General features: G+C 45.6%; 1 protein-coding gene across 1 annotated transcript; it reads left to right on the top strand.

Annotated features, from left to right (window-relative positions):
• Nucleotides 1-34,316: 34,316 nt before the first annotated feature.
• Nucleotides 34,317-142,079, top strand: trmt44 (tRNA methyltransferase 44 homolog). The gene is made up of 12 exons (XM_084311797.1): nucleotides 34,317-34,655; nucleotides 34,900-35,107; nucleotides 40,010-40,127; nucleotides 41,739-41,958; nucleotides 48,989-49,057; nucleotides 56,560-56,667; nucleotides 67,745-67,816; nucleotides 82,605-82,711; nucleotides 88,147-88,330; nucleotides 99,225-99,582; nucleotides 139,624-139,740; nucleotides 141,457-142,079. Exons 1-12 carry the CDS (start codon nucleotides 34,515-34,517, stop codon nucleotides 141,708-141,710), a joined length of 1,956 nt encoding a protein of 651 aa, XP_084167923.1. The 5' UTR covers nucleotides 34,317-34,514; the 3' UTR covers nucleotides 141,711-142,079.
• The last annotated feature ends 2,100 nt before the right edge of the window (nucleotides 142,080-144,179 follow it).

The following is a 144,179-nucleotide window of genomic DNA, read 5'->3' as shown; positions in this document are numbered from 1 at the left end:
TCGGGATATTCCTTAGTGTCCCAGAGCAGTCGAGCGATGAGCCCAGAATATTCCAGATTGTCCTTCCCTCCGGCCGTCTTTTCCCACGATCGATAATAGTGCCGGGTATATTAGCCTTGGTCTGAGGCCACACTTGAACAATTTCTGCATCACCTCCTTGTAGGGGAAACGCTGAGCGATGGCCTCTTTGCATAGATCTTCATAGATGAATATTGAATTTTCACCATATTTCAGTTTACCCCTTTGGTTGCGTGCAAATCTGATGATGTCATCTCTTATTGCCGTCTTGCGCAGAGTAACAATGATGACTCTTGGACCGTTGCCTCTTTGTTCTCGAGTACCGATTCTGTAACATTGGTCCACTATCGGCTCTGTGGTTAGAATGTTGTTACCCAAAATCTCTGCTAACACTGTTGGGAACTTGTCGTCTGTGCAATTGACTGATTCATCAAGTCCCACAATGCGGATATTATTTCGCCTGTAGTAACGTTGGGTCTCGAGCAGCCTCTCCATCGCTTCATCTTTGACTTCTTGTATTTTTATCCGACATGCCTCTTCCACCTTTTTTATCTCCTTCGTTAACTCTGTCAATCCATCGTTGACGTTCTTCTCGTTCTCTTTGACTACCCGTGTAATTTCTGTCACCGTATTCTCCACAGTCGTGATTCGCACGGACTGTACAGCGACCGCTTTCATAACTTCTTCGAATTTAGCATCGATGTGTTCGAATTTAGTATCGATGTGTGCGACGTGTAATTTGAAAGCGACCATCTGTTCTTTCATCAGGATAGTCAGAGAGTTGAAGTCGGGTTGAGTAATTGCACTGCCTGTGTCAGTTGATATTGTAGGTGCAGTGATGGGAGCGATGGATTTGTTGGCTATTATCTTCTCAAAATCCTCTGCTTTGTCCCTCACGGTACTTTTTCCTGTCGTTCCCGTTATGTTGTCCTCTATTGTCTCCCTCTCGGAGCCAGTCGTCGATGGTCCCGGTATATTCTCATCGGGGGTTGTCAACAACGGATCTGCCGCCGCGTCGCCAGTTGTTTTTCTTGAACGCGTCTCAATCGTCGCCGTTGGATTTGCTGCTTCGTGTTTCTTTCCAACCCTTTTCTCATCCTTACCAACCATGTTGAGTCTTTATGTCTTTTGATATAGTTAGTAGAAGTTCCTATTAATACATACGATGTGGTTTAATCTCATTGGTATTTGTTAAAATAATGTTTTTGAACGAAATTAACGTTGACGGGAGCGGAGCTGTTACCAAACGCGTGCGCTACATATTGTAGCTAAACCGGAAGTTTTCCCTTGTACTTTCAAAGGAAATGGCCTTGTTTCGGCGGCGGAGCAGGAGGATGGAATGAAGGAGAGGAAGTTATTGTAAAGATCCGCTTTTATTGGCAGATTCAGAAAGTGAATAACAAAAGGCTTGAATGAAAAATGGTGCAATGAAACAATAGATACCAATTGAGACTATGCCCTCAAGCTCTTGTTCCAGGCTAATAAAAAGGAAGTTACTAAAAGGAATGGTCAATGTAGGCCTCGGTGGTCTGGCGACCACAAAGGGATCTGGTTCTCTCGTCTGCTCCTCCTGGGTTCCTGCTGCTTGCTGGTTTGGCCGTCCTCTCTGTGAATCGGGAGGTGTGTTCTGTTGTCGGTTCCATTTTTGTTGTGTCTCTCACCTCCCCATTTTATCCATCAGAGAGAAACCCTGGCGTGACGTCACCAAGTGACCTCACCCCTATGATTTCACCCAATCGCAAGCTTTCATAGTTGGTATTTGAAAAGGAGGTGGCCCTTAAGACCAACAGTTTTCTCGTTTCATTGTTTCAAACCTAGGTAAAAATAGTCTTAATATTCTTGGGATTAAGTCTTCAAAACGTTAGGTTATGACTATAACCAAGTTCTGTTAACACTAGTGGACGCTCAGCGTCTCATTGCATATATCTCGCTTCAGCATATATATACTGAATACATTTCAAAATGTACCTTTAAATGCCAGCATTCATCTGGCCACACCCCCATCCGCTTACCTACATAAGCAGGGGTGGTGCCACACACTCATCTCCTTCCCAACAAATTTCACCACAATGAAAAATCAAGGGCCGCAGCGGCGTCTAGACGCTGAGCATCCACTAGTGTTAACAGAACTTGGTTATAGTCATAACCTAACGTTCTGTATCACACTAGCTCCCGCTCAGCGTCTCATTGCATAATAGGAGCTGAGCGGGAGCTAGAAGCTCGACAAATGTACCCCGCTGAGGCCCCCCACAACCATCAGATGAGGGAGGACCGAGCCCCCCCGACCCCGCCTAATGGAGGGCACCCCCCCTATTGGGGGCTTCACGGGAGGGCGACGGACCCGACCGTGCGAAGAGGCACTCAAGCAACTCAACACACAGGGTGAGCAGACCGTGGCTTGACCCCACGACTACACACACGCACAACCCGCATGCCACCCGGGAACGAACGGAGGGAACAACCTCGTTACTGCCCCCAGAATCACGGGGTCAAGGGCAAACCCAACCCCGTGGCAAGGCCGTAGCAGCGGAGCGCGAAGGAAGACCCAGACCCACCAAAGGGACTGGACCCCCTGGAACGGGGGCCCGGAGAAGTCCATGATGCCAGCATCAAGACCCCACCAGGTGGGCACTTAGTGACCCCGCCCCCCACATCGCCAGCGTATTCGGACAAAGGCCCCTCAGCCGAGCGGGCCCTGTCCCCCCAATAGTACACCGCCTGGCACACTGACCCTGCAGAACAGGCAGTCAGCATGGCCGTAAGCACACAAAAAAAGTTAACCAACGGAAGCAGGCAGCGCACCGGGGAAAAACCAGGCAACAGGCTGTTAACCCTAGCCTGGAGACTGCGGACGAGACAGGCGCCAGAGGGTACAGCTGAACACAGCCGCACCGGCGGAAGGGGCGTAAGCTGGCGTTGTTGCATGACCAAGCCTCCATTTAAAAAGCCCCCACCCAGAGGGGTTGAGGCAGAGAAGGCTGACACGATTGGCAGACGTCATGAACGTGCAGGGGCACCCTCAACCGGTGAACCCGGGAGTTGACACTGCTCCAACACACCAGGGAATCAACCACCTTGGTGTTACCCAATGCGGTGGTTGTTCCTATAACCCCTCAAGAAAAAAACTCCAAAACACACCTGCGGGTATACACCGGCTATACCGCAGTACAAGTGTTTCAGTTTTCAAAAAAGGGTTAACCCAGGCCTACGGGTCGACGAAACATGACTTCGGACCGGGCCCGGCGATACGGGAAGCACAGGGTCACCAGAGGAGGTCAAAGACCACCCCAACAGGCCCCTCTTCGCCATGCGTGAGAGAGGAGCGAAAAAGAATGGAGAACCAGCCCCAAGCACACCGTACTTGGTATTCCCAGGCGGTCTCCCAACCAAGTACTAACCAGGACCAACCTGTGTAGCGGCCGAGATCTGACGAGATCGAGCGTGTACAGGTTGGCATGGCCGTAAGCCATTACGACAGTGCTGAGTAAAAAATTTACCCAACCAGGGTCTCCATAGCGCTTAACCCTGTGACACCCGGACCGACCTGGCATTTTTCCCCCTGAAAAAAGCCCAAGTCCCTCAGGGTACCAGAACAGTAGATCTGCATCCCCGGCGGACAACGGGTTCAACTGATCCGGACCAGCGTGACCAGAACCAGTCCTGTGCCCTAACCACGCCGACATGCCTACTCCAGGAGAAGGGGCAGATATGCGTGTTGATCTTAAACATGAAAAGAAGGCGCCACCCAGAATTGTTCACATTTTTACATCCCACCACCCTCCCATAGGAAGGAGACGGGAATCCCCAGAGAGACTTCCCACGCGAGCTGTACAGATTGAAAAGAATATATTGCACCTTGAGCCATGTAAAAAATTGGTTTTAGGGCTCTCCGGGGAGGAGGCACTGAACCCATACACACTCAATAATCGAATTGAATCGAATACATACACAATAGAGTAGGACTCCTTCTTGAGGGTCCACTCACCTTGACAATCTGAGGAGGAGGCACTGTACTCTGAAGGAGGCTCCCTCCTCACGGAAGGAGAGTCCCAACTCACTGAAGGCCCGAATAGGAGCTTGGTGAGGAGGAGCCCTGACCACCCCCCGAAACAGATCCATCACATGGACCTGAACAGCACACGGAAGTCCTACCAACAGAGACGCGCACAGTGACGTACTCTATGGCGGGGGAATTTCTGCGGTGCACACGCCCAATATTCCAGGCCGTGGGACCAGGAAACTCCCCCCCCCCCCCCCCCTCACCCTGTAACGTGCCGAACCACAACGTGACAGGAACCTTGAAGGACAGGTGGGTTTACCCCTGACCAACAGAAAAAAGGGGGAGGAAAGGTTACCAGTTCACCCCTTTACGACCCCACACCCATGATACGATGTAATGACAAAAAGAGAGTATGACACAGTCATAGTCAGCTCCATGAAGCGTCTGACAGCTTCACACAGCGCATGAGCTAACCTGCTATCTGATTTTTACTAAGGAAAAAACACAGAATAGAGAGGGCTCTCCAAGAGCCCCGGTACCAAACTTACACATGTGCTTCTGTGGCCAGACCAACCCAGTTGTAGGTCACATGACACACACAACCCATCATCACCTACAAAAAATGGCAAAAACACTCTACAGAGGAACGCCGTTTTTCATAATGAGAGAATACATAATTCTCTATTAGTATCGGCCACAGGCCTTGCTAAGCACACACAAAAGCGACCAAACAATCTTTTCTTTTAGGAAAATAAAGTTTCTCCAGCAGTTTTAGCACAACCTCAGCAATCAAGCTAAGGGTTACATCGTATCCCTACCACACAGTGACACAATGTAGTGCAACAACATGTCTGAGAGGAGGATGAAGAAGTCCCCAGGGAACCGGGGGGAAACACAATCCTCCTACTTTACCCTTAATACGGCCAGTTAAAACAGGAAAACCTGTTAATATGTGAACACACTGTTCATTGTCATTACAGGCTGAGAAAAGAATCATTCTTTACTCATTTGTCACTAAGCATAGCTTTATAGGTTAGTTAACCCCCTTAGTTGTGAGTACACGGTACATATAAACACACATGATGTTTCTCAACACAACAAACCAGATCATTTTCACATCTGTAACAACAACCCGATTTGCATGGAGAAGCTAAATACCAGTGACAAGACAATTCACACATAACTCGCGTTGTATCCTAAATGTAGTGCAGCAACACTTGTTTTGGAAAACATCGTTATTTACAAAACATTTAGAAGGGAAAGCCAGAAGAAGTGTACAAGGTCTGGTCAGGCCTTGCCTACCCGGAGCGTAGATCAAGCGAAGTGCAGTCTCAAGGCACCGTAGTAAACACAGCCGTTCTGTGTTGTCGATCTGGGCAGCGTCGCCGCTCCATCCCGTCGCTACGGTCCCCCTTGTTGACGCAGTCCTTGCCGTCCTGGCCCAGGGCAGGTTCGACGAACATCCTCTGTCAAAGATGACGTCATAGTCAAGAGTGTTTAAAACATGTTATAATCAAAGCACGTTCAACAGAGTAGCATTAAGCTAACGGCCGCTCTAACCGTCGGGCGCTACCGCCCCTGCCCGCGAGACGCCGAGCGAACGGCGCATGCGACCAGAGGGGAGACTTCGAATCCCCCCCGCCTCTCCCCGTGAGGGAGAGGGGAGTTGGGAACCACGGCGGCGCGCGAGGGGCCGGAGCCACCCCGCGCTGGGCCTCGGCCGATAGCAGCAAGCTAATGTTTCCTAGCCTAGCCCAGGTAGGCCACCTAGTGATCACAGCAGGCTAGCGCCGCAGCTAACAGCTGACTGGCTAACAGTAGGCCACCACTAGCACGTAAGCTAAGCAGCTATCACCTGAACTTGTACACAATGATATAACACTCACTCAGACAGGCCGCCGTTCTGAAACCCTCCTCACTTTTTAAGAGAAAAGAGAAACAAGATGTTAACACAGTTTTACAACGGTGATTTTACCAACACCCGATGGAGCCAGCACAATACCAAACTGGCCTGTAGCTGACTTGAACACAGATCTTCCACTAACGAACATCTATGCCCATATTTCCTCGCGAGGGAATACTCTCATTTGGATATGAAAGATGGGGCCTACACGGTGACAGAGAAAACATCCACTCGTCCAGAAAACACAGGGATCACCAGTGTTAATGGTCGTGGCCCACTAGTTAACTAAAATGGGCTTCAGACTAAGGTCTTCCACTGTTGCCTAAGAGGCTGAACAAAAGACTTTAATCTGGGGCCGGTTTTCGTAAACATTGTCAGTTAGCCCCCATAGCACTAACAGACAAGTGGAGCCGCAAGCAAACAGTACTCACCAACCTGAAACCCACCGCTTCTCACAACAGCGGCACGTCCTACAGTTCAGCTGTGTCCTGAAAGGTTTCACCCCAACCAGCACAGCAAGGAACTGCAGTTGAGAGGCATGCAGCGGCGTGCTCCCAATACGAAAACCGGTGGAGGATTTTAGAATGATCACCATCTTCCAGACACTCCAGTGATGAAGACAATATCGCCGTATTTTCTCGAAAATAGTGAGAGAGAAAATAAAGATATGATGTCAACGTATCTCTTGTTCTTCCTTTCCTCGTAAACATTGTCAGCCAATATTTTTCTCCACGTCAAGTGGGCATATGAGCAACACGTTGCTTGTGATGAAATTTGAGAAGGAGATGAGTGTGTGGCACCACCCCTGCTTATGTAGGTAAGCGGATGGGGGTGTGGCCAGATGAATGCTGGCATTTAAAGGTACATTTTGAAATGTATTCAGTATATATATGCTGAAGCGAGATATATGCAATGAGACGCTGAGCGGGAGCTAGTGTGATACAGAACAGTCTTTCTAGCTTAAATTGAATGGCTACAAACAGTTTATATTTAGCTTTCATTACAATATGTTCCCACATGATTTACCAAGACTCTGTCGCTCCTATTTGTCGCTTTGTTTCATCTCACTTTTAAACACAAACATATTACCTTTAACTAGTATAATCACAGCATATGTCATATCATTCTATTCAGCATCATCAGTCCAACATAACAGTAATATATGCAGGTATTTCACATTGATGGTAAGCATCCTAAATCAGTAAAAACACATTTATGTTATTTAGAGATGTTCTATTTGAAATCTCCTCCCTATTTCCTCCCTACTTCTCAGACCAGTTGGGTTGCACCTGTGTCCCCAGGCCGCGGGGCAGGAGATAACGGCTACATGTGATGCGGTCACCTTTTGTTTCACCAACCTGTATAAACAGTTTCTGTTTACCCCCTATTGTCTCTCACATTCCAAGCTGCTTCACACACCCTCTCTGCCTTGATTACATCCTGCTCTAACTTGGCCCGTTGCTGTTTTCTAACCTGGCTCTTGGACTGACTGAATATGACAGTTGTTTTGACCAAAGCTTATGTTTGCTTAAAACCTTTTTCTTATGAGGGACATTTTCCAATATTTAGGAGCTATAGCTTATCAAATTATACCACAGTCCACACTCGGATAGAGATTAACTATCCTTAATTAGCTAGTATAATATGCTAAATATAGATCCTAACTTCTGCTTACTACTACCTGGATAAAAATAAAACATTTTAAATCATACTTGGATAAAATGCATACGGCATACCACACTCGGATCCTAAAAAATCGAAAAACCATTCTTTTTCTACATCTCTTTCCTATGTATAATTATAACCACTCAAACATCTTTATTTTTAGTCCATTTTCATTCACTGTGTGCAGTCTTTGACACCTTTTTCGTACCAGGATCAATTTCCACTGGTTTCCATTGGGGGTGTCAATTCTGACTTGGAGCAGGGAGAGGGGGGTCAATGTCTACTGGATTGACCTATCCACCCCTCCTCATTTCTCAGAGATGGTGCAGATCAAAACTGTTGATCTTACTCTAACTGCCACTCACATCTCTTGGCTTCAAACAGGGAGGTAGAATCAGAAAGCCACCTTTTTGCCTTCCGATCCCTCCCCTTCTTCTGTCGAGGCCTTGTCGCCTCGTGCTGTCACTCAATAGGGGCATGACCCCCTGCTGTATGCCCTGTTCAGTTGAAACAGGAGCTTTTCCCTCGGATGTCAGTTGCGTCGATCTTAGGTGGGGTGATTAGATCTCCCCTCTGGCGCTGTCACGGCTGTTGAGGAGGTTGTGTTGTCTCCTACAGTCGTCGCTGATTCGACCCCCGTCGACCCTCGGACTAGTGGAAGAGGTTTGATTCTCTCCACCCTCCGCCTGGTCGTTGATAGGGGCGATAGGGGCTCCACCCCCTCGCTTGATGACACCCGGTCAGTTGCTAAGGCCTTGCAGCCTGTCTGTTGACAGCCGGAGCAGTTGATGAGGCCTTGCAGCCCTTCCCCTCGTACATTCGTACGTCGTTTGGCCTCTCTCGTTCCCCTCCGAAGCCTCAAGACTCGCTTGAGAGTTAGGCTTCTCCTGGATCTCTTGGTACCCGCAGTGTTGCGGTTCCCCATGGAACCGCTGGGTAGACACTAGCCAGTGTCCTGGATCAACAGTACTGATGGAGTCCTTGGTCTTCCTCGTACCACACTCTGATGACTGCTGACTCCTCAATCTCCCATTCGTATCCTGCAGTGAGAATATATCGCTTCGGTGGACAACGCAGGTTACTTCTATCACAACAATTGATTGAGAATCCATATTTTTCCTCCCTCAGACACTCTTTACTGTTCTGAGTTTGACAACTTTCTTTTCTTTTCCAAATCATTTATCTATATATTCCATATGCTTCTAGATCGTTAATATTCAAAAAATTCATTCTGGCTCTCATTCCTTTGTGCTGTACTCTATTACTAGACCAATGTCTTAAGTTCAACACAGTATACCCCACCACTCTTTGATGTGGAATATCATTTTAAACATCATACCTCCATTTCTGGACAGCTACCTTGGGCCGGACAGCCAATACTGACGAGAGCCCTCCTCCAACAGATCCTACACGCGCGGCAACAAATCACAGTCACCTTTAAACACACATCTTCCACACGCTCTGCCAGCCTCTACCAAGCCGTCAGAGTCCCCCATAAGCCAATTATCAATTGCCCATGTCCACACCTTACACAAAGTTATTTGGCCAATGGCGACCAAAACCTACTGAGCTTATCAATGTACAGAGAATCATGTTTTCCAACACTCCACCAATCGCGACACAACCCCCAGATCCTAGATCTGGATTCTTAATGAGCGGAGAACAAAACCATGAACCAGCTCTAGTCCATTCACATTGTTCTCAGTCCACTGTATAGACATATATTACCAGTCCCGCTGTGTGGTCACCATCCTCCGTTCCTAAGAAAAAAATAAAGAAAAGAAACAAAACAAAGAAAAACCGCCCAAAACAATAATTGAAAACAATAAACAAAATTTGTGAGCATCGCTTTTTCAACCCACTCCTAGAAACAAAATTAACCTATCATCTAGGGGCGTAACCACCCCCGTATATACTAAGAAACAAACTGAAAACTTCCGGCCTGAGGCAGAAATTGCTTATAAAGAAACTAGGAAAGAAAAAATAAAACGAAATAAACTCCTAACTCTATTATTCATGATTGTTGATGTTCGTCTATCAATATCTTCTTCTTAATTTCTTACTCATGCAGTCCACCCTTTGACCAAACTGATTATTTATCAAGCATGGATAATTACTACTGATCACTAGCTGACGCAGTGTCACATCATTCCTCTGACTAATATTACATGTCTAATATTAACTGTTTAACCACCAGTTTTGGTTAGTACGATTAGCTCATGCACCTGTCAGCTACTCCATCATTCCACGTTAGTCGCACATCCATTTTAGTAACTTACACACATAACCTAATCACCTAACCCCTCTATATATTTTTTATTCTATTTTTATTCTAATCAGTAGTATATATTTTTTATTCAACTCATTTTTATTTTTAATACCTATCTATATTCTTTATTCTGCCGGCGGCCTCTGCAGACATGACCTTTGAAAATGACCTATCAGTCCACAGATCCAGCAAACCTGTCCCCGATTCTGTCCTTGCCCTTGGCTATTACCTCTATGGCTCTCACCTCTGACAGTCCATTCCTGGTTTCGCCCCCCTTGAGCCTGGTCGGGGGAGTAAACCACATACCTGTTCCGCTCAGCCGCCGTCCTTTGAGCCTGCTGTTGGGAGGGGTCTGGAAATTCACCCCGCCCGAGGCTCTCAGCACCCTGTCGAGGCCCCGCTCCCTGTCTGGGCAACGGGGCACAGGGCATTGCTTGATCACGGCGGCCTAATTCCGACGCCCGAAGCATGACATCACACACTGTACCACTGAACTGCCTCATGTCGTTCGAACGCTTCTATAAACGCTCTCTGTTGTCTATAGGTAGACGCCTCTTCCCCCATCTCAGCGCTGGCGGTCTAACGTCCCATCGCTGGGCCCCGCCTCTCCTCTTGGCTCTGGTGCTGAGGGGGTCCTGGACAGGGGGAGCTTGCGGGCTGTGGACACTGTTCTTGATACCGACCTTGGTTTTGCCCGTATCCGGCCCTACCTCTGTGATGCCATCGACAACCTCCTCCTCTGGGTTGAGGCCGATACCCCTCTTCTCGGGGTCGATATTCTTGGCCACAGTCCCTCTGCGTATGTCCGAGATTTCCGCACGCACAGCACTCAAATGGCCGAGCTTTGGATCCATTCGCGCTCCCTCTTCTGTTTCCACCTTGTCCCCGTGACTGCCAGGGTGTTCCCCTTGGATTTTGTTGCTGTTCTGGCGCAGGACCCCCCTGTGTCCCCAACTGGGCCCGTCTCTGGTCATTTGGTTCCCCGTTGGAGTCCGTCTCCCCTCTTGGCTGTGCGGACTGGACTAGGGCTTGGAGGTATTCCACTACCTTTCCTGCCTCGGTTGGCTGTTGTTCTTGAGGGAGGCACGTCATCCGCTCTTCCTCCACCCTGGCCCTCGCTGACTGGCTCCTCGTCATCGGGCCACGCCTCTCAGTTTGGTACTGATGGTGGGGGTGGGGGAAACCTGGGAAAGGGACACTGGCGGGCTGTAGAAACTGTTCGTGTATTATCCCATACCTGCTGTCGGTCTTTGTTCCAGCCGTACGGCCAGAGTCAACTCCCTGGGACTGCTGCAACAACACTGCTCTCCTCAGTTGCTTTCTTTGTCTCTTGGTTAAATTGCAGTCACCTGCAATGGACACTCCAGCGTGGATCGGCTCGGGTGAAACAGTTGTCTCTGGTTCTCTCTCCTCAAAGACCCCCTGTGTCGGAGTTAAAGACATTATTTCAAGTCCCTCCGTCACGCTCGTCTCATGAGGGGAATCCGTCATATTCAAATCAATCAGGTTAATGTCACTGCTCAATTTGGTCAATGAAATATCTGCAGAAGTTATCGGCATTTCCCCACCATTGGCCTGACTACTGTTGGCCATTTTTATATTGCTTCTATTTTTTATACTATGGGTTAATGAACTAGACCAGTGGTTCTCAAACTTTTTACACCAAGTACCACCTGAGAACGTAGCTGGCTCTCCAAGTACCACCATATGACCGGCGTTAAAATACAGTCTATTCAGCTATGCACAGTTCACACAGGAGGCAAATGTATTCCTAATACCATTATTTATTGTTAACTTTTGTCAGACACAGCCACAATGTACAAAGGGATAGCACTAGAACTAGCAAACGCTTCCACACAACTCATACAATGTAAGGGGCATTGAGAACATAATAACTAACATTCTCACATAGCAAGTGAGAAAATGAAGAACAACTGTATTTCAGCAAATGTACTTAATTCTCTCTCTCTATCTCTCTCTCTCTCTCACTCTCTCTCTCTCTCTCTCTCTCTCACACAGCAAGCAATTGTCCGTCATTCTCTCTCTCTCTCTCTCACACACACACACACACACACACACACACACACACACACACACACACACACACACACACACACACACACACACACACACACACACACACACACACACACACACACACACACACACACAATTATTTTGTTACAAAAACTTAATTTCCTGCATTCTGGTGCAGGAATATTTGAATTTTTACCCTTTAAATGCCAGTGTTTGTGATGGGCATCACAAATTATTGTAAAAAAGAAAAGAAAACACATATTCCATAACATTTTTGAATGTTTACCCTTTAAATGCCAGTTTGTGTGATGGCATCACAAATTATTGTTAAAAAAAAAACACACAAAAAGTTAAATATTTTATATTTTATATATATATATATATATATAATATATCAAATGCAAAGTAAATTTTTCTGGGGGGGATTATTACAGGCTAGGCATGTGTCAATGATTAGCAGCAATTACAAAAGAATCTAAAAATAAATGGTTATGATCAGGGCTGAAGTTGAATTAAAGATTTATGACTGTTTAGACTGCATTACTCTCTGTCACAGTGATCTCCTGGTTGTTCCCCACTTAGATTATCTAACTATCGCGCCGCCGCAACCAGAAACACTGGCCTGGCCTGCTACGAAGTTCAGTGGCCTGACTGCAACATTTTTTTTTTTTGCTTTTTTGGAAATGTTTTCAAGTACCACCAGCAGTACCACCAAGTACCACTAGTGGTACGCGTACCACAGTTTGAGAACCACTGAACTAGACTAATTGTCAACTCTCGTTTTTGTTATCTTATTTTTTCTTCTAATTGCTCCTATCAAATTTGGTGAATCTGCTCTATATTAATCATTCACACTCGCTCTCATACCCTCAAATTTTACCGTTTGGAAAAGCAAGTTTCTCTGTATTTCAGACTACTTTTACAACCTTGAGTTAAAATCACTCACACTGGCAGAATTTATTGGTGCAGACCGGAATTGACAAAACGCTTAGTTATACTACACCCAGACATTTAACAGTCAATTGTTCCCCCGTTGGAGTTTGGAAGCGTCAGCACTGCTTCTGTCCGCCCTCGAGCAGCTGTGAAGAAAGAAAGAAAAAAAAACATACACTTAATTAGCAGTGGCATTTCCCTTTCACAATCCATCATTATCTTTAAGCATGGAATGTCGGGCATCCTCTATACTAATATCACTTTAGAGAGCGTTAGTGAAATCTTCTTTTGAATTTTAACGACACGGCCTTAGCTGTGCTCTGTCTGTTGTCCTCATCGGAAAACTGGATCTTCCAATCCCTTTGTCGTGTATCTGCATCACATGACTCTGAGGAACACTATTTCGCATCAGCCTCTTCCGTCTGTTGAACAATCAGAAATGTGTTATTCACAGCCTATCATTTCTAAACACTTGTGTTGGATATGGTAATTTAGTTGATTAAAATCGCTTCTTCCTCTTAATGAATTTGTAATTCCTTTCTCATAAAATATTTTAACTCTTATTGCTCTTCAAATGACTATGTGTATATGTAATTCTAACATTTCCTTCTATGTGTAGCTGTATTTATTTCTATCTGAGAAAGTCTAAATTGTATTCCTCTCATATATCGCTTTTTACATCACAGTATTCACATAATTTATTCAGGGAGGGAGAGAAAACGCAAAGGGATAGGGGGGGGGGGGTCCTAAAAGAGAGACATATAAACACGTCCGTGGCTTCCAAAACGTCACCACTGCCTATTAATCTAATCATACCACCAACGTAATAAAGTCACGAACGACATCACAGCGTGAAGAATTGTACTGCACCACCAGAGATAAAAACCTCCTGTATCTATTCCAGGACGGGAGCCTAAGCCATGGCTCTACCGCCCCCTGGTGCAGTTCCAACCACATCGCTTTGAAAAATAAATCCCTCACAATGGACACCCCTCGCCCCATCTAAGATGGCGACCACGGCGCTCCACCCAAGATGGCCGCGCACCGCGAGACATCCCGAGAATCCCATCATGCTACGCCGACAGCAGGACGGGAGCCCAAGACATGACTCTGTCGCCACCTAGTGTACTTTTAACCACATACCACCCACTCTGCTCGCTCGCTCCACACACCACACATATCGTCCTTTCAGACCACCGCGCATGTGCGAGCCTTTCATACGGCCTATCAACCCGTTTAACCATAATTACATTATTCACTTTCATACTGCAGCTCACACCACGCATTCAACATTAATACTAACATTAGTCAATACTGCAATTTCACCCCATCCACAACCTTCAGTATTGAATAATCCAAGTATTAAGGCAGCCGTAAGCCACGACGCCGGCGGCCTACAATGTTGAATACCTCCTAGTAGCATCTTAGCACGCAGCTAGTTAGCCGCTTTAGCCACGACGACAGCGGCCTACAATAAATGGACGACCCCTCGCCCCTACCAAGATGGCCACGCTCCTTGTTTACATGTGAAGTCCTATTCGTAGCACATCGCGATACATCCCGAGAGTCCCGTCATGCTACGTCGTTAGCATAGGTAGCTTAGCATATTAGCTTCGTTAGCCATTTGTGTGATAGCCAGCGCGGCTAGCTAGCATTAGCTTAGCTTCAACCATGACCCCGCAATAACTGCCCCAAACGGCATATATCATCCCGTTTTGCCGCGCGGGCCGACACACCGCAATGTTAGCACAATACAGCTCCACCCTACAACAGAACTCTAATCCCCTCAAACGCCAGTGTACAGACTCAACCAAAACAAAAACATTACAGCATACATAGGCCATCTCAATTGCTAGCTTGACCCCGCCGCCATTGTTTTAGCTGAGCCTAGAACGACTTCCGGGTCAACATCTCCGCCTCAGTTGATTCCTTATTACATTAAACAATTACCTTAAATCCACCGAATTCGAAAATTCTAATGTACATTACACATCCCAGTGACCCCAACACACTCTCGATCCACACTATACACTCGATACCACGACGCCCCGTCCACAATTAGCTTCGGTCGCCTCCGTGGCTAACGTAGCAGCTAATGACTGCCACGTCCGATAGCCCCAGCTAAAACGGCGTCTTTCATTACATTTCCCTGCGGTCGTTAGTCACTAGAATCCCATAATAATACAACAATAATCTACTCATACATGGCATACATTCCTAACCACTAATAGACATGCTACACACATACATACTCAGCAATACACATTCGCTTAATCATACACTTCCATTCATTCACAATCATTCAGTATTGAACAAACCCAGTATTACTGTAGCCGCAAGCCACGACGTTAGCGGCCTACAGTATTGAATAAACTCTAAGTATAATATAAGCGCTTATTTCTATAGCTTAAAAACATAAACACTTCTCATACCTGTATTGCTAGAACGACTCCTGGTTCAAAGTGTTTGTTGTTCTCCGTTTTCAAAAGGCTATCTTGAGCTCTTAGTCAGTCGATAGCTCGGGCCTTAGTCTCAATGTTTTCCTAGCTTTAAGCAACACTAGTATCATCACACATTTTTACTATTTTTAATACGTTAACCTCGCTCATTTTTACCGCGCTTAAGAGCATTAGTTCACTATACATGTACTGAATGTTTACTTTACAAACAGCACATTGAAACGAATCGTTGTTAAGTACTTTTGTTCACCTTTTTGTCACGACGAACGTGTATCTAAAATATGCCCCGAAGTCTACCACGTCCTAAATCGGATTTCAGCCGACTATCGTTTTCTGTAATCAACCAATCTCACTTGGTTAACAAACGAATCAACCTCTTCCTAATCCATTTGACCGACCCTTAACACGGGTCGATCTTCATTCAGTTCGGCTGATATCGTCCAAAAAACCTACCTCTCCGTTGATTTGAAACGGTGAGCGGCCAGCCTGGTACGATATTTACAAAAGCCAACGTGAGCTCCGGTCAGGCCACCCTTTGCACATTTCTTCCACGTTAAATATCTCGCGACCCGTAACGCCCATTATCATATCGACACCCTCCATACACACATCTGATTCCGTGACCTGAGCAGTGTTGGATCAGAGTACTAACGACGCATCGTCTTGTCGATAGTTCAGATCCGCGCTTGTCGCCGTTTGAGAGACGGCCCCAAGCGGAGATCTGCTTCACCCAACAAGCTGTGACGGGTGGCATTAATGAGAAAGGAGGAGGGGCCTCAATGAGCCAGGTTCCGTTATAGGGGGATACCTGCGGGAGGAACGTTAGTTGGAATTGTTTGTTGCGGCCGGTGCAGTGAGGTAGGTGCACACCTCACTCCGGAATGCAGGAACAAGCATTACACGCTAAGGTAGGCAGTGGTAGTATTATGGTATAGGAATAGCAGGTTTTAAGGTGCTCGGCAATATGTGTGACATGGAGTGTTTGTTCCAGATCGCTTGCCTGGTTCCCAGCGGGATTGAAAGTAGTCGGTAGGATTATAGGACCACCGACGAACCAGGTATTTTAAATGTAGTACTTTGTTTTAGCATGTAATGTTGTTTAATAATTATGCGTGTTATTGTTTTAATAATAAAGTGTTTTAATACTGTTGTGTTTGTTTCCCGGCAGAGCACCAGTGGTCCAGCTGCTCTTGTCGTGAAACACTTTTAGTATATTGTTTGGTAGTTTAATATAATGTCTAATCCGCCCGGGCCAGTGGGCCGGTAGACGGGCAAAAAGAATTGGGTCTTGCCCTTGGGCCGGATTAGTTTTCTTTACATGTATGTTTATTTGTGTGTCCGTTTCCCCCCCACCATAACACCAACCCATGTACAAGGTACCTCTCTCAGACGTGAACACGGGCAGGCTTAGTGTGCCATTATCATATGGATGCCGTGGTTATGCACAGTTTGCACAAATTGAATCACAGAGTGGTAGGATGTCTGTTTACTTCATCGTGAGAAGTTTGACATCCCTTTTTATACAGTTCTTGACGTGGTATTTATTGATGTGTGATAAAGTTTCCTTCATTGTGTGAAGTGCTATTTATTAACAATCGATATCGTATGAAGTGCTATTTATTGACAATTGATCGTATGACATGCTATTTATTGACAATTGATATTACTCTCCTTCATTGTGTGAAGTGTCACCAGGTTGCTGTGAATAAAACCCTGCCCGGTCAAGACTGATTGGGGTTCCTGAGCATGAGGTTGAAGTGGGCTTATAGTAATGTTGTCCACTCCTTTTTATGTAATAAATATTATGGTTAAATTAACCTACACTCTTGTGTCTTTCTTAAAGCTAGGAACTTAGCGGGTGTAACATTTGGCATAGTCGGTACACCCTTAATTCACCCACTCCTCAGACACAAAAAAAATATCTCAACTCATCATGTACTTTTCCGGAAAAAACGACTTAGGTCTGTCTATTAACCAGGATACATCCCACCGGACCTTCTTTACACCAAACTACTGAGACCATGATCAATGGCCATTTCGTCCAGTGCAGCCCGGCACTTCAATTCGCGAGAAGCGTACTAAAAACGTCCCCGCTGGCTGATTGAACTAATCAATATGATACACTGCGCGCTACGCACCCCCAACGCCCCACTATATCCCTCCCCGAGAGACATTTTTGAGGTAATCATACATTTCAACCCCAGTTCGAACAGAACGCTCTACGTTTTCAGTCATCACGGCCCGTGTCCACTCACCTATTTTCAGGATTCTGTCGTGTCGAATCTCTCAGGCAGCCGATCGATCCTGGTGTCCAGTGCTTATTCAGCCGTAAAAAAAATCAAGAGCGTTTCACGTTCAAAGGGTCGCGACACCAATTTGAAGTGACAAGGGTGAATGGTTCTGATATACAGAACCAGCCCATCTACTCTGCGTTGTGATTTTGTCCGTTCTACTCTTCCCTTGTACTTTCAAAGAACAGGAAATGGCCTTGTTTCGGCGGCGGAGCAGGAGGATGGAATGAAGGAGAGGAGAGGAAGTTATTGTAAAGATCCGCTTTTATTGGCAGATTCAGAAAGTGAATAACAAAAGGCTTGAATGAAAAATGGTGCAATGAAACAATAGATACCAATTGAGACTATGCCCTCAAGCTCTTGTTCCAGGCTAATAAAAAGGAAGTTACTAAAAGGAATGGTCAATGTAGGCCTCGGTGGTCTGGCGACCACAAAGGGATCTGGTTCTCCCGTCTGCTCCTCCTGGGTTCCTGCTGCTTGCTGGTTTTGCCGTCCTCTCTGTGAATCGGGAGGTGTGTTCTGTTGTCGGTTCCGTTTTTGTTGTGTCTCTCACCTCCCCATTTTATCCATCAGAGAGAAACCCCGGCGTGACGTCACCAAGTGACCTCACCCCTATGATTTCACCCAATCGCAAGCTTTCATAGTTGGTATTTGAAAAGGAGGTGGCCCTTAAGACCAACAGTTTTCTCGTTTCATTGTTTCAAACCTAGGTAAAAATAGTCTTAATATTCTTGGGATTAAGTCTTCAAAACAGTCTTTCTAGCTTAAATTGAATGGCTACAAACAGTTTATATTTAGCTTTCATTACAATATGTTCCCACATGATTTACCAAGACTCAGTCGCTCCTATTTGTCGCTTTGTTTCATCTCACTTTTAAACACAAACATATTACCTTTAACTAGTATAATCACAGCATATGTCATATCATTCTATTCAGCATCATCAGTCCAACATAACAGTAATATATGCAGGTATTTCACATTGATGGTAAGCATCCTAAATCAGTAAAACACATTTATGTTATTTAGAGATGTTCTATTTGAAATCTCCTCCCTATTTCCTCCCTACTTCTCAGACCAGTTGGGTTGCACCTGTGTCCCTAGGCCGCGGGGCAGGAGATAACGGCTACATGTGATGCGGTCACCTTTTGTTTCACCAACCTGTATAAACAGTTTCTGTTTACCCCCTATTGTCTCTGCTTCACACACCCTCTCTGCCTTGATTACATCCTGCTCTAACTTGGCCCGTTGCTGTTTTCTAACCTGGCCCTTGGACTGACTGAATTTGACAGTTGTTTTGACCAAAGCTTATGTTTGCTTAAAACCTTTTTCTTATGAGGGACATTTTCCAATATTTAGGAGCTATAGCTTATCAAATTATACCACAGGTCCTTTGTTCCCTTCCTGGCGTCGTTCCTGGCATCCTCCTCGGGATCGCTCAGGTGGAGGTTCCACAAGATTGACCTGAAGTCAAAGTCATATTATAAGTCATATAACGACACTATAAACATAAGTAACATATGGGACACGATGTACACTATACAGGAATATATATTATACCTGAATCTGTCCCGGAACATGACCATTCTTGGTAGGGGCACAGAGAGAAGGTGTTTGACCCTCCAGAAGTCCTGGAGAGAAGACAGTGGGACGAGCCCCATGTACAGCAGCAGGCCGATGAACTTGTACAATTCATCGGCCTCGACATCCTCCCACTTGGTCTTTTGCCCCAGTGCCTGTATATTGTATTGTAACTCAGTTAGTCACATTTTACAGGAAAAAGCATTTCATATAAAACTACAGCTAATAAAGAAACTTGAAACTTGCCTGGTTCTTTGCCGCGTTCTTGTTCGTGTTGATACACAGGGTCTTCATGGTATCCATGGAAAAATAGAGCATGAAGAGCTCCTTCGGTGTATACGTGGCATGGAGGTCTAGCTGCGGTCCTGGGGGTCTGCACGGCATGAACCGGAGGGGCTGAGGGGCTGGATCAGGATCACTGTCTGTCTTCCAGGGCGTCTGATCTCCTGCCTGGACTGGACGTCTTGGCCTGGCCCGGGTTGTCCTGCGTCGGCCTGGAGCAGGCTGCTCATCATGTCTGCACATAAATGGCACACACATTGTACATATAAGACACTGCTCATACAACACACACACACTGTATATACACTCAATATTCCATTCTGTATATATTGCGTACAAAGTCTGCAAACCTAGTAATAATAAAAAAGCAATACACATCCATAATAAGTCTCTCACCTGTCTGGGTCATTTCTTGACCTGGATCGGGCACGCCCTGCCCCCCTAGATGTCCCAGGCAAATCATTGCTGTAGACAATGACATGTAAAAATACATTATTTTCAACTTTTATGAACAGAGTAATAACTAAAACAAAAGCACTAATAATAATAATAATAATAATAATAATAATAATAATAATAATAATAATAATAATAATAATAATAATAATAATAATAATAATAATAATAATAATAATAATAATAATAATAATAATAATAATAATAATAATAATAAGTCTCTCACCTGTCTTGGTTAGCCCTCCTTCCATGTCTCACTGAACTGGTTTAAGGCAGGGCTTCTGCTCCTTCCTCCTCCTCACTGTAGAAAACAATAAAAAGCACATTATTTTCAACATTCAACAAGGAATCTCTTGATGCACACTTACCATGTACACTTATCATGTACATTCACCATGTACACTTATCATGTACATTCATCATGTACACTTATCATGTACATTCACCATGTACACTTATCATGTACATTCATCATGTACACTTATCATGTACATTTATCATGTACACTTAGCATGTACACTTGTCATGTACATTCATCATGTACACTTATCATGTACATTCATCATGTACACTTATCATGTACATTTATCATGTACACTTAGCATGTACACTTGTCATGTACATTCATCATGTACACTTGTCATGTACATTCATCATGTACACTTATGTACATTTATCATGTACATTTAGCATGTACACTTGTCATGTACATTCATCATGTACACTTATCATGTGCATTCATCATGTGCATCATGTGAAAGCCTTTCTTTGCCTTTCCCAACAAGTCTGACTAAAACAAAAGCAATCAAAGTCCAAAATAAGTGTCTTTACCTTTCATTGTTGTCATCATCAGTGGACCTTTCGTCACCATCACCAACAAAAGATGGATCATCAACGTCGTCATCATGATCTGAAGCATCTGAAGATTCTTCTTCATCTGTATCCTCACCCAACAGTTCTCTCATGTCCTGGTCTCCAGCGTAGAGAGACCTCCACATGGGCACATGGCTAACACGCTCACTTCGACGCATGTTAGCACAGGATAGCTCAAACTACTACTACTAAAGTCTACTACTACTACTACTACTACTACTACTACTACTACTACTACTACTACTACTACTACTACTACTACTACTACTACTACTACTACTACTACTACTACTACTACTACTACTACTGCTACTACAACTACTACTACTGCTACTACTACTGTTACAAAGGGTCAGATTAAACCGAATATATATATTTATTGCTTGAGATCCCATGTATAATATTTGTATATCGTTTGATATCCCTTGTATATTCTTTGTACATATACACGGAATATCCCTTTACCTAGGTACAGGCCAGACCATAATATTCGTTCTCCTATTGGACAGCGACCCCCTAGGCGCCACGGCCATACCCCCCAATGTCTAGTTCAAAGTCACCGCTAAGACATGTCTGTACATGCCCGGCTTTGCGCAGGAATACGAGACAGAAATGAGGTTGGCACTAGATTATTCATCTTACGTATAAATACGTCGCAGGTGGATACAGCAGCACTTAACCTAAAGTCAAGTTACCCTCAAACGAGTTAACCCAACAAGTAAAGCCTTCATCACGAGTCAACGACCAAGTGAAGTGAGCAACCTTGCGTCTAAATAGAGCACTTATAACCGCGTGCGAATAGGATAGTAAAAGTGTCAGAGCTTAGTGAAATAACGTCAAGTTCGACCTAGTTAAATGTGAAGTACCGTGCACAGGAGAATCTACACCGGTGAATGCAGAGCCTTTTCCGGCTGGATTATTGCTTTGGTACCGTGGCTGCTGGATCAGAGAACCGTCTACCCCGCTGCTGTGTGGGATTTACCCGGGAGGAGCATCGCTCGAGCCCGTCTCTAGGAAGAGGCTGGCTGGCTTTCACCTATGCTGTCGCGCATACTTGGATTATAGCTGCTGCTTTGTCTGCCGATCGAGGGGAGTATCTGTACCGCCTCCCGTAGCTGGAGCTTATTGATTCCCCGTTGATCCAGACTTTGCATTCGAACATTCCTCCCCCCTGCTGGCTTACAACCGGAGGGAACCCCCTTAGTATCTCCAGCTGACCTACTAGTGTACCATATATAATTCTTAGGCTACGGGTGGTATTAATTATCCCCTGCGTAATATGCTCATGGACTTACGCTCTTGACCTATTCATGCACATTCTTCGCCTTACAAGCGCAACTCTCAATCTTAATAAATAATGTAAGATAATCTTGGTGCGCTTCTAATAAATATTATTATAAACAGTACTTTCTTGTTAAGCCGTGTTATTGTGTGGGTGTTCATCACATATACATGTGTACTGTATGGCCAGTAGTAATGTACATAACGCAGTAGTGGTTTAATGATACCATACTTATTCAATACAGTCAGGGAATTGTACCCCTCAGTTACAATTGGTCCTTCGAGCCGGAGGGTAATTAGCGTAATATTAATATAATATTAATATTGACATGGCCAGCGGTGAACACTCCACAAATGGTTCTCCCGAGCTAGAACGCCCGCAGCGCAGACGTCAGCCACCTCCCTATCTAGAGGCATACGCTGTCAGTCTAATACCTAGCTTTATAAAGAAGTTAAATGCGGATAAAATAACTAAAGCGGATAATCAAAGCATGTCAAATCCTACCGACCAGACGACCCTGCCAGTAGAGACCCCAGTGGGTTCTAACGAAACTGACCAAGCCCACGGGGGGGACCAGGAGGGACATGACATGACTATACCCCCAGACAACGTCAACGAGACGGTCCCCGGAGAGCTCCAGGATAAAGAAAGCGCTCCAGGGACAGAACCCAACCCACTACCAGAAGAGAAGCGCGCCCAGGAGACGGACCTCGAGGGGCGCCCAGAGAACAGATCTCCAACGAGCACTGCCAGAAGCCGATCACCTCCGTCAGTGTCTTCCCCCAGCGAAGCGGACAAGATGCTGGCGCAGGCATTCATCGCCACTCTGGCAGCCTCCACAGAACGCGATCGACTTCAAGCACAACAACTAAGTGAGCGCGAACATTCTACCATGGAAAGAGAACGCCTCCAGGCTCAACAGACGAGCGAGCGCGAACACGCTGCAATCGAGCGAGAGCGCTTCCAGGCGCAACAAAGGAGTGAAGACGACCGCATAAGACTGGAGACCAGACGCCTTCAGACGGAAGAGAACATTGAAAGAAGCCGCGCCGATGCACAGCACGCCGCCGCCAATGCACAGCACGCCGCCGCCAATGCACAGCGCGACGCCGCAAATGCACAGCTACACGCCGCCCATGCCAGCGCCAATGCACAGCGCGCCGCCGCCAATGCCCACCGCGAAGCAGAGCGCGACGCCGCCCATGCCCAGCGCGAGGCAGAGCGCGACCGGCTGCAGGCGAAGATGATGGAACAATTGATTGCCATGGCGACACCCCCTCTCTCCGCACGGAGCTCCCGGAGATCATCACGACAAGGGTCTAGGACACATTCCCCTACCCGACCAAGCGACCCGGGACCCCGCCAACAGGAGGATCCTGTCCACGTCTCCGAACCCCCTCCCCGGCCGGTCCATACGAGACCCAGCAACCGGGAAGAACCGGCATACGTCGCCGAGAGACTGACTAGAAGACTCCAGGACCTGGCAGAGGAAGAGGAGGAGGAAGAGGAGGAATGTCAAGCCGACCAGCAGCAACGTACTCTGGACCAGGAGGCCCAGTACAGCCCTGACCAGCAGCAACGTACTCTGGACCAGGAGGCCCAGTACAGCCCAGACGTCAGCCCCGAGTCACTGCGCTACAAACCCCTGACTCAACTCACGGGTGAGTTTGACGCACCGTCAGCACCGAGGAACAGCACCTGGGTACCCGGGCTTTGGTACCCACCAAGCACCAGCCCACGACGACACGTACGGGGAGACTCGCCCAGGAGGCCTCTCCCCCAATGCTCACCGATGTGCCAGCCACCCATGGCATCGTACCTTGGCACACCGACGTTCCCGGATTTTACACGCGAGGACAGAGCACAGTACACGGAGCTACGGATGTGCTTAGAGACTATGATGTCCGACGTCCCCGATGAGACGTACAAATATGCTATCCTCCTCAAGCACCTGAAGGTGCCCAGAGCGCATAATATAGCGCTGGCATATTCCAACTCAAGTACCCCATACACCGCGGCTCTAGTAGCCCTCGACCAACGTTATGGACGCATATGGGACTACGTGATACAAGAGATAAGAGATATCGACCACCTCCCCCCAGCCAGAGACAATAGAGCATTGGATGACCTCTCTATCAAGGTACAGTCCCTGGTAGGGATGCTGGGGTCCCAAAAGGAGAAAGGGATATATGAACTGTATGCTAACTCTAATGTAGAAAGGATATTAGAGAAGCTCCCTCCCGCCCGACAAGAGCGCTTCAGGCGGCAGAGAGACCACCGCGACCCCAACGGCCCAGAGGCATCCCTCCTAGACCTATCTGAGTTCCTCGCCAGGGAGGTCAGTAGCCTACGACTGGACACGTTTGTGTGGAGTGGACCAAGCCCAAGACCAGGACCTCGGGGATCAAATGATAACCGCCGGTCGGTGACCGTTATGCACCAAGCCGAATCAGTACCGCAGCACAAGAACCACAACACCCCCTCGACGAAAGAGGAGTGGAAGATTGAATGCCAGTACTGTGAAGGGGAACATCGGCTGTATCAATGCGACACTTTCAAGAAGCTGACCCCGGACGAGGTGAGTCAGTGGATCAAAGACCACCGCCGCTGCTTCCGCTGCGCGCGCAGCCATATGGCAGCTGAGTGCCGTTTGAAGAAGAAGTGCGGCAGGTGCGGCGGCGCCCACTTGGAGGTCCTGCATGACATCAACAGGCGTCCGCCAGGACAACAAAGTGGGCCCGTCACGGTAATGTACCAGGCCGAGGTGGTGGCACCAGTACCGAAGATCCACCAGACCGCCCCCTGGTGTACCGACTGCTACAGCAGACACTGGGAGTCACGGTGCTACTCGGACGACCGCGAGTCGGCACCACTCCAGAAGATCCAAGGCAACCGACCAACAGGAGTGCTCCACATTGACCAGCATAGCGGGACCACCCGAGTGCTCATCAAAGTGGTCAGAGTGCTCCTGAGCTACGAGGACAAGGTCCTGGACACTTACGCCGTCCTGGACGATGGGTCTGAAAAGACTCTCCTCCTCGCTTCCGCCGCAGCCCAGTTGGGCCTGCGGGGTGCCAAAGGTACCATGACAATACGTACCATCAGAAGAGACCAGAAGACCATAAAGGGTGAAAATGTCTCCTTCAAGATAGCAGCGGTGGACCAGCCCGAGAAGCAGTATAGTATTACCAACGTCTTCACCAGCCACGACATAGGCCTGTCACAGTACACCTACCCCATCCCACAGCTGATGGCGAAGTATGTGCACCTACGTCAACTACCTATACCGCTTATCGACGGCGCCACACCGACCCTGCTCATCGGCTCCGACCACGCGGACCTCATTCTCCCAATTGAGGCGGCCCACATCGGACCCAAAGGATGCCCAGTCGCGGTTCAGACCCGACTGGGGTGGACGCTCCAGGGCCCCCTCTACGGACTTGACAGTCAACCCACGTCTACACGCTGCCTACACACAAAGGTGAGCGACACCGGCCACTCTCTCGTACAGCCCGTTGAGAGGCTATTGACATTAGGCGAGAGGCCTGTGAGAGAACCGTGGGCACAAGAGGGAGTTCCGAACTCCACCCCCCTCAGCTGCGCTCCAGACGTAGCTGACCTCGAACCCAGCACCCCAAGCGACTCCTTGATGGGGCGGCCGGAACCGGCCCCTCCTCAGACGGGGTACAGACCAAACAAGAGAAACAGACGGAGGAGGTGGAGGCACAGCCAAGCACAGATCAAAGCAGTCTCAGGCCCGCTTCCTCCTAACCCCCCTACCATCCCTTCCAGCCCGTCAGAAGCGGGTCAAGGACGGGGACAACTTAAAAGTGGACACAGTCGTCGTGATCATAGACCAGTCACTACCCCGAGCTGCGTGGCCGGCCGGCCGCGTAAGCAAAGTGATCACTGGTGCCGACGGAAAGGTCAGAGCGGCAGAAGTGCTCGTCCAGGGACGGACATACACCTGACCCGTGGCGAGGCTGATAGAGTTGCCAAGGCTCCCCGACTCTCTTAATGACGACCATGACCCCCTGACTTTGTGAATTGCCCTACTCCTCACAACGGACATTGAATAGTGGACAAGACGGTTAATCTGTCTCTGCTTATCTAATTAGGTGCGGACTAATTAGGAGGCGGCTGTTACAAAGGGTCAGATTAAACCGAATATATATATTTATTGCTTGAGATCCCATGTATAATATTTGTATATCGTTTGATATCCCTTGTATATTCTTTGTACATATACACGGAATATCCCTTTACCTAGGTACAGGCCAGACCATAATATTCGTTCTCCTATTGGACAGCGACCCCCTAGGCGCCACGGCCATACCCCCCAATGTCTAGTTCAAAGTCACTGCTAAGACATGTCTGTACATGCCCGGCTTTGCGCAGGAATACGAGACAGAAATGAGGTTGGCACTAGATTATTCATCTTACGTATAAATACGTCGCAGGTGGATACAGCAGCACTTAGCCTAAAGTCAAGTTACCCTCAAACGAGTTAACCCAACAAGTAAAGCCTTCATCACGAGTCAACGACCAAGTGAAGTGAGCAACCTTGCGTCTAAATAGAGCACTTATAACCGCGTGCGAATAGGATAGTAAAAGTGTCAGAGCTTAGTGAAATAACGTCAAGTTCGACCTAGTTAAATGTGAAGTACCGTGCACAGGAGAATCTACACCGGTGAATGCAGAGCCTTTTCTGGCTGGATTATTGCTTTGGTACCGTGGCTGCTGGATCAGAGAACCGTCTACCCCGCTGCTGTGTGGGATTTACCCGGGAGGAGCATCAATCGAGCCCGTCTCTAGGAAGAGGCTGGCTGGCTTTCACCTATGCTGTCGCGCATACTTGGATTATAGCTGCTGCTTTGTCTGCCGATCGAGGGGAGTATCTGTACCGCCTCCCGTAGCTGGAGCTTATTGATTCCCCGTTGATCCAGACTTTGCATTCGAACATTCCTCCCCCCTGCTGGCTTACAACCGGAGGGAACCCCCTTAGTATCTCCAGCTGACCTACTAGTGTACCATATATAATTCTTAGGCTACGGGTGGTATTAATTATCCCCTGCGTAATATGCTCATGGACTTACGCTCTTGACCTATTCATGCACATTCTTCGCCTTACAAGCGCAACTCTCAATCTTAATAAATAATGTAAGATAATCTTGGTGCTCTTCTAATAAATATTATTATAAACAGTACTTTCTTGTTAAGCCGTGTTATTGTGTGGGTGTTCATCACATATACATGTGTACTGTATGGCCAGTAGTAATGTACATAACGCAGTAGTGGTTTAATGATACCATACTTATTCAATACAGTCAGGGAATTGTACCCCTCAGTTACAACTACTACTATTACTGCTACTACTACTGCTACTGTTATAAAAGTCGAACTACTAACTATAAACTACAACTACTGAAAAAACGGTGTTGTCCCACAGAAATTATCTAATGGACAAATTTCTCGCTCACGTGCAGGCTTCTTCTACAATTTCTTTCTCGTAGTAAACTTCCGCCTCCTTCGTCACTTCCTCCCAATCTTTTCCGTTTCATTCTAGCACAAAAAATGGCCAAGATATTGATAATAATGTAACGCATGTACAATTATATCTGGCACATTTTACGCGTGCGTAAAAGTTTATTTAGCATCGAATTGAAATGATCCTGGTTCAGTCATTTATTGGTTTATCAATGTAGCTGGTTTAAGGCCACTCTCTTTAATGTCGGTCGTGTATGTGAAGTCAAGACAGGCCGTGATCCATTCAGTATTTATTTCTCCTGTTGGGCGACGCTCAACGCTCACATGCCCTTCAAGCTTCCAGACAATCTGGCGTTTAGAATCAATCACTGAAATATTACATTAAAATGAAACAATACAATGAAATAATACAAAATAAACAATAAGACATCTCAATTTACCTGTTGGGACGCGTGTTGCTTAATGACAGCGGAAGAGTGCAAGGGCGCTTCCGCATTCTTCGCCGCGCATGCGCATGAGGTCCTCGCTTAGTTCAGACGCTCCATTCAACACGGTGAATCCCAAACTCGAAACTCCGTTAAGCTCCAGAGAGAGAGGCTGAAAACCGCCAGTTCTTGCCCGACGGATGGGAGCCGAATCGGGATCCGAGTTTTCTGATGAATAGCCCCAAAACATGGAGGTCGCGATTCGCGAACGGCGCCGGCTTCGCTGACCAGAGCTCTCTCAGATTCAAAATTGCAGCCTGGAACATACATGTTCAAGTTCAAGTTTCAAGTTCAAGTTTCTTTAATAGTTGTCATACAGAAGTACAGAATACTTTTGTACAAAATGCTTCTTACTGTTGCGCTCCAGAGACTGTGCAAGACAAGATAAGTATGAAATAAAAACATAGTAAAATTAGAAGTAAAAAAAAAGAGGTCACAGTGTTCAGTTTAGACATATGTACAGTGTTCGATGCAGAATAGACGTAGTTACCATACAATATACAATACTGTGCAGTGTACTAATATACAATACTATATAGTGCAAGGCAGAAATGGAGAAATGGGACGAGGTGCAATTTAGGTACAATTCACAGTAGGTGTACGAGTTGTAGTGCAAATCCTTTATCAATAAATATAAAGTGTAAGTGTGTTTGTGTGATCTAAAGTGTGGAGAGTGGGTGCTGCAGTGTGTTGTTTGTTTGAGTGAGTGTGTGCGTGTGGGTGTGTGTGCTGTGTGCATTTGATGGTTGTTGCATAGTGATTATTGTTCGTTTAGCGATTATTGTTCGTTTAGCAGCCTGATGGCCTGGGGATAGAAGCTTCTTCTGAGTCTTTCTGTGCTCGCCTTAAGACTCCGGTATCGCTTGCCTGACCGCAGCAGTTCAAAGAGGCAGTTGTTCGGGTGGCTCGAGTCCTTAATAATTCTCTTAGCCTTCCCCTTGCACCGCTTGTTGTAAATGTTCTGGAGGGTGGGAAGCCCCCCTCCAATTGTGCGTTCGGCTGAACGTGTCACTCTTTGTAGTCTGCTACGGTCTTGTGCAGTGCTATTCCCAAACCAGGAGGTGATGTTGCCGGTCAGGATGCTCTCTATTGTACATGAGTAGAAGTTCCTAAGGATCTTCTGACTGACTTGGAACTTTCTTAGGCGCCTGAGGAAGTAGAGGCGTTGTCGTGCCTTCTTCACAACACTGTCAATGTGTGTGGTCCATGTCAAGTCCTCGGATATGTGGGCTCCGAGGTACTTGAAACTGTTCACTCTCTCAACCGGTGCCCCGTCGATGCTGAGGGGGCTGTAGTCCTTGACCCCCGACCTCCTGAAGTCCACAATCATCTCTTTTGTTTTGCTGACGTTCAGGGAGAGGCAGTTCTCCTGACACCACTGTGACAGGTTCTCTACCTCTTCCAGGTAGGCCCTTTCGTTGTTGGCAGAGATCAGGCCCACCACTACTGTGTCATCAGCAAATTTGATGATGGTGTTGTTGTTCCGCTGTGCTACGCAGTCATGTGTGTACAGGGAGTAGAGGAGGGGGCTCAGAACACAGCCCTGGGGGGCCCCTATGTTGAGCGTGATGGATGAGGAGGTGCAGTTGTTTCGGAACCAATGTGTAACTAGACAGTTACAATATAACATTTATATTAATTAACCCAGTTAATGCCTTAAGAGAGAGTCTGGTGGTCAATTACTACGGAAATGTTGTGTCTTACTAATAATAACTAATTCCGCAGTCAATATAAGTCTCTGTGATACTTTCTGTACACAACACAACAAGGTGCACTACCCTACCCTGTTTATTTTTCGTCATTATTATATTCAGAGTTAATTATATTGTTTACACTGTCTTTCTTCTAATATCACTGTACATCACTTCTGAATGATTATGAAATGCGCGAGGCAGATTCACTTCTGAATGATTATGAAATGCGCGAGGCAGTCACTGTACATCACTTCTGAATGATTATAAAATGCGCGAGGCAGATTCACTTCTGAATGATTATGAAATGGATTATGAAATGCGCGAGGCAGTCACTGTACATCACTTCTGAATGATTATAAAATGCGCGAGGCAGATTCACTTCTGAATGATTATGAAATGCGCGAGGCAGTCACTGTACATCACTTCTGAATGATTATGAAATGCGCGAGGCAGATTCACTTCTGAATGATTATGAAATGCGCGAGGCAGTCACTGTACATCACTTCTGAATGATTATGAAATGCGCGAGGCAGATTCACTTCTGAATGATTATGAAATGCGCGAGGCAGATTCACTTCTGAATGATTATGAAATGTGCGAGGCAGTCACTGTACATCACTTCTGAATGATTATGAAATGCGCGAGGCAGTCACTGTACATCACTTCTGAATGATTATGAAATGCGCGAGGCAGATTCACTTCTGAATGATTATGAAATGCGCGAGGCAGTCACTGTACATCACTTCTGAATGATTATGAAATGCGCGAGGCAGATTCACTCGTCACTGTACATCACTTCTGAAGTATAAACAAACTAGCTGACTGAACTAGAAAGCGTAACGTTATTATGTTATTTCGCGTTTTTAACAACCAACTACCAGATTCAGTCGTCACTGTACATCACTTCTGAAGTATAAACAAACTATACTGCTGTGACGATTTTGAATATCTTAACATGTATTTAGAGCACCTGGGGGAGCCTCATGGTGGTCAATTACTACGGAAATGTTGTGTCTTACTAATAATAACTAATTCCGCGGTCAATATAAGTCTCTGTGATACTTTCTGAATATGATTTGGGAATGGGCAGGGTTATATTAGAAGAAAGACAGTGTAAACAATATAATTAACTCTGGATATAATAATGAGGAAAAATAAACAGGGTAGGGTAGTGCACCTTGTTGTGTTGTGTATCCTGTTTATTTTTCGTCATTATTATATTCAGAGTTAATTATATTGTTTACACTGTCTTTCTTCTAATATAACCCTGCCCAGGGGAGCTCCAGTAGCTCACCACGTACCGCGAGTGCTATTTCAGCGCCGTGGACAACCGTGCTCGTCACGGATCTGGGGCTGAGCGCGTTCGAATCCCGGACGCGTGAATATTAAAGGCAATCCCGCACGGCAGCCGTGCCTTTCCCAGAGTGTCTTCCCCCCCATCTGAACCCTCTCAGCCTGCTTCTGTCGGTCGAACTTGACCAAGTATGAATGCGATGAAAAAGCGATAAACGCTAAAAGAACCAGCTGACTGGTCAAAGTTTAAAAAAAATAATAATATAACCCTGCCCATTCCCAAATCATATTCAGAATGAATGAATGAATGAATGAAAACTTTATTAACAGATTGCAGAATGGGTACAGTGCAGTACAGCTCAATACATACAATTGTTAAGGGGATGCAGACCAGAGAAAGACTTTCGTCTTGTTTACACCAGGGTCCCCCATTTCCAATTCATCGTAACATATATGACATACATGACATACAGATAGACAGTACTGCTACATCTATACATTTATGACATACCAGATTTGCAATTACAGTACTGTATTTGTGATACAAAAAGAGTCCAGAAAGAAAAGAGTATATACATTAGGCGTAGAAACTGTACATTGGATTGGGTAGGTGGGGGTGGGACTGTACATTGGAGGTGGTTGGGGGGGGGGGGGGGGGGGTAGGAGTGGGGGGGGGGGGTGTTGGGTAGGAGTGGGGGGGGGGGGGGGGTTGGGTAGGAGGGGTGGGTGGGGGACACTGTATAACTGTACAAACAACACTGTACATTGGATTATGGGACTGTACATTGGACTGTACATTGGAGGTGGTTGGGTGGGTGGGGGGGGGGGTGGGTAGGAGGGGTGGGTGGGGGACACTGTACAACTGTACAAACAACACTGTACATTGGATTATTGACAAGACCATACTTGGTAATTTACTGTACATTGGCGGGGGTTGTGTTCGGACATTTACAGGGGCCAGTTTCGAGTTGCAGTCTCCCTTAGGTGTTTTTTGAGAGTGTTTTTGAAAGTGGGTAGTGATTCACATTCCTTTACAGCTTTGGGTAGGGCGTTCCACATTGATGTGGCATAATTGCGAAACGTGTTTAGTCCCTTGTTTGAGCCGAATCTGGGTTTAACATGATTTGTGGAGCTCCCTCTGGTGTTGTGATCGTGGTATTCACTGACCTTTGGGAAGTATTTAGTCATGTACATGGGTACCTTGGTCGTGTAGTGTATCTTGTAGACCAGGCCCATTGCAAGTTGCTGTACTCTGTCGTCTACTCTAAGCCATCCTAGGTTGTCAAAGTGGGCAGGGGTGAGGTGGGTTCTAGGAGTAAAGTCAAGCAGTAGTCTGACCAGTTTGTTTTGAGATGTTTGTAATTTTGTTTTTAGCGCCTTTGAGGTGCTTTGGTACCATGAGGTGCAAGCATAGTCGTAGTACCCTTGAATGAGTGCTCCTGCTAGAGTCTTCAGGGTATTCTTGTTTACCAGTGAGGAGATCCGGTACAAGAAACGAGTTCGTTGGTTGACTTTGACAGAAAGTATCACAGAGACTTATATTGACCGCGGAATTAGTTATTATTAGTAAGACACAACATTTCCGTAGTAATTGACCACCAGACTCTCTCTTAAGGCATTAACTGGGTTAATTAATATAAATGTTATATTGTAACTGTCTAGTTACACATTGGTTCCGAAACATGTATGTTCCAGGCTGCAATTTTGAATCTGAGAGAGCTCTGGTCAGCGAAGCCGTCGCCGTTCGCGAATCGCGACCTCCATGTTTTGGGGCTATTCATCAGAAAACTCGGATCCCGATTCGGCTCCCATCCGTCGGGCAAGAACTGGCGGTTTTCAGCCTCTCTCTCTGGAGCTTAACGGAGTTTCGAGTTTGGGATTCACCGTGTTGAATGGGGCGTCTGAACTAAGCGAGGACCTCATGCGCATGCGCGGCGAAGAATGCGGAAGCGCCCTTGCACTCTTCCGCTGTCATTAAGCAACACGCTGTTGGGACATCCAAACAGGCACATATTAACATTGGCCAGCAGATGGCGTCAACGCTCACATGCTGCAATGGGGAAATACCAGTCACATTTCAGACCTGGGCCTCATACACTTTGCTCAGCCATTACTACTAGCTCAATCACATGTGTCCTTACAACAGTTCGCCACCACAGCTAAATTACCTTACAACAAGTGCAGAATTGCTCATTATTACATAGATACCATTATATATACCCCGGTTCATTGCCCGGCAACTTATTTACAATATGTAAACCATCAATACGTTCTTTTAAACCAGAAATATATTTACAGGTGATGAACGACCATCTTACCCCTTCAAGCATCCAGACAATCTGGCGTGAAGGGGGAAGCGCAAGGGGAAATACGTCACTTCGGCAGGAAGTGACGATTTCAAAATAAAAGACTTTGAGAATAAAAAATAATAAAACAAATTAAAATAAAACGTGAGGGAGGGATTCTTTGTGGAATACATAACAGTATATTTTATATATACCTGCTACATCAACACAAAATAAAAAGTAGCGTGTAGTTTCAAGGCCACGTCATAATGCCACGCCGAAAAAAACCCGGAAATGGACTACGTTTTCGGTACAGAGCGTCACAAACTGATGACGTCACTTCATCACGGCGCCGTGAGCCGCGACCGCGAACCGTATAAAGAATAATGAAATGTATGAATCCAGTTGTGGACTGTGTACACATGGCCCTCAGCTTCACTGCTCTAGCCTCAAGCGGTCTGATGGAACACTAAGGCGTGCTTAGCTAGATATCAGAGAAACCCCTCAAATCAATGATGTCACTGGGATGTAAAAATCTGGGGCTGCTCCATACACTGTCAATGAGGCTCTGACTTTATGAGGCCATAACATGTTTGTGTGCGTTTTTACACCCATATGAGGTTATATTCGAGCATTGCAAGAAGGCCCGCACCAGAATCTAAAATCTCATTTGGGTTACATTTTATGGGCTCGTAAATTCAGAGCCCCATTGTCTCTATGGAGCACAGTCCCGGATTTTACATACCAGTGACATCACGGACCTTCTGTCTCTTGAGTGGTGCATGTTCACACAAATACAGACTGAACTGTTCTGGGGCACCGGAATGTGAATTCTTAAAATGGGTGACATTCTCCTTTAATTGCATTTAACAGTCCTTTTAGTTTTCAATAAATTGACTCCGATTAGGTTGACAGAAAAAAAAGAACAACAGCACACTCTAGTGTTTAATTCTGGAATATCATCTCACGTCATCACAGAGCGACAATATATCCGCTGCTCCTCTTTTCCTCCCCAGTCTCCACAACAACATACAGCTACTTAACCAAATGTACTATTCTAGTGCGATATGCGTTGCAAATTATTCAGATAAATATACTCGTTCCACTTAGTTAAAGCACATGCGTTCTTTCACCGCATTTTTGCCCCGAAATACAACAGAAGAAAAGTCAACTCGTGGATTGTAAAGAACACATGGCAAACTGTTTACATGCTGTGTAACTATGTCCAAACTATTTGATATCAAGTTTCCAGGGGAATGCAAATCTTTCCCCGAGGGATTCTGGTCAGCTGTCGACGTGTGGATCAAGAAACCCCACGTTGTAAACAAACGTCTCTGTGGAGCCAAAGAGACGGACAGTAAGGTATATGTCACAAATGTATCAGTACTAAATACCTATATGTCCCTATGCCATAAATGTCATGTATGTTGTGTATGTCATAAATGTCAATATGAAATGAAAATGGGGGACCCTGATGTAAACAAAACAAACTTCTTTCTCTGGTCTGCATCCCCTTATACAATTGTGTGTATTGAGCCGTACTGTATTTGTACCCATTCTGCAATCTGTTAAATAAACGTTTCATTCATTCATTCATTCATTCAAGGACGTGGACACTGAAGCACTGGCCCTGCTGGCCTGTGGCTCTGTTGTTGACTCGAGTGATGTCCTGTGTTTCTTGACGAGAGGATCTCCTTCATCCACATCATCATCGCCACATGAGAAGGAGCCGACGTGGTCCTACAGCGTTAGAACCTTCATTCCAAAAGTGAACTGTTACGAGTCTGTTGTGCATAAAGAAGCCTTACTCAAAGGTAAGAATCGTCAAATGTATATACACTCTTTTCTGGACACTTTGTATCACAAACAGTACTGTATTTGCAAATCTGGTATGTCATAAATGTATAGATGTAGCAGTACTGTCTATCTGTATGTCATGTATGTCATTTATGTTATGATGAATTGAAAATGGGGGACCCTGATGTAAACAGGCGTGGCTCAGCGGGTAGAGCGGGTCGTCCAATGATCGAAGGGATGGTGGTTCGAATCCCGCTCAAGCCCATGTCCATCCCACTGCCGTTGTGTCCTTGGGCAAGACACTTAACCTACTTGCCTCGTATGAATGTGTATGCATGTGAATGAATGTTGGTGGTGGTCGGAGGGGCCGTAGGCGATGATTATTCGCCACGCTTCCGTGAGTCTGCCTCACTGCCTCAGGGCAGCTCTGGCTGCAATTGTAGTTTACCACCACCGGTATGACTGTGTATGAAGTGAACGAATAATGGACTCTGTAAGCGCTCTGGGGTCTCTGGGGTGTCACGAAGAGCGCTATATAAATCCAATCCATTATTATTATTATTATTATTATTAACAAGACGAAAGTCTTTCTCTGGTCTGCATCCCCTTAACAATTGTATGTATTGAGCTGTACTGAGCTGTACTTGTCACAAGGAAAGATGAAATTACCTACCTGGGTTCCATCCTAGAGGCTAATCTCTCCTGTGACAAAATGGCATCCAATGTAATAAAAAAAGTCAACCAACGAACTCGATTCTTGTACCGGATATCCTCTCTGGTAAACAAGAATACCCTGAAGACTCTGGCAGGAGCACTCATTCAAGGGTACTACGACTATGCTTGCACCTCATGGTACCAAAGCACCTCAAAGGCGCTAAAAACAAGACTACAAACATCTCAAAACAAACTGGTCAGACTACTGCTTGACCTGACTCCTAGAACCCACCTCACCCCTGCCCACTTTGACAACCTAGGATGGCTTAGAGTAGACGACAGAGTACAGCAACTTGCAATGCGCCTGGTCTACAAGATACACTACACGACCAAGGTACCCATGTACATGTCAAAATACTTCCCAAAGGTCAGTGAATACCACGATCACAACACCAGAGGGAGCTCCATAAATCATGTTAAACCCAGATTCGGCTCAAACAAGGGACTAAACACGTTTCGCAATTATGCCACATCAATGTGGAACGCCCTACCCAAAGCTGTAAAGGAATGTGGATCACTACCCACTTTCAAAACAACTCTCAAGGAACACCTACGGGAGACTGCAATTCGAAACTGGCCCCTGTAAATGTCCTAACCCAACCCCCTCCAATGTACAGACATTTACCTAGTATGGTTTTGTCAATATTCCAATGTACAGTTTTGCTTGTTTGTACAGTGTACAGTGTTCCCCCCCCAACCCCCTCCAATGTAAATTACCTAGTATGGTTGTCAATATCCCAATGTACAGTTTTGCTTGTACAGTTGTACAGTGTTTCCCTCCCAACCCCTCCCTACCCAACCCCCCCACACACCCCACCCAGCCTCCTCCAATGTACAGTTTTCACGTCAAATGTATATACTGTATATACTCCCTTTTCTCCCTTTTCTCCTCCTCCCCACCGCATGTATATATTCCCTCCCCGCCGTATGTATATTTCTCTCCCACCCACCCACCCCCTCCTAATGTACAGTCCCCTCCCCATCATATGTATATACTCTGTCAGGATCTAGGGGTAACAGTACTGTATATTGGAATACCGTTTATGTCACAAATGTATCAGTACTAAATACCTATATGTCCCTATGCCATAAATGTCATGGTATGTTGTGTATGTCATAAATGTCTATATGAATTGAAAATGGGGGACCCTGATGTAAACAAGACGAAAGTCTTTCTCTGGTCTGCATCCCTTAACAATTGTGTGTATTGAGCCGTACTGTATTGTACCCATTCTGCAATCTGTTAAATAAAGTTTTCATTCATTCATTCATTCTGGACTCTTTTTGTATCACAAACAGTACTGTATTTGCAAATCTGGTATGTCATAAATGTATAGATGTAGCAGTACTGTCTATCTGTATGTCGTGTATGTCATATATGTCCTGATGAATTGAAAATGGGGGACCCTGATGTAAACAAGACGAAAGTCTTTCTCTGGTCTGCATCCCCTTAACAATTGTGTGTATTGAGCTGTACTGTATTGTACCCATTCTGCAATCTGTTAATAAAGTTTTCAATCAATCAATCAATTCAATCAATCTGAGACGAATTTTCTGTTAGGATCTCTGTTTAACAGTACTGTATATTGCATATCGTGTATGTCACAAATGTAACAGTACTGTATATCTGTGTGTCATAAATGTCATGATATATATCTGTATATCTGTATGTTGCGTATGTCATAAATGTCAATATGAAATGAAAATGAGGGACCCTGATGTAAACAAGACGAAAGTCTTTCTCTGGTCTGCATCCCTTAACAATTGTGTGTATTGAGCCGTAACTGTATTGTACCCATTCTGCAATCTGTTAAATAAAGTTTTCATTCATTCATTCATTCAGACGAATTTTCTGTTAGGATCTCTGTTTAACAGTACTGTATATTTGCATATCGTGTATGTCACAAATGTAACAGTACAGTACTGTATATCCGTGTGTCATAAATGTCATGATATATATCTGTATGTCATGTATGTCATATATGTCATTATGAATTGAAAATGGGGGACCCTGATGTAAACAAGACGAAAGTCTTTCTCTGGTCTGCATCCCCTTAACAATTGTGTGTATTGAGCCGTACTGTACTGTACCCATTCTGCAATCTGTTAATACAATTTTCAATCAATCAATCAATAAATCAATCAATCAGACAGCTGCCAGCCTCTGGCATTTTGCCATGATAATGCTATATATGTTATATATATATTAAGGCTGTCAAATATATCGCGTTAATATCGCGTTAACTCCCGATTCTATTAATGCCACTAATTTTTTTAACTCAAGATTAACTAAATTTTTTTTTTTTTTTTTTTTTTTTACTAGACTTCACTCAGGTGTATTATTGATGCTCTCATTGATACTATGTTTGTTTCTGAAGTGTGTGTGTGTGTGTGTGTGTGTGAGAGATATAGAGAGAGATGGGGGTGAGAGAGATGAGGAAGGGGCAAAAGAGAAAAAGAGCTGGGAGAGTGTGTGTGTGAGGGAGAGAGGGGGGTGTGTGATTAATCAGCCCTTGTGTGTGTGAATGTAACAAGTTCCTAACGTTTTCTTTCCCCTATTATTTCATGCACACTTTATTCATTGTTTTAAATTATTATTTTCTTTTAAGTTATTTTGTGCATCACTCTGTTTTGAATTTGATGCAAATTTGCAATGCATGAGGGTCATCCTTTTGTGTTAAATGGCTGCACAAAGCAAGCATTTGTTGACTCGCATGTTGATAAGAGTATTAAAACTTGGAACTTGAAAAAGATCTGTTTAAGGTAAAAAAAAATTAAAAAAAAAATGCGATTAATTTGCGATTAATCGCGAGTTAACTATGGACAATCATGCGATTAATCGAGTTAAATATTTTAATCGTTTGACAGCACTAATATATATATATACTAAGGCTGTCAAATATATCGCGTTAATATCGCGTTAACTCCCGATTCTATTAATGCCACTAATTTTTTTAACTCAAGATTAAAGGACGACTCCACTTTTTTTGGAAATTAGCTTATTTAACATCTTCCCTGGAGTTAGACAAGAAGATGCATACCTTTTTTGTCTCTGTGCGTGCATTTTAGCTTTGGGAATAGACGCTCCGTTAGCATAGCTTAGCTTCATCACTGGAAGTGGGGGAGGACAGTAGCCTTACAGTGCCTTACAGTGTATTGCAAGGTCTGACATTGACCAAACTTGATATGCATGACCTTGGTGGGCTCTAGGTCAACTCCTGAAAAGGGGGTCAATGTCAGACCTTGCAATCAAAAGTTAGGGGGCGCACTGAAATTATGGCAAGGGTTATTAGCCCCCTAACTTTGATTGCAAAGTCTGACATTGACCCCCTTTTCAGGAGTTGACCTAGAGCCCACCAAGATCATGCATATCAAGTTTGGTCAATGTCAGACCTTGCAATACACTGTAAGGCACTGTAAGGCTACTGTCCTCCCCCACTTCCAGTGATGAAGCTAAGCTATGCTAACGGAGCGTCTATTCCCAAAGCTAAAATGCACGCACAGAGACAAAAAAGGTATGCATCTTCTTGTCTAACTCCAGGGAAGATGTTAAATAAGCTAATTTCCAAAAAAAGTGGAGTCGTCCTTTAACTAAATTTTTTTTTTTTTTTTTTTAACTAGACTTCACTCAGGTGTATTATTGATGCTCTCATTGATACTATGTTTGTTTCTGAAGTGTGTGTGTGTGTGTGAGATATAGAGAGAGAGGGGGGTGAGAGAGATGAGGAAGGGGCAAAAGAGAAAAAGAGCTGGGAGAGTGTGTGTGTGAGGGAGAGAGGGGGGTGTGTGATTAATCAGCCCTTGTGTGTGAATGTAACAAGTTCCTAACGTTTTCTTTCCCCTATTATTTCATGCACACTTTATTCATTGTTTTAAATTATTATTTTCTTTTAAGTTATTTTGTGCATCACTCTGTTTTGAATTTGATGCAAATTTGCAATGCATGAGGGTCATCCTTTTGTGTTAAATGGCTGCACAAAGCAAGCATTTGTTGACTCGCATGTTGATAAGAGTATTAAAACTTGGAACTTGAAAAAGATCTGTTAAGGTAATTTTTTTTAAAAATGCGATTAATTTGCGATTAATCGCGAGTTAACTATGGACAATCATGCGATAATCGAGTTAAATATTTTAATCGTTTGACAGCACTAATATATACATATGTTAATCTAAGAGATCTCTTTTTGTTTTATTCCTCTCTTCAGACTTTGACGGACAACAAGTGACCTTTATTCCATTTGAAGAGGACGCAGAGGGGCAGGTGTGTCAAAAGAAGGGCAACATTTATCAGCTAAAGCTCCTCCATCACAACTGTGAGGAATGGTGAGTGAGTGAGTGAGTGAATGTCCTTCCAGAATTCTGAATAAGGGTTCAGGAAATGCATAATTCTTTCTGCAATTCCTTCTCAATCGATGGATCAACATGACCGTAATAAATAATGTCCCTAGATCAATGTGTCCACTTCACCATTAGCACAGCAGTAGTCGGTCTAAGGATAGAGAAACGGACACGTGACCGGATGGTCACCATTTGTGCAGCAGGGTGAAGTGGAACGATAATGCTCCCTGCAACACCCACTGCTGAAGTGTCTTTGAGCAAGGCACTTAACTTTCAACTCCTCCAGTGGAGTGACAGTAGAATACGGTAGCTGTACTGTGCAGTCTGTTGTGGAATATTTTAAAGGAGCCAAACAGTGAAACTGTAGAAATTCAGATGAGTCAAATTGTATCAAAAGAACATAGTTTTATATCCTCAGTTTACAACCAGAGACCAGTGTAACACGAGCGTCTGGCCACAAAGTGAGAAAGAGCTCTGGTCAGACTTACAATTAAATACACCAGCTGGGAATGACAAATGAAAACAAAGATGAAACATAAAAAAATAAATTAAAAAAAATGGGTTTAGGGGTTTTGTCGTGTCTCACACAAGACTGATATGAAGACGACAAGAAAAAGAACAAGATGTGATTTTCTTGGACGTGTCATATCTAAGACAAGCTGGCCTGGGCCTTGGCCATTGTTTTTTTTTTTTTTTTTTACTTTATTTTGTAAGTTTGAGTTTGTTTGAGTGCACGGCTGTTTGAGTGTGCACGGCTGTTTGAGTGTGCAGTGCACGGCTGTTTGAGTGTGCAGTGCACGGCTGTTTGAGTGTGCAGTGCACGGCTGTTTGAGTGTGCAGTGCACGGCTGTTTGAGTGTGCACGGCTGTTTGAGTGTGCAGTGCACGGCTGTTTGAGTGTGCACGGCTGTTTGAGTGTGCAGTGCACGGCTGTTTGAGTGTGCACGGCTGTTTGAGTGTGCACAGCTGTTTGAGTGTGCACAGCTGTTTGAGTGTGCAGTGCACGGCTGTTTGAGTGTGCACGGCTGTTTGAGTGTGCACGGCTGTTTGAGTGTGCACGGCTGTTTAAGTGTGCACGGCTGTTTGAGTGTGCACGGCATTGCGAAAAAAGAGTATAAATGCTCAGCTAACCTTACTGTCATGCACTTGTCCTAATAAACTAACCTACACTGTAACACGCAACACTTTGATGAACATTGTTGCTCAGCTGATAGAGTTGTGCCCTTCCTGATGACTTGTGGTACAGAACTTGTAAGTCGCTTTGGATAAAAGCGCCAGCTAAATGACTAAATGTAAAATGTAAATGTCAACAAGTAAAGAAAAAAAAAAGGTAAACAAATCACGCGACAACAAAAAAATCTGTATTCAAAGCAAAGTTTTTATACACGTCAAAATATCCTGTGTCTTCATTCATGCTTGATACAGAGGGGATATGAGACAGGCCTGTGAATCAAATTCAGTTTGACTTCATTTGTGCGTGGAAATCAGTTGATGTATCAAGCGAATGAAAGAAGAATACACCTTAACCATTCACTGTTGAAACAAACATTGGTGCCGTAGCCTTGATAACTTTATAACTCCCCGTCCCCGTTTCCAGGGTGTTGGAGCTGCACGCCTTGAGGCCAGACGAGTGGTTCTCCGACGGGGTGGTCTACCCTAAGCTGCCCTGGTTCTCCAGGGACCTGCTGCCCAAACTGGTGCGCTGGGCCACAGAGAGCAACACCAGTGAGTTCAAGGCCACGCTGTCCCTGCTGCCCTTAGAGAAGTACAGCCTCGTGTACCAGCAACTCAAGGACAAGTACAAGGAGATGGTCAAGGTAAAGTGTTTAGTGTTTCACTTTCTAGTGTCTGTTAGTTTCCTGTGGTAAGTGTCGCATTGTTTTGGTGGTGCTCTAGTGGCATCTAGTGGCTAAAACTACGTAGTACGCCTTTAACTGGTCATGCGTTTGCATGGTGGGTGTGGCCAAAGACTGTGCGGGAAACGACAATGACGTAACCACTACACCTCCCTATCTTGTGTGGATAATAAAAATAGCATTTTATTGTGTTGTATTCTAGCAGGGCTGCCTGTCTGCTATACTACTAGTTCGCTGCAAGGTTCTTGGTATTTAGTCCATTAGTTGCAGAGGTTTCTTTTATAAAAATGCCTTGTGCTGACTATTTGTTATGTAAGGGATAATGTATAGCTACGAGGTCATTGTCGCAAAATAATTGACCGACACAGAGTTTAAAATACCGAGCCGCCTCGGCGAGGTGTTTTAAACGTCGGTGAAGGTCAATTATTTTGCGACAATGATCGAGTATAGCTATACATTATCCCGCTTATTACATGGCTAACTTACTAACAATATACCTAATTCATTTTACATCGACTCGCAAAACTGGTTCTGGCTGCGTTCTGGCTCCGCTCGTCGCTCCGCCCCCTGTCATCGCCGGCAGCAGAACACCGGCAGTGTCTAATTGCACTGAAACAGTGTGTGTCAGTGGGGCTTGATTGCGAACAGCTGCGCACAGCGGTCATTATTGTCCCACAGCGGTCATTATTGTCTGATAATGACCGCTGTCGGGGGGCTATTGACCAATCACAAGCAAGCATTTCGGCGAATGTGAAAACGCCATGTAATAAGATGATGATAATAATAATAAGCACATCTCTGGCCTCACAATTATATTGACACGATTTGGTCTTTTTATAAGCACTTGTTTTAAAGACGTTCTTCATTTTCCAAATGACAATCATCATATGGGAAACACAATTTGACAGATTTGTTGTTGACAAATCACTATTAAAGACACAAGACTATTATTTAACAGACTTCCCCTTAGTCCAAGAGAGCCTTGACTTGTAGTTGGACTTCAGGCTCTGGAGATAAATGGCCAGACAATAGAGCGCGCTGAGGAGTACAAATACCTTGGCACCACCATCGACCACAAGCTCACCTTCAAGACCAACGCAGAAAATATCCACTCTAAGTGCCAACAGCGACTGTTCTTCCCCAGGAAGATGACGAAGCTTCAGGTCCGACCATCAATCCTGGAGGCTTTCTACAACTCCTTTGTGGAATCAATAATGTCCTTTAACATCACATTATGGTTAGCAGTATGGCGCGACCCTGGTCAGTCGCCTCTGGTTTAGCTCTGCGACGATTGTGCACACTTTTAGCTATTATGTTTGTTTTTTCTACTTTTTTTATTAAAACAACACTGGCGGGTACGTCATACGACCGCCAGACACTTATGGACCTAAACTCCGGACTCAAAGAGGAGTTTGGAGACACTTTATGCCCAGAATGGCCACCGGAGATCCGAAGGGACAACGGCAACAAAGGAAACGGCAGGAAGAGGCACAGAGGGAGACGGGGAGGTATCAGGCTGAGGTTAAAAAGATCTGCTTACCGTCCAGCAATTCCATCCATCTTTCTGGCGAACGCACGTTCGTTGGAGGGAAGGATGGATGACCTGAGGGCAGGGGGTCCGCTTCCAACGGGAGATGAGAGACGTTAACATCATGTGTTTCACGGAAACATGGCTCAAGCCAGCGACTCCGGACAACAGCGTCTCTCCCTCGGACTCCTTCACCGTCCTACGAGCGGACCGCACAGCAGCCTCTGGAAAGAGCGTCGGCGGTGGGGTCTGTCTCCTCACGAACAATGTCTGGGTTAATCCCAAAGAAGTGCATGTTCTCTCAAGCTCATGCTCCCCAGACATGGAACATCTTTCAATTCTGTGCCACCCGTTCCACTTCCCCCGTGAGTTCACCGCGGTCATCATGACCGCCGTATATATCCCTCCACAGGCGAATACTGGCAAAGTGCTGGTGGAACTACACGACCATCTCAATAAACACCAGATCAAACACCCAGACGCGGCGACGATCGTGGCTGGTGATTTCAACCAGGCGAATCTGAAGAAAGTGATGCCGTCCTTTTTTCAGCACATCGCCTGCTCCACAAGAGGGAGGAACACACTCGACCACTGTTACACCCCGTTCAGAGCCGGCTACAAGGCGGTAGCGGCTCCGCCATTGACGGGGTCTACAAGCTCGAGCGATCACGACTCCATCTTGTTGTTCCCTGCCTACAAACAAAGATCACGTGACGCCGTCGTGTCACGTGAGACAAAAAAATTGACTGACGAATCAGAGGCCACGCTCCAGGACGCGCTCGCAGACACGGATTGGAATATGTTTCGGGGAAGCGCCAGTGACGTCAGCGAGTACGCGGACACCGTTGTGAGCTTCATAACACTCGCTGATGAAAACGGTGCAGGTTTTCCCAAACCAGAAACCGTGGGTGGACAGTACTATCAGAGCAGCTCTGAACTCTCGCACCACTGCTTACAACCTGGGCAGAGAGTCAGGAAACATGGAGGAGTACAAGGCTTCAGTCTATACTCTGCGCAAGGCTGTAAAACTTGCAAAACGGACATATGCTGATAAACTGGAGACACAAATGGCACAAAACGACACAAGAGGCTTATGGCGGGGACTGAAGACAATAACTGACTACAAAGTCAGCGGCCCCTCAATGGGGAGCGACGACGCCTCTCTCGCGGACAAACTCAACTCTTTCTACGCCCGGTTTGGTGTAGACGGTGGCACCGCTGGCTCAACGGCTAGTGACGTCACTGGCGCGCCGGCTGTTGTGGAGGGGGGGGGGGGGGGGGGGGCAACCGCGGGGGGGCGGGGACGCTCTCTCGTTGTCGGAACACAGTGTGAGAAGAGCATTTATGCAGGTGAACACCAGGAAAGCGGCTGGCCCAGATGGTATAACAGGACGCATACTTAAGTCCTGTGCCAACCAGCTAGCCCCGGTGTTCACCGCCATATTTAATCAATCCCTGGTGGAGTCAGTGGTCCCTGCCTGCTTCAAGATGTCTACTATCATCCCTGTACCGAAGAAACCCTCCCCAACATGTCTCAATGACTACAGACCGGTGGCACTCACCGGTCATGAAATGTTTCGAGAGGCTGGTCAAGGACCACATTTGTGCCTCCCTCCCCAGTGATATGGACCCTATGCAATTTGCATACAGGACAAACAGGTCCACTGACGACGCGGTCTCCCAGGTACTGCACAGCACCCTCTCTCACCTTGACCGTCAGAAGGGGGGCTATGTGAGACTGTTGTTCATTGACTACAGCTCAGCGTTCAACACCATAGTCCCCACCAGACTGGTGGACAAGCTGATCGAGCTGGGTCTGAGCTCCGCCCTGAGCGCCTAGGTACTGGACTTTCTGAGTGAAAGACCCCAGGCGGTCAGGGTGGGGGGTCAGACCTCCATCACCCTGAGCATCGGGTCCCCCCAGGGCTGTGTTCTGAGCCCCCTGCTGTACTCACTCTACACACACGATTGTGTGGCCAAGTTCAGCTCCAACTCCATAGTGAAGTTTGCAGACGACACAGTGGTGGTGGGGCTGATCTCGGACAACGACGAGAAGGCCTACCGGGAGGAGGTTGAGGTACTGGAACGCTGGTGCCAGGACAACAGCCTGCTCCTGAACATTGGTAAAACCAAGGAGCTGATTGTGGATTATAGGAGAGGACAGCAGGAGACACACATACCACTGATGATAAACGGGGCTACCGTGGACAGGGTGAGCAGCTTTAAGTACCTGGGGGTCCACATCTCAGAGGATCTGACATGGTCAACACACATAGACACAGTCGTAAAAAAGGTGAAGCAGCGCCTCTACCACCTGAGACAGTTAAGGAAGTTCAGAGTATCGGGGAAGATACTCCAGTCCTTCTACTCCGGAGCTGTAGAGAGCATCTTGACTGGAAACATCACTGCCTGGTATGGAAACAGCACGGCACAGGACAAGAAGGCCCTACAGAGAGTGGTGCGCTCAGCCGAGCGTACCACGGGTATTGCACTACCTCCCCTGCAGGTTCTATACAACAAGAGGTGCAAATCCAGAGCCTGCAGAATAATGAAAGACCCCCACCACCCCAATAACAGCCTGTTCCAGCTGCTGAGGTCAGGCAGACGCCTGCGAACCCCAGCTACTAGGACAGAGAGGCTTCGGCTCAGCTTCTTCCCCCAGGCCATCAGAGTCTTGAACAATGAACACTGAGTGCCACAGAACACTGAACTTTTCACACACAAGCACACATGAGCACACACACGCCACGCACGCTGTGCACGCTCACACACTAGCAGCCACTTTAACATGAGCAGGCACACACTCATGCCGCACACGCCCACACTTATGGCCAAAAAGGAAAGGTCACTTTAAAAATAGTATAACAGTAACAGTGTATTGCACTACCAAAGGACTTAGCATGTCCTATATGCTCTGTAAATAACTATGTACAGATACCGAGATGTCCCACCATGTTACCTGTTACCTGTTTATTGCACAATGTTGTTTTTTATTGGATTCTATTATATGTTGTACCACTGTATTGCACATCGTTGCGGGCAAGACCACCCGCATTTCATTGTATACTTGTATGCCGTGACAAATAAAACTCTTGACTTGACTTGACTTGGTTTGTAGTGATGCGTGCCATCAACCAGAAACCTCTTGACAGGGTCGTTAAGATCAGCGGTAAGATCATTGGGAAGGACCAGGAGCCACTCCGCAGCATCCACAAAAAACGGAAGGCATAGAGACACCGGGTTCGACTCCGGCTGTCGGCGTTGCCTCCGGCTTGGGCCGGCCGTCATACTAACTCAATTGGCAGAGTTAGCGGGTGGAAGTCGATGGGTGGTAATCTGGACGTTGTGGACAGCGACTCCTACAGGTCGGTTGGGGGACGCCTGCACAGCAGAGACAGGAAAAATGGCGGGGGTAGTGTGAGCCTCCCACACGTTACACCTCGCCAATGAGAGTCCGCGCTGGCAGGCAAAAAGATGTGACAGGCTGCCTCCTCGTGTATCGGAGGGGACACGTGATGCAAGGCTTCTATCCTCCCTACAACCGACCAGTGGGGGGCATATGCGAGCAACGTTCAAGACAGGGGAGGGGAGAATTGGCACAGCTAAATTGGGATGGGAGAAAAAATTGAAAAAGAGAAGAAAAGGCGGTTAGGTGGCGTAGCGGAGATTGCGTTCGTCACCAACCCCGGAGCTGTGAGCTGGATTCGCCTGTTCGAATCCAGCTCACAGCTCCGGGGTTGTCACCAGCTTGCCTGGCCGTTCACACTAATACAATTGGCTGTATTAGAGGGTGGGAGAAGCTGGCGGGGTGGGTCCGGGTCGTTGTAAATAGCGACTCCTACAGTTCGGTCGGGGCGCCTGCTAAGCACGGATAGGACCTGAGTGGGATAGTGTGATCCTTCCACACGCTACGCCCTCTCAGGGAGGATCCGCGCTCCCAGGTGAAAAGAAGCGGTTGATTGGCTGGACATGTGTCGGAGGAAGCACGTGATAGCCTCCACTCTCCCAGATGATCTGACTGTGGGGGGTAAGTGCGCAGCGACCAGGAAGGGGATTGGGAATTGGCATACGACTAACATTGGGATGGGAGAAAATCGGAGGAAAAATGGAGGGGGAAAAAGATAAAAAAAAAAATAAAAAAAAAGGAGGAGGAGAAAAAAGAAAAAAACGGAAGGCATCTCAAATAGTTGAGGACAACACACACACCCTTCACACCCATTACAAACTAATGCCCTCAGGCTGTCGATACAGAGCTTCAACACTGAATAAAAGGGGCTCCGGTAGCTTCGTGCCAACCTCCATCAGACTGCTGAACACCTAGGTCTGGTGGAGGCCGGGCTGCCCCCCCCCCCCCCCCCCCCCCCTCCAAGGACTTTGGACTACTTAAAAAATAGACTTCCCCTTCCACCTGATGGACACATATCACCTGCATTACTATTATTTATTATTTATATACATATAGAATTGCTCCATATGGATTTTAATATATCATGCTTTAAGTACTGTAATGTAGTTGGTGTTTTTTATAGTGGTCTTTTTTACTGTAGTTTTAACGAAGCTGGTGTTTTTTTTATAGTGGTGACGAGTGTCTATGTATTGTGACTGTATGTTTGTCTTTTAACCACTGCACAAATGAAGTTCCAAAAGGAAAATAAAGTAATTTGAAGTTGAAGTAGTTATGTTTATTTATTTATTTCATAATCTCATCATCTCACGTTACATTGGCTACCTGTAAAATACAAGATTGATTTAAAAATGGCGCTCACCACCTACAAGGCTTTAACCCTTTCACTGCCACACGACAGAAGGTTAGCCCTTTACTATCACACAACCGACGGCCATGCTCCATCATTAGCTCCGCATCCGCGGAGCTAATGATGCTAATGATGGAGCATCGCCGTCGGTTGTGTGATAGTAAAGGGCTAACCTTCTGTATTGTCACAGTGAAAGGGTTAACCGGCTGTCGTGTGGCAGTGAAAGGGTTAAAGGGTGAAGCCCCATGCTACATTAGTGAGCTCATGCCCCCTACTGCCCCAGGACGGCTCTCCGCTCCTCCGACCAAGGAGCGCTCTTCATCCCCCGGACCAAACTAAAAACCAAGAGTGACCGGGCTTTTTCAGTCGTAGCACCTAAATGATGGAATCGGCTACCTTGTATTTTAAACAGGGTCTTAAAACCTTTTTATACAGTCAGGCTTTTAATTGATCACGTATGCAGTGTAACATTTGTGTATGTGTTCTTTATTTGAATGAACGTTGTTTTTAAAGTATTTTACAAACTTTTAAATTATATGTGATGTAACGTGTGTGGTTATGTTATTCTGATTAACTTTTTACTGCCTGTAAAGCACTTTGTGATTTTAATCTAGAAAAGCACTATACAAATAAAAATGTACCTTACCTTACCTTACCTTACCTTACCTTAGTGCTCAAATGCTGATATTTTATTTGCATTCCCATCTAGGTTTGGCCAGAAGTGACCGATCCAGAGAAGTTTGTATATGAAGATGTTGCCATAGCGACGTACCTCTTGGTGAGTTGAGGCTGTACAACTTTGACTCCAGACTTCCTATAACCAATATACTTACTTCTTTCTAAGACTGTAGGAAAATGAACATTTCCTTGTAAATATCACACATTTAATTTAGAAAAGTCACGTTAAAGAAATAAGAAAAAAGATTTTGACATAGAACAAAAACACGGACCAACGATATATCTGTGGCACTTTGCCGATAACAATATATCTGTATGAAAAAAATACTAATATCGGCCCATAATATTGGCTGACTGGCGTCTCTGTTTAGCCCTAATACATACACACTGAAAACTATTTATATTTACTTACCGGTATTATAATTTGTTTGTAAAAAACAACTGTTAACAGGAGCACTCATTCAAGGGTACTACGACTATGCTTGCACCTCATGGTACCAAAGCACCTCAAAGGCACTAAAAACAAGATTACAAACATCTCAAAACAAACTGGTCAGACTACTGCTTGACCTTACTCCTAGAACCCACCTCACCCCTGCCCACTTTGACTACCTAGGATGGCTTAGAGTAGACGACAGAGTACAGCAACTTGCAATGGGCCTGGTCTACAAGATACACTACACAACTAAGGTACCCATGTACATGTCTATAATAGGGAAACAATGTCCAGGCACGCACTCCAGGTTTTTCCAAATTTATTGGCAGCCTGTAATCATGACGTTTCGGTGTGAACACACTTTCTTCAGAATGGCTTGCATGAAGCCTGAAGGGTAAGTGACCCTAGTATATACAAGTCAAACAGGAAGTGACAACATAGGAAGTGACAACACATTCCCACAAGAGATCTGCAAAAAAGTACAAAATACCACTTGCAAGCACAACCTTTCTACTACTTTTTTCACTTGTTACACTTGAGATACGCAGCTCCCTCTATTATATATACTTTTTTCTGCCCACAAGGGCGAATTGTTTGGTCCTTTTCGGCCTCTACAAAATGGCTGCCGGCAAGACCTTCGCATTTTCCAATGAGGACTCTACACGGATTTGCGGTCTGTTTCCCCCTTCAGAGACTGGCTCCCATACTACAAGAGGGAGCGTCGCCATGTCCAGTTCTCTGTTGCGCCTGAGACAGAGAGACTTGTTCCTTATTGCACGGCACCACACTGTCACAGTACTGGAAGGACAGCATCATTCCTAGAGGTTTGCGTATCATTAAGGAACCCACATTGGGTCGAGAGAACCCTGCTTTTTGTGATACTTGGTGTACTATTCTGAATAAGTGTTCCTTAGATCTGATGCTTTTAATTATCGAAAATGAAAGCACAAAGCTTGACAGTTTACGCAAGGAGATCACTGCACTGGAGGTCGACATGTGTGAGTCGATCCCCACAGAGGAACTGCAGGCCATTAAGGAGGCTTGTGCAGCAAAAATGTAACAATATAAACGTGACATTGAGCAACATAAACAGGCTAAACGCCGAAGAGACACGCAGGACTATGAATCCAATAGGGTTTACCCTTGGCTTTCACAGACTTTCATACACACACGTATGCGCAGGCAAGCACACCAGGCTGGGGCTCGGCCCTATCCTGGCTCTTCCTCCTCTGCTCTGAGCTCAGATGAGACACAACCAGGACCTGAAAGGTTCGGCCCTTACACGAGGAGCCGGAAGGTTTTTCAGCCAGGCTCCTCTCCTCCCCTACCAGGGAGAGGAGGCACAGGAAGACCCGACGAGGCAAGAGAGCTTCTAACCCGAAGACGCAGGGGGAGGTGGCAAACATAGTCAACATTTCAGAGGTAGACCTCAGTGACTCCCAATGTAAACTACTGTCAAAAGGACTTTCTTTTGTACCATCTCGTAAGGTGGACGGACGGTTTCACTACAAAGGTTGAATTGTTTAATTTTTTTAGGAACATTACGCTTAAAGCTTTTTATTCTAGAGATGTCGACAAAAATATAGTTTATTCTACTCCTGGAAGCACAGTGCTGCCAGAAGTCAGTTCATTGGACACGGCTGATAGACCATTTAAAACACTGTTCAAGCCTCGTAGCACGTTCACTCCACAGATTAATCATGCATCAGTTGACACATTTTGTAGACTAGTGGAGGATGAAGTTATGCTTCTATGTGGGAAAAGTAATGAAACTAGATTATTCCCTAATCTGCTTGAGTCAGAGAGACTAGCACTTAAGGAATTGATGCAGTTAGATAATCTGGTGTACAGGAAGGCCGATAAAGGCTCGGCCTTAGTGGTACAGAATAAGAGTTCCTATGTTGCTGAAATAAATAGACAATTAGCAGACACAGATGTGTATATTCCTTTAAGCACAGATCCAACTGTTCGGTTCTCTTTTGAGATCAAAGAGGTTCTAAAGCGCCTTCTTAAGGAGGGTGAGATTTCTGAGAAGGAATTTAAGTTCATGGTGAATGATAACCCAGTAAGACCTATTATTTACACTTTGCCCAAAATTCACAAGGATCTTCATAACCCACCAGGTCGACCTATTGTGGCTGGTATCGGGTCACTTACAGAACCTATCTCAAAATGTGTTGACTAAAGAATTAAAGAATTGGCTGCAGCACAACCTGGTTATTTAAAGGACACTACCGACTTTCTAAGTAAGCTGTATGAGTGCAGTATAGAAGCTATTGATATTTTGTGTACTATGGATGTTTCTAGTTTATATCCTAGCATCCCACATATTGATGGGTTAAGTGCATGTAGATATTATTTGGATCAGAGAATAGAGCTACATCCCTCTACTGAGGCATTAATATCATTGACTCAGGAAGTCCTTAATAAGAATTATTTTCGTTTTCAGGATCAATATTATTTACAGAAAAGAGGCCTAGCTATGGGCAGCCCGGTAGCGGTTAATATGGCCAACTGTTTTATGTCGAAGTTTGAGTCTGAATGTATTTTCAATAATAATCCATATGTTGGACACATTAAAGCCTATTGGAGGTATATTGATGATTTATTTTTTGTATGGTCAGGCACTAAAGAGGCTCTGGAAGAGTTCCACTTGTTTCTCAACTCTCAGAGAGAGACTATTAAGTTTACTATGAACAGGGTGCTCCAGTAGCACACCATGTTACCGCGCTGCGTCGCGGGACTCCGTGCTGCGTCACGGATCTGGTTGACTCCGAGTTCGATTCCCGGACTCGCCGTCATTTGCCGAATGTCTCCCCCTGCTCTCTCTCCCGTTTCACCCTACAACTGTCGGTCATGCTTGACCAGAAAAGCGATAAACGCTAAAAAAATAAAGTTTAAAAAAAAGTTTACTATGAATTATGATTCACATTCCATAGCATTCCTCGATGTATTGGTGAAAAAGAGAGACAATATTGTCCATACCGAAGTTTTCAAAAAAAGAGACTGATCGAAATTCGTTTCTCCATTATAGCAGTTATCACCTGCCAGAGCTCAAGAGGAGCCTTCCATTTAGTCAGATTTTGAGATATAAACGTATCTGTAATACAGATGACATTTTTGATACACAAGCCAAGGAGCTTTGTCAGAACTTTAGATCTAGAGGATATAGTGAGGCCCTTATTGAGAATTCTCTTAATAAAACTAAACAGATAAACAGACGATCCCTTTTTACACATAAAGACAAAGTAAAAAGCAACTCAGTAGCATTGGTGTCCACCTTCAGCCCTATTTCTAGAGATATGCGTGATATTGTGAACAAATACTGGTACATTTTAAAGTCAGATCCTAAGATCGGAGGTGTGTTCCAGGAACCACCCAAATACTTCTACAAACGGCAACCTAACTTAAGGGACCAGTTAGTTAAAACAGATTTTCCCAAAAAATTTACCCATTTTATGGCTAATATTCCAAATGGCAATTTTCCATGTTTATCTTGTACCCAATGTCATGGCATGATTAAAGAGATTTTTTTTTACATCAAAGTACAGGTAGGAGTATCGCTGTTAGAGGCCGGATTACCTGTAATTCTGATTCTGTTTACTTGCTTAAATGTCCTTGCAACCTTTACTATGTTGGAAAAACAAGAAGACGTTTTAAAAATAGAATTTCGGAGCACAAATGTTCTATAAGAAGAAATTACGAGAAGTCTTCAGTTGCAAGGCACTTTAATAAGTTAGGACATGATATTTCTGGCTTAAAATACATGGGTATAGAGCAGGTCTTGAGACCACCAAGAGGCGGCGACAGAGACAGGCTCTTGCTACAAAGGGAATGCTTTTATATTCATTTTCTGGATTGTTTAGAGCCTAGAGGCCTCAATGAGGAAAATGTTTTGACCCGTTTCATTTGATTATTTCATTTCATTTGATTGTTTACTATTTTCATTTATCATTCTTTATATTTATAATTGAAAGATGGCTTATATGGGTCATGCGTGTTTATGTTTAGAGTTTAAGATGTAGGCCTACTCTGTATAAAATATATATAACTATATATAGATATATCTCTTTTTTATTTACATGCTTCTTTTTGATTTACATAATTCTGAAAAGGTTGTGCTTGTAAGTGGTATTTTGTACTTTTTTGCAGATCTCTTGTGGGAATGTGTTGTCACTTCCTATGTTGTCACTTCCTGTTTGACTTGTATATACTAGGGTCACTTACCCTTCAGGCTTCATGCAAGCTATTCTGAAGAAGGTGTGTTCACACCGAAACTTCATGATTACAGGCTGCCAATAAATTTGGAAAAACCTGGAGTGCGTGCCTGGACATTGTTTCCCTATTTTTATGTATGATATCAGAGGTTACAGCACCCAGTGTCAAGTCTAGTGAGGTGAGCGCGTTCTACTACTTTTTTAATTTTTTTACCCATGTACATGTCGAAATACTTCCCAAAGGTCAGTGAATTCCACGACCACAACACCAGAGGGAGTTCCACAAATCATGTAAAACCCAGATTCGGCTCAAACAAGGGACTAAACACGTTTCGCAATTATGCCACATCAATGTGGAACGCCCTACCCACAGCTGTAAAGGAATGTGAATCACTACCCACTTTCAAAACCACTCTCAAAGAACACCTACGGGAGGCTGCAATTAGAAACTGGCCCCCGTAAATGTCCAAACCCCCCCTCCCTATGCTTGCACCTTGCACCCCCCTCCCCCACCCACCCCCTCCCAATGTACATTTCCCTGCCCCTCGTATGTATATATTTACTGTTAGGATCTGTTTAACAGTACTGTATATCTGCATATCTTGTATGTCACAAATATAACAGTACTGTAGGGCTGACCCCTATTAGTCGAATAGTCGACTAATTGATCGAAAAGAGCCGTAGTCGACTGCCAACCTTAGTCGGAAAAAAATAAATAAATAAAAAAAACTTTTTTAAATTTACATTTTTTTGTATCATTCTTTCCAAAAGAAAAGAGGCCTAGAAGCGTGGCTAACGCTAATGGCACGCATACCAGAGGCTAACTGCCTAAGAAAACAGGCACAGAGGCACTGAAAGAGGATTTCACCCATCTAATGAACACACTAGACTAGACAAATATCAAGATGTATCCATCAGTGGACCAATTGCATGCTTTTGCAGGGGACAAGAAGCCTTCCGTTGACTCCTTCAGACATTAAGCACCCCACAGCCCAAATGGAATGATACAAAAAAATATATATATATATACATATTTATACATAAAAAAAAAAATCGGCCCACCAATGCAGGAGACGCTGGGTTCGAGCCCAGCTCTCCGCATTGCTATCAGCTTGGCTGGTCGTTCATACTAACACAATTGGCAGTATTAGGGGTGGGAAAGCTGATGGGTGGGGATCGGACGTTGTGGACAGCGACTCCTACAGGTCGGTTGGTGCGCCTGCGCAGCAGAATCAGGAAGCGACGGGGGCGGTGTGTCCCTCCCACGCAGACCCTCGCCGCTGAAAGATCGTGCTGTGCAGGTGAAAAGATGCGACGGCTACTTCCTCGAGTACCGGAGGGGACACGTGATGCAAGGCTTCGTCCACATTGCAGCCGGCTTGTGGGAGGCATGGCCAAACAGCGTTCGAGACAGGGGAGGGTAGAATTGGACGATACGAAATTGGGATGGGAGAAAAAAGTAGATATATATATATATTTTTTTTAATTAATTTCGGCCAATCATAGTCGACTATCCAAATCCTTAGTCGGGGACAGCCCTACAGTACTGTATATCTGTATGCCATGTATGTCATAAATGTCATGATTAGATTAGATTAGATGATTAGATTAGATTCTTATATCTGTATGTTGTGTATGTCAGGGTTTCTGTTAGAAAAAATTGTTGCCGGCCTCAGTGTGCGGTAGATTTCAATCTACCGGTCAAATGAGAGAAATTCCGGTCAGAGTTTATTGAGCTTAAAAACAATTGATAGGCAAAAGAATGACAACAAAACAAAAGAATGACATCATCAAGGCATGTAGATTTATAATATTTTTACTTAAAACTAGGCTACTTTTGCGTATAAAGTCATTATATTCCAAATAAAATAAGTCCCGAGACTCGTGCTGCTGCCGACTTTAAATCAAATAGGTGTCTGTGGGCAGTCGCCCGACATTAATAAACAACAGTCTGTTATAATCACATTTTTATGAGCTAACGAATTCCGTTATATTGGACATTTGTATTAATTATATCAAGCGAAGAACTGAGAAATTTGGCAGAGAGAGACGGCAACATTATCGTGGGTTTGCGTGACGACTCTCTCTCTCCACCTCCCAATGACTTATTTGCGAGAGTATGTCGATGCAGAGCAGCAGATTCAGCTGTTATTGGCTCTTTTCTGGGGACCGCACAGCAGCGCCCCCCACCCAACATTGAATTGAAAATGGCTGAATTGGAGTACTGCTGGAGTACTGCATTGTGCTGCTGCTGCTCCGGCTCTGCAGCTTCACAAAAGTTTGCACACCCAGCACTAAGCTCTCGCTGACAACGTCGTTGTCATTATTAGAAGCAACGATGAAACAAATGTAATGATTGTTTCGTTCATCGCATAGGCTATTTAATTTTAGCCTATTTTAATACAATTCAAATAATCAAATTGTGCTTAGACTCAGGGAATTATTTTCACCGGACATTAAGACCGGAGAGATTAAATATGTCGGACTTTAACAGATTTTGCCGGTCAAATACCGGTAATTACCGGCTAACGGAAACGCTGATGTCATTATGAATTGAAAATGGGGGACCCTGATGTAAACAAGACGAAAGTCTTTCTCTGGTCTGCATCCCCTTAACAATTGTGTGTATTGAGCTGTACTGTACTGTATCCATTCTGCAATCTGTTAATTAAACATTTCAATCAATCAATCAATACATGTGTTGTGGTCAGAAGAGCGAGCAGAGCAGAGCCTGGCGGCTGCTAAACAGTGCTTTGTGTCCAGGTGCTGTGGTCAGAGGAGCAAGCAGAGCAGAGCCTGGCTGCTAAACAGTGCTTTGTGTCCAGGTGCTGTGGTCAGAGGAGCAAGCAGAGCAGAGCCTGGCTGCTAAACAGTGCTTTGTGTCCAGGTGCTGTGGTCAGAGGAGCAAGCAGAGCAGAGCCTGGCTGCTAAACAGTGCTTTGTGTCCAGGTGCTGTGGTCAGAGGAGCGAGCGGAGAAGGGCCTGACTGAGAAACAGTCCTTCGTGGACCTGGGCTGTGGAAACGGCCTCCTGGTTCACATACTGACCAACGAAGGAGTGAGTCAAAGGATAATGTATTATGCCAAATTTATTAAACATTTTATAAAAAAAAATATTTTAATAAAAATGTTTACAACAAACACCACATTGACATCAACAATAATAATGACAAGACAATACAAATGATAAATACAGACTTAAAACTTTGAGTACAAAATACAAAGAACCCAATACAAAATATAAAACACTATAACCAACACAAAAGACTTATTACACCTAATGTATTTTCTTTATCATCTGGCATCATACCAGTTGACTCATCTCTGCCCTCTTTTCTTGATTTTCCAATCACAACTTTCCTCAGACAAAGCTACAGTTGTGATTGGAGGATCAAGAAAAGAGGGCAGGGTTTGAGATAGGTAAATTGAATCAGACGTAAATCCCCTCAAGGCCTTTTAGTCCATGGGCCAGAGGCCAAAATTTCACTTGTCGGTGAAAAATCTACTTTGCATTTGATATATTGCAAATATATGCCATCACACACACTGGCATTTAAAGGGTTAGAATTATAAAATTAATATGTGGTGTTATGATCAGGGCTGAAGTTGAATAAAAGATTGTATTTTTTTCAATCTGCCATTACAAAAAAAATGAAAATCCATCAAAATCAGTGTTGTTGCTAATCATACATATGCCAGCCTGTTTTTAACAATAATTTGTGATGCCATCACAAACACTGGCATTTAAAGGGTACAAATTAAAAAATTCCTGCACCAGAATGCAGGAAATGAAGTCTTTGTAACAAAAAAAATCCTGGTGGGGGACCCCCAGACCCCCTGCTTAAAAGGTGGCCTGACTGGGGCATATAGCACTATATTTTGCACTATATTTCCTGGCCTGAATGATTTCCTCAGTCCGGCCCTGGTTAAAAGCCTCCAATGCTTATTAGTGTGTGTGCGTTTGAACGTTTGCATGTTTCAACCATACATTTATAAAAAAAAAAATAATAATAATAATACTTTTTTTTACCTCCTATAATAGTGGGGTCGCGGCTCTCTGACACCGTTATTTGGGGGTCGCGGCCTGAAAAGTTTGGGAACCCCTGGCTTAACCTACCAGGCCAGAATCATACAATTGCGGAGACATACAAACATTGTTTAGAGATCGATTTGTGTCATAAATGTCATTATGAATTGAAAATGGGGGACCCTGATGTAAACAAGGCAAAAGTCTTTCTCTGGTCTATAGGGCTGTCTTAAATACTTTGAAAATTCGGATATATAAAAAAAATTATATATATATAAATCTTTATTAAATTTTTGTATCCCCCCTCCCACCTGCAAAATCTTGCGCCTCCAATACAACGAACGTCATACGCCTCATTAACTCTGCCTCTCTTTGTTTTATTTAAGATGAGGTCGGACTCGGCACTGACAGATTTGTGTTCATTGTGCTGCTTTTATAAAGCCTCAAATGACAGCTTACAATATTTCATAAAAGCAGTGTTTCGTTTGTCTAAGATTTAAAAAGGTTTAAACTTTACAGCACTGACAATTCTCTATAGCAGTGGTTCTCAAACTGTGGTACTTGGTGGTACTGCTGGTGGTACTTGAAAACATTTCCAAAAAAGCAAAAAAACATTATTTTTTTTTTTTTTTGCAGTCAGGCCACTGAACGTAGAAGCAGGCCAGGCCAGTGTTTCTGGTTGCGGCAGCGCGATAGTTAGATAATATAAGTGGGGAACAACCAGGAGATCACTGTGACAGAGAGTAATGCAGTCTAAACAGTCATACATCTTTAACACTTTGGGTGCCGGGAAACGCTTAAACACGTCATTCCCGGCCATGCTCAAGTTGCCGAAGACGCTTTACAGCGTCTTTAATATCAATATTTCAAAAATCTGGGATCGGATTCATATGTCCCCTCCGTTGGCCTGAGATCCACCAGGAGGACCCACTGAGCTCTCTGGCGGTTCAGGAGCGCCATCTGGTGGCCGATCGGCGCAATCGCTTAACAGGAAGTGCCGTAGAGGTTGTGCTGGACGGCCGTATTACTTCCGGGCACTCGCTAATAGGTCCCGGGACTCGATCTCGACACACTACATAGCGTACGATTGCCAATAACTCGATAAACAACATGATTTGGACGTATATACCATTATACAAGCTGGAGATGGACCGGGTAAATCTACATCCCATAATGATAAAATTTCTACTCTACGATGATCGCCCAACGGCGCGCGGAGACTGGGGTGAGTTTTAGCGTGTAACGTTACCGTCTTCGATACTAACTGCTATTATCAACATTTGACCCACATTAGATGATTGGTATAACGCTGCCCACGGAATTATAAACGCCCCCTAGCCCATCCGGTCAACATCAGATGACGTGTAGTAACTTCTAGAAGTACGTCTAGTTGGAATTTTTTATATCGCGCTGATTGCCATAAAACTGTATTGCATCATCAATATAATGTATTTGGGGCTATAGATCACGTTCTGGAGAAAGCTGCAGAAAGAGATGAAAACATACTTATACATTAGACCATACTTTACTATGAATATGTGAATGAAAAAGTTTAACGTTGCTACACAATGAACAATACATATAGGACTTTGAATGGGCCCTAATAATGGCAATATAGCAATAGAATTTAAAAAGTTATAGCCCTGCAAAGAAGGGGACTTTCTCTATAGACAAATAGAGCCGGCAACCTACGGTTGATAATGAATTTAACCCATGGCAGCCAAAGTGTTAATTCAACTTCAGCCCTGATCATAACCATTTATTTTTAGATTTCTTGTAATGTCAGATAAAAAATGAAATACTCCCACTTTTCTGAAAAGAGTTGGTGTTAAATCTGACATTACAAAAAATCCATCAAAATATGTGTTGCTGCTAATCATTGACACCTGCCTAGCCTGTAATAATCCCCCCCAGAAAAATTTACTTTGCATTTGATATATTGTAAATATTTTACTTTCTGTGTTTTTTTTAACAATAATTTGTGATGCCATCACACAAACTGGCATTTAAAGGGTAAACATTAAAAAATGTATTGAATATGTGTTTTCTTTTCTTTTTTACAATAATTTGTGATGCCCATCACAAACACTGGCATTTAAAGGGTAAACATTCAAAAATTCCTGCACCAGAATGCAGGAAATTAAGTTTTTGTAACCAAATAAGTGTGTGTGTGTGTGTGTGTGTGTGTGTGTGTGTGTGTGTGTGTGTGTGTGTGTGTGTGTGTGTGTGTGTGTGTGTGTGTGTGTGTGTGTGTGTGTGTGTGTGTGTGTGTGTGTGTGTGTGTGTGTGTGTGTGTGTGTGTGTGTGTGTGTGTGTGTGTGTGTGTGAGAGAGAGAATAACGGACAATTGCTTGCTGTGTGAGAGAGATAGAGAGAGAATTAAGTACATTTGCTGAAATACAGTTGTTCTTAATTTTCTCACTTGCTATGTGAGAATGTTAGTTATTATGTTCTCAATGCCCCTTGCATTGTATGAGTTGTGTGGAAGCGTTTGCTAGTTCTAGTGCTATCCCTTTGTACATTGTGGCTGTGCCTGACAAAAGTTAACAATAAATAATGGTATTAGGAATACATTTGCCTCCTGCGTGAACTGTGCATAGCTGAATAGACTGTATTTTAACGCCGGTCATATGGTGGTACTTGGAGAGCCAGCTACGTTCTCAGGTGGTACTTGGTGTAAAAAGTTTGAGAACCACTGCTCTATAGTATTTGTTATAGTGTCCCGACCCATATAAAAACATGTCTTATTAAAAAATTAAGTCGAATTCTGCCTTTGTCTCTATTACATACATATAAATATTTATATAATTGTTTGCTTTATAGACGAAGGTTGCAACATAATTATGTAATGTAATGTTGTTGGCTGTGTAACGGAGAGCAGCCGCCCAGGCAGCGCAGCTCACTCATTATTAATTTTATTAATTAATCCAATCCACTTTATTTATAGAGCACATTTAAAAACAACAAAGTTGACCAAGTGCTGTACAAGTCCCACAACATAAGAAGAATTTAAAGAAAAATTATAATTATTTTTTCTTTTTTTTGAAGCTTCGAATTAAAATCGAATCTCGGCCAAAAAAAGCTCTGAAGGTCAGCCCTACTGGTCTGCATCCCCTTAACAATTGTGTGTATTGAGCCGTACTGTCTGTATTGTACCCATTCTGCAATCTGTTAATAACGTTTTCAATCAATCAATCAATCAATCAATCAAGATGTGGATACACTATTTGATGCTGTGCTGAGACAGTTTAGCTGTGTTTTTGTTTACATAACTAGCATTCCATTCTTCAGATACTGTATGCCATCTAGTTCTCTTGTTTACAGTGCTGTTTATGTAGCTCTGCTAGTTCATAGTGATGTTTAAAGTATGTTAGCTTTCAGAACCAATGCTTGTGTCACCCTCACCTCTTCCTCCCCCCCACACACACTAGGTCCTAGATGGCATACAACAGGGGTGTCAAACTCATTTTCACAGAGGGCCACATCAGCATTATGGTTGCCCTCAAAGGGCCAAAGACCGTATAAATGTTAATGTAATGTAAAATAAATGTAGCTACTCATTTACATATTGTTAAACATGTTGTTTCTGTATTTATTACTTATTCAAGTTATACATATTGCATATGCATTTGCATAGATGTAAAAATATATGTTAGCTTATGTTATTTTAACAAATAATTTTAGTTTATCAGAACCCCATATTACTCCATCAATCAATGATCAAACCATTCAAGTAAATAACAGAAGAATATCATCAAATACAAGCTATGACATTAAGTTTGTTCAAAACCTTTTTGTCACAGTCAAGAGGGGCAGAACTAACAACTGTGAGCTGCAAAGAACACGTGGGACAGATGTAGCAGATGTTACAAAAACAAATGGCTGCACACAACCTTGCAGAGGCCATACATCCAACTAATGGAAGATTTAAAGTTTAATTAACAGATTGCAGAATGAGTACAGTACAGCTCAATACACACACTTGTTAAGGGGATGCAGACCAGAGAAAGACTTTCGACTTGTTTACATCAGAGTCCCCCATTTTCAATTCGTAATGAAATTGCTATTATGTGTCTGCATGAACACACAACGTTAGGTTATGACGTTCTGTTAGTATAGCGACGCTCGGCGTCACTCTCTGCACTGTCCTCGCACACGTGCACACGCACTGAATAAAGACCACAATGTACCTTTAATCCCAATATTTGTCTGACCACACCCCTATCAGCTTACCCATATAAGCAGGGGTGGGGCCACCCACTCGCCTCCTTCCCAAGCTTTCACCACAAGGCGAGATCAAGGGCTGCAGCGGCGTCGGACGCTGAGCGTCGCTATACTAACAGAACTTGGTTATAGTCATAACCTAACGTTCTGTTTCGTATTAGCTCTCGCTCGGCGTCACTCTCTGCACAAGGGAGGCCGAGCGAGAGCCATCGGCCGACAAATACACCCCGCTGAAAGCCCCCCACAACCATCAGAACAGGGAGGGCAGAGCCCCCCCGACCCACCCTAATGGAGGGCACCCCCCCTATTGGGGGCTTCACGGGAGGGCGACGGACCCGACCGTGCGAAGAGGCACTCAAGCAACTCAACGCACAGGGTGAGCAGACCGTGGCTTGACCCCACGACTACACACACGCACAACCCGCATGCCACCCGGGAACGAACGGAGGAAACAACCTCGTTACTGCCCCCAGAATCACGGGGTCAAGGGCAAACCCAACCCCGTGGCAAGGCCGTAGCAGCGGAGCGCGAAGGAAGACCCAGACCCACCAAAGGGACTGGACCCCCTGGAACGGGGGCCCGGAGAAGTCCATGATGCCAGCATCAAGACCCCACCAGGTGGGCACTTAGTGACCCCGCCCCCCACATCGCCAGCGTATTCGGACAAAGGCCCCTCAACCGAGCGGGGCCTGTCCCCCCAATAGTACACCGCCTGGCACACTGACCCTGCAGAACAGGCAGTCAGCGTGGCCGTAAGCACACAAAAAAGGTTAACCAACGGAAGCAGGCAGCGCACCGGGGAAAAACCAGGCAACAGGCTGTTAACCCTAGCCTGGAGACTGCGGACGAGACAGGCGCCAGAGGGGACAGCTGAACACAGCCGCCCCGGCGGAAGGGGCGTATGCTGGCGTTGTTGCATGACCAAGCCTCCATTTAAAAAACCCCACCCAGAGGGGTTGAGGCAGAGAAGGCTGACACGATCGGCAGACGTCATGAACATGCAGGGGCACCCTCAACCGGTGAACCCGGGAGTTGACACTGCTCCAACACACCAGGGAATCAACCACCTTGGTGTTACCCAATGCGGTGGTTGTTCCTATAACCCCTCAAGAAAAAACTCCAAAACACACCTGCGGGTATACACCGGCTATACCGCAGTACAAGTGTTTCAGTTTCCAAAAAAGGGTTAACCCAGGCCTACGGGTCGACGAAACATTACTTCGGACCGGGCCTGGCGATACGGGAAGCACAGGGTCACCAGAGGAGGTCAAAGACCACCCCAACAGGCCCCTCTTCGCCATGCGTGAGAGAGGAGCGAAAAATAATGGAGAACCCGCCCCTAAGCACACCGTACTTGGTATTCCCAGGCGGTCTCCCAACCAAGTACTAACCAGGACCAACCTGTGTAGCGGCCGAGATCTGACGAGATTGAGCGTGTACAGGTTGGCATGGCCGTAAGCCATTACGACAGTGCTGAGTAAAAAATGTACCCAACCAGGGTCTCCATAGCGCCTAACCCTGTGACACCCGGACCGACCTGGCATTTTTCCCCCTGAAAAAAGCCCAAGTCCCTCAGGGTACCAGAACAGCAGATCTGCATCCCCGGCGGACAACGGGTTCAACTGATCCGGACCAGCGTGACCAGAACCAGTCCCGTGCCCTAACCACGCCGACATGCCTACTCCAGGAGAAAGGGCAGATATGCGTGTTGATCTTAACATGAAAAGAAGGCGCCACCCAGACGTTCGGGCAAACCGCGCCCGGTGGCCCACCCCCAGGGCGTGAGACCCCTCTACATATGTTCAGATCCATTCCGTCATCATCCCCCAGACATGAACGAGAATCCGTCGATAACCAACCCAGGTCGCGGGATGTGGTCGTCGGAAGAGGAAAAACCCCCATCCCAGTTGCTTTATAAAAACGCCGTTTTAACCTCAAGCAACCAAGGCGTGCCAGTCAGTCGCCTGTTTACAGCGAGCTAGCACTATGCGTGCGTCGGGACACACCCACATCAATGAACAGGCTATTTAGACCTGTCATTGAATCCCCAAGGCGCCCAGGGGAACGACAAGAGGGGTGTGACACTTCCTAACTCCAACTCTTTTTTAATAGAAAAGAAGGAAGCCTGTTCTAGAGGGTCCACTCACCTTGACAATCTGAGGAGGAGGCTCTGTACTCTGAAGGAGGCTCCCTCACATGGAAGGAGGAGTCCGAACTCACAGAAGGCCCGAATAGGCGCTTGGTGAGGAGGAGCCCTGACCACCCCCCGAAAACAGATCCATCACATGGACCTGAACAGCACACGGAAGTCCTACCAACAGAGACGCGCACGGTGACGTACTCTATGGCGGGGGAATTTCTGCGGTGCACACGCCCAATATTCCAGGCCGTGGGACCAGGAAACTCCCTCCCCCCCCCCCCCCCCCCCCCCCCCCCCTCACCCGGTAACGTGCCGAACCGCAACGTGACAGGAACCTTGAAGGACAGGGGGTGTACCCCTGACCAACAGAAAAAAGGGGGAGAGGAAAGGTTACTCCTGATGAATTGAAAATGGGGGACCCTGATGTAAACAAGACGAAAGTCTTTCTCTGGTCTGCATCCCCTTAACAATTGTGTGTATTGAGCTGTACTGTATTGTACCCATTCTGCAATCTGTTAATAAAGTTTTCAATCAATCAATCAAAACCAGTTCACCCCTTTACGACCCCACACCCATGATACGATGTAATGACAAAAAGAGAGTATGACACAGTCATAGTCAGCTCTATGAAGCGTTTGACAGCTTCACACAGTGCATGAGCTAACCTGCTATCTGATTTTTACTAAGGAAAAAACACAGAATAGAGAGGGCTCTCTAAGAGCCCCGGTCCAACTCACACATGTGCTTCTGTGGCCAGTCCAACCCAGTTGTAGGTCACATGACACACACAACCCATCATCACCTACAAAAAATGGCAAAAACACTCTACAGAGGAACGCCGTTTTTCATAATGAGAGAATACATAATTCTCGATTAGTATCGGCCACAGGCCTTGCTAAGCACACACGAAAGCGACCAAGCAATCTTTTCTTTTAGGAAAATAAAGTTTCTCCAGCAGTCTTAGCACAACCTCAGCAATCAAGCTAAGGGTTACATCGCATCCCTACCACACAAAAACACAATGTAGTGCAGCAACATGTCTGATAGGAGGATGAAAAAGTCCCCAGGGAACCGGGGGGAAACACAATCCTCCTACTTTACCCTTAATACGGCCAGTTAAAACAGGAAAACCTGTTAATATGTGAACACACTGTTCATTGTCATCACAGGCTGAGAAAAGAATATTCTTTACTCATTTGTCACTAAGCATAGCTTCATAGGTTAGTTACCCCTTAGTTGTGAGTACACGGTACATATAAACACACATGATGTTTCTCACACAACAACCAGATCATTTTCACATCTGTAACAACAACCCGATTTGCACGGAGAAGCTAATTACCAGTGACAAGACAATTCACACAAAACTCGCGTCGTATCCTAAATGTATTGCAGCAACACACGTTTTTGGAAAACGGCGTTATTCACAAAACATGTAGAAGGTAAAGCCAGAAGACGCGTATAAGGTCTGGCCAAACCTTTGTCCTACCCGGAGCGTAGATCAGCGAAGTGCAGTCTCAAGGCCCCGTAGAAAACACAGCCGTCCTGTGTTGTTCGAACTGGGCAGCGTCGCCGCACCAACCCGTCGTTACGGTCCCCTTTGTTGACGCAGGCTTTGCCGTCCCGGCCCAGGGTAGGTTCGACGAACATCCTCTGTCAAAGATGACGTCGTAGTCAAGAGTGTTTAAAACATGTTATAATCAAAGCACGTTCAACAGAGTAGCATTAAGCTAACGGCCGCTCCAACCGTCGGTCGCTACTGCCCCTGCCCGCGAGACGGCGAGCGAACGGCGCACGCGACCAGAGGGGAGCTCGCGGCGGCGCGCGAGGAGCCGGAGCTACCCCGCGCTGGGCCTTGGCCGATAGCAGCAAGCTAACGTTTCCTAGTGATCACAGCAAGCTAGCGCCGCAGCTAACAGCTGACTGGCTAACAGTAGGCCCAACATATGTAGGCCACGCAGTGATCACAGCAGGCTAACGCCGCAGCTAACAGCTGACTGGCTAACCGTAAGCTAAGCAGCTATCACCTGAACTTGTACACAATGATATAACACTCACCCAGACAGGCCGCCGTTCTGAAACCCTCCTCACTTTTTAAGAGAAAAGAGAAACAAGATGTCAACACAGCTTTACAACGGTGATTTTACCAACACCCGACGAAGCCAGCACAATACCCAAACTGGCCTGTGTAGCTGACTTGAACATAGATCTTCCGCTATCGAACATCTATGCCCATATCTCCTCGTGAAGGAATACTCTCATTTGGATATGAAAGAAGGGGCTACACGGTGACAGAAGAGATATCCACTCGTCCAGAAAACACAGGGATCACCAGTGTTAATGGTCGCGGCCCACTAGTTAAAACTATAATGGGCTTCAGACCAAGGTCTTCTGTCGCCTAAGAGGCTGAACAAAGGACCCTAGCCTGGGGCCGGTTTTCATAAACATTGTCAATTAGCCCCCATAGCACTAACAGACAAGTGGAGCCTGCCAGCAAAACATAACTTACCAAACCTGGAACCCATCGCTTCTCACAACAGCGGCGCGTCCTACAGCCCAGCTGTGCCTTTACCGCAACCAGCACACAGCAAGGGCTGCAGTTGGAAAAGCATGTAGCGGCGCGAACTCCCAATACGAAAACCGGTGGAGGATTTTTAGAATGATCATCATCTTCCAGACACTCCAGTACGAAGACAATATCGCCGTATTTTCTCGAAAATAGTGAGAGAAAATAAAGATATGATGTCAACGTATCCTTGTTTTCCAACTCTTCTCCTACCATCACATCACTTCAAGTGTGGGGATCTACCGAGGCACTTCTTCCTTGTGGTGAAAGCGAGAAGGAGGCGAGTGGGTGGCCCCACCCCTGCTTATATGGGTAAGCTGATAGGGGTGTGGTCAGACAAATATTGGGATTAAAGGTACATTGTGGTCTTTATTCAGTGCGTGTGCACGTGTGCGAGGACAGTGCAGAGAGTGACGCCGAGCGAGAGCTAATACGAAACAGAACTGTAACTGTACTCAAAAATAACAAAATAAGGGTTGTCTCAGTTCACAACTATATTGGTCAAGTTTTGGGTGGGACTTGTTTGCGTCCCTACAGCTTCTTATTCAATTGAGCGAGATGCTCGGTTATGTCACACAGCCAGTTTGCATCTGACAGTTCAGACAATATTTCTTCAACCCTTTGTTACCTATTCCGCCTGGATCTTTTTTGTATTTTGGGCTGTAAAATTGTCAAAGAATGTCTGAGGAGTAAGTGCTTTTGGCTTTTTTCCTTTGTTACTTCATCAATACCTCAGATGTTCAACATACATGTATGTGTAAGAATGTGTAATAACTATGGCTGTCAAAGTTAAAGCTTTATTAACGCATTAACCCACAATTCTTTTAACGCCGCTATTTTTGAACCCAAGATTAATGTTTAAAAAAATAAAAAATAAATAAATGTACCAGAGCTCTTGGGGGCCACATCAAATGACGTGGCGGGCCTCATTTGGCCCGCGGGTCATGAGTTTGACACCTATGCTTACAGTATCTGAAGAAAACAAGAATTCTAGTTATGTAAACAAAAACACAGCTAAACTGTCTCTCCGCACAGCATCAAATAGTCTATGTTTCATATTAGTAGTGTAGCTAGGCGTAGGTGTCATCAGCCCTTGGCACCAATGTGTGGTGGTGGTGGTGTTGGCGAGAGCGCCGCCTGCTGGTGAAGTGATGATGACTCCCCCTCTTGTGCCGCAGCACCCCGGGGTGGGCATCGACGTGCGCAGGAGGAGGATCTGGGACATGTTCGGCCCGCAGACCGTCCTGAAGGTGAGAGGTGGGGCTATGAAATATGAAATATTAATGCACACGGAAGGTGGCAGGGTAACCGTAGGCCTAACGCAGTCTCTTATTTAATGCCGTTATCATCTCATTAACCCGTTCACTGCCACACGACAGAAGGTTAACCCTTTACTATCACACTAGGGCTGAGCCCAAACGTTCGAACGTTAGGCTGGCATTCGAATTCTAAATCAACATTCGAATTTTTCATTTTTAATAAAAAAAATTATATATATATATATATATTTTTTTTTTATTCTGTTTAAACCAACAGGGGTTTTCTTCACAGTTGCAGATAAATATTAGGCTACACTAATATTATAGTATTAAAATAAACTGATTTTTTATATATATTTTTTTATATTCATTAAAGAAAGTTGATTTAATTTATTTAGTTGGGCTGGGGCTTCTCCCTGGGCTGGGGCTGGGGCTGGAAAGTTGATTTAATAAAAAAAATAAATACTAATTTAATCAGATTAATCACTTTATTCAAATTGAGGATTTAGTTTGAGGATGGTAAAAAAAAAAAGTATAAACAAAACATTTAAACTTTATTTTTTATTTATTTATTTGTTATTAAAAACGAAGGTTCGAACGTTCGTTCGAAAAACCCTGACGAAGTTCGAATCCCAAAAACAGGGTTCGGGGGAAACAGCCTTATATCACATGGCCGCCGGTGAAAGGGTCGACATGCTGTCGTGTGGCAGTGAGAGGGTTAACCTTCTGTGTAATTAAAGTGTTAACCGTTTTGGTAGTGCGGCAGTGACAGGGTTAAGCTGGGCGTCGTGTGCCATGTTCAGTAGGTGGGTGTGGCGGTACCGGACCTTGGGTTGAGCACGCGCTGTGTACCGAACAAACACGACGCTACTTTAACCACTTATGGAACCCACGACGTGCAGCACTTTTTAATTCTGAGTTGAGCTAGGTAATAATCGGACTGTTTATATTGCTGTGATTATCGGAATAAGCTACATCAGTCACTATTAACACTTTCTCCGCCAAAAACGCTGTCCAGCGTTATTGGCCGCCATGCGAATTCTGCCAATATCGCTGTCCAGCGTTTTTGAGATCAATATTTCATTTTTTCGCCATTGGCATTCATAATTCATATATACACCCGCGGTGCTGCAGCTGGACCCTATAGGTGACGGCAACGACGGCTCAATACCGCCGCCTGGTGGATGGTTAGTGGATAGTTACACTCGCCTACAGGATGTGCCCGATGTGCGGCGATGAAACTCATTCGGCCGTCGCATCTCGTTGCGGGACTCCCGACAGACATTATGTACATAATGGATCGCTTTCTAAACTTAATAATCGATATGATTTTGGCGTTTATTGCGACATACAAACCGGAAATGGACCTAGGCGATCGGCGTCGTGTACTTGGGATCTTTCACCGCCAGTCTCATTGACCCACGGTAAGAGGAATATAACGTTATTTTCAACCCGATTGTGAGTTTCCTTGTTTGCAAACCATCTGATCAATATATCACCCAACCTACATTAAAGGGGAACTCCAACATTTTGGGAAATTAGCTTATTTAACATCTTCCCTGGAGTTAGACAAGAAGATACATACCTTTTTTGTCTCTGTGCGTGCATTTGGCTTTGGGAATAGACGCTCCGTTAGCATAGCTTAGCTTCATCACTGGAAGTGAGGCAGATCCGTAGCCTTACAGTGCCTTACAGTGTATTGCAAGGTCTGACATTGACCAAACTTGATATGCATGACCTTGGTGGGCTCTAGGTCAACTCCTGAAAAGGGGGTCAATGTCAGACCTTGCAATCAAAAGTTAGGGGGCGCACTGAAATTATGGCAAGGGTTATTAGCCCCCTAATTTTTTTTTTTTTTTTTTTTAAACTTTGGCCATTTCCCTGGCTCTTATATGTTTATCGCATTTATACTTGGTCAAGTTCGACCGACAGAAGCAGGCTGAAAGGGTTCAGATGGGGGGGAAGACACTCTGGGAAAGGCACGGCTGCAGTCCAGGATTCGAACTCGCTCAGCCCCAGATCCGTGACGAGCACGGTTGTCCACGGCGCTGAAATAGCACTCGCGGTACGTGGTGAGCTACTGGAGCTCCCCTAGCCCCCTAACTTTTGATTGCAAAGTCTGACAGTGACCCCCTTTTCAGGAGTTGACCTAGAGCCCACCAAGGTCATGCATATCAAGTTTGGTCAATGTCAGACCTTGCAATACACTGTAAGGCTACGGATCTGCCTCACTTCCAGTGATGAAGCTAAGCTATGCTAACGGAGCGTCTATTCCCAAAGCTAAATGCACGCACAGAGACAAAAAAGGTATGTATCTTCTTGTCTAACTCCAGGGAAGATGTTAAATAAGCTAATTTGTGTTGGAGTTCCCCTTTAAGCATTTACTGATGATCGGGGAATTATAAACGACCCCCCCCCCCTTTCCTCCGTGCATGATGAGGCATAATGTATACCGATCATATACATTTGAGTTTTTTGGTGTAGCGTGTATGGGGGGGGGGGGGGGGGGGAACGGCAATCGATAATCTATATAATGCGTTTGGGTCTATAACTAGCGTTTTTGGAATTACAGCAGAAAAGATTAAAAACATACTTATATTCTAGGGCTGCACGATTTTGGGAAATAATCTAATTGCAATTTTTCTGACAGATATTGCGATTGCAATTACATTTGCGATTATAATTTTTTTTTAAGCAGCCCCACAGAGGTTTATTGTAAAATGCGGCTTGCATCTGGCCTACGCGGTGGGTCTGTTCGGGACAACGAGTCTGAAAATGTTTCTTTTTACCTGGGAATCGACACCGGTACCCAACGGTACCTTTTTTTCTGTACTTTACTCTCCCTCTCTGAAGTCTAAACTTCACAACACACAATCTAAAACCCCTTACCTCCCTCTCCCAAACTGTTCCTACAACAATTTTTTTTATGTTGCATGATCATGTATATCTATTTTGTATTATTATTTTTTTTGTGTTTTAAATATCAACATTATCTGGCAATCCTCAGTAAATACTATCAAACTCCTCTGTCAGACCAGATATGAGATGCGTGCGCACACACAGAAAAGGAGAATGGCTTAAATGATTTTAGAATACTTCAGCTAAGGAAGTTAAATGTTTATTATCATCAACTATCCAGGTCGTTTTTTTTTTTTTTTTTTTTTTTTTTTATTATTGCAAAACAAAACTTATTAAAAGTCAGTACTCAACACACAATGTATAATGAAACTTTCAGTAAAGGTGGTTAAAATATATGCAAGTACAGAAACAGGATAAAACAAAAATAGTCAATAATAACATTTTAACCGTATACCGTGTATATCCAGCGAAGTTACAATTATATAAATGTTAGTATATAATATACCCCGAATACCTATTTTCTAAAACCCTACACACATATGCTCCAGCTCAAATCCCCCCCTCCCGGACCCCCTCTTGGATAGTACCTCCATTATCCCTCACTCCTAACCAGACATCACCATTATAGGCTAGCTTTTATTCTCTCCACCACTTCTAACCACATTAACATTTTGGATTCATTGAGCCCTAGAATTCTTGCTGTTGATATTTCTTGATATATCACATCAAGATATGTAAGAAACCACACTTTCCGGCACATTTTTTCCGGTTGAAACCAACGTGATGTAATCAGTTTTTTAGCTACTGTGATACCCGATAAAACCAATCTTTTTAGTTGTGGGTTCACTGCAAACTCAAAAACATCATTCAATAGCAATACCGCGGGGTGAACAGGTATATTCCAAAATACGAGTATTGATAATTGTTGGGACACATCTTCCCAGAATGTCTTAACTGGTGGGCAGTCCCAATACATGTGCATAAATGTTCCTTCGTCCCCATTTGTACATTGGGAGCATTTGGAGTTTTGTATAAGCCCCATTTTGCACAGCCTTATAGGAGTCAAGTATGTCCTGTGAATATAGTTCAGATTGATTTGTTGATGATCCGGGTTCCTTGATGTAAGTCGGACATTTGCCCAGGCTCCTTGCCAATCAAAGTCATTTTCCAGGTCTGGTATATCCCTCCTCCAGACATTGTCTAGTTGAAGGGTTTCGTACGAGGACGTTAGTAATTGTGAATAAAAACCTGATACAAAACCTCCCAATGTATTTCTGTCATAGAAAAATTTGTGGTATCTGTGGTGTTCAATTGGTATGTGTAATGGAACACCGTGGGATCTCATACAAAGTTTTAACTGTATGTAAAAAAGCCATGTGGACTCGGTGAGGTTAAACTTTATGCATATTTCGACATAACTACAGAGGCCCTTGTTATTAAAAATATCCCCTAATGAGTGTATGCCTCTTTCTTCCCATACAGGGAATCTTATAGGTCGTTTTCCCATTAAGAGAGCATTGTTATTGAATATGGGAGTGTGATTATGCCATACTTGATTGTTAGGAAATTTCCTTTGAGTTTCCCGCCATGTCCTGATTGCATGGGTTATTATTGGGCCAAATTCTCGCTCACAATGCTTGATTGAAAGTTTAGTGTATGCTATGTCTTTCAATCTCTGTGGGGCTACTATGTTTTCTTCTAATTTTCTCCAAGATACCAAAGCCTCAGGGTCAAACCATATCTTCTTCAATGGTCTTAATGTGAAGGCATTAAAATATTGTAAAAAATCTGGGACTGCCATGCCACCGTCTGCTTTACTTCTCTGTGCGGTGGATCTTTTTATGCGAGGTGGTTTGTTATTCCAAATAAATTTGTATGTGGAGGTTTGTAATCTTTTCCAGTAGCCCTCTGGAGGAGGTAACGGAAGCATTGAGCTGAAGAAATTGATTCTTGGTAATACATCCATCTTAACTATTGATACCCTTGCCTGTACTGAGTTTTTAAGTTTTGCCCACCTGTCCAGGTCGTCCTTGATTTTGTTCTGTATTTTTGTGTAATTGTGCTTCACCGTTTGTCTTATGGTGGGGAATATTTCCACTCCCAAGCATCTGAAATGTTTTACCATCGGTATCGCACCTGGGAGGGTTATATCTTTTTTTGCAGGGGTGTTAAGTGGAAGGAAAGCCGACTTCGGCCAATTTATCTTAAATCCCGATAAATCACCAAAGTTCCCAATCAACTTGAGCAGATGAGGCAATGTGGTGTTGGGGTTTTGCATGAACAATATTACGTCGTCCGCATATAAACTAATTTTTTGTTGTGTGCCCTTGATTACGATTGGTTCTATGGATTGGGATTGTCTTATATATTGTGCTAAAGGCTCTAATGATAAATTGAATAGTCCGGGACTAAGAGGGCAACCCTGTCTGGCAGAGCGTGATACCGGAAAGATTTTGGAGATGATTGTGCCTGTTGTAATCATGGCCGATGGGTCCTTGTATAGTACTTTAATCATATCAATGAAACCTTTTCCTAACCCCATCCTTTCCAATACTGCCCATAGAAACGACCATTCCAACCTGTCAAATGCTTTCATAGCATCCAGGGATAGTATCGCCTTAGGTGTGATGTCCTCTTTGTCTGTATCTAGTACGTGCAGTATTCGCCTTATGTTATCATTGATCAGGCGACCTTTTATGAAGCCTGTTTGGTCCGTATGAACTAAAGACGTCATATGCTTTTGCAATCTGATGGCTAATATCTTAGAGTACAGTTTGACATCGGTTCCGAGGAGGCTTAAAGGACGGTAACTACCGCATTCAGTGGGGTCTTTGTCTTTTTTGTGAAGAACTGAAATGAGTGCGGTATTTTGGTGTTCGATGAAGCTTCCCTCTTTGACTGAGTATAAGATCATATTTAGTAATAAGGGTCCAAATATGTCCCAGCAAGAAATGTACATTTCTGATGGGATACCGTCAATTCCCGGAGCTTTGCCGTTTTTCATTCCGGATATGGCCTTCTTGAGTTCTTCTAATGTGATCGGTACTTCTAACCGTTTAGCGTCTTCATCTAAGTTTAGGGAGAGTAATTTGATTAAGATATGTGTCTAATTTGTCTTGATCAAAGGTCGTTTCTGAGTTATATAAATCGGAGTAGAATTCTTTGAATGTATCGTTTATTATTTTGGGTTCTGTTACTAGAGCTTGTTGTTTCCTAATGGCAGTTATATCTGCAAATTTTGCATTAATTCTTAGTCGCATGGCTAATAGGTGACTAGGTTTAGAACCTTGGAAGTACTGCTGTTGTCTAGTGCTGCGTATTTGCAATTCCGATTTTTGTCTGTACATTGCTTTGATCTCGGTCTTTAGAATGTTAACTTGGTTATCTAGTCTAGTAGAGTTGTTGTATTTTAAAGAATTAAAAAGCGTTGAGTAAAGCGTTTCCATTTCAGACAGTTTTGTGTTTTGATTTTTGCGCAATATGGAGGTAAATCTATCCGAGAAATCCTTGATCATACTCTTTACCGACATCCATAATATTCTGGGATCTTGCACCGAGTTAGCATTAACTTGAAGGAATACTGTGAGAGCTTCTTTAATTTGTGTAATGAATTCCTTGTTGTTAAGCAGCATCGAATTAAAACGCCATCTTGGGGCCCGGGTAGATAATGTACCAAATGTTGCTTTCAGGATTAAGTAGCAGTGATCTGATAGCGCATTGGGTGTCATTTCCACTTCGTATTTATCAAATATTCTCGGGGATGCAAAGACGTAATCAATTCTGGATAGTGTGTTGTGTCTCGCCGAACGACAGGAGTACTTGCGGGTCATGGGGTTAAGTGAACGCCATAAATCAGTTACTCCTGTTGATTTCGACCAATCTTTTAATGCTTTAGATGAATTCTTTTGTTCGCTGGAGAAGGAAAGGTAAGTTTTGTCCATCCTTGGGTTCCAAATGGCATTAAAATCCGCACCTATTATGTATGAGTACTCGGGATGGTTTAACATTTCTCCTGTTAGTGAAGTGAAGAAACCCACTTCGTACAAATTCGGGGCATATACCGCTGCCAATGCAATTTTCCTGTTATTGTGTATAATCCTAGCTATAGTTATGCGCCCCTCAGCATCCGACCATACCCCTTTCAATTCGATATTTAATTTGCGTCTGACGACTATGGCTACCCCTCTAGTTCTCGTAGCAAAAGAAGAGTGACCAATATTATGGTATATGTTATCCGCTAACGTATTTATGTCTCCCTCTAAAATGTGCGTTTCGCTTAATAGTGCCACGTCCACATGTTCTTTTTTCATCAGTGTAAGCACGCTTTTGCGCTTGTGTTGTTTGTTTATCCCACCGGTGTTCCATACCATTATATTCAAACTAGCCATAGTCTATGCATGTTTTCGTGTAGTTTTTGGTAATGTTTCTGGAGTATGAAGCTACAATAGATGCACATCCAATTAATGAGGTCCCGTTGAGAGCTGAGCTTAAAAACATATATATATACAAATAAAAATCCCCTATTTTCCCCTCTCCCAGAAAGTCGAACATGCCTGTGTTCCAAGAACACATCCTCCGCGATTGACTTTCTCCCATGGTCCACCGGATTGCCCAACCTGAGCATTGTAATCCTAATTTTCCTATGCTCATTGCCATAGGATCTAACATTTCCATTCTATTGCAATAGAATGTCGCTTTTGGTCTTGCACCTTCCCTTACTGTAATGAAGTATTGTGATAAATAACCTAAAGATAAAAATAAAAAATAAAAAGAGAATAAACCTTTATCGACATATTCCTTTGAACCCTCCACCAACGTGTGAGGGAAAAAAAAAAGGAAAAGATTGTAGATCAGTATTGACACTTAATGTGAAGAACATTGGAAAAGAATAATGTAAGTTACAATATATTTAAAAAATATATAGTAATATTGACACCTTAATGTGAAGAACATTGGAAAAGAACAATGTAAGTTAAATTATATTTAAAAAATATAGGGTGATGAGAAGAAAAAAATTTAATAAAATAAAAATCAATGGAAAGATATAGATAATGAATAAGAGATAAATAATTATCAACGTGGAGAAGCCACTAGAACCGATTTAACTGATTAGATAAGATAGAAAAGCAGCGCCTTTTAGCGCTTCAATGTGCCTTTAATGGAGTGATTACTTAAATTGTTAGAATAACCTTGCTGTGCCCATACGTTTATGTGTGGATAATTTTAAAGTATTATTAAGGGCTGATTGCACTTCATTTAATTTATATATGCTATGTGTATGCACACCGAATGTTATTGTTAGAGTTGTATGCTTCGTTGTCATGGTGCCTTATATTCTAGAAGGTTGTAGAATATACTAGTGCCTAGACTATTTTACTTCGTTGTCATGGTGCCTTATATTCTAGAAGGTTGTAGAATATACTAGTGCCTAGACTATTTTACATTCCAGAATGATCTAAGAGACCCAGGGCATTTGAGCGATAAACCCAGAATATTCCAGATAGATCTTTTTGCATTGATATTTATTTATTTGTCCCCTCAGAGACCAGAGACTGAAATTATAATGTATTATGAATCGTATTATACACAGTAAACATTGTTATAGACGACTTGCATATCGTTTGCTACTTTGATGAACACAGCAATGTTATTCCAACACTGGTGGAATGACCTCATTGATGAACACAATAAAGTCATTCCTACACTGGTATATATTTAGAGAGAGGCTTAACTGATTCCGGCATTTCCGTCATGCTTTGGGTTATTTGCTGCATTTTGAATCAGGAAATCCTCAGCATCAAAGGGTGTAAATGGACCTGACCTGCGGCCGTTATTGTCCAAGAATGATAACAGCGCCGGATATGCTAGCCTTGGCTTGTGGCCGGCTGTGTACAGCTTTTGCATCACAACTTTGTATGGTTGACGTCGGATGATGGCCTCTCTGCTCAAATCTTCGTAGATAAATATTGGTTTATCACCATACTTCAGCTTCCCACGTTGGTTGCGAGCATATTTGATGATTTCATCCTTGTTGTAGTCTTCCGCAGAGTGACAATGATGACTCTCGGCCCGTTGATATTTTGCCCCTGGGAACCAATTCTGTAAACTTGTTCCACTTCTGGCACTTTGTTTGGGTCGGAGTTATTCAAAATCGTTGATAACTCGTTTGGAAAGTTGATGTCATCGCAGTTCACTGATTCATCAAGCCCCACTATGCGGATGTTATTCCGCCTGTGGTAACGATGGGTTTCTAGTTGCCTCTCCATCACTTCGTTTTTAAGCAATTTTATTTCCCTCCGGTATTCATCTTTAACTTTTTCCATCTCTTCTCCCATCACTGTCATGATACCTTCGTTCGCCTTGACTGCTTTTGTGTTTTCTGTCACCGAAATCTCCACTGTCGTGATTCGCTCTGACTGTGCATCGAACGCTTTCTTGACTTCTTCTAATTTCTCATCGATGTGATCGAATTTAGCCTCGATGCGATCGAATTTAGCCTCAACGTTTGCCTCGAGCGCCTTGATGTGTGTAATCTGTTCTTTCATCAGGTTAGACTGTTCTACCATCTGTTCTTTCATCAGGTTAGACTGTTCTACCATCTGTTCTTTCATCTGGTTAGACTGTTCTAACTGTTCTTTCATCATGTTAGACTGTTCTACCATCAGGTTAGACAATGTGTTGAAATCGGGTGGATTTCTGCTTACTTCAGTTGACGGCAAATGGTAGATAGATGCAGTGACGTTGGAATCCATAAATCTGGCTGCTCTCCCTCTCACGGAGCTTGAATCTGTACCTTCTTTTATGTTGGTCTCTATTGACTCTCTTTCGGGGACCGTAGTCGATGATCCCGGTACGTTGTCCTCTTCCTTCTCCTCCTCGGAGCTTGTCGCCGTCGGCTCAGAACCAGCGACGGTTCGGACGCGTCTATCTCGTATTTTTACGTCCTGCGCCGTTGAAGTTGCCGTAGTTATTTTCTCTGCCTTCTTTCCACCTTTAACCATATTGTCTTTTGATATGGTTAGTAGAGGGTCTTAACAATACATACGATGTGGTCTATTCTCTTTCTTTACTGTCCAAATAATGTTTTTAAACGAAATTAGCGTTAGTGGGAGCGGAGCAATTGCAAAATGCGTGTGCTACATGTTGTAGCGTAACCGGAAGCCCCAGGTCGTTTTTATAGTGCAACGTTTTTCTACTTTTCTACATTAATTGAACCAGTAGAGAGAGAGATGCCCCCCCCCCCCCCCCACCCCACCCTTTCCTTACTCAGCTCAGATGTTTTCTCTGACTTGAGCAGGGTTAGCTAGGAACAGCTTTCTCAAGCTTCGCACCTTGGGCATGGAATGGGCTACAGGACCATATCCACTTATATACCCCGGTCTCTCTCTGTGAATTTAAATCTGTATTACATTACTTCCTACATGAAGAATGTTGCTGCTTTCTGTAGTCGGGTCCCAACTGCAAAATTACTGTATTACCCTGTATTATACACTTTTACTATCATGTAGACCAGGGGTAGGCAACCCTAGGCACGCGTGCCTGCATAGGCACAGGGGGCAGCATAGGCACGCGTGCCTGCATAGGCACGCGTGCCTGCATAGGCACAGGGGGCAGCATAAAAAAATAAAAATAAAATAAAAATAAATTATATATACGGTATATATATTTTTTTGCTTTGAAATATTATAGTGAAATATTTTGCACTGTTGTCGCATTTATCTTGTTGAAATCCTCCCACAGGTTCTTTTTACTACCACATATTTAATTGAGACCCTTTATTTGTTTATTATTTCAATTTAGCTGGAAATACCAGCTATATATATCAATATCATTCAGTAACATTTGCAGAGCCTTATAACAAAAACATTATTACGGTCACCATTGTGACCAGTGGGATTAATCAACACATTTTATTATTTATTTTTCTATTTCATTGAACATTGCACATGTTAAAAGCCATTTTTTTTTACTCAAAATGTGAGTATTACCAAGTCAACTTGTGTTCTTAAAACAATGACAATAAACATAGTTTTATTAGGTTGAAATAATGTGGTTGTGTACTTATTTTTCTGTTAACTTATTATGGATTGAAAACTGAAAACCTTAATGCACAGTAACTGAACTCAATATTTTTAAGTTCTGGTAACTTATTATAATCTTTTTTACAGTGTAGTCTTGCCATCAATCAAAACTTATTTACACGATATACCTCACATTCACCCTCTATTCACATCCTGGTGTTCTCCTGGTGTTCTCCATTAGGCCTGTAGGTGGAGCTATGACAGCACACGTACAGTACACACACCGATGGTGTGCAGTGATGGGAATAACGGCACTATAAGTAACTTCGTTACTAACGGCGTTTGTTTTTTCAGTAACGAGTAATCTAACTCTTCCAATCTTAATAACGTCGTTACCGTTACTACAAAAAAATGCGGCGCGTTACTATGAATGAACCTGTTTCTTTCATCAGACATATCTCTGCGCCGAGAGGCAATAATATGTTCTTCCTTGTTTAGTGGACAGTGCGCGAGCCAAGCATACATGCTGACGATTGGCTGAGGTTGAATACAATGTCATGGTAAGCCAATCAGAGGTGGAGGTGGGCGGGTGTCTAAAGCATCCAGAGTCTGACACACAGCGCGACAAGACAAGCGATCACTGATCAGTCAGCATGAGACCGCGGTCCGTGTAGTGTACGTTTTGAGCTCAAAAACGAATCCAACGAACAACACAATGTCAACATGAGACCGCGGGTCCATGAGCGTTTTGTGTTCAGTGTTCACTCTTTGCAGCGCAGGGCACTGAGTGGCTCTACTGCAGTGCTGACAGCCTTATCAACAGTGCTGCACTTCCTGGTTTAATAGCACAGGCTTCAGCTGCTCAGAGATATATATATCTCTGTATGTCATGCATGTCTTAAATGTAATGATTAGATTAGTTTAGATGATTCGATTAGATTCTTATATCTGTATGTTGTGTATGTCATTGATTGATTGATTGAAAAGTTTATTAACAGATTGCAGAATGGGTACAGTACAGTACAGCTCAATACATACAATTGTTAAGGGGATGCAGACCAGAGAAAGACTTTCGTCATAAATGTCATGAATTGAAAATGGGGGACCCTGATGTAAACAAGACGAAACTCTTTCTCTGGTCTGCATCCCCTTAACAATTGTGTGTATTGAGCCGTACTGTATTGTACCCATTCTGAAATCTGTTAATTAAAATGTTCAATCAATCAGTATATATTTGTTATTTATTTTTGGTATAGTGCTTAACAAGCATAATTTAATGTTGCCCAGTTGTGGCCTGTTGAGGGGCAATACATATCAAAAGTTCCAAAACATCTATTCTGTTTGTATTTGTATGATCCACTATATAAACATAGTAATTATAATATCTACATAGCCTACACATGGCATTTGATTGGAGGCTAGTCTCACTTTGTCCCACAGCAACATTAAAATAGTTTAGATTTGTGTATGTTGTTTATGTAAAAAAAAAAACGTGAAAGTAACGCAATAGTTACTTTCTGAAGTAACTAGTTACTTTTATAATTTGTAACTGAGTAAGTAATTTAGTTACTTTTTGGAAGAAGTAACTAGTAACTGTAACTAGTTACTTTTTTAAAGTAACTTGCCCAACACTGATGGTGTGTGATGTGTCCAAAAATGAATGGGCAAATGTGAGTGAAATGGTCGCACTGTATGCAGCTGTTTGTCTGCATTGCATCCCCCCCCCCCCAACTCAGATTTAGGGTTGATACAACCATCATAATAATATTGTTAATAATAACAATAACAATAATGATGTAAAAATTATCATTAAAAATACCTGATTATGAGGAAAAAAAATTACGATGCATGGAATATTGTTGAGGCACACTAGTTACAACTATATTTCAAACAGGCACTCCATGTCAAAAAGGTTGCTGACCCCTGATGTAGACTATTCTGCTTTGTGTTTTTGTGTTTACATGTGATGTATTGTATATTGTATACATGCACATTTATTATGTTCTTGTGTGATGTATCGCACATTTTATTGCTGTGTGATGTATTGCAAATGTTATTGCTGTCATCTTGGCCAGGTCTCCCTTGCAAAGGAGATCTTGTATCTCAATGGGACTTCCTGGTTAAAAATTGCAGGCTTGGCGATTTGATAATTGCATCATTCCAAATCACGATTTCAATAAAAAAACTCATTAATCGTGCAGCCCTATTATATTCCAGAAGGTATTAACACAACAATGTATGAATGAAAAAGTATAACGTTCCCACATCCTGAACGATAGATAATCGATGTTGAATGGGCCATAGTAATGTCAATATAGCAATACAATTTAAAAAGTTATAGCCCTGCAAAGAAGGTAAACATCTCCATAGACTTATAGCGCTGGCAGAGAGGGTACTTTGATGGGTACAATGGCTGGCACAGAAAGTGTTAAAAAGATAAATAAATAAACATTGGATACATTTTGAGCATATAATAAAGATACTGCTACTGAACTTGAAGTTAGACCAACAGACAGACAGACAGCTGTTTTCATCACTTGCAGGGACATTCCATTGATTTTCATGCTTTACCTTAAAGGAACATTGTTTTTATACAGAAGGAGTTCTAACCTTTACATGTCAAAGACCTCCACATCCATATGTAGTTGATATGTAATTGACCAAGGACCTCCATTTGATGAGATGTTGTCCCAGGGACCACCGTTTTATTTGAGTTCTATATGATTGAATCTAGAATTCCATAACCGTCTATACTGTTGGTGGAGCGATAAAAGGAGAGAGAGAGAGCAGAATAATCATTTTCCTCCCGCTGAAATTAAACTATTCCCCCGTTTTGGAACCTCCCTCGAGGGCCCCTCCCCCCTCTTTTGAGAGCCGCTGATCTAAAGGGTCTTTTGCTATTGGGAGGTGTTGCAGTCTGACGTCGCGTTGGACCGCCCGCGAGGTCCACCCGTATAGGGATTTATCATTGGGAAAATGGATGATCGGCTATTGTAACAATTCTGCCTCATGAACATTTGGAAAGCTTTCCATTTTTGCACAAAATGAGTTCCCTTCTATCACTAACATTATTGTTTAAGCATTTGTGGTTAAAAAATAATTGTGTTTTTTTTTTACGACTAATTGCGAATATTTTCATGTTGAGCTATAGATTGTGGATGAATAAGCATAGAATGGTACACCATGCAAATGTTAATGTTTTATTTGTTTTAAACGAGACGATTTACAAATGGGCAATGGGGAAATACGTTGCATTGGACAGAGGGTGGAACACGAAAAACGGCAATGACGTAACCACCACACCTCCCTATAGACCAGGAAGTAACCACCACACCTCCCTATAGACCAGGAAGTAACCACTACACCTCCCTGTAGACCAGGAAGTAACCACTACACCTCCCTATAGACCAGGAAGTAACCACTACACCTCCCTATATACCAGGAAGTAACCATTACACCTCCCTATAGACCAGGAAGTAACCACCACACCTCCCTATAGACCAGGAAGTAACCACTACACCTCCCTATAGACCAGGAAGTAACCACTACATCTCCCTATAGACCAGGAAGTAACCACTACACCTCCCTATAGACCAGGAAGTAACCACTACACCTCCCTATAGACCAGGAAGTAACCACTACACCTCCCTATAGACCAGGAAGTAACCACCACACCTCCCTATAGACCAGGAAGTAACCACCACACCTCCCTATAGACCAGGAAGTAACCACTACACCTCCCTATAGAAGTAACCACTACACCTCCCTATAGACCAGGAAGTAACCACTACACCTCCCTATAGACCAGGAAGTAACCACTACACCTCCCTATAGACCAGGAAGTAACCACCACACCTCCCTATAGACCAGGAAGTAACCACCACACCTCCCTGTTTCAGGAGCAGGCGATCACTCCCAGCGAGGGCTTCCTGTTCCCGGCTGCAGATTGGCTGATTGGCAACCACTCAGACGAGCTCACAGCCTGGATCCCTGTCATCGCAGCCAGGCCAGTCATCAGCACACACACACACACGCACCAGCGTTTCCGTTAGCCGGTAATTACCGGTATTTGACCGGCAAAATCTGTTGAAGTCCGACATATTTAATCTCTCCGGTCATAATGTCCGGTGAAAATAATTCCCTCTAAGCACAATTTGATTATTTGAATTGTATTCAAATAGGCTAAAATTAAATAGCCTATGCGATGAACGAAACAATCATTACATTTGTTATCGTTGCTTCACCAAGCAGCCGGTCTAATAATGACGACGCTGTGTCAGCGAGAGCTTGCTGCTAGATTTGCGAAAAGCATGCAGCTGCAGACCCACAGAACCCACCAGCTTTGCTGGCACAGTGCGGTCCCCAGACCTGGAAAGCTGCTCTGCGGGTCTGCAGCTGGATGCTTCTTGCAAACTAACTGCAGCCAGCTCGCGCTAATAATGGCTTTCATTATTAGACCGGCTGCTTGGTGAAGCAACAATGAAACGAATGTAATGAATCGTTCATCGCATAGGCTATTTAATTTTAGCCTATTTTAATACAATTCAAATAATCAAATTGTGCTTAGAGGGAATTATTTTCACCGGACATTATGACCAGCACCAAGTCGTTGGGAGGTGGAGATATACATCACGCAAACCCACGATAATGTTGCCGTCTCTCTCTGCCAAATTTCTCAGTTCTTCGCTTGATATAATTAATACAAATGTCCAATATAACGGAATTCGTTAGCTCATAAAAATGTGATTATAACAGACTGCTGTTTAGTGTCGGACCGACTGCCCACATACGCGGTCTATTTTATTTCAAGTCAGCAGCAGCACGGAGTATCAAGGGACTTATTTTATTTGGAATATATTAATGACTGTATACGCAAAAGTAGCCTAGTTTTAAGTAATAATATTATAAATCTACATGCCTTGAGGATGACATTCTTTATATAGCCTGCCTATCAATTGTTTTAAAGCTCAATAAACTATGACAAACTTTAGCACTTTGGGATCCCAGCGAACAAAAAGTGCATTACAAATCCAATCTATTATTATTATTTATGACCGGAATTAATCTCATTTGTCCGGTAGATTGAAATCTTGCAGGTCACGGAGACCGGCAACAATTTTTTCTAACGGAAACCCTGACACGCACACACACACACACAGGCAGACAGACAGACAGAGACACACATACATATACACACACACGCACAGGCAGACTGCGGAGCTCATGATGCTAATGATGGAGCATCGCCGTCGGTTGTGTGATAGTAAAGGGCTAACCTTCTGTATTGTCACAGTGAAAGGGTTAACCGGTTGTCGTGTGGCAGTGGAATGGTTAAAGTCTGTGTTCTCGGTAGTGATGTATTCTCCTACAGGGTCTAGTCTAGATCTTTGCAACTCTAGTGGTAATTTCTCAGCAAAGAATCCAGGCCGTTCCTCACACCGGCTCTGGCTAGTACGAGGTAGCCACCAGTGAACACAAAGTTGATGGGGTCATGCTGGGGTCATGCTGGGGTCACGCTTCAGACGGCCGGCCTCTACTCTGTGTTGCACTGTGCGGAGGACATTTCAGTGAGCTTCGGTCAGCTCAGGCACGAGCACGGCCCCGTTGACTTTGGATTAGCTTGTGGCTAATTGGCTGGTCTCAGTACGAGGAAGTGCGTGGATTCTGCTGAGAGAGGATTCTACCAAATCAACAAGATCATTAAGTAGAAAGCAGGGCTTTGACTTGAAGATGGTAAATACGATTTCTTTGAACTTTTCAACATCCATGATCCATCACAACTTAAAACACAGAGGGCCCGTTTAAAGGAACACGCCGACATTATAGGAAATGTACTTACCGTCTTATCCAGAGTCAGACTAGAAGATAAATACAGATTTCATCTCTTGTGCGTTCAGTAGAAAGCTATCCGGCTGCGGGCTAACCTAGCTTAGCACAAATGAGTGGAAGTGGATACGGACCACTAGCCTAGCTGTTGGCCAAAAACACCTCTCCCGGAGTTTTAAGCTAGCTGGTCCGTATCCACTTCCACTCACTGGAAGCACCGAGTGTGAGTGCTTAGTAGTATACAGAAAAAATAAATAACGCACATCCTCCGCTTGTTGGTGCTGAGCCAAACTGTAAAAACAGTAATACATAAGACAAAGCGGGGCTCGCAACTCATTAGTAGTTCCAAGGTGTTTATTTGACAAAAAGGCAGATGCAACGTTTCGACCCTTCCGGTCTTCTTCAATGCTTGAAGAAGATCGGAAGGGTCGAAACGTTGCATCTGCCTTTTTGTCAAATAAACACCTTGGAACTACTGAGTTGCGAGCCCCGCTTTGTCTTATGCTTAGTAGTATAGACATATTAGCATGGCAGGTAGTAGTATAGCGATAGTAGAGAGTAGTATAGAGACATATTAGCATGGCAGGTAGTAGTATAGGGATAGTAGAGAGTAGTATAGAGACATATTAGCATGACAGGTAGTAGTATAGCGATAGTAGAGAGTAGTATAGACATATTAGCATGGCAGGTAGTAGTATAGGGATAGTAGAGAGTAGTATAGAGACATATTAGCATGGCAGGTAGTAGTATAGGGATAGTAGAGAGTAGTATAGACATATTAGCATGGCAGGTAGTAGTATAGGGATAGTAGAGAGTAGTAGAGAGACATATTAGTAGGGCTGTCCCCGACTAAGGATTTGGATGGTTGACTAGGATTGGCCAAAATTTGCCGTTAGTCGACTATTGGTCGACTTAAAAAAAGAAAAAGAAAAAGTATAATATTTTTAAACTTGTTTTTCTTTTTTTTTATACTTTTTTTATCACTCAATTTTTTTTTATAAAAAAATATTATATATATATTTTTACCATTCTTTCCAAAAGAAAAGAGGCCTAGAAGCGTGGCTAACGCTAATGACACGCATACCAGAGGCTAACTGCCTAAGAAAACAGGCACAGAGGCACTGAAAGAGGATTTCACCCATCTAATGAACACACTAGACTAGACAAATATTAAGATGTATCCATCAGTGGACCAATTGCATGCTTTTGCAGAGGACAAGAAGCCTTCAGTCGACTCCTTCAGACACCCCCCACAGTCCAAATGGAATGATACAATTTTTTTTTAATTTATTATAAAAAAAAAAAAATTGTCGACCAAATTTTGGCAAATCATAATCGACCATCCAAATCCTTAGTCGGGGACAGCCCTAGTAGATAGTAATAAAGACATATTAGCATGGTAGGTACTAGTATAGTCATAGTAGATAGTAATAAAGACATAGTAGCATGGTAGGTAGTAGTATATACATAGTAGATAGTAATAAAGACATAGTAGCATGGTAGGTAGTAGTATAGTCATAGTAGATAGTAATAAAGACATATTAGCATGGTAGGTAGTAGTATAGTCATAGTAGATAGTAATAAAGACATATTAGCATGGTAGGTAGTAGTATAGACATAGTAGATAGTAATAAAGACATATTAGCATGGTAGGTACTAGTAGTATAGACATAGTAGATAGTAATAAAGACATATTAGCATGGTAGGTAATTTTGATTTTGATTTGATGTTATGTGTCTTACATACTGGTGTATGCCCAGCCCATATGGGCTTACAAGACACATAAACAATAAGTATATAATAGTATACTTGACATAGACAATAAGTTATATAGATCAAGATGGCCACACAAAAAAAAGAAAACACAATAAAACGTAATATAAAACAAGCTGTAAGCAATGCATGTAAATAGAGAAACAAGAGGAATTCATATACAATTATATAGGATATAGTGTGTTTTGTCTCAAGTGCCATGCTTTCTCCAAAAATCCTGCAAAACTGAAAATCTCCTCCACAAAAAAACAACTCGACATACAACTCTGACTGCCAGGTACTGTAGTAGTTTTTTTTTTATTTTACCTTTATTTTTACCAGGTAGTCACTTGAGATCAATTATCTCTTTTTTCGAGCAAGACCTGGTCAAAATGGCAGCAAAACAAAAACAAACATACAAATACACAAAACACAGACAGAGACATAAAAGGCAAAGTGGGGCAAGGGGGATACATTTGAGCTGCAGAAAACTAGATTTAATGGGATTGGGGGGAGATTGGAGGGTAGTAGGTAAAACGGGTAGAAAGAGTAGGGAAGGTGAGGCTCCGCAGGAGGTCGCTGGGCAGAGAAGGTCAAGTTAATAAATATAAAATATAACACCACATTATGCTTGTTATTTGAACTTTAAAATCAGATATGGTAGTGAGGGCCATAGTAACATAGTAGATAGTAGTATATACATATTAGCATGGTAGGTAGTAGTAAAGACATAGACAGAGTAGCATAGTAGATAGTAGTATAGACATATTAGCATGGTAGGGCTAGTAGCATACTGTAGTACACAGTAGACAGTAGTACAGTACATAGATATATAGTAGTATAGTCTATAGACCTAAATTGTACCTCATCCCATTTCTGCTTTGCACTATATAGTATATTGTATATTAGTATATTGTATTGTAACTCAGTTACCATACTGCATCGAACATTGTACATATGTATATACTGAACACTGTGTCTACGTACGTGACTTCTATTTTTTACTTCAATTTTTTACATGCTATACTATTTTATTTCATACTTAAAGGATAACTCCACTATTTTGGGAAATTAGCTTATTTAACATCTTCCCTGGAGTTAGACAAGAAGATGCATACCTTTTTTGTCTCTGTGCGTGCATTTTAGCTTTGGGAATAGATGCTCCGTTAGCATAGCTTAGCTTCATCACTGGAAGTGAGGCAGGACAGTAGCCTTACAGTGCCTTACAGTGTATTGCAAGGTCTGACATTGACCAAACTTGATATGCATGACCTTGGTGGGCTCTAGGTCAACTCCTGAAAAGGGGGTCAATGTCAGACCTTGCAATCAAAAGTTAGGGGCGCACTGAAATTATGGCAAGGGTTATTAGCCCCCTAACTTTTGATTGCAAAGTCTGACATTGACCCCCTTTTCAGGAGTTGACCTAGAGCCCACCAAGGTCATGCATATCAAGTTTGGTCAATGTCAGACCTTGCAATACACTGTAAGGCACTGTAAGGCTACTGTCCTGCCTCACTTCCAGTGATGAAGCTAAGCTATGCTAACGGAGCATCTATTCCCAAAGCTAAAATGCACGCACAGAGACAAAAAAGGTATGCATCTTCTTGTCTAACTCCAGGGAAGATGTTAAATAAGCTAATTTCCCAAAATAGTGGAGTTATCCTTTAACGTTTTGTCTAGCACAGTCTCTGGAGCGTAACAGAAAGAAGCATTTTGTATAAAAGTATTCTGTACTTCTGTATGACAACTATTAAAGAAACTTGAAACTTGAGACATATTAGCATGGTAGGGATAGTAGCATACTGTAGTACAGTAGACGGTAGTACAGTAGACAGTAAGTTATTGTTTCTCTCTTTACTGCAGGTCTTCGTACTCCTGCCGCTTCTTCGTCCTTCCCTGCTGCTTCTTCGACTTCTGTGGGAAGTACCAGCGGCGCCAGTGTAAGAAGTCTCAGTACAAAGAGTACATCGACTTCATCACCGAAGTGAGCGTGGCCAGTGGCTTCAACACCGAGGAGGACTGCCTGAGGATCCCCTCCACCAAGCGGGTAACCACACTCGCCCCCCGGCCGCCGGTGTTCATTTAGTCAGTGAGAATGATGACTAAATATGGTCGTCAACGAAGCTTTTCCCACATGACGACAACGAGACGAGACGTCGCGTTATAATGGAGATCGTGTCGTCGCTGGCGGAAGAAAACCTCGTAACTCCAAAAGCCCAACTTTTCAGGAGATGGAAAAAAACGAACACAGATTTGAGGGCGAATAGAGTTACGAGGTTTAGACAGATGATCGGTTTAATGCTTTCCCGTTGTTTAAACTTTGTAAAACCCACACACACATATGGAGGATGATCTACTGAGTTGCTTTTTTTTTTAAAGTTCCGCCAGCAATGATGCGACACTAACGGGACGGAATGATTCATGCAATGTTGTTGACTAAAAACGAAGACGCAAAATGGAGTTAATAAAATCGACTTCAACGTCAACACTCTGTTTACTTGCTACTTGCTAGCTAACAGCAACTCATTGCAGACAGGAAAGTAACAAACATAATTGTCCGTGCGGAACCCTTATCCCCAACACATTGTTCCGTGGGTGAATTATGTTGATCCACCACAATAGAACACATTAAATAGCTTACATAAGCCTAACCAGCTAGCACTAACGTTAGCTTTTTTTGTTTAGAAAAAGCGCACGCCAACTTATTAGGCTGTAACTGAGTGGCGAGACTAAACAAAAAAAGACTAAATCAAAACTAAACAAAAAAGACTAAAACTAAAATGCTCAGACCTGTAGTTGACTAAAACTTGACTAAACGAAAAATGGATAAAGGTGACTAAATATGATAAACGAAAAAGAGCATTTGAGACATGACTAAGACTAAAACTAAAATAAAAAATAGCTGACGAAATTAACACTGCTCCCCCCCTGCCCCCCCCCCCCCCGCTGCCTGATGATTCAGTTGTAAAAAAATTAAATAATAATTCTCAATTTTAACTGTTTCTGCGCCAAAAACGAGTATACTCGTTGTTATTGCCCGCCAATCTAATAACGCCAACAACAAGTTTACTAGTTTTTATGATTGTTATCTCGTTTATTCGCTATTGGCATTCATAATTCATCCAGGAAGGCTCCGGGAGCCAGCTGGACCCTGTCTGATATTGCAACGTCTCAATACAGCCGCCTGGTGGATTTCGGGAGAGTTGCACTCCACTCTAAACCGGATGTGGCACTCTGTGCATCGGGGGAAATCCTCCGGCAGAGCTATCTTGTTATGTTGATCAAGACAAACACTCAAGTGCATTTGATTGCTTTCGAGACGCAAGAATCAATATGCTTTTGCCGTTTATTGCGTCATACAAACGGAAAATGGATCTAGCAGATCGAAATCAAATAATTGGATTTTTTTTTCTCCGGACTCATCGGCGACAGGTAAGAGGAATCTAACGCCAATTCCAGCTCGATTGTCCATTTATTTCATTGCAATCCATCCGATCAACGTATGATGTCGTACTAGGGAAAGCCGTTACTGACAATCAAGGAATCATAAACGACCCCCCCCCCCCCTTTCCTTCACGCATGATGGAGCATAATGTATACCGAGCATATGCATTTAAATTTTTTAATATAGCGTGTATAGGAACGAAACGCCAATAGATTATGTATAATATGCGTCTGGGCCTATAACTCGCGTTCTAGGAATTACTGCTATACACTCCAAAAACATACTTATATTCACGACGGTACTAACACGACAATGTATGAATGGAAAAATATAACGTTCCCACATCCGGTACGATAGATACCCGACGTTGAATCGGCCATAGTAATGTCGATATAGCTATAATATTAAAAAAGTTATAGCCCTGCAAAGAAGGTGAGCGACTCCATACAGCACTGGCAGAGAGTGGTACAAGATGGGCAAACTGCGTGGCACAGAATGTGTTAACATTGTTATTTATTTAGATATTTTTTTTTATTTATTGTTGTAACACATCACACAAAATAAATCGCATGATCATGTATTCTGTTTTTAAATGTTTAAATATCTACATCAGGGGTGCCCAACCTTTTTTGAACCAAGATCTACTTTTTAATTTACCACCTAGCCGAGAGCTACCAGCCAAAATTTGACCTACTCTCGGCTAGTATTAGTATTAATAGTATTAGTAATACCCATTCAATATGCACATGACGGAACATATTATATGGCATATAATATTTTCTGTCATGTGCATGAATGGGTATATAATATAATATATTTTATATATCATTGTAACGGTGTAGTGTAGCAATTACAAGAATGACGAGACTAACTTCTCACATTGGGCATGCAGGCAGCATGACCCATTTATTTCACACTCTGCATACACACACACACACTCAATTCAATGGGCATGAGAAAACATGAGTTTACATTGCCAAAGCAAAAGTGGAACAATACAATTAAAACAAAAATGATATATGTACAATTAAAAGGGAATAGAAATTATGTGTAAACAGAGCTGTCACATTGCATTAGTGTTGTCACGATACTGGAATTTCTAACTTCAATACGATACCTTGAAAAGTATCGATATTCGATACCATTTTCGATACCACAGGGAAAAATGTTAAATCTTAAAATGTAAAAAAATTAAAAAGAAAGATATATCGATTCTCCTCAGCTTCTCTCTGGTACTATAAGAGAAGATAAATATAACACTTTTAAAACCCTTTGTTTATCTTTAGATCAGACATTTAAAAATAACTAAATGATCTAATCTTAGAAATTAAGTAAAGTTAATAGTACTGCATGTTAAGCATAACAGATTGATTGATTGATTGATTGATTGATTGACAGTTTTATTAACAGATTGCAGAATGGGTACAATACAGTACGGCTCAATACACACAATTGTTAAGGGGAGGCAGACCAGAGAAAGACTTTCGTCTTGTTTACATCAGGGTCCCCCATTTTCAATTCATCATAACATTTGACATACAGATAAACAGTACTGTTACATCCAGCCATTTATGACATACAAGATATACAGTACTGTTTAAGAGACAGAGTTTCTAAAAGAGAGTATATACAGTTAATTTACTTCTGACCATTATAGTCAAAGTATTTTCCTATGAACTGAAACTCATAAGACCACATAAGGCTAGCATCATTCAGTTACAGCTATATTGGCCAACATTAGCCAGCTATCTAGCCAGCTACTGCACCACGAACTGCCAGCCAGCCAGCTGGCTACATTAACCCACAATGCAACAGCTATCCAGCCAGCTACTGCACTACGAACTGCCAGCTTGAAAAGCTAGCCAGCTGGCCACCCCCAAACCCCCAGTCCAGTATTAGCTAGCTAGTAGCTAACGTTAGCCAACTGAGAATGATAGCTAGCTAACCAACAGCTGCAAGCCTGCAAACAACAACGCTGTTGATATAATGAGCTATCCGTAGTAGGGCTGACCTTCTAATTTTTTTTGGGAATTCGAAGCTTTAGGGCCGAGATTCGATTTTAATTCGAAGCTTCGAGATACATTTTTTTTTTATAATTTTTTGTTGTTGTTGGGGGACCTGTACAGCACTTTGTTCAACTTTGTCAGTGCTGTAAAGTTTAAACCTTTTAAAATCTTGGACAAACAAAACACTTTGCTTTCATGAAATATTGTAAGCCGTCATTTGAGGCTTTATAAAAGCAGCATAATGAACACATCTGTCAGTGCCGAGTCCGACCTCATCTTAAATAACAAACAGCATTGCTTGTTATAGTTAACAAAGAGAGGCAGAGTTGATTTAGCTTCTTTTGAGGTTTGAGGACAGGAGACTGAGGTTTGAGGACAGGAGAATGAGGTTTAAGGACAGAAGAAGGAGGTTTGAGGACAGGAGAAGGAGGTTTAAGGACAGGAGAAGGAGGTTTAAGGACAGAAGAAGGAGGTTTAAGGACAGAAGAAGGAGGTTTGAGGACAGAAGAAGGAGATTTGAGGACAGGAGAAGGAGGTTTGAGGACAGGAGAAGGAGGTTTGAGGACAGGAGGTTTGGAGACAGGAGAAGGAGGTTTGAGGACAGGATACTGAGGTTTGAGGACAGGAGAAGGAGGTTTGGAGATAGGAGGAGGTTTGAGGACAGGAAAATGAGGTTTGAGGACCGGAGAAGGAGGTTTGAGGACAGGAGAAGGAGGTTTGAGGACAGGAGACTGAGGTTTGGGGACAGGAGAAGGAGGTTTGAGGACAGGAGAAGGAGGTTTGGAGACAGGAGAACGAGGTTTGAGGACGCAAGACTGAGGTTTGAGGATAGGAGACTGAGGTTTGAGGACAGGAGAAGGAGGTTTGAGGACAGGAGAAGGAGGTTTGGAGACAGGAGAAGGAGGTTTGAGGACGCAAGACTGAGGTTTGAGGATAGGAGAAGGAGGTTTGAGGACAGGAGAAGGAGGTTTGGAGACAGGAGAACGAGGTTTGAGGACGCAAGACTGAGGTTTGAGGATAGGAGACTGAGGTTTGAGGACAGGAGAAGGAGGTTTGAGGACAGGAGAAGGAGGTTTGGAGACAGGAGAAGGAGGTTTGAGGACGCAAGACTGAGGTTTGAGGACAGGAGAAGGAGGTTTGAGGACAGGAGAAGGAGGTTTGAGGACAGGATAAGGAGGTATGAGGACAGGAGACTGAGGGTTGAGGACAGGAGAAGGAGGTTTGAGGACAGGAGACTGAGGGTTGAGGACAGGAGAAGGAGGTTTGAGGACAGGAGAAGGAGGTTTGAGGACAGGAGAAGGAGGTTTGAGGACAGGAGACTGAGGGTTGAGGACAGGAGAAGGAGGTTTGAGGACAGGAGAAGGAGGTTCAGGCACAGAAGGAGGTTTGGAGACAGGCGAAGGAGGTTTGAGGACAGGAGAAGGAGGTTTGAGGTAGGGCTGGGCGATATGGCCAAAAACGTTATTGCGATAAAATTATACAATTATTTTCATATAACTTGATGTCGATAATTATCGTCGATATAATGTCTGTCAAGTTTTATTAACTTATTATGCCCGGCGCCGATGGACGGGCTATTAATAGACTTGTTTTGCTGCTGCGAATGTCTCGAGAGTCGAGTTGATGTCGTCATCAGTCCGCGCACGTTAGCAGTTAGCCAGTCCAGAGCAAGCGGAGTATCTCATGACAATGTACTAAATATGACCCTAAAATACTCTGTTCCGCCCCAATACATTGCAACAACGTCCACCGTATACCCCACACTACTATAACAGTTACCATCAGAATTCAAAACACACACCAACTCGGCAGGTAAACTGTAAAATAGCGCCGTGCAAGCTAATTATCCTAGCCAGCCTCGTTTACAAGCGGTGTATTCCATGACAATGTACTAAATATGACCATAAAATACTCTGTTCCGCCCCAATACATTGCAACGACGTCCACCGTATACCCCACACTACTATAACAGTTACCCTCAGAATTCAAAACACACACCAACTCGGCAGGTAAACTGTAAAATAGCGCCGTGCAAGCTAATTAGCCTAGCCAGCCTTGTTGACTACTGGAGTCCTACCTCCTTCCGGGTCTCCTTCCGCTGTCGGCCATCTCCTTCACTGATTGGTTGTTAGTGCGTGTGCTCATATCCAAGCTTGGAAAATCGATATATCGAAACTTTGCGACCATGTTTCATGTTTATTTCGAGGAAATAATTTATCGCGATAGTTATTGTTATCGTTTTATCGCCCAGCCCTAGTTTGAGGACAGGAGACTGAGGTTTGAGGACAGGAGAAGGAGGTTTGAGGACAGGAGACTGAGGTTTGAGGACAGGAGAAGGAGGTTTGAGGACAGGAGAAGGAGGTTTGGGGACAGGAGACTGAGGTTTGAGGACTGGAGAAGGAGGTTTGAGGACAGGAGACTGAGGTTTGGGGACAGGAGAAGGAGGTTTGAGGACAGGAGAAGGAGGTTTGAGGACAGGAGACTGAGGTTTGAGGACAGGAGACTGAGGTTTGAGGACAGGAGAAGGAGGTTTAAGGACAGGAGACTGAGGTTTGAGGACAGGAGAAGGAGGTTTAAGGACAGAAGAAGGAGGTTTAAGGACAGAAGGAGGTTTGGAGACAGGAGAAGGAGGTTTGAGGACAGGAGAAGGAGGTTTGAGGACAGAATGAGGTTTGAGGACAGGAGAAGGAGGTTTGGAGATAGGAGAAGGAGGTTTGAGGACAGGAAAAGGAGCTTTGAGGACAGGAGAAGGAGATTTGAGGACAGGAGACTGAGGTTTGGGGACAGGAGGAGGAGGTTTGAGGACAGGAGAAGGAGGTTTGAGGACAGGAGAAGGAGGTTTGAGGACAGGAGAAGGAGGTTTGAGGACAGGAGAAGGAGGTTTGAGGACAGAGAAATAGGTTTGAGGACAGGAGAAATAGGTTTGAGGACAGGAGAAATAGGTTTGAGGACAGGATACTGAGGTTTGAGGACAGGAGAAGGAGGTTTGAGGACAGGAGACTGAGGTTTGAGGACAGGAGGAGGTTTGGAGATAGGAGAAGGAGGTTTGAGGACAGGAGACTGAGGTTTGAGGACAGGAGAAGGAGGTTTGAGGACAGGAGAAGGAGGTTTGAAGACAGGAGGAGGTTTGGAGATAGGAGAAGGAGGTTTGAGGACAGGAGACTGAGGTTTGAGGACAGGAGAAGGAGGTTTGAGGACAGGAGAAGGAGGTTTGGGGACAGGAGAAGGAGGTTTGAGGACAGGAGAAGGAGGTTTGAGGACAGGAGAAGGAGGGAGAAGGAGGTTTGAGGACAGGCGACTGAGGTTTGAGGACAGGAGAATGAGGTTTGAGGACAGGAGACTGAGGTTTGAGGACAGGAGAATGAGGTTTAAGGACAGAAGGAGGTTTGAGGACAGGAGAAGGAGGTTTGAGGACAGGAGAAGGAGGTTTAAGGACAGGAGAAGGAGGTTTAAGGACAGAAGAAGGAGGTTTAAGGACAGAAGAAGTAGGTTTGAGGACCGGAGAAGGAGGTTTGAGGACAGGAGAAGGAGGTTTGAGGACAGGAGGTTTGGAGACAGGAGAAGGAGGTTTGAGGACAGGATACTGAGGTTTGAGGACAGGAGAAGGAGGTTTGGAGATAGGAGAATGAGGTTTGAGGACAGGAAAAGGAGGTTTGAGGACCGGAGAAGGAGGTTTGAGGACAGGAGAAGGAGGTTTGAGGACAGGAGACTGAGGTTTGGGGACAGGAGAAGGAGGTTTGAGGACCGGAGAAGGAGGTTTGAGGACAGGAGAAGGAGGTTTGGAGACAGGAGAAGGAGGTTTGAGGACGCAAGACTGAGGTTTGAGGATAGGAGACTGAGGTTTGAGGACAGGAGAAGGAGGTTTGAGGACAGGAGAAGGAGGTTTGGAGACAGGAGAAGGAGGTATGAGGACAGGAGACTGAGGGTTGAGGACAGGAGAAGGAGGTTTGAGGACAGGAGACTGAGGGTTGAGGACAGGAGAAGGAGGTTTGAGGACAGGAGAAGGAGGTTTGAGGACAGGAGAAGGAGGTTTGAGGACAGGAGAAGGAGGTTTGAGGACAGGAGACTGAGGGTTGAGGACAGGAGAAGGATGTTTGAGGACTGGAGAAGGAGGTTCAGGCACAGAAGGAGGTTTGGAGACAGGCGAAGGAGGTTTGAGGACAGGAGAAGGAGGTTTGAGGTAGGGCTGGGCGATATGGCCAAAAACGTTATCGCGTTAAAATTATACAATTATTTTCATATAACTCGATGTCGATAATTATCGTCGATATAATGTCTGTCAAGTTTTATTAACTTATTATGCCCGGCGCCGATGGACGGGCTATTAATAGACTTGTTTTGCTGCTGCGAATGTCTCGAGAGTCGAGTTGATGTCGTCATCAGTCCGCGCACGTTAGCAGTTAGCCAGTCCAGAGCAAGCAGAGTATCTCATGACAATGTACTAAATATGACCCTAAAATACTCTGTTCCGCCCCAATACATTGCTACAACGTCCACCGTATACCCCACACTACTATAACAGTTACCATCAGAATTCCAAACACACACCAACTCGGCAGGTAAACTGTAAAATAGCGCCGTGCAAGCTAATTATCCTAGCCAGCCTCGTTTACAAGCGGTGTATTCCATGACAATGTACTAAATATGACCATAAAATACTCTGTTCCGCCCCAATACATTGCAACGACGTCCACCGTATACCCCACACTACTATAACAGTTACCCTCAGAATTCAAAACACACACCAACTCGGCAGGTAAACTGTAAAATAGCGCCGTGCAAGCTAATTAGCCTAGCCAGCCTTGTTGACTACTGGAGTCCTACCTCCTTCCGGGTCTCCTTCCGCTGTCGGCCATCTCCTTCACTGATTGGTTGTTAGTGCGTGTGCTCATATCCAAGCTTGGAAAATCGATATATCGAAACTTTGCGACCATGTTTCATGTTTATTTTGAGGAAATAATTTATCGCGATAGTTATCGTTATCGTTTTATCGCCCAGCCCTAGTTTGAGGACAGGAGACTGAGGTTTGAGGACAGGAGAAGGAGGTTTGAGGACAGGAGACTGAGGTTTGAGGACAGGAGAAGGAGGTTTGAGGACAGGGGAAGGAGGTTTGGGGACAGGAGACTGAGGTTTGAGGACAGGAGAAGGAGGTTTGAGGACAGGAGACTGAGGTTTGGGGACAGGAGAAGGAGGTTTGAGGACAGGAGAAGGAGGTTTGAGGTCAGGAGACTGAGGTTTGAGGACAGGAGACTGAGGTTTGAGGACAGGAGAAGGAGGTTTAAGGACAGAAGAAGGAGGTTTAAGGACAGAAGAAGGAGATTTGAGGACAGAAGGAGGTTTGGAGACAGGAGAAGGAGGTTTGAGGACAGGAGAAGGAGGTTTGAGGACAGGAGAAGGAGGTTTAAGGACAGGAGACTGAGGTTTGAGGACAGGAGAAGGAGGTTTAAGGACAGAAGAAGGAGGTTTAAGGACAGAAGGAGATTTGAGGACAGAAGGAGGTTTGGAGACAGGAGAAGGAGGTTTGAGGACAGAAGGAGGTTTGAGGACAGGAGAAGGAGGTTTGGAGATAGGAGAAGGAGGTTTGAGGACAGGAAAAGGAGGTTTGAGGACAGGAGAAGGAGGTTTAAGGACAGGAGACTGAGGTTTGAGGACAGGAGAAGGAGGTTTAAGGACAGAAGAAGGAGGTTTAAGGACAGAAGGAGATTTGAGGACAGAAGGAGGTTTGGAGACAGGAGAAGGAGGTTTGAGGACAGAAGGAGGTTTGAGGACAGAAGGAGGTTTGAGGACAGAAGGAGGTTTGAGGACAGGAGAAGGAGGTTTGGAGATAGGAGAAGGAGGTTTGAGGACAGGAAAAGGAGGTTTGAGGACAGGAGAAGTAGGTTTGAGGACAGGAGACTGAGGTTTGGGGACAGGAGGAGGTTTGAGGACAGGAGAAGGAGGTTTGAGGACACAAGATTGAGTTTGAGGACAGGAGACTGATGATTTGAGGACAGGAGAAGGAGGTTTGAGGACAGGAGAAGGAGGTTTGAGGACAGGATACTGAGGTTTGAGGACAGAAGGAGGTTTGGAGATAGGAGGAGGTTTGAGGACAGGAAAAGGAGGTTTGAGGACAGGAGAAGGAGGTTTGAGGACAGGAGAAGGAGGTTTGAGGACAGGAGACTGAGGTTTGGGGACAGGAGGAGGTTTGAGGACAGGAGAAGGAGGTTTGAGGACAGGAGAAGGAGGTTTGAGGACAGGAGAAGGAGGTTTGAGGACAGAAGAAATAGGTTTGAGGACAGGAGAAATAGGTTTGAGGACAGGAGAAGGAGGTTTGAGGACAGGAGAAATAGGTTTGAGGACAGGCGAAGGAGGTTTATCATTCTGCTCTGCCTTTACTCACAGGTGGCACCATTTGCCTTCGTAGGGAAATACAGTCAGACTGAACGCTACTAAGAATGTGTCTGAAATACAGTCAGACTGAACGCTACTAAGAATGTGTCTGAAATACAGTCAGACTGAACGCGACTAAGGCTGGAGTTACACCTAGGCTGTTTTCGTTTCGTTTTTCAGGTGAGTTTTGCTTTCCAGAGCGCAACACGCGTGGCAGCCGAGTTAGACATTCGTTTTGCACCTTGAGCGCTTTCGTTTTGTCAGAACGAGGCTTGGTCAGACCACAACGGATCTCGTCTCGAATTCAGCACTGAGCATGCGCAGGGAGGTAGTTACTCTCCCTCGTCCCCGCTGTCGTCCACACTCAGCTGTGAGAGAGTTGTTGAATAGATACACAAATGTTCTAGAATGTTTGATTATGACATCATACTGTGACATCACAAATGTTCTAGAATGTTTGATTATGACATCATACTGAGCTGGACCTGTACTTTGTGACGTTATGTTATTTCGGGCATTCATAACGTTATTTCGCGGGACTGTACATTGTAACGTTAACACAGCCCAGCTGTCAACTGTAGGCTACTTTGTAACTTTCGGGCGTTTTATTCATAACAAACATTGACGCGATTCCGCCAACATTATTACAAATGACAAATTAATAGGTTTTGCTCACAGAGAGATAGATAAATAAATAAACATAATCACGGTTATCTACCAACAACTGCATGTACTGTAGAAATGTATGTTTCAGTGCAGATAAAGGTACTGTACAAAATAACCTCTAAAACACTGCTAGAATACACAAGCAGTTAGGGTGCGCTGTGTTAATGTTACAATGTACAGTCGCGCGAAATAACATTATGAATAAAACGCCCGAAATAACATAACGTTACAATGTACAGTTGACAGCTGGGCTGAACACTACTAAGAATAATCGGTTATTAGACGGAGAATCTTGCTGTATATTTGTCCTTCAGATGCCAAACGTAGTCCCGGCTGCACCATGATGGAAGGAGATAAAAGCTCTTCCCGTTTCATGATGTAAACCGATCCGATCAAGTGTCACTGGAAGCACCTGAGGAGCCTTCATCACTGCGTGTCCCCCTCCTCTTCCTCAGGTGTGTCTGGTGGGGAAGTCGAGGAGCTACCAGCCGTCAGAAGAGGCGCAGGCAGAGCGCCAGAGAGCTCGCTACATACAGAGACGCCAGGCCGGCTCCGGGGTCACGGGTCCAGGGTCAAATGCCAAAGGCGACGCCGCGGACGGTCACCGCGACGACGCGGATGCGGTGGGCGGGACCCCCCCCGGGAGCGAATGGGGAGCCGGCTTCCAGCCCCGGGAGAGAATCGAGACGGTTCGGAACTGCGCCGCGCTCCCCCGGGACTTTGTAGATGGCGTGGTCCGGAGGGTGGCCAACACCCTGCTGGGGCTGACCAAGGAGGTGGACGGGGGTGTTCCCGACGCCTGGAACCGCGGGGGTAGGAGGAACTCTCACGACACAATGTTCACACAACGATCTCTGTAACAATACCAAGTCACCATCCGTTATTGGAATCGCAAATATAACTTATCTCCGATGAACTCAAAACTAGAGCACATGATTGCTGATGTTCCCTTGTTGTCATGGTGAACACTGAAGATGTATTGTGAGTTTACACTGAGCAGGTGATCGCACTCTGAACGGGAAGGGTTAAGGGGCTCTGGTGTTCTGCTGTCAGCTCCCTGACCCACTTCTCTTTGATCCCCTCCTCTCTCCCTTCATCTCTCCTGCCTTGTACTTTGGCCCTGTCTCTCTCTCTCTTTATTCTCTAATCTCCCTCTACCCTCTCTCTCTCTCCCTCTCTTCTCTCCCTCTACCTCTCTCCATCTCTCTCTCTTCTCCCTCTCTCTCTCTACTCCCTCTCTACCTCTCTCCATCCCTCTCTCTACTCTCTCTATCCCTCTCTCTCTCCATCTCTCTCTCTCCCTCTCTCCCCCTCCCCCTCCTCAGCACCTTGCAGCACTGGGCCACTCGGCTTTGAACGCGGTCTGTGTTTCACGCACGCACGCACGTACACACACACACACACACAGATACACACACACACACAGATACACACACACACAGATACACACACACACAGATACACATACACACAGATACACACACAGACAGATAGACACACACACACAGATAGACACAGATACACACACAGATACACACACACACACACACACAGATACGAGATACAGAATGAGAGAGGGAAAGAGAGAGAGGGAAAATGAGAGAGTGAGAGAGAAAGAGAGGGATGGAAAATGAGAGCGAGAGGGAGGGAGGGATGGAAAGGCAGATACAGTCAGTAACCCGGGAGGGAAATGACTGGATGAATAATGCACTCTTGATCCATGAGTTATGCATGAGCATGCATTTGTATCGAGGTATCTCAAAGCAGTTGTCCTTCATGTACGGACGCTTGGTAAAGTTTTTTAAAACCATGCTGCATTGCACAAGACGCCAGTTAGCCTCTCGGAGTGTCTATACCGGTCTGTACGGGTATGTGCGGGTCTATACCGGTCTATACCGGTCTGTACGGGTATGTGCGGGTCTATACCGGTCTATACCGGTCTGTACGGGTATGTGCGGGTCTATACCGGTCTATACCGGTCTGTACGGGTATGTGCGGGTCTATACCGGTCTATACCGGTCTGTACGGGTATGTGCGGGTCTATACCGGTCTGTACGGGTATGTGCGGGTCTATACCGGTCTGTACGGGTATGTGCGGGTCTATACCGGTCTGTACGGGTATGTGCGGGTCTATACCGGTCTGTACGGGTATGTGCGGGTCTATACCGGTCTGTACGGGTATGTGCGGGTCTATACCGGTCTGTACGGGTATGTGCGGGTCTATACCGGTCTATACCGGTGTGTGTGTGTGGTCAGCGGCCATAGCGCCATTAATGACCAGCTCCAGAAGGAAGGCGAGGAATACAGACAGTTTTGTCAACTATAATTTTTAGCCGATGACTAATTGATGGACGCTGTAGTGCCGTTTGAAAAGGCCTCGTGTCGTCGGGGTTATCGGGTATCAGCGCCTTTATTGTGATATATGAGAGGCCGTACAGTATGCTCTGTTTCTAGAGAGGGTCTATAGACCGCTGTATACATCAGACTCGGTGTGCGCGCGCATCACCGGAGCAGAAAGGAACGTAATCCTGGTCGGAACAACGGGGCAGACTACAATATATTTGCATGTGTTAGCCATGCTAGTGATCTAAACAACCAATCCATGCCAAAGCTAGATAATGTAAAAGGTGAAAGACTCACACCATGAGTCCATGCTGCTGATTTGGCAAAATGCCATCCAGCCGTTTTCGTTTGAAACAACTCTTAGTCAGGGGAGTGCCGTGGTTTCTCCATAGAGCCCCGTTGTACTTTATTTAGCGCAGCAGCTCGCGCAGGTCCGGGGCAACTTAGTCACGTGACTCAGTCGGTGTTGCTGATTGGCTCGAACACGGTATGTTTGTAAAGAGCGAACAGGTCTATAGGCTCCATAGGCTGACGGAGGGCAGGAGAGCGGAGTGCGCCAGCGTGCTGTTGTTGTTTACAAAAGTGGTGACCCTGAATCTACATTAAACCATACACCCATAAGTATACTGCCCATCATGTCTAAGATTATTAAAAAACTGGTGGCTGAACAATTAATTTCTCATCTAAATAGTAATTAAGACCCTGACGGACGGGCGGAGTCGTTGGTGCTGTTTTCCTGGATTTACGGAACTCTTTTGACACAGTTGATCACAATATTTTCCAATCCAAGTTTAGCAAATTAAACTTTTCTGAGTTTTCATCTGTCTGGTTCAAATCATATCTTTCTTCTCGAACTGTGTCAAAATCCGGAACTTAATCTCTACATTCAAAGTAGGAGTGTAAAGGTACACGTATCCGCACTGAACCGCTTCAGTACTGGACCTTCGGTTCAGTGCGCGGCGCGCGCTGTGTACCGAACGAATGCAACGGAACGCTAACCGTCAACGGAACGCACATGCAGAAGTTTCTCAAGTTCACCCCTTCCCAAAATATAACTTGCGCAAAGGGCCGGATGTTCGTTCAGCCCATGCACAAAATTTTCTTTTTTTTTATCAACTTTTTCTCCCATTTTCTATTTTTCTCCCATCCCAATTTTCGTATCGTCCAATTCTCCCCTCCCCTGTCTCGAACGCTGTTAGGCCATGCCTCCCACAAGCCGGCTGCAATGTGGACTAAGCCTTACATCACGTGTCCCCTCCGGTACTCGAGGAAGCAGCCGTCGCATCTTTTCACCTGCACAGCTCGATCTCTCAGCGTCGGGGGTCTGCGTTTTTGGAGGGCACGCCGCCCCCGTCGCTTCCTGATTCTGCTGCGCAGGCGCACCAACCGACCTGTAGGAGTCGCTGTCCACAACGTCCGATCCCCACCCATCAGCTTCCCACCCCCTAACACTGCCAATTGTATTAGTATGAAAGACCAGCCAAGCTGATAGCAATGCGGAGAGCTGGGCTCGAACCCAGCGTCTCCTGCATTGGTGGTGAGCGCCTTGCCCCCTGCACCACCTAGCCGCCCGCCCATGCACAACATTGAGAGATTACCTGTAATTTATCATAGCCTCATAGTGTGGCGAACACACGCACACTGCACACATACACACACACACACACACACACACACACACACACACACACACACACACACACACCCTCACACACCCTCTCTCTCTCTTAGGAAATAGTATTTACCATTAGGGACCTGCATGACGCTTCTTTCTCTATTCAATAACGTTTCACCCTGAGGGATGGTGGTCGCAGTTGTTGTTGTATTCAATTCAATGACGTCACGTGTCTCCTATCCGTCATGCAGTGCATTCAGGCCCACACCCACAATCTAATATTTTTATTAAAAGAAAATAATTTAACAAGTCGATTATTCATTTGAATATAGAATATTCATTGACAGCCCTACTTAACACTTTCAACTAGGGATGTCCCGATCCGATCACGTGATCGGAATCGGCGTCGATCACGTGCTTTTCAGAGGATCGGGGATCGGGAAAAAATAATAATAAAAATCGGCAGTCAAAAAAAGAAAAATTGTATTCAACAAACATGACCATGTCCACGTCTTAAACTCATACGGAGGCCTTAGTTTTGGTTTTAAATTACATATAATATATCATCATTAATGTATTTATTGTCACACAGAGCAGAATAATTGTCCACAACAAACACATTCCCCTTTAATTTTCACCGTTGCAACAAACACCCCCTTAATTTAGACGCTACACGCTACACGCTACACGCTCGACCACATCACAACAACAGTACAACACGTCGCTCCCGAAACACGGTTAATATCCACTGACTTGAGCAGCTAGACTTAATGTCAGAGGTTTGGAACTAAGCATTTTAAAATAGAAAGTCAAGCCAGTTGCAATGTTTGCAAGGAGGACAGGCTGGAGGCGAAGTTTCCAGACTAACTTTTCACCTGGAGGATAACGTTACGTGACTGAGGATTATCGTCGGCGTTTCAGACCAGAATGGACCATTACGTAAGTCGAACACTGAATGTATACTAATGTGCAAACATATATTGAAACTTTTAATATTTCTCATATGAAGCAGAAGCACATTTCTCAGGGTGAATGTAATAACAAAAGCCTCCGCTCTCGCGCCCCGGACTATAGGCAACAGATGGGCTTGTCTCGCTCTGCCAGTTTCTGACAAAAATGCGTCAAAATTGATTACTAATGTGAAAGATCGGATCGGAAACGATCGGATCGATAGATATTTAAAATCACATGATCGGGATCGGATCGGAAGCAAAAAAAGGCGATCGGGACATCCCTACTTTCAACGCCAGGGATTAGCCTTCTCCTTGTAGCTAGAGCGCCAGCTATCTAGAGCCTATTTTCACTGTGCGTCACGATGTTTGCCGAGCTATATATATATTCTATATTATAGCTATGGATACAATACTAATTTGACAGTAACTATCTTCTGTCCAAGATGCAAAAAAGAATAAATTTTTTCATGAATACATTTGCGTGTTATCTCGTGGTGAATATTGTATAGTTTCAGAATGATCCCAGGTAATTCCAGAAAGCTGCGTAATGGGGCGCTATGTGAATTCTGCTAAAGTCGTTGGCGTTTTTCTCCTGGACACGCTACTATTCCCAAATCAAATGTATATACAGTAATAGGTATTATGTTTCATCATGAATGCATCAAAGGGGGGGGGGGGGTTTTTTTTTTTTTTTTTGATCGCCAGTAACGACTTTCATTTTGAACACCACACACGACAAACGGCCTGATCGGTATGAAATCATTGTGGGATCAAGCTGGAATTGACGTCAGATGTTCCTTACCTTAGATCGGGCTTATTCCAAAAAGAATATTCCAACTGTCTGATCACGATTTCCAGTATTGATGTCCATCTGGTCCCGGACATAATGTGGCACAACTTATCCATCAGGGGGCATTGGACGAGTTTCCAAGTGATCGTGTGAACCACTAGACTTGCCTGAACAAAAATGCTGTGCCCGGAGTGGTTTAGATGTAACACACGGTCTGGAACAGGGTTTCAAGCGTTCTCGATACTGCCGCCTAGCAGGTTTTGGCTGGTACTGCATTTTTTGGCTCTCTAGATGGCTTTCACTCGTAACATATAGGTCCGTGAGTGTAATATTGATATTAAGATCGAATCAAAGAAAAAAACGATCTAAAACGTATATATACGTCTATGGCGCTGAAACGTTGGCGAGCAAACATGTATATATACGTGGTTGGCCGTGAAAGTGTTAACAGTTACTGCATCACCCCTGAGTGGAACATGGAAATCCAAATAAATAAACTTAAACTTTCCCCCACTGTACCAAAAACTCAAACTGTGACTTCAAAACCGAGGTACGTACCGAACTGTGGTTTTTGTGTACCGTTACACCCCTAATTCAAAGACCTTAGTACAGGGGTACCCCAAGGCTCTGTCCTGGGGCCAATCCTCTTCAGTCTATACACTTCTTACTGATGACTATTTTTAAACTGAATCATTTTAAACTATTTGTATTATTTGCTAGATCCAAATGTGAAACACTGTGATTATTTGTTCATGCAATAAGTCCCACTATTTAGTATGGGTTCGAGTCCCTGTGATCTAATATCACTAAAGTTACAGTGTGGGTTCGAGTCCCTGTGATCTAATATCACTAAAGTTACAGTGTGGGTTCGAGTCCCTGTGATCTAATATCACTAAAGTTACAGTGTGGGTTCGAGTCCCTGTGATCTAGTATCACTAAAGTTACAGTGTGGGTTCGAGTCCCTGTGATCTAGTATCACTAAAGTTACAGTGTGGGTTTGAGTCCCTGTGATCTAGTATCACTAAAGTTACAGTGTGGGTTCGAGTCCCTGTGATCTAGTATCACTAAAGTTACAGTGTGGGTTTGAGTCCCTGTGATCTAGTATCACTAAAGTTACAGTGTGGGTTCGAGTCCCTGTGATCTAGTATCACTAAAGTTACAGTGTGGGTTCGAGTCCCTGTGATCTACTATCACTAAAGTTACAGTGTGGGTTCGAGTCCCTGTGTGATCTAGTATCACTAAAGTTACAGTGTGGGTTCGAGTCCCTGTGATCTAGTATCACTAAAGTTACAGTGTGGGTTCGAGTCCCTGTGATCTAGTATCACTAAAGTTACAGTGTGGGTTCGAGTCCCTGTGATCTAATATCACTAAAGTTACAGCAATATGTACTGTGAAGTATGTTGGGAATTACAGGAGTATTACTGAATAGAGAGCCTTATTAGGATGCTAGATCCTAATGTGAAACACTATGATTTGCCATATTTTGCTATGCTCGCTCATGCCTGTATTTTTTATGTCCGTTCTATTTTATAATTTTTTTTACTATTTTTAAACTGAATAATTTTAAACTATTTTTACTATTTGTGTTACTGAAAACTGTAAGCGGAGAGCCTATTGGGATGCTAGATCCTAATGTGAAACACTGTGATTCTACCTGTCTATCTTTTTATGCTCGCTTATGCCTGTATTTTTTACTGTTGTGAAGCACTTTGAACTGCAACCTCTGTATGAAAAGTGCTATACAAATAAAGTTATTATTATTATTATAAACAATCTACCATCTGTATGTCAAGACTGTGAAGAAATTATGTATGTCGATGACACCGTAATTTTTGTGAAAGGTAACGACCACTCTGATGCAGCTGCACAACTCACAAGAGCCATGGTTACTAGGGATGCTCGATATTGGCTTTTTTACAGATACCGATATACCGATATCAACCGATACCGATATATGCAGGGTTGCCCCCCCCAAAAAATGGAATAATTTCAGGTAATTAACATTACATATCTCTTGTTGTGGAATTAACACAACATTATGCATACTTTTGACAATAAATAAAATCAGAATTTGTTCTTACTTGCTTGCCTGGGTAAATAAAGGTTATAGAAAAAAAAATTGAAAACCGATACCGATATTTTACGATATCACATTTGAATGCCGATATCGGCCGATAATATCGGTAGGCCGATAATATCGGACATCCCTAATGGTTACAATATCTGATTTGGTTACATAACTGCTGTTTACAACTCAATAGGGCTGACCCCTATTAATCGATTAGTCGACTAATCGGTCGAAAGGAGCCGTAATCGACTGGCCAACCTCTTAGTCGAATATAATAAAAAAAATAAAAAATAAATTATTTTTTATTTTTATTTTATTTTGTATCATTCTTTCCAAAAGAAAAGAGGCCTAGAAGTGTGGCTAACGCTAATGGCACGCATACCAGAGGCTAACTGCCTACGAAAACAGGCACAGAGGCACTGAAAGAGGATTTCACCCGTCTAATGAACACACTAGACTAGACAAATATCAAGATGTGATCAGTGGACCAATTGCATGCTTTTGCAGAGGACAAGAAGCCTTCAGTCGACTCCTTCAGATATTAAGCACCCCCCACAGCCCAAATGGAATGATAAAAAAGTTAAATTCTTTTTTTTTAAATATTATATATATATATTTTTTTTTTAAGTCGACCAATAGTCGACTAACGGCCAATTTTGGCCAATCCTAGTCGACCATCCAAATCCTTAGTCGGGGACAGCCCTACAACTCAACAACACTAAAACTGTTGCAATGTTCTTCACAAAAACAAACGGTGCACAGAGACCCGGATGTCTTTATTGCAGGACAGAAGATCCAAATAGTAAAAGAATATAAATATCTAGGTATTGTGATTGACCGTCACCTCACATTCAAAAATCATATCTCAAAGATCTGTAAAAAATCTAAAGTTCACTGGAATTTTCGGCATCTCAGGAACCCACAGAGGCAGTGGAAATGTACATGTTTTCTCTCATACTATCCTACAGAAAACTACTGTCTACCCACCTGGTCTACTGCTAACATCACCACAATAACACCGGTTATTTCTCTATACAAACGAGCACTCAAAACGCTACATAAAAAACCAAGATCCTTCCATCATTGTGCAATTTTACAAAAATATAGACTATTAAGTTGGGAAAACCTTGTTCTCTTTAAGAACTGCTGCCTAATGTACAAAATCCGGCATAACTTGGCACCACCTCCACTCTGCTATCAAGTCCATCCTGGCTCCTCTGTAACTGGTGCTGCTGGAGGGGAGGCCAGAGGAGACTGTAGCTGGTGCTGCTGGAGGGGAGGCCAGAGGAGACTGTAGCTGGTGCTGCTGGAGGGGAGGCCAGAGGAGACTGGTGCTGCTGGAGGGGAGGCCAGAGGAGACTGTAGCTGGTGCTGCTGGAGGGGAGGCCAGAGGAGACTGTAGCTGGTGCTACTGGAGGGGAGGCCAGAGGAGACTGTAGCTGGTGCTACTGGAGGGGAGGCCAGAGGAGACTGGTGCTACTGGAGGGGAGGCCAGAGGAGACTGGTGCTGGTGCTGCTGGAGGGGAGGCCAGAGGAGACTGGTGCTGCTGGAGGGGAGGCCAGAGGAGACTGGTGCTACTGGAGGGGAGGCCAGAGGAGACTGGTGCTACTGGAGGGGAGGCCAGAGGAGACTGTAGCTGGTGCTGCTGGAGGGGAGGCCAGAGGAGACTGTAGCTGGTGCTGCTGGAGGGGAGGCCAGAGGAGACTGGTGCTACTGGAGGGGAGGCCAGAGGAGACTGTAGCTGGTGCTACTGGAGGGGAGGCCAGAGGAGACTGTAGCTGGTGCTGCTGGAGGGGAGGCCAGAGGAGACTGGTGCTGCTGGAGGGGAGGCCAGAGGAGACTGTAGCTGGTGCTACTGGAGGGGAGGCCAGAGGAGACTGGTGCTGCTGGAGGGGAGGCCAGAGGAGACTGTAGCTACTGGAGGGGAGGCCAGAGGAGACTGGTGCTGCTGGAGGGGAGGCCAGAGGAGACTGTAGCTACTGGAGGGGAGGCCAGAGGAGACTGGTGCTACTGGAGGGGAGGCCAGAGGAGACTGTAACTGGTGCTGCTGGAGGGGAGGCCAGAGGAGACTGTAGCTGGTGCTGCTGGAGGGGAGGCCAGAGGAGACTGGTGCTACTGGAGGGGAGGCCAGAGGAGACTGTAGCTGGTGCTACTGGAGGGGAGGCCAGAGGAGACTGTAACTGGTGCTGCTGGAGGGGAGGCCAGAGGAGACTGTAGCTGGTGCTACTGGAGGGGAGGCCAGAGGAGACTGTAGCTGGTGCTGCTGGAGGGGAGGCCAGAGGAGACTGTAACTGGTGCTGCTGGAGGGGAGGCCAGAGGAGACTGTAACTGGTGCTACTGGAGGGGAGGCCAGAGGAGACTGTAACTGGTGCTACTGGAGGGGAGGCCAGAGGAGACTGTAGCTGGTGCTGCTGGAGGGGAGGCCAGAGGAGACTGTAGCTGGTGCTACTGGAGGGGAGGCCAGAGGAGACTGTAACTGGTGCTGCTGGAGGGGAGGCCAGAGGAGACTGTAACTGGTGCTACTGGAGGGGAGGCCAGAGGAGACTGTAACTGGTGCTGCTGGAGGGGAGGCCAGAGGAGACTGTAGCTGGTGCTACTGGAGGGGAGGCCAGAGGAGACTGTAGCTGGTGCTACTGGAGGGGAGGCCAGAGGAGACTGTAGCTGGTGCTACTGGAGGGGAGGCCAGAGGAGACTGTAACTGGTGCTACTGGAGGGGAGGCCAGAGGAGACTGGTGCTGCTGGAGGGGAGGCCAGAGGAGACTGTAACTGGTGCTGCTGGAGGGGAGGCCAGAGGAGACTGTAGCTACTGGAGGGGAGGCCAGAGGAGACTGGTGCTACTGGAGGGGAGGCCAGAGGAGACTGTAACTGGTGCTACTGGAGGGGAGGCCAGAGGAGACTGTAGCTGCTGGAGGGGAGGCCAGAGGAGACTGGTGCTGCTGGAGGGGAGGCCAGAGGAGACTGGTGCTGCTGGAGGGGAGGCCAGAGGAGACTGGTGCTACTGGAGGGGAGGCCAGAGGAGACTGTAGCTGGTGCTGCTGGAGGGGAGGCCAGAGGAGACTGTAGCTGGTGCTACTGGAGGGGAGGCCAGAGGAGACTGTAACTGGTGCTGCTGGAGGGGAGGCCAGAGGAGACTGTAGCTGGTGCTACTGGAGGGGAGGCCAGAGGAGACTGTAGCTGGTGCTGCTGGAGGGGAGGCCAGAGGAGACTGTAACTGGTGCTGCTGGAGGGGAGGCCAGAGGAGACTGTAACTGGTGCTGCTGGAGGGGAGGCCAGAGGAGACTGTAGCTGGTGCTGCTGGAGGGGAGGCCAGAGGAGACTGGTGCTGGTGCTACTGGAGGGGAGGCCAGAGGAGACTGTAGCTGGTGCTACTGGAGGGGAGGCCAGAGGAGACTGTAACTGGTGCTGCTGGAGGGGAGGCCAGAGGAGACTGTAACTGGTGCTACTGGAGGGGAGGCCAGAGGAGACTGTAGCTGGTGCTGCTGGAGGGGAGGCCAGAGGAGACTGTAGCTGGTGCTGCTGGAGGGGAGGCCAGAGGAGACTGTAGCTGGTGCTGCTGGAGGGGAGGCCAGAGGAGACTGGTGCTGGTGCTACTGGAGGGGAGGCCAGAGGAGACTGTAGCTGGTGCTACTGGAGGGGAGGCCAGAGGAGACTGTAGCTGGTGCTGCTGGAGGGGAGGCCAGAGGAGACTGTAGCTGGTGCTGCTGGAGGGGAGGCCAGAGGAGACTGGTGCTGCTGGAGGGGAGGCCAGAGGAGACTGTAACTGGTGCTACTGGAGGGGAGGCCAGAGGAGACTGTAACTGGTGCTACTGGAGGGGAGGCCAGAGGAGACTGTAACTGGTGCTACTGGAGGGGAGGCCAGAGGAGACTGTAGCTGGTGCTACTGGAGGGGAGGCCAGAGGAGACTGTAGCTGGTGCTGCTGGAGGGGAGGCCAGAGGAGACTGGTGCTGGTGCTGCTGGAGGGGAGGCCAGAGGAGACTGTAACTGGTGCTGCTGGAGGGGAGGCCAGAGGAGACTGGTGCTGCTGGAGGGGAGGCCAGAGGAGACTGTAGCTGGTGCTACTGGAGGGGAGGCCAGAGGAGACTGTAGCTGGTGCTACTGGAGGGGAGGCCAGAGGAGACTGTAACTGGTGCTACTGGAGGGGAGGCCAGAGGAGACTGGTGCTACTGGAGGGGAGGCCAGAGGAGACTGTAGCTGGTGCTGCTGGAGGGGAGGCCAGAGGAGACTGTAACTGGTGCTACTGGAGGGGAGGCCAGAGGAGACTGTAACTGGTGCTACTGGAGGGGAGGCCAGAGGAGACTGTAACTGGTGCTACTGGAAGGGAGGCCAGAGGAGACTGTAACTGGTGCTGCTGGAGGGGAGGCCAGAGGAGACTGTAGCTGGTGCTGCTGGAGGGGAGGCCAGAGGAGACTGTAGCTGGTGCTACTGGAGGGGAGGCCAGAGGAGACTGTAACTGGTGCTACTGGAGGGGAGGCCAGAGGAGACTGTAGCTGGTGCTACTGGAGGGGAGGCCAGAGGAGACTGTAACTGGTGCTGCTGGAGGGGAGGCCAGAGGAGACTGGTGCTGGTGCTACTGGAGGGGAGGCCAGAGGAGACTGTAGCTGGTGCTGCTGGAGGGGAGGCCAGAGGAGACTGTAACTGGTGCTGCTGGAGGGGAGGCCAGAGGAGACTGGTGCTGGTGCTACTGGAGGGGAGGCCAGAGGAGACTGTAGCTGGTGCTGCTGGAGGGGAGGCCAGAGGAGACTGTAACTGGTGCTACTGGAGGGGAGGCCAGAGGAGACTGTAACTGGTGCTGCTGGAGGGGAGGCCAGAGGAGACTGTAGCTGGTGCTGCTGGAGGGGAGGCCAGAGGAGACTGTAGCTGGTGCTGCTGGAGGGGAGGCCAGAGGAGACTGGTGCTGCTGGACGGGAGGCCAGAGGAGACTGTAACTGGTGCTACTGGAGGGGAGGCCAGAGGAGACTGTAACTGGTGCTACTGGAGGGGAGGCCAGAGGAGACTGTAACTGGTGCTACTGGAGGGGAGGCCAGAGGAGACTGTAACTGGTGCTGCTGGAGGGGAGGCCAGAGGAGACTGTAACTGGTGCTACTGGAGGGGAGGCCAGAGGAGACTGTAACTGGTGCTACTGGAGGGGAGGCCAGAGGAGACTGGTGCTGCTGGAGGGGAGGCCAGAGGAGACTGGTGCTGCTGGAGGGGAGGCCAGAGGAGACTGGTGCTGCTGGAGGGGAGGCCAGAGGAGACTGTAGCTGGTGCTACTGGAGGGGAGGCCAGAGGAGACTGTAACTGGTGCTGCTGGAGGGGAGGCCAGAGGAGACTGTAACTGGTGCTGCTGGAGGGGAGGCCAGAGGAGACTGTAGCTGGTGCTGCTGGAGGGGAGGCCAGAGGAGACTGGTGCTGCTGGAGGGGAGGCCAGAGGAGACTGTAACTGGTGCTGCTGGAGGGGAGGCCAGAGGAGACTGTAGCTGGTGCTGCTGGAGGGGAGGCCAGAGGAGACTGGTGCTGCTGGAGGGGAGGCCAGAGGAGACTGGTGCTGCTGGAGGGGAGGCCAGAGGAGACTGTAACTGGTGCTGCTGGAGAGGAGGCCAGAGGAGACTGTAACTGGTGCTGCTGGAGGGGAGGCCAGAGGAGACTGTAGCTGGTGCTGCTGGAGGGGAGGCCAGAGGAGACTGTAGCTGGTGCTACTGGAGGGGAGGCCAGAGGAGACTGTAGCTGGTGCTGCTGGAGGGGAGGCCAGAGGAGACTGGTGCTACTGGAGGGGAGGCCAGAGGAGACTGTAGCTGGTGCTACTGGAGGGGAGGCCAGAGGAGACTGTAGCTGGTGCTGCTGGAGGGGAGGCCAGAGGAGACTGTAGCTGGTGCTGCTGGAGGGGAGGCCAGAGGAGACTGTAACTGGTGCTGCTGGAGGGGAGGCCAGAGGAGACTGTAACTGGTGCTGCTGGAGGGGAGGCCAGAGGAGACTGTAGCTGGTGCTGCTGGAGGGGAGGCCAGAGGAGACTGTAACTGGTGCTGCTGGAGGGGAGGCCAGAGGAGACTGTAGCTGGTGCTACTGGAGGGGAGGCCAGAGGAGACTGTAACTGGTGCTGCTGGAGGGGAGGCCAGAGGAGACTGTAGCTGGTGCTACTGGAGGGGAGGCCAGAGGAGACTGTAGCTGGTGCTGCTGGAGGGGAGGCCAGAGGAGACTGTAACTGGTGCTGCTGGAGGGGAGGCCAGAGGAGACTGTAACTGGTGCTGCTGGAGGGGAGGCCAGAGGAGACTGTAACTGGTGCTGCTGGAGGGGAGGCCAGAGGAGACTGTAACTGGTGCTGCTGGAGGGGAGGCCAGAGGAGACTGTAACTGGTGCTGCTGGAGGGGAGGCCAGAGGAGACTGTAGCTGGTGCTACTGGAGGGGAGGCCAGAGGAGACTGTAACTGGTGCTGCTGGAGGGGAGGCCAGAGGAGACTGTAGCTGGTGCTGCTGGAGGGGAGGCCAGAGGAGACTGTAGCTGGTGCTGCTGGAGGGGAGGCCAGAGGAGACTGTAGCTGGTGCTGCTGGAGGGGAGGCCAGAGGAGACTGGTGCTACTGGAGGGGAGGCCAGAGGAGACTGTAACTGGTGCTACTGGAGGGGAGGCCAGAGGAGACTGTAACTGGTGCTGCTGGAGGGGAGGCCAGAGGAGACTGTAACTGGTGCTACTGGAGGGGAGGCCAGAGGAGACTGTAACTGGTGCTACTGGAGGGGAGGCCAGAGGAGACTGTAGCTGGTGCTGCTGGAGGGGAGGCCAGAGGAGACTGTAACTGGTGCTACTGGAGGGGAGGCCAGAGGAGACTGTAGCTGGTGCTGCTGGAGGGGAGGCCAGAGGAGACTGTAACTACTGGAGGGGAGGCCAGAGGAGACTGTAACTGGTGCTGCTGGAGGGGAGGCCAGAGGAGACTGTAACTACTGGAGGGGAGGCCAGAGGAGACTGTAGCTGGTGCTGCTGGAGGGGAGGCCAGAGGAGACTGTAACTGGTGCTGCTGGAGGGGAGGCCAGAGGAGACTGTAGCTGGTGCTGCTGGAGGGGAGGCCAGAGGAGACTGTAACTGGTGCTGCTGGAGGGGAGGCCAGAGGAGACTGTAACTGGTGCTGCTGGAGGGGAGGCCAGAGGAGACTGGTGCTGCTGGAGAGAGGGCAGAGGAGACTGTAGCTGGTGCTACTGGAGGGGAGGCCAGAGGAGACTGGTGCTGGTGCTACTGGAGGGGAGGCCAGAGGAGACTGTAACTGGTGCTGCTGGAGGGGAGGCCAGAGGAGACTGTAACTGGTGCTGCTGGAGGGGAGGCCAGAGGAGACTGTAGCTGGTGCTACTGGAGGGGAGGCCAGAGGAGACTGTAGCTGGTGCTACTGGAGGGGAGGCCAGAGGAGACTGTAGCTGGTGCTGCTGGAGGGGAGGCCAGAGGAGACTGTAGCTGGTGCTGCTGGAGGGGAGGCCAGAGGAGACTGTAGCTGGTGCTGCTGGAGGGGAGGCCAGAGGAGACTGTAGCTGGTGCTGCTGGAGGGGAGGCCAGAGGAGACTGTAACTGGTGCTGCTGGAGGGGAGGCCAGAGGAGACTGTAGCTACTGGAGGGGAGGCCAGAGGAGACTGGTGCTACTGGAGGGGAGGCCAGAGGAGACTGTAACTGGTGCTGCTGGAGGGGAGGCCAGAGGAGACTGTAACTGGTGCTACTGGAGGGGAGGCCAGAGGAGACTGGTGCTACTGGAGGGGAGGCCAGAGGAGACTGTAGCTGGTGCTGCTGGAGGGGAGGCCAGAGGAGACTGTAACTGGTGCTGCTGGAGGGGAGGCCAGAGGAGACTGTAACTGGTGCTACTGGAGGGGAGGCCAGAGGAGACTGGTGCTGGTGCTGCTGGAGGGGAGGCCAGAGGAGACTGTAACTGGTGCTGCTGGAGGGGAGGCCAGAGGAGACTGTAACTGGTGCTACTGGAGGGGAGGCCAGAGGAGACTGTAGCTGGTGCTACTGGAGGGGAGGCCAGAGGAGACTGTAACTGGTGCTGCTGGAGGGGAGGCCAGAGGAGACTGTAACTGGTGCTACTGGAGGGGAGGCCAGAGGAGACTGTAACTGGTGCTACTGGAGGGGAGGCCAGAGGAGACTGTAGCTGGTGCTGCTGGAGGGGAGGCCAGAGGAGACTGTAGCTGGTGCTACTGGAGGGGAGGCCAGAGGAGACTGTAACTGGTGCTGCTGGAGGGGAGGCCAGAGGAGACTGTAACTGGTGCTGCTGGAGGGGAGGCCAGAGGAGACTGTAGCTGGTGCTGCTGGAGGGGAGGCCAGAGGAGACTGTAACTGGTGCTACTGGAGGGGAGGCCAGAGGAGACTGTAACTGGTGCTGCTGGAGGGGAGGCCAGAGGAGACTGGTGCTACTGGAGGGGAGGCCAGAGGAGACTGTAACTGGTGCTGCTGGAGGGGAGGCCAGAGGAGACTGGTGCTGCTGGAGGGGAGGCCAGAGGAGACTGTAGCTGGTGCTGCTGGAGGGGAGGCCAGAGGAGACTGTAGCTGGTGCTACTGGAGGGGAGGCCAGAGGAGACTGTAGCTGGTGCTGCTGGAGGGGAGGCCAGAGGAGACTGTAACTGGTGCTGCTGGAGGGGAGGCCAGAGGAGACTGGTGCTGGTGCTGCTGGAGGGGAGGCCAGAGGAGACTGGTGCTACTGGAGGGGAGGCCAGAGGAGACTGTAACTGGTGCTGCTGGAGGGGAGGCCAGAGGAGACTGTAACTGGTGCTACTGGAGGGGAGGCCAGAGGAGACTGTAACTGGTGCTACTGGAGGGGAGGCCAGAGGAGACTGTAACTGGTGCTGCTGGAGGGGAGGCCAGAGGAGACTGTAGCTGGTGCTGCTGGAGGGGAGGCCAGAGGAGACTGTAACTGGTGCTACTGGAGGGGAGGCCAGAGGAGACTGTAGCTGGTGCTGCTGGAGGGGAGGCCAGAGGAGACTGTAACTGGTGCTACTGGAGGGGAGGCCAGAGGAGACTGTAGCTGGTGCTGCTGGAGGGGAGGCCAGAGGAGACTGTAACTGGTGCTGCTGGAGGGGAGGCCAGAGGAGACTGTAGCTGGTGCTGCTGGAGGGGAGGCCAGAGGAGACTGTAACTGGTGCTGCTGGAGGGGAGGCCAGAGGAGACTGGTGCTACTGGAGGGGAGGCCAGAGGAGACTGTAACTGGTGCTACTGGAGGGGAGGCCAGAGGAGACTGTAACTGGTGCTACTGGAGGGGAGGCCAGAGGAGACTGTAGCTGGTGCTGCTGGAGGGGAGGCCAGAGGAGACTGTAACTGGTGCTACTGGAGGGGAGGCCAGAGGAGACTGTAGCTGGTGCTACTGGAGGGGAGGCCAGAGGAGACTGTAGCTGGTGCTGCTGGAGGGGAGGCCAGAGGAGACTGGTGCTGGTGCTACTGGAGGGGAGGCCAGATGAGACTGGTGCTGGTGCTACTGGAGGGGAGGCCAGAGGAGACTGTAACTGGTGCTGCTGGAGGAGAGGCCAGAGGAGACTGTAACTGGTGCTGCTGGAGGGGAGGCCAGAGGAGACTGTAGCTGGTGCTACTGGAGGGGAGGCCAGAGGAGACTGTAACTGGTGCTGCTGGAGGGGAGGCCAGAGGAGACTGTAACTGGTGCTGCTGGAGGGGAGGCCAGAGGAGACTGTAGCTGGTGCTGCTGGAGGGGAGGCCAGAGGAGACTGTAGCTGGTGCTGCTGGAGGGGAGGCCAGAGGAGACTGTAACTGGTGCTGCTGGAGGGGAGGCCAGAGGAGACTGTAGCTGGTGCTGCTGGAGGGGAGGCCAGAGGAGACTGTAGCTGGTGCTACTGGAGGGGAGGCCAGAGGAGACTGTAGCTGGTGCTGCTGGAGGGGAGGCCAGAGGAGACTGGTGCTGCTGGAGGGGAGGCCAGAGGAGACTGTAGTTGGTGCTGCTGGAGGGGAGGCCAGAGGAGACTGTAACTGGTGCTACTGGAGGGGAGGCCAGAGGAGACTGTAACTGGTGCTACTGGAGGGGAGGCCAGAGGAGACTGGTGCTACTGGAGGGGAGGCCAGAGGAGACTGGTGCTGCTGGAGGGGAGGCCAGAGGAGACTGTAGCTGGTGCTGCTGGAGGGGAGGCCAGAGGAGACTGTAACTGGTGCTGCTGGAGGGGAGGCCAGAGGAGACTGGTGCTACTGGAGGGGAGGCCAGAGGAGACTGGTGCTGCTGGAGGGGAGGCCAGAGGAGACTGTAACTGGTGCTACTGGAGGGGAGGCCAGAGGAGACTGGTGCTGCTGGAGGGGAGGCCAGAGGAGACTGTAACTGGTGCTGCTGGAGGGGAGGCCAGAGGAGACTGTAACTGGTGCTGCTGGAGGGGAGGCCAGAGGAGACTGTAACTGGTGCTGCTGGAGGGGAGGCCAGAGGAGACTGGTGCTACTGGAGGGGAGGCCAGAGGAGACTGGTGCTGCTGGAGGGGAGGCCAGAGGAGACTGTAACTGGTGCTACTGGAGGGGAGGCCAGAGGAGACTGGTGCTGCTGGAGGGGAGGCCAGAGGAGACTGTAACTGGTGCTGCTGGAGGGGAGGCCAGAGGAGACTGTAGCTGGTGCTGCTGGAGGGGAGGCCAGAGGAGACTGTAGCTGGTGCTGCTGGAGGGGAGGCCAGAGGAGACTGTAACTGGTGCTACTGGAGGGGAGGCCAGAGGAGACTGTAGCTGGTGCTGCTGGAGGGGAGGCCAGAGGAGACTGTAGCTGGTGCTGCTGGAGGGGAGGCCAGAGGAGACTGTAGCTGGTGCTGCTGGAGGGGAGGCCAGAGGAGACTGTAGCTGGTGCTGCTGGAGGGGAGGCCAGAGGAGACTGTAGCTGGTGCTACTGGAGGGGAGGCCAGAGGAGACTGCGAAATCACGCTTAGAAAGAGCGTATTTGGGCCGTCAGTTTTCTCTTATAAAAGAAAATAAAATCACACAGAAAATCACACAGTCCATTTCATTCAACGCCTTAACATTTTATCTCAGGAATTGGTTGATAGATAATCAAAGCTGATGTGTATACTATGTTGTGGGGATTGAACTGTGTATATAAGGGTTAAATTATGTATGTTATTGCTAATGTGTTTGTACTTGTGTTTTAATCTTTTTTTACACTAGGTATTATTAGCACATTATTTCTGGCAGGGGGACTGCCAATGTAAACTAGCCTTTTGGCTACAATTGGGTACATTTACATTCTATTTTATAAAATGTTCCTTAATGTACGTTGTCCCTCTCTAACAAATAAATTGAAACTGAAACTGAAACTGATAACAGCTTCTGGATATCCGGAGATGGAGCGTGTTTTTGCTCATTTTAAAGGGGCACTTCCCCCCCCCCAAAAAAAACAATGCTGATTTATTATGCACATAATCTCACACATATCCCAGAACTCAACCGTGAACAGTTTAGCTCGCGTTAATTTATTTTGCGGTTATCGAGAGTTTATGAGCTCGAGTCCTCCAGTGATGTCATCAGAGGACGCTGAATCCTCATGTTGTGTCGATTATTACATTTAATTGTGCTAAATTAAATTAGATAGATAAACAATAGCAATAGGGATTCTAATTTAACACTTTCTCTGCCAAGGACGCCTAAACTCGTCATTCCCTGCCATGCTAATTCTGCCAATGACGCCGTAACACGTCATTGAGATCAATATTTCAAAAATCTGTGATCGCAATCATATTTCTCCCCCGGAGACTTGAGATCTACTGTTGATCCCCTCTCAACTCTCCAACGGTTCATCTGGTGGCCGATCGGCGGATCGCCCAAACCGGAAACCGGAAACGGAAGCTGGTGCTCATTCCAATTCGGTCCGATCACTCGCTAATAGTCCCGGGACTCGAGCTAGACACAATGGATAGCAATCCGTTACCAAAAACTCGATAAACAACATGATTTGGACGTATATACCAGCGTTTCCGTTAGCCGGTAATTACCGGTTTTTGACCGGCAAAATCTGTTGAAGTCCGACTTATTTAATATCTCCGGTCTTAATGTCCGGTGAAAATAATTCCCTGAGTCTAAGCACAATTTGATTATTTGAATTGTATTAAAATAGGCTAAAATTAAATAGCCTATGCGATGAACGAAACGATCATTACATTTGTTTCCTCGTTGCTTCTAATAATGACAACGACGTTGTCGGCGAGAGCTTAGTGCTGGGTGTGCGAGTGCATGTGAAGCTGCAGAGCCAGAGAGGCAACGGCACAATGCAGTATTCCATCAGTACTCCAATTCGGCCATTTTCAGCCAATGTTGGGTGGGGGGCGCTGTTGTGCGGTTCCCAGAAAAGAGCCAATAACAGCTAAATCAGCTTCTCTGCAGCGCCATACTCTTTGCAAATAAGTCGTTGCGAGGTGGAGAGAGTCGTCACGCAAACCACGATAATGTTGCCGTCTCTCTGCTTTCTCAGTTCTTCGCTTGATATAATTAATACAAATGTCCAATATAACGGAATTCGTTAGCTCATAAAAATGTGATTATAACAGACTGCTGTTTAGTGTCGGACCGACTGCCCACATACGCGGTCTATTTTAGTTCAAGTCAGCAGCAGCACGGAGTATCGAGGGACTTATTTTATTTGGAATATATTAATTAATGACTGTATACGCAAAAGTAGCCTAGTTTTAAGTAATAATATTATAAATCTACATGCCTTGAGGATGACATTCTTTATTCTAAACTATGACCGGAATTAATCTCATTTGTCCGGTAGATTGAAATCTTGCAGGTCACGGAGACCGACAACAATTTTTTCTAACGGAAACCCTGGTATATACTATTATACAACCTGGAGATGGATCGCATATTTCAACATCCCATAATAGGAACATTTTTGCTCCACGCTCATCGCCCAACGCTACGAGGAAGCTACGGTGAGTTTCAGCGGGTTTTTTTAACGTGTTCGATACAAACTGCTCTAATGATCATATTACCCACACTAGATGAATCATCTAACGTTGGCCACGGAATTATAAACGACCCCCCCCCCCCCATCCGGTCAACATCAGATGATAAGTAGTAACTTCTAGAAGCACGTCCATTTGAAATTTTTTATCTTGCGCCGATCGCTATCAAACTGTATACAATCATCAATATAATGCATTTAGGGCTATAAATCACGTTCTGCAGAAAGCTGCAGAAAACGATAAAAACATACTTATACTTTAGACCGTATTTTAGTATGAATATGTGAATGAAAAAGTATAACGTTGCTACACCCTGAACAATACATATAGGACATTGAATGGGCCATAATAATGGCAATGTAGCAATAGAATTAAAAAAGTTATAGCCCTGCAAAGAAGGGGAACTTCTCCATAGACAAATAGAGCTGGCGTGGGATGGTATAATGATGTACATAAGCCTGGCGAAGAAAGTGTTAATGTAATTTACATTTGTATAATGTTTTTATTATTATTATAACTTTTTTTTAATACTGCTCAGAGTTTTTAGAGTCCGTTCTTCTCCACAAACAATCTAAACAATAAAGCAATCAATCTTTGACTCTCCAAACCACTTGTGTGGCGGGAGCCGTTCAGCCCAGAGCAGTGAGTCCCACTGTGGTACAGTGTGTAAAGCTAAGCCATTAATAACCGTTTGTGCCTGGTCACTGTCCAAGCTGAGTCCACAATGTCAATATTGCCTTTCTTTCCCATCAATCCGCATTAACATCGTAGTCTGTAAAGGGCAGGCCGTCTAAACGTTCGTATTGATATTATATTACGGCCCAGTGTTCCCTGGCGTCTGGGGCTGGGAGATGGTGCCCAGTCCACCACCACACCGCTTCCTCTAGTGCTAGCAGCTGCGCATCTTTTACCTTCCTCTAGGGCTAGCAGCTGCGCATCTTTTACCTTCCTCTAGGGCTAGCAGCTGCGCATCTTTTACCTTCCTCTAGGGCTAGCAGCTGCGCATCTTTTACCTTCCTCTAGGGCTAGCAGCTGCGCATCTTTTACCTTCCTCTAGGGCTAGCAGCTGCGCATCTTTTACCTTCCTCTAGTGCTAGCAGCTGCGCATCTTTTAACTTCCTCTAGGGCTAGCAGCTGCGCATCTTTTACCTTCCTCTAGGGCTAGCAGCTGTGCATCTTTTACCTTCCTCTAGGGCTAGCAGCTGCGCATCTTTTACCTTCCTCTAGGGCTAGCAGCTGCGCATCTTTTACCTTCCTCTAGGGCTAGCAGCTGCGCATCTTTTACCTTCCTCTAGGGCTAGCAGCTGCGCATCTTTTACCTTCCTCTAGGGCTAGCAGCTGCGTCTGCATCTTTTACCTTCCTCTAGGGCTAGCAGCTGCGCATCTTTTACCTTCCTCTAGGGCTAGCAGCTGCGTCTGCATCTTTTACCTTCCTCTAGGGCTAGCAGCTGCGCATCTTTTACCTTCCTCTAGGGCTAGCAGCTGCACACACCTGGACAAGAGGCAGGGGAACTATGTGAGAATGCTATTCATCGACTACAGCTCGGCATTCAATACCATAGTCCCCTCCATACTCATAGCCAAGCTCAGGGACCTGGGCTTGAACTATGACCTCTGCCAGTGGGTCTTGGACTTCCTGACTGGCAGACCCCAGGTGGTGAGAGCAGGCAACTGCACCTCCTCATCCATCACCCTCAACATAGGGGCCCCCCAGGGCTGTGTTCTGAGTCCCCTCCTCTACTCCCTGTACACACACGACTGTGTGGCTCAGCGGAGTAGCAAGACAATCATCAAATTTGCTGACGACACAGTGGTGGTGGGCCTGATCTCTGCCAACGACGAGAGGGCCTACCTGGAAGAGGTCAAGGTCCTGGCGGGATGGTGCCAGGAAAACAGCCTCTCCCTGAACGTCAGCAAAACAAAGGAGATGATTGTGGACTTCAGGAGGTCGGGGGTCAAGGACTACAGCCCCCTCAGCATCGACGGGGCACCGGTTGAGAGAGTCAACAGCTTTAAGTACCTCGGCGCCTACATATCCGAGGACTTGACATGGACCACACACATTGACAGTGTTGTGAAGAAGGCACGACAACGCCTCTACTTCCTCAGGCGCCTAAGGAAGTTCCAAGTCAGTCAGAAGATCCTTAAGAACTTCTACTCATGTACAATAGAGAGCATCTTGACCGGCAACATCACCTCCTGGTTTGGGAATAGCACTGCACAAGACCGAAGCAGACTACAAAGAGTGACACGTTCAGCCGAACGCACAATTGGAGGGGGGCTCCCCACCCTCCAGAACATTTACAACAAGCGTTGCAAGGGCAAGGCTAAGAGAATCATTAAAGACTCCAGTCACCCGAACAACTGCCTCTTTGAACTGCTGCGGTCAGGCAAGCGATACCGGAGTCTCAAGGCGAGCACAGAAAGACTCAGAAGAAGCTTCTATCCCCAGGCCATCAGGCTGCTAAACGAACAATGAATGAACACTACACAACAACAACCACCAAACGCACATAGCACACACATCCACACGCACACACTCACTTTAAACAAACACACTGTAGCACCCACTCCACACACTTTATAGCACACACCCACTTTAAACAAACACACTGTAGCACCCACTCCCCACACTTTATATTTATGGATGAAGGATTGCACTACAACTCGTACACCTTACTGTAAATTGTACCTAAATTGTACCTCATCCCATTTCTGCTTTGCACTAGATAGTACTGTACATTAGTACACTGCATAGTATTGTATATTATATGGTAACTCAGAACATTGTACATATGTCTATACCGAACACTGTGACCTCATTTTCTTCTTCTAAATTACATGCTATACTATGTTATTTGATACTATCTTGTCTAGCACAGTCTCTGGAGCGTAACAGTAAGAAGCATTTTGTATGAAAGTATTCTGTACTTCTGTATGACAACTATTAAAGAAACTTGAAACATCTTTTACCTTCCTCTAGGGCTAGCAACTGCGTCTGCATCTTTTACCTTCCTCTAGGACTAGCAGCTGCGTCTGCATCTTTTACCTTCCTCTAGGACTAGCAGCTGCGTCTGCATCTTTTACCTTCCTCTAGGGCTAGCAGCTGCGCATCTTTTACCTTCCTCTAGGACTAGCAGCTGCGTCTGCATCTTTTACCTTCCTCTAGGGCTAGCAGCTGCGCATCTTTTACCTTCCTCTAGGGCTAGCAGCTGCGCATCTGTTACCTTCCTCTAGGGCTAGCAGCTGCGTCTGCATCTTTTACCTTCCTCTAGGGCTAGCAGCTGCGCATCTTTTACCTTCCTCTAGGGCTAGCAGCTGCGTCTGCATCTTTTACCTTCCTCTAGGGCTAGCAGCTGCGCATCTTTTACCTTCCTCTAGGGCTAGCAGCTGCGTCTGCATCTTTTACCTTCCTCTAGGGCTAGCAGCTGCGTCTGCATCTTTTACCTTCCTCTAGGACTAGCAGCTGCGTCTGCATCTTTTACCTTCCTCTAGGGCTCCATCTTGACACACTGGATAATCGATCCGTTGCCATAACTCAATAAACAACATTATTTGGACGTATATAGTATTATACAACCTGGAAATGGATCGCATAGATCAACATCCCATAATAGAGATCTTTTTGCTCCACGCTCACTCATCACCCAACGGTAAGAGGAGACTGGGGTGAGTTTCAGCGTTTTTGATTATTATTATCCATACAAACTGTTCTGATCTATATCACCCATACTACATGAATCATTTAACGTCGGTCATTTAACGTCGACCCCCCCTCCGGTCACCAGCAGATGATGAGTCATGACGTTTAGGACCTTGTACAATTGACATTTTTTATCTGGCGTCAATCGCTATCAAATTGCATTTGATGATCTAATATATGCATAAATGGCTATAACTCACGTTCTATGAAATACAGCAGAAAACGATAAAAACATATTTATACTCTAGACAGTATTTTTGTATGAATGTGTGAATGAAAAAGTAAAACGTTCCTACATCCTGAACGATAGATAATTGATGTTGAATGGGCCATAGTAATGTCAATTTAGCAATACAATTTAAAAAGTTATAGCCCTGCAAAGAAGGTGAACATCTCCATAGACAAATAGTGCTGGCAGAGAGGCTACAAGGATGAGAATAAGCTCCGGCAGATAAAGGGTTAAATGCCAGTTTGTGTGCATCACAAATTATTGTAAAAAAAAAAAAAAAACACACACAAAAAGTTAAATATTTTCAATATATCAAATGCAAAGTATATTTTTCTGGGGGGGATTATTACAGGCTAGGCATGTGTCAATGATTAGCAACAACACAGATTTTGATGGATTTTTTGTAATGTCAGATTTAACACTTTGGTTGCCTAAGGTTAAATTAATGATATACCATAGATTGCCAGCGCTATTTGTCTATGGAGAAAGTCCCCTTCTTTGCAGGGCTATAACTTTTTAAATTCTATTGCTACATTGCCATTATTAGGGCCCATTCAAAGTCCTATATGTATTGTTCATTGTGTAGCAACGTTAAACTTTTTCATTCACATATTCATAGTAAAGTATGGTCTAATGTATAAGTATGTTTTCATCTCTTTCTGCAGCTTTCTCCAGAACGTGATATATAGCCCCAAATGCATTATATTGATGATGAAATACAGTTTGATGGCAATCAGCGCGATATAAAAAATTCCAACTAGGCGTACTTCTAGAAGTTACTACACGTCATCTGATGTTGACCGGATGGGCTAGGGGGCGTTTATAATTCCGTGGGTAGCGTTATACCAATCATCTAATGTGGGTCAAATGTTGATAATATCAGTTATTATCGAAGACGGTAACGTTACACGCTGAAACTCACCCCAGTCTCCGCGCGCCGTTGGGCGATCATCGTCGAGTAGAAATTTTATCATTATGGGATATATTATTACCCGGTCCATCTCCAGCTTGTATAATGGTATATACGTCCAAATCATGTTGTTTATCGAGTTATTGGCAATCGATCGCTATGTAGTGTGACGAGCTAGAGTGCCGGAACCTATACCGAGTGCCCAGAAGTAATATGGCCGACCAGCAAAACCTCTACTGCGCTTCCTGTTAAGCGGTTGCGCCGATCGGCCACCAGATGGCGCTCCTGAACCGCCAGAGAGCTCAGTGGGTCCTGCTGGTCGATCTCAGGCCAGCGGAGGGACATTATGAATCCGATCGCAGATTTTTGAAATATTGATATAAGGACGCTGTACAGCGTCCCCCGGCAACTTTAGCATGGCCAGCAAAGACGTGAGAAGACGTGTCCCGGCACTCAAAGTGTTAACAAACAATTATTTTCAGAAAAGTGGGAGTATTTCATTTTTTATCTGACATTACAAAAAATCTAAAAATAAAAATGGTTATGATCAGGGCTGAAGTTCAATAAAAGATTTATGACTGTTTAGACTGCATTACTCTCTGTCACATTGATCTCCTGGTTGTTCCCCACTTAGGTTATCTAACTATCGCACCACCACAACTAGAAACACTGGCCTGGCCTGCTTCTAAGTTCAGTGGCCTGACTGCACCAAAAAAAGAAAAAAAATCTTTATTTTTTTTATTATTTTTTATTACAATGTTTCAAGTACCACCAGCAGTACCACCAAGTACCACTAGTGGTACGCGTACCACAGTTTGAGAACCACTGCTCTAGGGCTAGCAGCAGTATTTCTTTTAAATACAGAAAAGGATCACCAAGTTACCATTTCTCAAAAAATATAAATAAATACAGAAAATAAGTGTAACCCAGGTTTCAGATTCATAACTATTTAGTTATAGGAACATAAATAGTTAATGCCATTGAATAAGAATATAAATAGTTAATGATATTGTGTAAGAACATGAATAGTTAATGTTATTGGGTCATATGTATATTCATGTGAGGTTAACAACGCTTTTGACCAAATCCTTTGAATTGCCTCACTGCCCCTTTAAGTGATGACCTCAGAACGTGAGTTAGGTGAGCAGTTCACGCCGAGCCTCAGGCATATGAGATTAGAGATTGACGGAGAATGACCAGATTCTGAATACTGATGGAACCAAAATGAACCAGCACCACGAAATAGTTATCAAACAGTCATAAAAGATTCCCCCAGTTACAAAACCGAAGAGGTTGTTGCCGTTAAAGAACATACCACTTCCAGAAGCGGTTTTGGTGAGTTTCATCAATATTGTGCTGTTTCATTGTCAAATGTACAAAATCGCTAGCTCAATGCTAATCAGCTAATAATGTAGCTTCATCCTGAGTCATGCTAGCGAAGCTCCACGCTCAATTTGGTTAAATGAAAACTAGAAAGAAACCATTTCAGAAGTACTTATAATTGTATTGATATGCTGTATGATAAGAACATATACATTTTGACTGCTTTTGAGAGTTTAATATGGAATGTGAGGAATGTTCGCATGTGCTAGTGCACTTTAGCCTAATTTAGCATAAGTCAAATGGACGTTCCCACGTGCTCTCTGAGGCCCTAGTGTGCCGGCACCCCTGTTGAGAACCGCTGTTCTAAAGTATTGTAGGTGCAATAGAATAAGGCTGCTCTGATCTCCCAATTTATTCTTGTATAGCTACAGTGTAAGACGATAGGCAGCCCTTACCTTTATGTAAAGCTACACTGTAAGACGATAGGCAGCCCTTACCTTTATGTAAAGCTACACTGTAAGACGATAGGCAGCCCTTACCTTTATGTAAAGCTACACTGTAAGACGATAGGCAGCCCTTACCTTTATGTAAAGCTACACTGTAAGACGATAGGCAGCCCTTACCTTTATGTAAAGCTACACTAAGACGATAGGCAGCCCTTACCTTTATGTAAAGCTACACTGTAAGACGATAGGCAGCCCTTACCTTTATGTAAAGCTACAGTGTAAGACGATAGGCAGCCCTTACCTTTATGTAAAGCTACAGTGTAAGACGATAGGCAGCCCTTACCTTTATGTAAAGCTACACTGTAAGACGATAGGCAGCCCTTACCTTTATGTAAAGCTACACTGTAAGACGATAGGCAGCCCTTACCTTTATGTAAAGCTACACTGTAAGACGATAGGCAGCCCTTACCTTTATGTAAAGCTACACTGTAAGACGATAGGCAGCCCTTACCTTTATGTAAAGCTACACTGTAAGACGATAGGCAGCCCTTACCTTTATGTAAAGCTACACTGTAAGACGATAGGCAGCCCTTACCTTTATGTAAAGCTACACTGTAAGACGATAGGCAGCCCTTACCTTTATGTAAAGCTACACTGTAAGACGATAGGCAGCCCTTACCTTTATGTAAAGCTACACTGTAAGACGATAGGCAGCCCTTACCTTTATGTAAAGCTACACTGTAAGACGATAGGCAGCCCTTACCTTTATGTAAAGCTCCACTGTAAGACGATAGGCAGCCCTTACCTTTATGTAAAGCTACAGTGTAAGACGATAGGCAGCCCTTACCTTTATGTAAAGCTACACTGTAAGACGATAGGCAGCCCTTACCTTTATGTAAAGCTCCACTGTAAGACGATAGGCAGCCCTTACCTTTATGTAAAGCTCCACTGTAAGACGATAGGCAGCCCTTACCTTTATGTAAAGCTACAGTGTAAGACGATAGGCAGCCCTTACCTTTATGTAAAGCTCCACTGTAAGACGATAGGCAGCCCTTACCTTTATGTAAAGCTACACTGTAAGACGATAGGCAGCCCTTACCTTTATGTAAAGCTACACTGTAAGACGATAGGCAGCCCTTACCTTTATGTAAAGCTCCACTGTAAGACGATAGGCAGCCCTTACCTTTATGTAAAGCTACACTGTAAGACGATAGGCAGCCCTTACCTTTATGTAAAGCTACACTGTAAGACGATAGGCAGCCCTTACCTTTATGTAAAGCTACACTGTAAGACGATAGGCAGCCCTTACCTTTATGTAAAGCTCCACTGTAAGACGATAGGCAGCCCTTACCTTTATGTAAAGCTACACTGTAAGACGATAGGCAGCCCTTACCTTTATGTAAAGCTCCACTGTAAGACGATAGGCAGCCCTTACCTTTATGTAAAGCTACACTGTAAGACGAAAGGCAGCCCTTACCTTTATGTAAAGCTACACTGTAAGACGATAGGCAGCCCTTACCTTTATGTAAAGCTACACTGTAAGACGATAGGCAGCCCTTACCTTTATGTAAAGCTACACTGTAAGACGATAGGCAGCCCTTACCTTTATGTAAAGCTACACTGTAAGACGATAGGCAGCCCTTACCTTTATGTAAAGCTACACTGTAAGACGATAGGCAGCCCTTACCTTTATGTAAAGCTACACTGTAAGACGATAGGCAGCCCTTACCTTTATGTAAAGCTACACTGTAAGACGATAGGCAGCCCTTACCTTTATGTAAAGCTCCACTGTAAGACGATAGGCAGCCCTTACCTTTATGTAAAGCTACACTGTAAGACGATAGGCAGCCCTTACCTTTATGTAAAGCTACACTGTAAGACGATAGGCAGCCCTTACCTTTATGTAAAGCTACACTGTAAGACGATAGGCAGCCCTTACCTTTATGTAAAGCTACACTGTAAGACGATAGGCAGCCCTTACCTTTATGTAAAGCTCCACTGTAAGACGATAGGCAGCCCTTACCTTTATGTAAAGCTACACTGTAAGACGATAGGCAGCCCTTACCTTTATGTAAAGCTACACTGTAAGACGACAGGCAGCCCTTACCTTTATGTAAAGCTACACTGTAAGACGACAGGCAGCCCTTACCTTTATGTAAAGCTCCATTGTAAGACGATAGGCAGCCCTTACCTTTATGTAAAGCTACACTGTAAGACGACAGGCAGCCCTTACCTTTATGTAAAGCTACACTGTAAGACGATAGGCAGCCCTTACCTTTATGTAAAGCTACACTGTAAGACGATAGGCAGCCCTTACCTTTATGTAAAGCTACACTGTAAGACGATAGGCAGCCCTTACCTTTATGTAAAGCTACACTGTAAGACGATAGGCAGCCCTTACCTTTATGTAAAGCTCCACTGTAAGACGATAGGCAGCCCTTACCTTTATGTAAAGCTACACTGTAAGACGATAGGCAGCCCTTACCTTTATGTAAAGCTACAGTGTAAGACGATAGGCAGCCCTTACCTTTATGTAAAGCTCCACTGTAAGACGATAGGCAGCCCTTACCTTTATGTAAAGCTACACTGTAAGACGATAGGCAGCCCTTACCTTTATGTAAAGCTACACTGTAAGACGATAGGCAGCCCTTACCTTTATGTAAAGCTACACTGTAAGACGATAGGCAGCCCTTACCTTTATGTAAAGCTACACTGTAAGACGATAGGCAGCCCTTACCTTTATGTAAAGCTACACTGTAAGACGATAGGCAGCCCTTACCTTTATGTAAAGCTACAGTGTAAGACGATAGGCAGCCCTTACCTTTATGTAAAGCTACAGTGTAAGACGATAGGCAGCCCTTACCTTTATGTAAAGCTACACTGTAAGACGATAGGCAGCCCTTACCTTTATGTAAAGCTACACTGTAAGACGATAGGCAGCCCTTACCTTTATGTAAAGCTACACTGTAAGACGATAGGCAGCCCTTACCTTTATGTAAAGCTACACTGTAAGACGATAGGCAGCCCTTACCTTTATGTAAAGCTACACTGTAAGACGATAGGCAGCCCTTACCTTTATGTAAAGCTACACTGTAAGACGATAGGCAGCCCTTACCTTTATGTAAAGCTACACTGTAAGACGATAGGCAGCCCTTACCTTTATGTAAAGCTCCACTGTAAGACGATAGGCAGCCCTTACCTTTATGTAAAGCTACACTGTAAGACGATAGGCAGCCCTTACCTTTATGTAAAGCTACACTGTAAGACGATAGGCAGCCCTTACCTTTATGTAAAGTCACGTGTGGCTTTGTAGCAGGAATATCGTGCAGCACTTGACTATAATAACACACATGACTTCATAACTTGGTAATGACGAGTAATTATTGACAAATGCTTTCTCATGTAGGTTTATCTGTGACTTGTCCACAATTACAAATAATATCTTGCATGTTTCTTATCTTATCTTATTTCACAGTAATTACCTTGTAATTTGTGTACCGTAATGTGGAGAGCTACCAAATACTGCCATAGGATTCCTGTGGCATCAGGCTGCCACAGATGAAATGGTGTTTAGGCGGCACAAAGAGCATTGGAACCCTGCGGTGAAGTGTTCTCCAATATGTCAGAGAGGGAGGATTGTTATTTATACAACCAAAGGTCAACTCCGATTGAATTCAACCAGTGGGAGCAAAGGACGAGCCAGAAATACTGAAAAGTCCTTTCTTGAGCTCACGGTCCATTTTTGTACATTTGAAATGTGATGTACTGTAAGTTCAGGGAAGACTTGGCTGACGAGGACCTCCAGCAGTGGAGCGCTCTCGAGGTCGTTATGACAGCTTGTTGGAGTGAGTTTAACTCAACACATTTCCCAGTGACAGGGCCGAGCGACACAGAGAGAGGAACGCACACGGGAGCGGGTGTTAAATGCCCGATCCAGAGTTTTCTCGGGTCATATAGTGTAGGGCAGCGGTTCTCAACAGGGGTTCCGCGGCACACAGGGGTTCCGCGGAGAGCTGTCAGGGGTTCCGCGAGATGCCTGGCAATGTTCTTTAAAAATATAGAATGACAACAGTCTTATTTTGAAAATCCTATAGCAGGTCTCATTTATGCCCACGCGCAGCTCCAGCTATAATAACTAGGCTCCGAAAGCTAGCAACATTAAGGTCATTATGATACTCTTATTTTGAAAATCCGTGGTGTCGTGACTCATATCCGCTCCAGCACACAGCCAATAGGATGCATCTCAGGCAGGCTGAGCAGTGAGCAGTAGCGTCTCTCAGCTCAGACAGCGTCTGGATCTGGAACGCGGACATTGAAACACAGCAAGGGTAGTGTTTTTGCGACCCAAAACAAATCCCTGCTGTTTTATTCCGCAACGGGTCAAATGCATATAACATGCTTTGCAATCCTTGCCATTCCTTTATGACCACGTTGTGTTTAAGACCGGAATTAATGTCCCGTTAGCATAAGCTAACAACAAGCTAAAAGCCCTGTTCAGAGCGACAGAGAACAGCAGAGTGGGGACTTGGAAGGAGGACTGGGGAGGAGGGGGGGGGGGGGGCATTCTCCCTCTATGTGTGTGCGTTTGAAAAGATGATGAAGTCAGACTACTATATTATATTGATAGTAAATGTACTGAGGGTGGACAGACAGATTATGTTGATATTTAAACATAAAAAATACAATACATAAATGTATCCATGATCATCATGCAACATAAAACAATTGCAGGAACGGTTTGGGAGAGGAAGGTGTTTTAGGTTGCGTGTTCCAAAAAAATTACTTAAAGTTTAAAGCTCAATATATCAAAACGTGGCACTTTATAGTGAACAGGCACTTTATAGTGAATCCAAATTCTTTTTGGATTACAGAAAATTATCCCTAAAGTGCTATCTGTTGCAGCTGCACTGTTTTCCATGAAAATACCATATTTGGATAAGTTTGACCATTTCTAAAAATCTGAAAATCATTATTTAATAAAACACAGAAAAGTATCACCAAGTTACTCTGGATAAAAAAATACTTTACAGACAACATTGAGACAAAGCTTCCTGACACATCTCCATCCAAACTCTTGGAAGAACTCATTGAAATCTCATCTGATACCACCTGGAGAGCTAGTTTCAGAGTGTGGTGCTGAGTACCAAGTATCTCATGATGCTGCAGTTAAGGTGTTGATACCATTCAGCCCCACATATCTGTGTGAAGCTGGCTTTTCATCCATGACAGCTCTGAAAACAAAATATAGGGCCAAGTTGAGCCTTGAGGATGACATGCGTGTTGCCTTGTCAAAGATCTCCCCACGTATTGACCGTATTATTAGCCAGCAGCAGCGGACCTCGCATTGAGCTAGAAATGTCCACTGAGTGAACAAGTGCTTATTTTCTGTATTTATTTATATTTTTTGAGAAATGGTAACTTGGTGATCCTTTTCTGTATTTAAAAAAAATACATGATTTTCTGTTTGAGAAATTGTCAAACTTATCCAAATATGCAATTTTTATGGAGAACAGTGCAGCTGCAACAGATAGCACTTTAGTGATCCTTTTCTGTATTTAAAAAAAAAACTTTTGTCATCAGATTCAGACAACTTTATTGATCCCGCGTGGGGCAATTCATATTTGCAGATTCACCAACAAGCAACAAAGACAAACAAACAACAAAACATCTCAACGACAGCACGGCAAATAAAGAGTCATTGTATCATCATTGTAGCAAAAAAGACAGGACCGGGAAAGTCTTTATCGTATGTAGGGGTGCCCTGGAATATTTTATTGAACACAGGGGTGCCTTGGCAGCAGAAAGGTTGAGAACCCCTGGTGTAGGGTATTCGCCTACGTTCTCGGAATAGGTTGATTGGAACCGTGTTAATCCAATGCGAGTCGGGATATGTGTCCGTTTTTTGTGTTTTATGAACGTTACTAACATACTTTATACAACAGCATGCAAATTTCTCGATTCTGATTGGCTGAAACAGTCCATTTACACGTATGTATAGGGACCATTCCACGCTGCTGGTCCCAGGACCCGCCCACAACCGAATCACATCACCACGTCTCCGCCGTGCTGATTCTTCGGAGAAAACTAGATGGCGGACAATAATCTTTAACAAATGGATATGTTGATAGCGTCATAACGACTAAATATAAAGTGATTCTGTCACGGCAAATGTCTTAGTCCTTTAAACAATGTTGGATGATTGTAAAACAAAAGAAAAATTGTGCATTGATTGATTGATTATTTGCAATTTTATTTTAAATTTCTTTTTCCTTCCCCCTGACTGCAGCGCTCACTCTCACACTGTCCGACGCTGGCTCTCCACCCACCCCCACACACACACACACACACGTACACACACACACACACACACACACACACACACACACACACACACGTACACACACACACACACACACACACACACACACACACACACACCCACCCCCACACACCCCCACACACACACACACACACACACACACACACGTACACACACACACACGTACACATTCACATACACACACACACACACACACACCTGTCTGCAACAGCGGGGGAGAATCAGACTGAGAGAGAAGCAGCTGAGTGCTGCGCTGTATTAAGTGAGCATGGTCTATTGAATTGATTGATTGGTTGATTGCTAATTGTATTACTGTACGCCTGGTTTCCAACTGGTTAAGTTTAGGCTAAAAAAATAAATAAAAAAATAGGGCGAAGAAAACCTTTTTTCCTATAGGGCAAAGAAAACATTTTTATTTGTTTGACCTACTTTCTATAGAAGCATCTAAGAATGAAGTTCTATAGAAAGTAGGTCTGCATACCCTTAACAATTGTGTGTATTGAGCCGTACTGTATTGTACCCATTCTGCATCTGGTAATAAAATGTTCAATCAATCATTCCAATAACACACAGTTGGATGTGTTAGTTTGTTGGATCCGTTGGATGCACTTCCGAGCTGCTTCCACATGAGGCAACTTCTCTCAATCATTCCAATAACACACAGTTGGATGTGTTAGTTGGTTGGATGCACTTCCGAGCTGCTTCCACATGAGGCAACTTCTCTCAATCATTCCAATAACACACAGTTGGATGTGTTAGTTGGTTGGATGCACTTCCGAGCTGCTTCCACATGGAGGCAAATTGTCTTTTTTGTTGTTGTGGGAACTACTTTTTCTGGCGGATGGTTTTTTCAATAAATCTTCGATTAATGTGTGTTTATTGTATAGCAATAAGGTTGGATGAGTGTGGCAGTTGTATAAAAGCATTACACCACTTGCAGTCGTGATTTGTGAACAATAAACCATGCCTAGGCGGGTCTAACGACCACCCCTAGGCATGGTTTATTGTTCACAAACCACTCCTGTGCGTGATGTAATGCTTAAGTAAACAAGCCTTTTATGACCACAGAATACAGAGAATACTTGTATCGCGTTTTTGAGACCTGTCCTCATCCCAAACTCCTGCCCTCATCCCAAACTCCTGCCCTCGTCCCAAACTCCCTCGTCCCAAACTCCTGCCCTCGTCCAAACTCCTGCCCTCGTCCCAAACTCCTGCCCTCGTCCCAAACTCCTGCCCTCGTCCCAAACTCCCTCGTCCCAAACTCCTGCCCTCGTCCGAAACTTCTGCCCTCGTCCCAAACTCCTGCCCTCGTACCAAACTCCTGCCCTCGTCCCAAACTCCTGCCCTCGTCCCAAACTCCTGCCCTCGTCCAAACTCCTGCCCTCGTCCAAACTCCTTCCCTCATCCAAACTCCTGCCCTCGTCCAAATTCCTGCCCTCGTCCCAAACTCCTGCCCTCGTCCAAACTCCTGCCCTCGTCCAAACTCCTGCCCTCGTCCAAACTCCTGCCCTCGTCCAAACTCCTGCTCTCGTCCAAACTCCTGCTCTCGTCCAAACTCCTGCTCTCGTCCCAAACTCCTGCCCTCGTCCCAAACTCCTGCTCTCGTCCAAACTCCTGCCCTCGTCCAAACTCCTGCCCTCGTCCCAAACTCCTGCCCTCGTCCCAAACTCCTGCTCTCGTCCAAACTCCTGCCCTCGTCCAAACTCCTGCTCTCGTCCAAACTCCTGCTCTCATCCAAACTCCTGCCCTTGTCCCAAACTCCTTCCCTCGCTTGTCCAAACTCCTGCCCTCGTCCAAACTCCTTCCCTCGTCCAAACTCCTGCTCTCGTCCAAACTCCTGCTCTCGTCCAAACTCCTGCTCTCATCCAAACTCCTGCCCTTGTCCCAAACTCCTTCCCTCGCTCGTCCAAACTCCTGCCCTCGTCCAAACTCCTGCCCTCGGACCAAACTCCTGCCCTCGTCCAAACTCCTGCCCTCGTCCAAACTCCTGCCCTCATCCAAACTCCTGCTCTTGTCCAAACTCCTGCCCTCGTCCCAAACTCCTGCCCTTGCTCGTCCAAACTCCTGCCCTCGTCCTAACTCCTGCCCTCGTCCAAACTCCTGCCCTCGTCCAAACTCCTGCCCTCGTCCCAAACTCCTGCCCTTGCTCGTCCAAACTCCTGCCCTCGTCCTAACTCCTGCCCTCGTCCAAACTCCTGCCCTCGTCCAAACTCCTGCCCTCGTCCAAACTCCTGCTCTCATCCAAACTCCTGCTCTCATCCAAACTCCTGCCCTCGTCCCAAACTCCTGCCCTCGTCCAAACTCCTGCCCTCGTCCAAACTCCTGCCCTCATCCAAACTCCTGCTCTCATCCAAACTCCTGCCCTCATCCAAACTCCTGCCCTTGTCCCAAACTCCTGCCCTCGTCCAAACTCCTGCCCTCGGACCAAACTCCTGCCCTCGTCCAAACTCCTGCCCTCGGACCAAACTCCTGCCCTCGTCCAAACTCCTGCCCTCGGACCAAACTCCTGCCCTCGTCCAAACTCCTGCCCTCGTCCAAACTCCTGCCCTTGCTCATCCAAACTCCTGCCCTCGTCCAAACTCCTGCCCTCGTCCAAACTCCTGCCCTCGTCCAAACTCCTGCCTTCGTCCAAACTCCTGCCCTCGTCCAAACTCCTGCCCTCGTCCAAACTCCTGCCCTCATCCAAACTCCTGCCCTCGTCCAAACTCCTGCTCTCGTCCAAACTCCTGCCCTCGTCCAAACTCCTGCTCTCATCCCAAACTCCTGCCCTCATCCAAACTCCTGCCCTCATCCAAACTCCTGCCCTCATCCAAACTCCTGCCATCGTCCAAACTCCTGCCCTCGTCCAAACTCCTGCCCTCGTCCAAACTCCTGCCCTCATCCAAACTCCTGCCCTCGCTCATCCAAACTCCTGCCCTCGTCCCAAACTCCTGCCCTCGCTCGTCCAAACTCCTGCCCTCGTCCAAACTCCTGCCCTCGTCCAAACTCCTGCCCTCGTCCCAAACTCAGGGCTGTACGCTAAGCGTTTTCACTAGGGGCACACTTGCCCTAGTTTTTAAATAACAATTTTACCATTATTAAAAAAATATGTTCCTCCTGCCTCATTACTGTGGTCCTTTTATTTAACATTTAAGTGCGTTTGTTTTCAGGTTTGTATCTTTTATAATGAACCAACTGAGAGTGTGTAAATCACTAATAGAACAAAAACAACAAACTGTGTGTGTGTGTGTGTGTGCGCACGCTTGTGTAGTGCTCCTTGAATGAGATCACCATTGCATTAATCAGGAGGACAAGAAACTGCATACATTTGTTTCACAATGAAAAGTGCTTTAGAAATCAAATGAATTATTATTATTGTAAATAACCCCATGAAAGGTTTATTATTTTTATGGGTAATTACCTGCTTCATATTTGTGATGTTACTGGTTTCAGTGTGTGTGTAACTGAGGGGTACAATTCCCTGACTGTATTGAATAAGTATGGTATCATTAAACCACTACTGAGTTATGTACTTTACTACTGGCCATACAGTACACAGGTATATGTGATGAACACCCACACAATAACACGGCTTAACAAAGAAAGTCCTATTTGGAATATTTATTAGAAGAGCATCAATATTATCTTACAGTATTGAGAATTAGAGTCGCGCTTGTAAGGCGAAGAATGTGCATGAATAGGTCAAGAGCGTAAGTCCATGAGCATATTACGAAGGGGATAATTAATACCACCTGTAGCATAAGAATTATATAAGGTACACTCGTAGGTCAGCTGGAGATACTAGGGGGGTTCCCTCCGGTTGTAAGCCAGCAGGGGAGAGGATTTGTCGGAAGCAAAAGTCTGGATCAACGAGGAATAAAGAGACTCCAGGTACAGGAGACGGTGCAATAATCCCTTGGTCCGTAGACAAAGCAACAGCTATTCTCCGGTATGCACTGCCGCATGGATGAAAGCTAGCCAGCCTCTGAGTCCTAGAGGCGGGCTCGACGGGGCTCCTCACAGGGTAAATCCCACACGGTAGTGGGGGTAGACGGTTCTCTGCTCCAGCAGCCACAGGACCAAAGCAATATAATCCAGCCGAAAAGGGCTCTGCATTCGTCGGTGTAGGTTATCCAGTGTACATATCCACCCGGTTCTCGTCTAGGGCTCCTCGGATGGCGGCACAAGGTTAGACCGCCCAGCCTGGATAAGCACACTAGCTCGGTACGATGAAACGTTGGTAATGCTGGTCACTGTAGAACGGTAGCCGCACGATACACTATACATAATAGACTATTACTTAATAATAGAATAGGTCGAACTCGACGATACAGCGTTAAACTCTGACACTTCAGCTATCAATTCGCACGCGGTCTCAAGGCTCTATTTTGGGGCAAAACGGGCCCACTTCACCGCACGTTGTATCGTGGTGAAGGCTTCTGCTTTTAGTTACTAAGGTGCATCTGTATCCACCTGCGCCGTATTTATACGTAAGGTGAATAATCTAGTACCAGCCTTATTTCTGTCTCGTATTACTGCGCAAACCTGGGCATGTTGAGACATGTCTTAGCGGTGACTTTGAACTAGACATTGGGGGGTATGGCCGTCCAATAGGAGAACGAATATTATGGTCTGGCCTGTACTAGGTAAAGGGATATTCCGTGTATATGTACAAAGAATATACAAGGGATATCAGACGATATACAAATACTATACAATATATCTCAAGTAATAAATATATATATTCGGTTTAATCTGACCCTTTGTAACAGTGTGCCTAAAGTGATCAATGTGTTGGGCCGTTTATAGAGATCTATGCCAATTAATGTTTATGTATATCCGGGACTTTTTTTATAAGAATTGAGAGGTATTTTTATATGTGACCTTTATTTTGAAAACCGTGTTGCGACGCAACCTTATTTACATTTGCGCTTTTGACAGTGAAATGTTCAGTCCAACTTAGCTCGAAGGAAAGACTCTAATCAAAAAGGTTTAATTGACCCGTATGAGGCTCTTACGGTAGGACTTTGATTGTTTATAGAAGTGGAATGTAATACTATGCAAAACGAGCAATAAACAGTGATTTTACCAGCAGTATAGTTGCAAGCCACTTTCATTTCATATACGGGGAACCGTGACAATTATTAGTATTATTTTATTTGCATATTGTCTCATTATTAGATAGATAGATAGGTTGATACTTTATTGATCCCCGTAGGGAAATTTAAGTAGACAGTATTTCACGTCCTAATAGTGGGCTACTACTACTCACCTAATGCATGGCTGAACCTGAACGTTAGAAGTGTCCGTGTCCCCGTCAATCAATCATCACATCATCACGTCAATCATCATCATCTTATCATCTCTCCACATCGGACGTGGTTGTCATAAGATGGACTGATATCCACTCCGTTCTTCTTGCAGAGCTAAATTAGCGCCTTAAACTTATTGAAAGGAAGATGCCACATTCAGTTTCGATTTGATTGTTCGCTAGGAATTATGGGATTTGGTGTTGGATGTATAGACTCTACGCAGACAGGGACATGGTCTTTAATCGCACGATAGACTACAACTACCAAGTGGCCCAGATTCACTCCACACGCAAATATTTTTTCCACACAGGCTATCGCTGTTGCCGACAGATTCTTTCATAGCACCACGACATTGTGTCGCACTGTACAGTACAGCCCTGGTTGTAGGCTAATGTTTTACTATTTTTTTTATCCAATTTGTATGGATTAATTTAGGCGTGAAATGCAAATGAAGGGTTAAATCACTACTCGCAAGCTTGCCCCCAGATATTATTTTCCACTCGCACCGGCCAAATTAGGGGGCAATTTGCGATCATCTCGTCGCAGTGTACAGCCCTGAAACTCCTGCCCTCACTCGTCCAAACTCCTGCCCTCGTCCCAAACTCCTGCCCTCGCTCGTCCAAACTCCTGCCCTCGCTCGTCCAAACTCCTGCCCTTGCTTGTCCAAACTCCTGCCCTCATCCAAACTCCTGCCCTCATCCAAACTCCTGCCCTCGTCCCAAACTCCTGCCCTCGTCCAAACTCCTGCTCTCATCCAAACTCCTGCTCTTGTCCAAACTCCTGCCCTCGTCCAAACTCCTGCCCTCGTCCCAAACTCCTGCTCTCTTCCAAACTCCTGCTTTCATCCAAACTCCTGCCCTCGTCCAAACTCCTGCCCTCGTCCAAACTCCTGCCCTCGTCCAAACTCCTGCCCTCGTCCCAAACTCCTGCCCTCGTCCAAACTCCTGCCCTCGTCCAAACTCCTGCCCTCGTCCAAACTCCTGCCCTCGTCCCAAACTCCTGCTCTCTTCCAAACTCCTGCTTTCATCCAAACTCCTGCCCTCGTCCAAACTCCTGCTTTCATCCAAACTCCTGCCCTCGTCCCAAACTCCTGCCCTCATCCAAACTCCTGCCCTCGTCCAAACTCCTGCCCTCATCCAAACTCCTGCCCTCGTCCAAACTCCTGCCCTCGTCCAAACTCCTGCCCTCATCCAAACTCCTGCCCTCGTCCAAACTCCTGCCCTCGTCCCAAACTCCTGCTCTCATCCAAACTCCTGCCCTCGTCCAAACTCCTTCCCTCGTCCAAACTCCTGCCCTCGTCCAAACTCCTGCTCTCGTCCCAAACTCTGCTCTCGTCCCAAACTCCTGCCCTCGTCCAAACTCCTGCCCTCATCCAAACTCCTGCCCTCGTCCAAACTCCTGCTTTCATCCAAACTCCTGCCCTCGTCCAAACTCCTGCCCTCGTCCAAACTCCTGCTCTCGTCCCAAACTCTGCTCTCGTCCCAAACTCCTGCCCTCGTCCAAACTCCTGCTCTCATCCAAACTCCTGCTTTCATCCAAACTCCTGCCCTCGTCCAAACTCCTGCTCTCATCCAAACTCCTGCCCTCGTCCAAACTCCTGCTCTCATCCAAACTCCTGCTCTCGTCCCAAACTCCTGCCCTCATCCAAACTCCTGCCTTCGTCCAAACCCCTGCTCTCATCCAAACTCCTGCCCTCGTCCCAAACTCCTGCCCTCGTCAAACCACTAGAGAACGAAACTGTATTTAAAAAATAATAATTGGTGGTCCGACAATCCATTCATTTGGATCGCCAACTGAGATTACTAAACATACAAACTGTATCTATAGCACCTTTAAATACTATGCCATCTCCTCCTTCTCCTCTTCCTCCTTCTCCTCTTCCTCCTCCTCCTCCTTCTCCTCTTCCTCCTCCTCCTCCTTCTCCTCTTCCTCTTCCTCTTCCTCCTCCTCCTTCTCCTCCTCCTCCAGGTAGTCTCTCAGTGCGAGAGGTCGCTGAAGTCCTGGAGCAGGAGACCCTGCTGGTCTTGAAGAAGGAGTGTGGAGGTCTCCAGACACTTCTGAAGAACAACCACCAGGTGTTCAGAGGTAGGCCTGAGGTTCATACAACCACCAGGTGTTCAGAGGTAGAGGCCTGAGGTTCATACAACCACCAGGTGTTCAGAGGTAGAGGCCTGAGGTTCATACAACCACCAGGTGTTCAGAGGTAGAGGCCTGATGTCCATACAACCACCAGGTGTTCAGAGGTAGAGGCCTGAGGTTCATACAACCACCAGGTGTTCAGAGGTAGAGGCCTGAGGTTCATACAACCACCAGGTGTTCAGAGGTAGAGACCTGAGGTTCATACAACCACCAGGTGTTCAGAGGTAGAGACCTGAGGTTCATACAACCACCAGGTGTTCAGAGGTAGAGGCCTGAGGTTCATACAACCACCAGGTGTTCAGAGGTAGAGGCCTGAGGTTCATACAACCACCAGGTGTTCAGAGGTAGGCCTGAGGTTCATACAACCACCAGGTGTTCAGAGGTAGAGGCCTGAGGTTCATACAACCACCAGGTGTTCAGAGGTAGGCCTGAGGTTCATACAACCACCAGGTGTTCAGAGGTAGAGGCCTGAGGTTCATACAACCACCAGGTGTTCAGAGGTAGAGGCCTGAGGTTCATACAACCACCAGGTGTTCAGAGGTAGGCCTGAGGTTCATACAACCACCAGGTGTTCAGAGGTAGAGGCCTGAGGTTCATACAACCACCAGGTGTTCAGAGGTAGAGGCCTGAGGTTCATACAACCACCAGGTGTTCAGAGGTAGAGGCCTGAGGTTCATACAACCACCAGGTGTTCAGAGGTAGAGGCCTGAGGTTCATACAACCACCAGGTGTTCAGAGGTAGAGGCCTGAGGTTCATACAACCACCAGGTGTTCAGAGGTAGAGGCCTGAGGTTCATACAACCACCAGGTGTTCAGAGGTAGAGGCCTGAGGTTCATACAACCACCAGGTGTTCAGAGGTAGAGACCTGAGGTTCATACAACCACCAGGTGTTCAGAGGTAGAGGCCTGAGGTTCATACAACCACCAGGTGTTCAGAGGTAGGCCTGAGGTTCATACAACCACCAGGTGTTCAGAGGTAGAGACCTGAGGTTCATACAACCACCAGGTGTTCAGAGGTAGAGGCCTGAGGTTCATACAACTACCAGGTGTTCAGAGGTAGAGACCTGAGGTTCATACAACCACCAGGTGTTCAGATGTAGGCCTCAGCCCACGGTTCATACAAGGAGCTTAAAGAGCTTGGAGTGCTTTGATTTAACTTCTTAAATATGAAGTACCGTAAAACCTGGAAAATCAGCCTCTTGTGAGACTTTTAAAAGACACACACACACACACAAACACACGCAATGTGTTTATTATTATATAATATATTCAGAAAATGCCTTCCTCATTAGATTCAATGAATTAAAGTTTTGTCGACTGAGTGAAAGGGTTTTGAATTGCTTCTATTGGACCGAGCTTTATGCTGAGTGGATATTTAACTGGCTTTATTCACAGTCAACTCAAAGGAATATTAATGATTATACTTAATCCCAAAGCTTTATGACCTAACTTTAAATTGACCCGCACGCACACACACACGCACGCACACACATGCACGCACGCACACACACACACACACACACACACATTCACTCACACATACACACTCACTCACACATACACTCACACACACACACACACACACACACACACACACACACACACACTCACTCACACACACACCACCCGTGATCCACCCAACCCCCTGTGTTGTTCTCCCAGTGGAAGGGGGCAGGGTCCACATCCGGGACTGGCTGGCAGGACCCCCGCAGCGGGAGCGGCGCAGGTCGGCTGCCAAGCGGAAGCCTTTGGACCCCGGAGCTTTGAAGACCCGCTCCTGCTGGTTCCACGCCCACCACCCGCAGGGCTGCCCCCTGCAGGCGAACGACTGCGCCTTCGCCCACGGCCCCGACGACCTCCGACCTTCTACCAGACCGCTGAAGAAGATTAAGAACTCTGCCCTTTTGATCGGGTGATTGTTCTGTACCTGTTTTTTTTAGTTTTTCCATTTTCAATTAGTTTCATATTATATTGGCGATGATGGCCCTCCCATGACCTTTCACCTCCCATGACCTTCTGAAACGGCAAGAGATGAAAGCTCAACAAAAAGAAAGCAAACCCTCCGCCCCTTGCTCCTAAAGTTTAACCCTATCACCCTCCACCTCTTCTCTCACCCTCCACCCCTTCTCCTCAACCCTATCACCCTCCACCCCTTTCTCCTCCACCCTGTCACCCTCCAACCCTATCATCCTCAACCCTGAACAAACTCCAAGAGTGGTAACACCAAGCTGAGGCTCATACCATCACTCTTCCACTCTTCACTGTGCTATCAAATAAAGCAGAAATGCCCTAAACGGGAAAGAATGTATATAAATGTGTGTGTGTGTGCATATGTATCAGCGTTGTAGTCGAGTCACTATATATTGAGTCCGAGTCGAGTCTCGAGTCCCCAGTGTTCGAGTCCGAGTCCAAGTCATCAAGGTTGAGTCCACTCCACTCTGGCCGTCAAAGAGCCGACGTACACATAAAAAAGTTCTACATTAACTCATTGGGCGCCAAAAACGTAATATCTCGTGTTTTGCTGCCAACGCTTGAGCACCAAAGACATAATATCTGTTTTTTAGATCCTTTGATCTTTTTCCTTTGATCCCTGCTCTAAACACTCAGCCGGAGCTACCTAGGTCTCCCTGGCTCATCTGCCTACGTTGGACTTGCAATGATGATCGAATCTCACCAGGTGGCAGTATCGCCTACCTTTTGAACTGGGGATATCACTTGTCCCCAGTACTGAGTTTACCTCCGGCTGTTTCCGCCTAGGAGTGGATCACAACATAGCAATCGTGGAAGATTTGGTGCCTCAGAGCTATTCTTTCCCGTATGGTAGCCATGCCCAAGTAATTGGGATCGACTGGGATTTATTCATTTGAGTACTTTCTGACTGAGGTAAGGTCTATCTTAGGTAACCTGCTGGTATTTTTTTAACGTAAAACATGCTTCTGTACCGATCAGTGTCAAAACGACCCCCCCCCCCCCCCCCCCTTGATGATTTTGTGAAGACAATTATGTACATGGTATATACCTTTGATTTGCAAGTATTTGGGGTTTCAGGCGATCAACCAGAACTATTTGGGCATATTGCATATAACGCGTCATATCTCGTGATCTATGAAAAAAGACTGGATTATTTTGGAAAGGGGCGATGTTTACTTGACACAATAGCCAAACAATTGCACTAGCTGTCAATATCTTAGGGTCCATTACAAAATAAATTCAAAAGAAATAACTATATTTATCAATTAACGATAACAAATCCGAGTCCTCGTCTGCACCTTCCGAGTCTGAATGCAGTCAGTGCTCCAGTCCAGGTCAAGTCAAGAGTTTTATTTGTCACGGCATACAAGTATACAATGAAATGCGGGGGGTCTTACCCGCAACGATGTGCATAATACAATAGTAATATATAATAAGAATCCAATAGAATGACATTGTACAATAAAACAAGTAAACAAAGTAGGGCATATCGGTATCTGTACATGAGTTATTTACAGAGCATGGTAGGACATGCTAGGTCCTGTGGTAGTGCAGTACACTGTTAGCTACGGATGAGGCACTGGATCTTTATGTACACTGCTATACAATGCTATATTATACAATCTCAAGTTATACTATACTATTCTTAAAGTGACCTTTCCTTTTGTAAAGTGACCATAAGTGTGAGTGCAGCATGAGTGTGTGTGTGCTCATGTTAAAGTGGCTGCTAGTGTGTGAGCGTGTACAGTGTGTGCTCATGTGTGCTTGTGTGTGGAGAGTTCAGTGTTCAAGGCTCTGATGGCATGGGGGAAGAAGCTGAGCCGAAGTCTCTCTGTCCTAGTTGCTGGTGTTCGCAGGCGTCTGCCTGACCTCAGCAGCTGGAACAGACTGTTATTGGGGTGGTGAGGGTCTTTCATTATCCTGCAGGCTCTGGATTTGCACCTCTTGTTGTATAGGACCTGCAGGGGTGGTAGTGCAATACCCGTGGTACGCTCGGCTGAGCGCACCACTCTCTGTAGGGCCTTCTTGTCTTGTGCCGTGCTGTTTCCATACCAGGCAGTGATGTTTCCAGTCAAGATGCTCTCTACAGCTCCGGAGTAGAAGGACTGGAGTATCTTCCCCGATACTCGGAACTTCCTTAACTGTCTCAGGTGGTAGAGGCGCTGCTTCGCCTTTTTTACGACTGTGTCTGTGTGTTGACCATGTCAGATCCTTTGAGAAGTGGACCCCCAGGTACTTGAAGCTGCTCACCCTGTCCACGGTAGCCCCGTTTATCCTCAGTGGTGTGTGTGTCCCCTGCTGTCTCCTCCTAAAATCCACGATCAGCTCCTTGGTTTTACCAATGTTCAGGAGCAGGCTGTTGTCCTGGCACCAGCGTTCCCGTACCTCAACCTCCTCGTCGTTGTCCCTCCTCA

The sequence above is a fragment of the Notolepis coatsorum genome (genome assembly GCF_963971535.1).
Source record: "Notolepis coatsorum genome assembly, chromosome: 4".
In the NCBI taxonomy this organism is placed as follows: domain Eukaryota; kingdom Metazoa; phylum Chordata; class Actinopteri; order Aulopiformes; family Paralepididae; genus Notolepis; species Notolepis coatsorum.
Note: the sequence above shows the minus strand (reverse complement) of the source record. Positions and strands in the feature narration are given on the sequence as shown.

Bases quoted from the DNA above. Each gene is read 5' to 3' on its own strand.
- trmt44 (XM_084311797.1), top strand. From the start codon at position 34,515: ATGTCCAAACTATTTGATATCAAGTTTCCAGGGGAATGCAAATCTTTC. The intron at 40,128-41,738 runs GTGAGTGAGTGA...CCCCGTTTCCAG, and splicing joins CATCACAACTGTGAGGAATG to GGTGTTGGAGCTGCACGCCT. The intron at 49,058-56,559 runs GTGAGTTGAGGC...CTTTGTGTCCAG, and splicing joins CCATAGCGACGTACCTCTTG to GTGCTGTGGTCAGAGGAGCG.